General features: G+C 42.1%; 1 protein-coding gene across 4 annotated transcripts; it reads left to right on the plus strand.

The window, feature by feature from the left end:
• The first annotated feature begins 22,589 nt into the window (after positions 1-22,589).
• Positions 22,590-103,521, plus strand: LOC146349810 (coxsackievirus and adenovirus receptor homolog). 4 transcript variants are annotated; one of them, XM_084843531.1, is made up of 8 exons: positions 22,590-22,649; positions 73,608-73,768; positions 74,068-74,266; positions 82,397-82,549; positions 83,431-83,553; positions 83,642-83,780; positions 87,766-87,949; positions 99,792-103,521. In XM_084843531.1, the coding sequence occupies exons 2-8, from the start codon at positions 73,649-73,651 to the stop codon at positions 99,831-99,833; spliced, it is 960 nt and encodes a 319-aa protein (XP_084699657.1). In that variant the 5' UTR covers positions 22,590-22,649; positions 73,608-73,648; the 3' UTR covers positions 99,834-103,521. The 4 variants fall into 4 exon arrangements, with proteins under 4 accessions (XP_084699657.1, XP_084699656.1, XP_084699655.1 ...); XM_084843529.1 differs by lacking the exon at positions 22,590-22,649 and adding an exon at positions 45,220-45,525; XM_084843530.1 differs by lacking the exon at positions 99,792-103,521 and having other exon boundaries at positions 87,766-92,098.
• Positions 103,522-130,278: the final 26,757 nt, after the last annotated feature.

A 130,278-nucleotide genomic window follows, 5' to 3' on the forward strand; every position in this document is an offset into this window, starting at 1 on the left:
AACTACTCCCTCATCTGCACAGAGATAGCCTAGCTACAGTTTTCCATGCTCGTCTGGATTACTGCAATGTGTTACACATGGGTCTGCCTTTGAAAACAGTCCGGAAACTTCAGCTGGTCCAAAATTAGGCAGCAAGATTGTTAACAGGGACTGGTCAACGAGCTCACATTATGCCAGTACTTTTCCAACTGCACTGGCTGCCAATCCATTTCCAGGCCCGATTCAAAGTGCTGGTATTAACATTCAAAGCCCTTAACGGCTTGGGGCCAGGTTATCTGAAGGATCGCCTCCTCCCATATGTGCCTGCCCGGACCTTAAGATCATCCTCAGCGCTCATCTCCATGAGCCCTTGCCAAAGGAAGTGAGGTGGGTGGCTACTAGGAGGAGGGCCTGTTCTGCTGTGGCACCCCAGCTGTGGAATGAGCTCTCTAGTGAGGTTCACCTGACACCTACATTGTATTCCTTCCAGCGCCAGGTGAAGACCTTTTCATTTTCCCAGGCATTTTAGCTTTCTAGACTTTTAGCTTTGCTCTTTTAAATCTGTATTTTGAATCTCTGCATTGCTGCTAGCTTTTATTCTGGTTGCATTGTTATATTGTGGTCTTAATGTTTTTATATTTTAATGTTCGTATATTTTTATATTGTTTTACTGTGCGCTTTTTGGTTTTAATTTTTGTGAACCTCCCAGAGAGCTTCGGCTATTGGGTGGTACAGAAATGAAATAAATAAATAAAATAAAATGTCTCTGTTGAGGGCATGGCCCTTAACAACTGCAGTTTCTTGGCACTTTGGAGCTTGCGCGAAGATGGAAAGCCCTCAACACATGTTAAACCGAAAGGTGTTTTGTTAATTGAATTTCTGCTGCCAAGTCTGGCCCTACCATTGGCCACTGAGGGCACACAGGAGTGTTTACATATATAAATACTGTACTCCTGTAAAACGGAGCTAGGTCACCTTTTGTAAGGGCCAAACGGTAGATTTTCCCCCTGGTTTATTTTTCTTGTAGTACCTGTATGTTAGAGTAAGCCCTAGCTACACGGGTCAGTAGTGTTATACAGATTTCATGCAGATTTCTCAAATACTGTTCGCATAGCAGCAGGACAGTATAGTTGAATATTGTTGTTGTTTATTCGGTCAGTCGCTTCCAACTCTTCATGACTTCATGGACCAGCCCACGCCAGAGCTTCCTGTCGGCCGTCACCACCCCCAGCTCCCCCAAGGTCGAGTCCGTCACCTCCAGAATATCATCCATCCACCTTGCCCTTGGTCGGCCCCTCTTCCTTTTGCCTTCCACTTTCCCTAGCATCAGCATCTTCTCCAGGGTATCCTGTCTTCTCATTATGTGGCTAAAGTACTTCAGTTTTGCCTTTAATATCATTCTCTCAAGTGAGCAGTCTGGCTTTATTTCCTGGAGTATGGACTGGTTTGATCTTCTTGTAGTCCAAGACACTCTCAGAATTTTCCTCCAGCACCACAGTTCAAATAGTTGAATGTGCCTTGTTTTATTTTTACACTTGTGAAATGTGCCATAATTTGGTGAACATTTCTGTTGACATTTCATTAGCTACCACGAGAGAGATCTTTGTCTCTTTCTAGCTAGCTAATCAGAGGAGAGTTGGAGATGCAGGGTAGGGTGGGGTGGGGTGCGGGGGACAGGAAGGGAATTATTATTTTTGAATTGCCCATAAAATGCACAACAAAAATGAAACACAACAACAATATGCATCCGCTCAGCTCTTTTATTGGTCCAATAAAGTCTGCTGAATTCTCTCACTCGGCTGATTTTAATGCCCATGGGAGATAATAGGTTCACATGATAGTAGAGGTGTATTTTTTTAAAGGAGGGAAAACAAGAAACAAAGAGGATATCAGTCTGATTAGAAGGACAGATTGCACATCTGTTCAGCATGGTTCCATACAGCCATGCTCTCCTCCAGATTACTATAAACAGTAAGGCACTGGGGCATTCTACCCCTTGTGCAGTTTTTTGTCTACTTTTCCAACTGAAACACAACAATCCTCATTGGACTGTTTTCGGTCGTTGTTTGACCCCCTAGGTTTTCCTTTTTTTTTTTTTTTTTTACTTCTGCAAACCACAGGCTGATACCTCCCTCTTGTTTCTCAGTGGCCCTGTTTGGGCTCCATTTTTGTCTTCATTCATCACTTGAGTTTAGTTTACTATTACAGAGAATGATGAGGAAACCACCACCCTTATAAGCACAAAATTCTAAGCCTGCCCCCTCCTTTGGAGAACAGCATTAGGATAGATTTTCACCAAAGCTTACTGGAGGAAGTGGGATTCAATCCGAGCGCAATCACATCCTGGAGAAGTTTCTCTGTTCTCCAACAACTGGAAATATTTTCCCTTTAAAATCCATATCCATCTACCTATAAATGCTGTGTGTGTCCATGTGTGATAGTGCTGTGGTGTGTGTTCTAGTTAATGTTATCTTCTGCCTGTCAGGAAATAGAAAGTTATTTTTCTAGGATAGAAAGGGCTATGAAATAAAGGCCCCATGGGAATTATTTATTTTTAGGCCTCTAAAAATGTATCCTTTACAGGTGCAAAGAACTGACAGTTCCTGTAAAACAAACAGCAAATGTCCATGTTACTTACAAATATATTTTTTGGTAGACAGTTAATGCCAGGGGGCTGATAGGGATCCCCTGAGCTCCATGGGTGCATGATACCCGAATACAGTATTCACAAACCGGTTTATCACCCATGCTTCAAGCTCTGTGGCAGAGATCCTACTCTTTTCCTTTGTTCTCCTTGCTGGATAAAAGTGCCTGCTTAAATGTGACTGTTGGTGAAGGGTCTCTTTATGGCCTGTTGTGATCATAGGACAGGAAATGGAATTGCTATGGAGATCAGCTCCTGCTTCTCAGCTATGCCTTACAGACACTTCATATGAGTAGCATTTTACCCCCTATCCCCACCCTCACTCCTACCCCGATCTCCCACTTCAGCTTGTCATTTTAGGTCTCAGTCATCCTGGTGTCAGGTGATTCATTTGCCTGAGAAACTGGGTGCTGGATGTGGATAAATGTTTGTAAAATGGAACAGAGCAAGAAAAGCATCAACATCAAAATCCTGGAAAGTTGCAGTAATCTTAGTTAAATTCCAAGCTCTTGAAAGGGGACCTGATTGGTGGGGTTTCTAAGAACAGGGTATTCCAGCTTGCCTAACTTCCCTGTAAGTAGAAATTACACTTCTTTTTTTTAGCAATCAACCCCTCGCATTACAGCAAATAGCTTGTCATGGAAATAAAAAGGGAGAAGGTGTTAAGTTTGGGGGGGGAAAGCAGCAGCAAATCACTAGGCCAGGAAAGACAGCACCAATTAAAGTTCTGTCCATCACACTGCTGTTAAAAGCACAAAAATAAGGGTAGCAACCATAGCTGGAGAGCAATGGTTCTATTGTGTATGATTTCTTTATTTTATTTATTTAATCCGTTAATATCCCGCCTTATTCCATGTTGGAGGTCAAGACAGCTTAAATGAGGTTGCCGGGCGGTCTCCCATCCACAGCAGCTTAGGTTCAGCAAGGAGGAATCAGTGCTGATGACCCTCCTGCTACTAGTGCAAGTATCTTTGAAATGTACAGGGGTGTAGCGAGACAATTTTCACTGGGTGGGCAGAGACAAAAGTTGGGGGTGGGGGAAGGGTTGGGGCAGTGGTCATTATAAAAGAGGTTTCTGGGGACAAAACTTTTTGTAGGTAATGACCACCCTCCCCCCAATTTTATGCATTTAATTAGGAACTATGACTTGTGAAGTGTACAAAAATGAAAATAATTTGCAAAATAGTTGGGTAAACTACTTAACAGTGACTAGGAAGTAAATGTATATTGTACAAGTCATCCTACCATAATTATCTGAACTGTTAATGAAGTCTAATGTGCTGTGCTTTCTCTGCAAACTTGCGGAGGAACTGCTCACTTGGAATTCCATCAAATATGTTATTTTCAAAAGCCACGATTACAAAGTTTGCTCTTTTCTGACGAAGCATTGAACACCTGTATGGTGTCACCACATGTGTCAAAGTTGAGAATGAATTTTCACACACAGCTATAGATGCACCAGAGGTAAGTCCTGCTGCATACAACGTGTACCTGCATGGAGAGGCTTCCTCGTACAGGTACGATGTTTTAGTAAGCTCGTGAAATGTTGTGGTTTTGCAGGATTCTGCCAAATCCTTGTACTTCCTCAGTAGATACGTTTGAAGTTCTTCAATTTCTGGAGTGCATCTGGGAAAGTTCACACAGTGGTATAAACTTACTTGGGTCAAGAAAGTTATCTGTGTCTATCTGTGTCGAGCTGCCATTTCAGCTTTCACTGTATCAATTGCACTGAATATATTTTCCTAAAAGTCTCATCATCTGTGAAACGGTTCTCGCTCACAGCCTGGACAACGTTGCCTTCATATAGCAGCATATTTTGCAGGCAAGAGTTAGATTTACAAACGCTCTTTGGCATTGGTCTTATTTCACTTGCATGATCTGATTGGTTTCCTTCATCTGTGGTCTTCAGTCTTGCTTCTCCAAGAATGCTTTGAAAACTGCCATCATTTTGCAGAGATGTAATTTCTTCTGAAACTGCTGCTATGACATCAAGGCCTTGGGAAATATCCACTGAAAATGACTGCAGAATAGCATTTCCTGTATCAATTTTATCAATTTTAATTTAATTTAATTTTTAATTTTAAAAAGGAACAGCCCAGAAGATCATTCCATATAGTCCTGTATTCTGTTGCCACCAGTGCAATGCAAAACATGCAGCAATCTGCCTCTGTGGAAAGACTCTGTGAGGTAGAATTTGTGAGCCAAGCACATTCTGGTTGTTTTCTACTAGGCCTCAATTGCCCCACAACTGTGAGTTCAGCTCTCCTGGGGCAGCTGCTTCCCAGAACTAAGTACCCTGGTCACCGTTGCTATGCCAGGACAACAGCTAAGATGTTTCACTTTAAAAATTAATTTAATACCTATAAACATCACTTTTCATAAGGAAATGCTTGTCAGCATGTCACATAGGAACTATATGTCTCTCTGAACTCCAGGTGCTAGAATTAACTGTATAAGCACACAGTCTCTGTTCCTCAGAAAGGCCCTGGGCCAGCCAGCTCACGCTGCTTCGGATGGCTGAACCAGCAAATCTCACATACCCTATTTTGGTAGTACATAAGTCTGCATGAGAAAAGTTCAATAAGGTAAATTATAATGGCCATTTGCACAGTTGGGTAGAGGTCTAAAATTGTTGCAGCTAAGGCTGTAGCCACATTATACTCTTCAAAACCATTTTGAAATAGAACCAGATTGAACGGATATATTTTTCTATGTTTTTTTTTTTTTTTTAACAAACTAGGGAAGAAACGCCCCCAGACATGCACAGACAATATTCCAGCTCCCCATTGCCTGGTCTAAGGTAGTAAGGTTTTCATTAGGCTTCCTGGGCCTTGGAGAGCCAGCTCACCCACCTCTGTGCTTCTTCTCTGTGCACAGTGTAGGCCCCAAAGCCTAGGCTCATCTGCCAGATGCACTAATAATACCCGCCACCCAGAGGCTGGCTGAGCACTACAGGGGAGGGGGAGATGCTCCGTAGTGCCTAACAAAACTGCCCTTCCCACCTTTGCTTCCTTCAGTTGCAAACTCCATCCATCGAGAGTTGTGTTCACTTCACACCTATTCATCTGAATGGGCCAAATTAATTCCAAACTCATGTCTTCAGTTCCTGCTGCCTTTCTGTAGTAATGCTCCAGTTCGCTTTTCTGCCCCAACTTTGGGTGCATGGATTCATCTTATTTCTCTGACCATATGTATTCCCACTTCATTTTACCTATATGTAATTGTCATTGTACTGTGTTGTAACTAAAGACCATCTGATATGATACACACACTAAATATTTGCTGTGTTTGCATTCCTTTGGTAACTTTGCCCTGCCACCTCTCTTTGGATGCCTAAACTATTTCTAAAAGCTCAACTGTAGTTTTAAGTTACTGCAATGTGGGGACTGAAGGAAAATTTTTTGGGGGGCAGAATGAGCATTTGGGGGCAATGCCCTCATTTGCCCCCCCCCCCCGGTCACTACACCCCTGGAAATGTACGATCTAAAGCAGAGCTTTCCAAACTGTGTGCCACGACACATTAGTGTGTCGGCGGCAGTGTGTAGGTGTGACGCGCGAAATGCAAAAAATGGTGTGGAAGGGCACTGCGGAGCTCCCTTACTCGCGTTTGCTTCCCTTGGCCCCTCCCCCAGAACTTCCTAAAGCAGTTAATGTTAAAGCAGCTAAGGCTTAGCTGCTTTAACATTAGCTGCTTTAGGATCATGTGGCATCTTGACGTAGGACGCACGTGATTGGCGGTGTTGGAGAAGTATGGCGAGGTAGAGGCACGGGGCGAAGAGAGGGAAGGGGAGGCGCCGCCCTGGGAGCAGAGCTTGGCTGACGCCGGCGCGGAGAAGTGGCAGCAGCCACCAGCCCTGCAAGATTTCGAGCGCGCCCTTTGCGGACTTCTGCACCACGCTCCTGCGCGACCAGGCCAGAGTAGTGCACGGGTGGAAACGCCGCCTGGGACTGTTATAGAAATTTCAGTTGTAATATGTCTGTTATCCCATGATTTTATAAGCTAGGCTATGTCTATTTTACCTCTGTGTGAGATTGCCATACTAAACAAAGACACAGCGCCTTATCAGAGACTCAGGAATGCCAAGAATGTGTTTACTAGAGTACAAGGCTACCTCTCTGCGCATGCCTAGATATGTAAAAGGTGCTGCCTGTTTTTTGTTTCCCTCTCAGCTAGACAAAGAGATTAGTACAGCACAAGTGTAAGACAGCCCCCAAAGGTCTTGCCTATATAAACTTTTGGATCACATCACTTGATTGTGACCTTTGTTGGAGTGTTAGCCCCAAGGGTTGCCTTATTCTGCAGAATAAAATCGTGTTGGACCAGATCTCTGCCTCCTCTCGTTCTTGGTAAACAAATTGGAAAGTCTACCAGGGAAAAGAACACAATTTTTGTAACAGGACTGCACCAAGCGGGCCGCCTGCCATCTTGGCCAGTCAGAACGGAGCTCAGTGGAGGCCAGAAGCCTCAGAATCAGCGTGCTCCCAATCACCTGGGCGAGTGCAGCTGCAGGCTGTCAGGGAGGCTGCTGCTGGCTGAAGGGAGGCCACCCTCCCAAACCCAATGTGGCAAACAGCAAGCCACCCACCACGTGGCACTTATAATTTGATTTCCGCCATTTATTTTTATTTTTACTCTGCTGTAATTGTGGATTAACCACCCACCGGCAGCGTACCACTGGAGAGTGCTGGAACTGGACTCTGGACATAGGCATTGCAAACGTTTACAGCAATATAGCCTTGTAGTGAGACATATATATTCACACCATTTTTGTTGGACTTTTGCTTCTCTACTTCATGTGTTTTTGCAGCTGAGCTCCTACCTGGGCCTATGTGTCCTAATATGTATTATAAATACTTTAGTTAATTTTGTTGATTTTTCACATTTTCTTGCACATATTTACATACTGTTACTCATAAATGACAACAATGTATGTTATTATCTTACAAGTCATATATTTTTAAAAATATAAATGAAAGGTTTTCATGAGATGTGTTCTATCCCCATAGATTTCGTTATTACAATTTATGTATGTGTCCGTATCTCTTATAACAGGTTAGTGTAACCTCCAGTTTGCTAGTAAAACTGAATTACCATGTCATGAAATGATGCATGTCTAAAAAGTGTGTTACCAACATTAAAAGTTTGGAAAGCTCTGGTCTAAAGGCTTATCCACACAGACTGTTGTGCCCCCCCCCCCAGAACAGTCTTCTTCCAATGAAGAACTTACCTTGCCTGAGCTCAAGAACTCCCCTTTCCCCAAGGATGTTCCAGAGGCAGCTTTGCAGGAGGATGGTGGTCATGGAGCCACAGAAGTGGCAGGTCCATCTGGAATGCCTGATGGGGGCCTCCCTCCTATGATTCTTCCATCCCAGAGTGACTCTGATTCAGAGCCAGACATGGCAAGATCATCCAGCCATCAGGAGCAACAAAGCATGAAGCTTAGACAGCAAACCCGGCCTCTCTGGAACAGTATCCAGCTACAAGCAAGAAATCCAGCTCTGTAATGCTTTCCTTTTATAGCCAGCTTCATCGGAAAGCTCGTTAGTGGGTTGCAGCAGGGAGTTGGACATGTCCCAGCTGTGTCTCAGATAAAAGTGTGGCAAGCAGCATGAGCAGGTTGCTGAAAACAGCATCTTGGTGTGCTTCCCACATTCGTGTGTCTTCAGTGATCCTGACCTCCTGTCTCAGAAATTGGACCTTCTTAGACCTTTGGACTGGACCTGACTTGCCTCACCCTTGCCTGGATATCGTGCTCAGAACTGTGCCTGGCATGACTTTTGGACTGCTTGACTTTTCGGACAACCCCTTATCAACCTGGTGTAAGTAGAAGCGGCCTTGAAGAGGCCATTATCAGTCATTGCTACCCCTGCTGGTAGGGCTCCCAGCCTAATTAAGGCTTTGATAAAACAGAACACAGACACTTTTTATCCCACAATTTTATCAGGCTTCTAAATTCTTTGTGGGATTGAGATTGGCTCATTACATACGCCCCCCTTCCCCCCTTCCCCCCTTTATCTTTAAGTTCTATATGTTTCATTATATAGCCACTATTTATTTATTTATTTATTTATTTTATTTCATTTCTATACCGCCCAATAGCCGAAGCTCTCTATCACTAGATGGCGCTTTTGCTATAGCGCCACTTCCTCTTTACACGGACAAATTCAAACTGATTCTTTTTATTGGCTCATTATTCCGTTTCAAATTAAGCAGCGAAAATGGCCAGAAACCACAGCAGAGGTGTTGGAGGTTGACATCATCATGTAAAGGAACCACAAACGTCCGTGACTAACCAATCTCAATCGCAGGATAAAAGCACCATGTGGAGAAGCCCTAAACCAGTAATCCCAGCAGAGTACAGAGTACAGGAGGGGCCAATCGTGTGCTGGTCACAGACCATTGTGAACATTTTATCAAAGGGCAGTGGTGCTCCAAAGCACCCACTTATTCTTTGCTGTGGCAGGGCAGCATAACATTTCCATCTACTCATAAATAAATAATGGCCATGAGTTTCAGGTGGACAAATTCCCTTCTCTGTTGAGCATGATGGAAAGCTCCAGTGCAGAGATGGAAGCTGATCAATGAACAATTCAGTCTAGAAAGAAATAATTTGTCCCCTCACACAGCTTGAAGTCTCACTGAGCTCTAGGGGCCAGCAAAGAAAATCTTTGGCAACAGAGCCAGAGGCCAAAGACTCAAGTTGACTGTGCGCCTAAGAGTGCCCCTGAAGGACTATATTCGAAAGGTACTGGATTATATAAATGTATTTTTGTGCACCTGGAACTTCCCTTGCCTTTCCCCACTGCATTTGGTGCCTGGCTGTTTTACTTTACTTTCCTCTTCTGCTGGCAAAAATGGCCCAGTCTGGAGCTCATGTAGAGTTCTTGAAGGGAAATAATTTGAATTTTTCTACATGCAGAGCTAGCTGGATCTGCAAGGGGCAGCTGAACTGATGTCGCTTGAACACTAGCATCCCCTGCCCCCAGAAGGCAAACGCATTTTGGGATTGCAGCATTTTTGATATTGAAAACGGTCCAGCTGGGAGAAAGGGTTAAACGGCCCTTCCTTTCTGATGCTACTCTAAAAAAAATGGCAGTTGCCTGTGGCTACATTTCAGTTATAAATATCTTTGTCAGGAGAACCAGTTATAGATTTCCTGCATAACATGTAGTTTGGCTCTAAGCTAGTTAACTAGCTTTCTTTTTCTTTCTCCCTCCCTCCCTCCTGCAGTAACAAAGTTTGGTCTCATAAAATCACCTCGTAGAGGCAGGGGCCAAATCTCGCTTAGTATTCAGCATCTGTAGTTCCCACTCTCTCTAGCTCATGAAATCAGTAAGGTCTTCTCAGTACCCATTAGACTCATATCCTAGAAGTGGCTTCCCAGTATATCTAAAACATTTCATGTGCATCAGAAATGAAAGATGAGCCATGAAGTCTGCTGGCAAGAGAATGGGGGGTCAGATTACTCCTCTCTGGACCATCTGGCAATTTTAATTGCTTATCTCCATCAGTGCCCATGGGCATCATTGGATGAGTATTCAGGCAGATAGTTCGCTGCATTGAGAGCATGCCAGTAAATAACACTGCAGCTTCACTGGCTTGCTAAAGCTAACAGCATTAGGCACGTTACTGCCACATCATTTGGCATTTTCTATTGCACATAAATGCTCCAACTGGAATGGATACTGCAAGCAGCTAGCTCCTACTGTCATTTCTAAATGCTGACGCGGCTCCTACTGTGGGCAGGAAGTGAATGAGACTTAACAAGAATAGCTAATGTGATATATTATCTCATGTTTCTATTTGAAAAACACCACTGTTAAAAAGCCACACAGTAAGCATCTTAATGAGTTGATTTGCACATGGATGGAATCCAGATATTTATTTTATTTTTTCTAAAAGGTATACCCTGCCGTTCTGTGGCCAATCCTCATTCCCAGAGTGGCTTATGAACCAGTAAAAAAAATTACAAAACAAAGAAACAGCATGACATGGGATTAAAACCTCCAATCAATAACACTCCCATCACCAATATCCACATACCTTTGGATTTTGGAATTTTTCTTCCACAGCTGTCTTTGCTTTCTGTATTCCTATCAACCAGTTATCCAGAAAAAGCTGCAAGGAAACCAATGATACCCAAACATGTAGCACACCATTGGCATTAATCTGAAAGCAATGCATATGTTAGCGCTTGGTATGGCTGCCAAAAAACAGATGCCTCAGTGTTGTGACGGCTCCAGGTTGCAGTGGTAGCATATGGAAGCAGCAACCAAACTGATCATCTGGAGTGTACGGTGACATGGTACACCATCACTAGGGGGCCTTAATGGAGGTGCAGCACTAGGATTAAACAAAACTGGGTGAACCAGGAAACCACACGGTTGCCACAGGCACAGGTTACTACTGCAGTGTAGAGATCCATCAGTATACGAGACTTTCTCAGTGGCGGCCAGGCAACGGTACTGGGCTATGAGCTGGGTTGGATGGTGGCCTAATGCCCTTATGAGCACAGAATCAAAGTAGTCAGAATCTGAATAAGACGCAGCCAGGTCAGAACATATGCAAGCGACTTGCAGAAGAAAGGCTGGGCACATAATAAAGGATTTGTGCTACCACAACTCCAAAATGACTCAGAGGCAAAGATGATGGCATATCAGTATTAGGAGCCATTTGTGACTGAAGTGTCAGTAAGAAGACTGGCTCAGACCCACTGAGTGGCATCCTATGGGCCTTTTGAAAGTCCCAGAGTTGAGCACAAATCTGTATGCACCATATAGGAAAGGTGTGACTGAGAATTACTAGGTGACTCTACGCAACTTGCCAAATGTCCAATCTACTCTAGCCATAGCAGAGAAAGCCATGGTTTGCTCTCTGGTGGCTAAAGCAGATGAATAAAGCTAAACTGCCCAAAGCAACAGCTTAATTACCATATTACAAAATGTCCCCTTCATTGCTCATTAGGCAGGACACAGGAAGCTGACATATCAAGTCAGACCACTTGTCCATCCAGCTCAGTATGGTTTACACTGTCTGGAAGCAGAGCTCCATGTTTCCAAAGAGGAGTCTTTCCCAGCCCTATCTGGAGGTGCCAAGAATTGAACATGGGACCTTTGGCATGCAAAGTATGTGCTCTACCACTGAACTACAGCCCTTCCCAAGCTTACAAAGACAGTTTATAATGGGACATACTGAGATAAAAGCAAATTCCACAGACAGGCCTATCCTGCTTGAATGCATAATGTGGCGCATACAGGCGATGTGTGTGGGACAGTGTTCATTTTCTGCTTATTTCTCTGGACTTACTGTGTGTGTTAGTTTCCATTCAGGCTGGATTACTAGGATAATCCATGTAGGCCATGTGTTCTAAAATCTCAGCAGTTGTGCAGTTTAGTCCCACTACAGTGATATGAAGGCAAGATAATCTTTCCACCCTCTCTTTTCTTATTGTATTACTTCCTTAGACCACGGAAACAAAGGCAGGTATCTCCCCGATGGTTAGGATGGAATAATGGAGTACACATGCACGCGTGTTACAATGTTAACATTCATTTAGCGTCAGCAGCGTACTATGTATTGCACAGAACATCAGAGCAATGTGGTTTCTGCCACACTGGTCCGGAGGGAGCGATTAGAGCTGCAAGTAGTGTAGATTAGATAGGAAAGGAATCAGATGGTCATGAAGATGCGTGCCAGTTGGCGCTCTGGTGTGTCAAGAAAAGGCATTGCTGGAAAAGTGCCTCTCCATACTAATGCCAATATTTTTCTAATGTCTCCTGCTTTCTTGTCTGCTGATACATAATTAATTTGAGGGGAGAAATCTTTTTGTTATTGTTTATTGAAAGGCTTTTTGAAATTATTTAAATGCCTGTTTGGGATTATTTCATTTTAAAAGATTATTGAAACAATAAAAGAATGCCCACTCCCTCCTTCCCAATTATACAGTTGAAGGTAGAAGATATATAACAATAAGCCTCTGTTTCCCATATTCCTCTTCCCCCGACCCTTCATGTGACTGAAATGTATTAAACTCTCTTTCTTACATATTAAACCATTCATAATTATCACTTCCACATCTGCTAATTTGCCTCTTATGGTATTATATAATAAAGAAAAGAAAGGGGAAAAGAAAAGGGAAAAGGGGAATTTAAAAATAAAGGAGAGGGGACAATAAAACAGAGTGTGGTGTTGATAGTGCAGAGGGATGGGTGCTTCAAGGGGGCGGAATATGTTGACCCCTACAAGGGCATCCAACATAATCCACGGCACCTTCTGGATTAACAAAATAAAATACGATGAAAAAAGCGGTGACATAAAAAATACAATGTATCAGTCTAGCTGCTGACTAGTGGCCATAGGATTGTACTCAAAATACACAAGAGCGACAGACATAAAACAATGGGGTCCATGTTAAAAATACATTGCCACCTTAGGGCACAATCCTATGGCCACTAGTCAGTGGCTAGACTGATTCACCTCCTTTAAAAAATGACATCGTAAGCCTCCTTTGGACTTCATCAACCCGTGGCCTACTGTCTGAGACGGTGTAATGTGTAGATCTGTTCTAAGCTGTGCTTAAAAACAACCCCTGATAATTCTGCACATTATCTGCATGTGCTGCACTATTTACACAACTAATTATGAAAGGTTGTGTGATGGTGGAAAAGAACAAGATTGGATATCGTGCCGAGTGTACCCTACTGATATTGTAACTATTGTACTCTGGACAAAGTCTATGCTTACGCTTTAATACTGACCTGGAAATCAACTGGATGGTTGCACTGTAAACATACCATAAAGCCCTAGTCAGGTGTTCTGGAGAAAAACTCAGTTTTTCAGAATAAGCAACAACAAGTAGCCATTTGTTTTCTTGCCCAACTATACACCATCATTGGCTTAGGTGCCAAAATGTTGGAATATGATTTATACCACTCAATAGGAAACACATCTGGACCTGGGACTTTCCTATTTTTCATACTATTTTCATAACGTCTACTATTTCTCCCTCCTGTAGGGCTCAGGAAGAAATTCACTGTGGTAAGAATCAAACTGTGGAAGATTCAGTTGAGACAGAAACTCTAATGTATGGATGCTTGGGCTCTTTAAAAGTTTCATCAATTCAGAATATTATTATTATTTTTATTCTACAGTGTTGTATATGCATTGTTGACCTGTCTTTAATCAACAGGTTATAATTTCAGGATTGCTGCTGCTTCAAGCGGTATGACAGCATTTTACCTGGCTTCTCACCCATGTTCCGATATCTCTGCCTTAAACAGGTTAGCACAAATTCTGCCTTGGATGACGACAAATTATTTACTTCATATTTAGGTAGCTGTAAATTATTATAAGGATCCAGGGAGGGACAGGCTGCAAGTTGAGTCAAGACAAGAGTGCTTTCATTTCCCTATCTAATTTCTCCTCTTGTAAGACTTTCTTGAGCCTTTAATTGGATGCATAAGCAATGAATGTAGCTGTCATAAAGGCCTTAAAGGCCTCCCATTCAGCAGCATAAGAGGTGGTTGATCCTTCATTAAGAGTGAAAAACTCCTTACGTTCTGAATGGTCACTGAAAAGGGAGAAATTCAAGTGCCAATTCTTTGAGGATTTAGAAGGCTTTCTCCCTTCCAGTGTGAACAAGACCAGGGCATGGCCTAAGATGGCAATTTTATCAATCTGGCAGGAGTAAAGTAGAAAAAATTCTTTAAAAAAAAACACAGTCTAGCTGGAAGCAATTATGTTGAACTGATGAGAGAAAAGTATAATCACACTCATTAGGGTATAATAGGCACCAAACATCTACCCACTATTGGAAAGCCATATATCCTGAGACCCAGGCCTGGTACTGAGAGCCCAGAGACTTAGAGCAGCCCCCAAACCTCCACTTCAGCCATCCCCACTGGTGAAGGGCCCAACATTCCATTTTTAAAGGGTGAAAATGTACTTACATTTTGAGTAGCGGCAATCTGAGCCAATCAGAGGCTGCCTTTGGGTGGGGAAACAACCAATGAGTGCACAGGGCAGTCTTTACGTAGCTGCTGTGCTCTCATTGGCCAAGTCCCTCCAAAAGGCAGCATCTGATTGGTTCAGATTTTGGAATTTTGGAATTTGGTCTTCTGGTTAGGGGTGTACGAAACCCCACTTACCTGGCTCCGCTGGGGTCCGTGGGGGTGGGGAGGTGATCCAGTCCTCCCACCAGAATCCTCGATGGGGGGGGAGGCAATCCGGTCTCCCCCCCGGAATCCTGCCCGGCTGGCTCCGCTCCGCGGCCAGTCTGTGGAGCCGCCGGTCGGCCGATCCGCAGCAGGGCCTCCATCCACTGCCGGGCTGCTGCGGACGCAAATGGCGTCCTGCGTAGTTGCCGCCATTTGCGTCCCTGCTTTAGCCGTGATAGGCTACGTAAATATATACGTAGCCTATCACGGCCTAGCGTAGGGACGCAAATGGCATCCCCTACGCAGGCCGCCATTTGCGTCCGCAGCAGCCCGGCAGCGGATGGAGGCCCTGCTGCGGATCGGCCTGGCTGGCGGCTCCACAGACTGGCCGCGGAGTGGAGCCAGCCGGGCAGGATTCCGGGGGGGAGACCGGATCGCCTCCCCCCCCCCATCGAGGATTCTGGTGGGAGGACTGGATCGCCTCCCCACCCCCGCGGACCCCAGCGGAGCCAGGTAAGTGGGGTTTCGTACACCCCTAACCAGAAGACCAAATTCCAAAGTTAAACATAAAAGAGGAAAAAATAAAATAAAAAGCCCACACGCCTTCATAAAATGTTAACAATCACACATGCAAACAACCCATCACTCATTCAGGTCACACTGACCCATACTAAGCACACCTGTCCTCACCCAAAGTCACCCATTCACCACCCCACCCCCACTGCACAGACGAAACTTTAACACAACACACAAACACAAAACACCTTAAAATGTATCAAGGCAGCACCAGCGGCAGGTATTTCATTTCATTTCGTCTCATTTTATTTATTATATTTCTATACTACCCCATAGCTGAGGCTCTCTGGGAGATGCACGAAAATTAAAAGCCATTAAAATACATTATATAAAGTATAAAACTATTCATGTAAGGACATAAAACAAATAGCACACACAACAGCAATATATATCTAAAACAATTTAAAATGATCAGTCAGAGTACATCCAGGATCTGATCAAAAGACTCGTTATATGCTGCCGAATGCCTGAGAGAAGAGGCCAGCTTTAACCTGGAGCCAGAAAGATGACAATGTTGGCACCAGGCGGTATATGACTGGGTCAATATTGACATTGCCTGTTACATCTGCCTGTTACATCTGAACCTGATAGCCAAGTGTCAGATACCTACAGTCTTAACTTGTTTATATGTTGAGACCCTAGGAAATCACCCTCAAATGAACTTTCTTTTTCTTGTATTTTACAGTGCTGGACAAGATAACTCTGTGAATGGCACTAAAGAAAGAATCAGCAATTGTCAGAGTTAAGTGTGCAGATTTGTGCAACTTGACACACATTATTATCAATTCACTATATCACTCACACCAGTCCATCAATTACACAGATACATAATATTGTAATTCCGAAGATCTGCAGAAAAGACTTGTTTTTGCCAGAATAATATCTGGTATCATTTCCAGAAAATGGATTTAGAGGGCGACAAAAATAACTTTTCAAAAACAAAAAACAGATAACTATCCAGAACGAATGTAACATTACCTCCAATTCTTCCCTGCTATTTTCTGATTGCTACTAGCTTGTTTCTTGATGTCATAATTATTGTTTTTGAAGGGTTAGGATTTGTATGGCTGATTCAAGAATACTCAGTAAAAAATAATTTTAACCCTATGGTTATGACTCATACGAGGTGTATGTAAACACTAAGAATCACCCTAAGGCTTTTTGTGTGTGCAGTGGTAGTTGAAAAAATAATAATCAGAAAATTATTTTCAGTAATGATTTCAGGGAAAAAGTAGCATTTTAAAGAAATCATCATACTATATTTTTTCATGGCACACTAACGTTATGGTCAACATGTCCATATCAAAAACCATGTAGTGCAAAAAATAGTTTGACATCTTGATTCATGTAGGGGAAAAACAGCTAATGGCAATAAGTGGATTTCACGGAAATCCACAATGATCCTGAAACAAAATACATTATTAATCATTAGACGCTCATCTGGTTTCCAGAGCCAGATTAATATATATGTTTCTCACAGACAAAGAACTTCACTTTGCATTAGGCTTATAAAGTCTCCAGAGGCAAATTAGAATGAAAATATACTCTTCGTTAAAAGAGATTAATTCAGAGTGGACAAGCAGCAGTGCTGGAAACCTCTCAAAGCAGAGAATGAATTACTGTGTTGTCAGCCGGTTGTCAGATCTCCATCTTCTGGAAGGACAGTAAACAAATGAAAGCATACATAAATGCTTTTCCACCAGCTGAACTTAACATACGCTAATCACACAGAGTTTGCTTCGCATAGGCATCCCCAGAAAGGATATATCTTAAAACTATTGTCAAACATACAGTAAAACGTTGGGTGTGCTTTAGGTGCATGCAGCTGGGCTGGCAGAAGTGGACTTCCTGCCCCACCAGCACCCTGAAAATGCTACACCCAAAGTCAGGGAGAACCTGTCGAATGGGTTGAGCTGTGGTGTGGGGGGAGAGCAGACCTCTGAAAAACGGGTGGGCATGCTTTCTGTGAGCAAAGCCCTTCCATCTACAGAATAGAGATCCTGGATCCAACCCATTATTTCAACTGCACCAACGATGTCCATGGTGCTTTACAGAGTAAAGCAAAATAAATGCAGGGCCCTGCTCTAAGAAGCTTACCTTTTACATTTCAGCAGTGGCAGAAACAACAAAAGGAGAGACAAGGGTTATAGGGGACAGATATGTACGTCAGAAGCTGCACGGGCTCAAACCATAAACCTTTGATTCTCTGTGCAGCCAAGTGGTGAACGTGGAATGTTTCCTTGGTAGTAAAGTGTTGTGAAGCTCTGCCCAGGCTGGGTATTGGGCCCTCCTGAACAGGAAGAGCTATGTAAGGCTTTCTGTTTGGGCTCAGGTCTTTCCTGAGCAGCATGGTCCTCCTGAGCCAAGTGTGTTTCGCTGTGTTCTTCAGTTCTCCCTCCCTGGCTCAACTCCTGGCTCACCTGACAGCTGTGTACAGCTTAGTCTTGAAAATGTGCAAAATGCACAACAGGCTTCGTTTTTGTTCGAGGCGATGACACTTGCCTTACATGTATATTTCCATATTTGCTAATGTTACAAGTGACAGTATTCTTCCTGCAACATCCATAACTGTTGTTTCTTCCAGCCATCATTTAAAGAGAGTACAGAAGGATATAAAACAGGTGCCAGCGTGACATTTTGTTTGTTGCAGTAGCGTGATTCTGGCTTCCTTCCTCTTTTCTTCTTCAATATACCTACCTCTGCAGCAAAAGTAGATAACTTCACTAGTTTGGGTCTCCCCTCCCCAAAGCTAGTTCTGGTTGGCTTGTTAGCCCCATGTTTGTTTGTTAAAGACACTGTTTATACGCTCGTACAAGCACCATTTATAGAATTATACTTTTAAACTTTCATACGATATCATACGATTCCCTTGATCTCAGTCCTCCAGATACCTTTGCATGTGCAACAACAACATGGTGAATGAACATTCCAGAGGTAAGTAACTCCTGTTTTGATGTACGCCTAAACCAGTGATGGTGCCACAAAGCACGATCTGTAATATTAAACTAGGCTGTTCATAATTCCCATGTGTATAATGACTGCCAGGTCTGATGTGCTGTAATTGTAATAAGTTTGTAATTGAACATGTGATTTATTACCAGTTAATATCTCTTTTTGTACCTGCGTAGTCTACATGGGTGGCATGACTAAGGAGCCAAAGTCGGGCAATATCCACCATCCTTGTGCATGCTCAGATATTGCTTACTTTAACCTTTTAGTTATTCCGGGTCTATCTAGTCAGTTTGTAAACAAAATACATTTGACAATGGCCAGTCAGAGAATGATACATCATGACGAGCTGGTGCAAAAACAGAAAGTTGTACTGAACATGCACGTTCCCAGGGCACATTTCACTAATACCCGAGTGCTAAAATTTGACTATGATTTGAAAGTTTGGAATATAGGAGAGCTGAATTCTGAGATTTCATTCAGCTGGACTTGTGAATCACGGCCAGTTCCAATTACAATGAGGTCAGTTCTCCCATCATTAGTTGAGACTCTACATGAGACAATCCCCTTGTGTCAAGCTCTGTGCACTATGGATTGTATCCAATGTCAGTCCTACTTAGAATAGGCCCTGCTGAAATGAATAGCATGTAATTTAAACGAATATATTGGATGCAACCGATTCAGTACAACCTTATGATTGCCAGAACAAGACATGTTATAGCTTTGCAGTGTCTCTTTCAAGGAGCATGGGTTTTTTCAGATCCATGCCATTGCCTTCCTTGTATATGACTGATATCTCGGATAACTCTAAAACTAAGCTTTATATTCCCATAAGCAAGTAGCACCTTTTGTTACCTTTCTGCCTCTTAGGTTTTTACTTGCTTGATAAGCACTTATGCAAATCTCTATGTTTAAGACACACATTCTGGCAACACCCTGGCAAGCTATTATTAGTTTTAATTAACATTTTAGGAAATGAATTGAGGCATATCTGTTTGCTCAGGTTCACACAGACAGTTCGTGTGAATTGTGTCTGAAAAAAGAAGCAGGCATTGAAATCTTAAGTGGGGTCAGAGGAGGAAACAATATGATGGATCTTCAGCCTTGTCCACAGCCCTGTTGGCTCGTGTTGGCCAGGGCAGAAGGTGAGGGGCTGAAGTTTGCCCCCCCTTTCCCCCAGTGAGCAAGTTTTAATTTTCCCTCTCCTATTGGTTAGGATAGGGGGGGCCTGATCCTGAGGGGCTTTGAATCTGGAAGATATCCCCCTTTCCCCCCTACAGATGAAACACCCTGTTGTGGGGCTAGGGCTGAGACGAAGAACAAAATGGCGCCCCCTCCTATTCCATGTAGAAATTTCTTTCTTCAAGATTGAACATCTTTCTTCAACACCAATGATGGGACAACATCCTCCGCCACACCTGAAGGCAGCAGGCTAGCTTAGGAGCATAGGGAAAGCCACATGGCACAGAATTCTCTCCTCCAACCCCTTGCTATTGCCTCCCAGCATTTGCCACCTGAGGCAACCACCTCATTTTGCTTAATGGTAGGGCCGGCCCTGTGTGGCGCCATTAATCAGCCACTGCCAGCTGGAATACCTCTGCAGTAGTTTTGTATCTATGTAACTCTCTGTGGGCACAGTGGGGGGGTTTCTATAGTGGCAGATCACCCCCCCCCGACCCCCTTCTGGCAGAGGGGCACCTCTGTCTAAAACTAACTCTCTCCAGTAAGGTAGCTCTGGGGGTTAGGCTTTGTAACTTGTAACATAATTTCAAGAATAAGGCCCTAACCATTAGACCAACGTTTGAGCCTACACTTGTTCTGATCTCATTCACCTCTCTCCCTCATTAATTTTTTTCTAAATAGTCAAAATAATGGAAATATGAAAAAACTAAAAGCTAAGCAGGATCAGCCCTGGTTAGTACTTGGATGGGGAACCGCCTGGGAATCAGGCTTCCTGCACTGAGCAGGGGGTTGGACTCGATGCCTTGTAGGCCTCTTCCAACCCTACGATTCTATGATTCAATAAGAAATGCAGTCGAATGTAGGGACTGAACTGGATCGTTCTGGCTTGAGCTTTGATTTAAAAACTCCTTCATCAGATACATAATCAGGCATTAACTATGAAAGCTGTAAACAAAAGGATATCACTTTCTATCTTCTAACAATGCTGTTTGCCAAACAGCTGAAAGGTACAAGGACAGCAGTAGTCAGTGGTGGCTTCCTGCATCTGAATAGATAAGCAGAAATGGGATACTGTCAACAAAGACGAAGGCTGAATCAACACATAGCAGTTATACCGTTATCATACTGTTATCGTAATTATTGATGCCCATTGGTGTCATGTGTACCAATAGTTATGGTAACGGTTTGATAACGGTATAACTGCTATGTGTAGATTCAGCCCAAGATACAGGACTTGTAATGCTGCAACAACAATACTGATGTAACTACTGCGATCTGTTTCTGACCCTGCTACTTGCTTCTATTTGTTTCTATGCTTTTAATGAATTTCATTTATTTTATGTTTTATAAATTTGTTAATTGTTTTTAAATGCTTTCAATATTTTACATAAAAAAGAGGGGTACAATATATTGAAATGCATACCTGCATTTCATTGGTGATTTACTTCTGGATTTATAGTAAACAGTTTACTTGGCGATTCATTGGCGATGTACTTCTGGATTTGCAGTAAACATACATACCATGTTCACACCTGAGGCTATTCTGATGTATGCAATATTGCTATTGCAATGGCAAAGTAGCGTTTGCCAGCATAACCAGAAACTACCTGAAACTACCGCTTCTGGAATGGGACAAGTCAGTGGAGGTTGTGGAAGGGAGCTCCGCTGACTTCTCCAGTTCGGGAAGCAGTATTTTGAGTAGTTTCTTGGATTGCACTAACAAACCTTACTTTCCCATTGCAGTAGCAGTCATTCCTGCTAGCGTAATGTGTTCAGAGCTGGCGGATGGCCAGCACTGGATGCTGCCATACGTATGTGTGTGTGAAAGTCAACCAAGAAAATGAATGAATACGCATGTTGTTGCTCTGAAAAGGCGCACAACATACAAAAAGCTTTCTTAATTGGCATAGCTAATTTGTTTAATGAGACACATTTGGAAGAGAAGGAATGCAGCTTGTGACCTGGGCTCATCACAGCCACAGCTACCCAGAAACAAGTCACATGACTGTGGTGGTTGATGGGACTGTGGATGCTTCCAGAAATGTTTAATTAGTTTTCATCTGCCAATCCATAACTACAAAACTATATGTCTGTGACTGTGCCTGAAAATAAGAATCAGAGCTAACTAGTCAACAGGACAGTCACACGGGTTCTTCCACAGGGAACTTTCTCAATTTGCTACTCTGACCAATTTTTCTTTTTATTGCCCCCACCCACACTGACTCTGCATTCTGATGGTACTGTTTTCTCTCACATGTTTGAAGCAACACTGGTATGCCTGATAGGAAAGGGAGTAAACATGACACAGAGAGAAAGCAAACAGGCAGGCAACAGCGCCTGAACAAATATGCAAGGCAAGGAAGATTCAGCACTGGCCTTTTCTAAAGACCAAGATGTTACTCATATCTTCTCAGGTGCTAACCTATGCGACCTGCTTCAGGTGGCTTCACAGTAATGCGAGTCTTCATTTATGGAAGAAGAATTCCCGGGGGGGGGGGGGGGCTGGCCCAACAATCGAAGGCACTTTCAGGTAACAACACACTTTTATTTGATAGAGAGAAAACAACACTGCAGTGGGGGAGTTCACTCTCTGCACAGTGAAATAAACTCCTCCCCACATGCTACTAGCTTTTTATTAAGAAATTGATTACATACGCAGAATGCTTGTTGACTCAAAAGGAGGTCTACCTTAACCACACGTTCTTAAACCATTGGCTGGCCTGTCTGGAGAATGGTAACATACAGGCAGTTCCCTATTTGGCTTGTTCATATATAGAAACTTTTGGTGGTTAAGCAAACTGCTTTTCAGAACTTTGCAGATCTTGCATTTTTCGGACAGTGCGGTGGTCATGTACACATTTGAACATTCCACAGTTGGGATGTGGAATATGGCTTCACTCTGGTCTATTACAGCTGGCCATAACGGGGACAGGGGGAGAGATTATTGAAAAAGAGGTGGGAATGCTGGTTGCAGGATTGCTTCAGGCCCTCGGTGCCAACTGTTGTCAAGGCAACAACACTCCCTAGCTAGGCCCAGGCTCCAGAGACCTTGGTAGCTGCTTTAGGCCAGTCTTATTCTAACAGTCGTCAGCAACTCCAGTTCAGTTCCAGCAGGCGTGCTACAGAGCGGACTGACATGGGAGCCAAGCTGTTATTTCCTCAGGTATGAAATCTATAAATCTATACATTTATTTATTGAATTTATATCCCACTTTCCTGCCAAAAACTGGCGTTCAGTGTGCATCACGATCAAATTGGGATTAAAAACAAATTCTTAATTAAAGCATAGCATGAATTAAGTACAATTGTATTAATACAAAATTGTAATACAATTGTATTAATTAGAAATACAACAACAAAAGAAACAAACAGCACCAACCGATTGAAACTCCTTCAGCAACAGATCGCCTTATATGCCAGAGGCCTGGCTGAATAAATGTCTTTGCCGCCCGCAGAAGGACAACAGAGAGATGGCTCACTTAGCCTTCTTTGGCAGGGACTCCCAGAGCCTGAGAGCGCCCACTGAGAAGGCCCTCTCTCATGTCCCCACGAAATGCGCGTTGATGTTGCCAGGACCGAAAGAAGGGCCTCCACTGAAGAACCAATTACCTAGGGAGGTGGTGGGCTCTCCCACACTGGGGGCAAACAAGATGAGTCTGGACAGCCATCTGTCAGGGATGCTTTGACTTAGATTCCTGCACTGAGCAGGAGTTGGACTTGATGGTCTTGTAGGCCCCTTCCAACCGTACTATTCTATGATCTTAAAACCCAGGCAGGCTTGTACGGGAAAAGGCAGTCTTTCAGGTAGCCCGGTCCCAAGCCATATAGGACTTTCTAGGTCATAACCATAACAGGCTGTGTGCTACTGGCACAGGTTTTGGTCACACTGCCTGCTGTACATTTATGGCTAACCAAATGCATCCATCTTGGATGTTGCTGCCTTAGGTGTGGAACAGCTCACCGGCTCCTCCTTAGCTTTTAAGAAAAGAAAATGGAGAGGAGGGTATAAAGAGCAGACAACATAAAGGCAATTCAGAAGAATGGCCACGTGTCTTTCCCCGTCTGCTATACTTTTCTCCTTTGCTGTGCTGATTCCTCAAAGTTCAAACTGGTTTACATCAATATTAAAAAGTACATCAAAACCAAGAAAAGCAAAAATCAGAAAACCATAGGATTTGCCTTGCCGGTACCTATATACAATGCACCTGCTCTCTGCTAATGGGTTATGCAGGATGACGTGGTGTCTGTGGTGGTCAATGAATGATGCATGGATGGCCCCCTGTGGGGACAAAGTTAAACTCTGACCCTTTCCCACTTTATGATTTCTTGATTAACCATGTAAGTGATAACACTAACAGATTTCATCCCAAGAATTTAGTAAAAAATATAAAAAGAATGAATGTATAGTATAAATTACACTGAGCATCAAAGCCTAAATTACCTTAGTGTCCCAGCAAGCATTTTATGCAGACGAGCCCTTTCAATCTGAGCCAGTTGTTTTACTAGATAATAGGGCTTTTGGAAGGCAATGACATAGGTGTTTTGTGTTGGTGTAGGGATTGGGCAGGGGGGGTGGGTCTGGTCAGCTTTATCTCAACATGCCATATATGGAGCTACTCATGGAATGCCTCTGAAGGGCTCTTTCCGATAGAGTGTGATAAGGCCCTCCAAGAGCAGTTTTGGAAATGACTGAAGGTCAGCACACAAATGATGCCTTGTTCTAGAATACCTTTTGAAATGATTGTCTTGGGGGACTCTTTCCTCCAATGGTCTGCCGTTACTGCTTGTTTTCCGTACTCTCTTTCCAGTTATTTAGTATGTGACAAGCGTGTGATAACTAATAGTATGTCAAGGTTCATTTCACGAAGTGTTTGGCCTTTGACCAAGCCACACACACACAAGTGAAACTGCAAATCCTTTGGCAGTGTCGGGTTTCAGTATGAAACTTGGCAATTCTGTGGTATGTTTTCTTTGGATTTAGTTTCCTAGTGGAATAAGACAGACAGCTACCCCCCACCCTTTTGCTTTCATTTTCCCCCAGTTATTCCTTGGGAGCGAGTTCCGTTTTTATTGGAGGCGGGCAAGATTCAGCAAGAAACAGTGTATTTGGACAACATACGTGCTGGTTGTTGTTGTTGTTTTTAAATAGCTCATTATAACTACAGAACAAGACAAACCCTTTAACGAAACAATGGAACTTGTGTTTTTGGTGCGCAATCCCAGTTGAAAACGGCGAGTTTAGTTTGTATTACAATAGTTACCTGGTGAGTTGCTTAGCAAAATGGGCGTGGAGGGGACCTTCCCAATTGCCTTCCCTAAATAGAATGACGACTAGCAGTAGATAGTAAATTGAATATCAGATTTATTAGAGCCCCTCATTTCTATATTTGAAAGCCATCCAAGGATTAGACAGTAGAAAAGCTGAGGGGAAGCACCTGACCTGCCAAGGCCCATACAGTAATCCGTATGTTTTAAGTAGTATCGGTTGAACGCAGTCTAATTTGTTTTTATTACATTTTTCACATAATTAGAACACAGTACCTGACCTGCCAAGGCCCACACAATAAAGTAATTCGTCTTCCTCATCTACCCCACTTTGTTGCTTTCTGTTTTCTTCTTTCCAAAGGCTGGAAGAACATATCTGGATAATCCTTCACATCTTGCTCTTCCAAAGCTCTGTTGTAGATCCAATGGGAGGAAACAGGACCTTCAGAGAAGGACATTCCTTAAATAAACCAATCTGAATATTTAAGAACAGAACTGCTATTGCTCAGCATCTCTCTGACTACTTAAAACAATCGAGCTGGCATCTATGTTGACTTGAATGCAAATGGTCCCTGCAGGCTATTTGAGTTAAAAAAGCTGTTTGTTTTATTCAACTGCATTTTGGATTTTTATTTAGTTCCACCCTCCGGGATACTCTATGCTTGCGTTCTCAGCTCATTATATTCAGCTATTATATATTCACTAATCCTTATGTTTTAATTAGTATTTTAATTAGTATTTTATTTATTGAACTCAGTCTAATTTGTTTTTATTACATTTTTCACACAATTAGAACGCTTCCCTATTTTATATTTTCTTTAGTGAAAATGGTTTGAAACTAGGAAATACAATCTGATTACTCTGATCCTAATCACATCTAGAGACAGAGCTCTTAACTCCATGACTTAGGATGTAGAGGAGCCATCTTCATTCACCAATGCTGCTATAGTACCTATATGTACACAATATCAATATTCCCTCTTTTAGGAAAATTCCACTGGCAGTGGAATTTTATATACTCTTTTAGGAAAATTCCACTGGCAGTGGAATTTTATATCCAATAAATCATAGGATAAGCATATTGCATGTAGGTATTCCCAAAGCAAACGTGTACAGGCAAATAACTGCAAATACAGAACTTGCTGCACATCTTTTCTTTTTATCGTCTTGTCTTGAAATCTTTGCACTTGCTGTATGCACTGCTCCTTGTATTTCCAACGTCTATGTCCAACTTTCCCTTTGCATATTAGAGTATATTCACCTGACTATTAATTTCATTTGCTGATTGTTGCTATAGTTCCAAGTTTGGGGTACATTATATCTCCTTCCAACAAGTGCAGGCTGTTCATCACCAGCAAAGGAAGCCTGCTTTCATTAGCACATGCATGGGATATCTGTAGTTCATGTCTATATAAGTCAGTCTTTATATGATACAGTGTTTTGCTGGTGGCAAAGAACCATTTTTTATTATACATATGTCTGTTCCCCTTATGACCTGGAACCCCTGAGCAACCCCTTAAGGATCTCTTGCCTCCTTAAGAGTCCCACATTTCTTCTTTTGCCTTCCCCTTTCCAGTAACGTGGGGTTTAGGTTGTAGGAGTGAGGTGACTGACACTCTAGACAAAGGGTTTAACCACAACAGTTTAGTGGTAAATTAAAGCAAGCAGATCAAAACGAAAGGTATTTACACAATAGAGCTGAGTGATACAAAAGGCATTACGAGAAAATAAAAGTTGCAAAACCCAAGTTCCTTTTCCCTAGCTGTACTTAGACTTCTCCAGGTTGCTTCTTCAGGCTCCCTCTTCAGGCTCTGGTCTTCCTGACTCTGCTCCTACTGCTCTGGTCTTTGTGACTCTCTCTTTTTATGTCCTCCTCCCTCAAAACAGAAAATAGTGCTTCAAACCTGAAGAAATGAAACGTAACCGGGGAAATGAAATGAGTCCTCTCAGGGATACCCCTGCCCAGCAAAAAACTCCAGGCCTCTAGGCCTGACATTTTTCCTTGCCTCTCTGTAGTCCTCAAACCTTCACAATATAACACAAAACATATCCAGATCTGAGATTATATTTCAGCAAGAGCCATGTCCCCAACCATGCTAAAACAGAAGGCAAATATTGTGTGAAATATCTGCACAGTAGTAGTTATTTTGTTTTTTGTTTTACAAAGATTAGGGTTAGGAAGATGGAAGAAGGTGGAAAGAGATTGGATAACTAAAGAAATTGAAGGAAAATCTCTTTCATCAGCAGGGATACTGTTTCCTGTTCTTATCTTTTTTTACATACTGAACTATATCCTCCTGCTTCAATGAACATATAGATGAGGATGTTGGACAATGATACTATAATGTTTTGCTTAGGTTGGTAGGATTAAAGCAGTATTACACATGTATTGCTGCACTTTTTCATTTCCTCTGTGTGGTGCTTCTCACCACACAAAAAGATACACACGAAGTTGAAAAGCAAAGCTTTTTTTACTGACACAATTCCTCATAATACACTGCTAAAAAGTTGTCATCTGGACTGGATTATAGGACTGGAAAAATCATAGAATTGTAATGCACCTGAAGGGTAAGTAATTGAGGGAATGATCCTATGGTCCCTAGACAGCACCTGATGGGCCATAGAATAGTTCTGATTCCCAGATCCAAAGTCAGAGACAATGCTCCGACCTCAGAACTGGGAATCAGAGCTCCACCCTCTCTCCCTCCTAGCCAGCAGTGAAAGAACTGCACTGGCTGCCTCTCCAAGGTTGGGAACATGACTCAGAGAGGGGGGAAAGAGGGCATTTCGGTGGGCGGGGAGGGGAGGAGACCAGAGAGGTGAGGATACAAGCTATCCTGAGGCCTCTCCAGCCTCCTTCTCTCCCCCTACGAGACGCTTTTGCTAGATGGGCAGAAAAGTCCCTCTAGCAAAAATGCAGGGAGGAAGAACAGGGAGGCGAAGTTTGCCTCCTCCGCTCCTCCCACCCTCCATAGAATAACGGTAAGCTTCTGAGTTCAGAGGCTTACAATCATCGCAATAGGACTGCGCCCTTAAACTACGTCACTAACATCAGCCATGGCACATAGAAATAAGAAACCACCTGCAGATTGCTTTCTATTCTTGGGGGGAGGGGGGGAGGGAGGCTAAACGGTCATCCTAATACAGTTTTGTGGTTGGTACAGTTTGCAAAACTGTGTGGAGTGCTGGTATAAGGCAGTGAGCAATTTTGAATCTGCATACATTTTAGTGCAAAGTTCTTTAGGAGATGGACTTGGGAAACTTGCCCACACACTATAATACAAAAAATGCTGGAAAGTGTCCAGAGGATTCAGTGAACACCTAGTATACTGCATTATATTTTCTGCTGATCTGAACTGCACAGTTACGTATATAAGGCTTGTCATTTTGATGCATTTGGCAAATAACTTATAACACTATAAATGAGAATTATTGTGAGAGTGTGGAAAATGTGTGGGTGAGTCAGAAGATGGGGAGGTGTATGTGCTGCTGCACGCGAACCATTGGAGTGAAGTACCAATACTTTCCTCATTCTTATTTTTCAGAGCAACTATGCCAAAGAGCATTTCTCGTTCAGGAAGCAATCAGGAATATAGATGCCTTGGATGATCCAAAAGATTTCTGAGGAATCTGGTTATTTAGGCCCATTTCCTCCCCTGAGGCAGGTTCATAGAATCATAGAATAGTAGGGTTGGAAGGAGCATACAAGACCATCGAGTCCAACCTCCTGCTCAATGCAGGAATCCAAGTCAGAGCATCCCTGACAGATGGCTGTCCAGCCTCATCCTGACTGCCTCCAGTGTGGGAGAGCCCACTACCTCCCTAGGTAACTGATTCCATTGTTGTATTTCTCTAACGGTCAGGAAGTTTTTCCTGATCTTCAGCTGGAATCTGGCTTCCTGTAACTTGAGCCCATTATTCCTTGTCCTGCATTCTGGGATGATCGAGAAGAGATCCTGGCCTTTCTCTCTGTGACAACCTTTCAAGTACTTCAAGAGCCCTATCATATCTCCTCCCAGTCTTCTCTTCTCAAGGCTAAACATACCCAGTTCATCCAGTCTCGGTTCATAGGGCTTTGTTTCCAGTCCTCTGATCATCTTTGTTGCCCTCCTCTGAACCCCATCCAGCTTGTCTGCATCCTTCTTAAAGTGTGGTGCCCAGAACTGGACACAGTACTCCAGATGAGGCCTAACCAGTGCTGAGTAGAGGGGAACTAGTACTTCCTGGGATTTGGAAGCTATGCTTCTATTAATGCAGCCCAAAACAGCATTTGCCTTTTTTGCAGCCATATCACATTGCTGGCTTATATTCAGCTTATGATCTACAACAATTCCAAGACCCTTCTCACTTGTAGTGTTGTTGAGCCATGTGTCCCCCATCTTGTCACTGTGTATTTGGTTTCTTTTTCCTAGGTGCAGAACTTGGCATTTATCCCTATTAAATTTCATTCTGTTGTTTTCTGCCCAGTGCTCCAGTCTATCAAGATCACTTTGAATTTGGTTTCTGTCTTCCAAAGTATTAGCTATCCCATCCAATTTTGTGTCATCTGCAAATCTGATCAGCATTCCCTGCACCTCCTCCTCCAAGTCATTAATAAAAATGTTGAAGAGCACTGGGCCCAGGACTGACCCCTGTGGTACCCCGCTCGTTACCTCTCCCCAGTTTGAGAAGATCCCACTGATAAGCAGTCTTTGAGTCCGATTCTGTAGCCAACTGTGGATCCACTGGATTGTTGTTTCATCTAGCCCACTTTGAGCGACTTTGCTCATCAGGATATCATGGGGCACTTTGTCGAAAGTTTTGCTGAAGGCAAGGTATATTATGTCCACAGCATTCCCACGGTCCACAAGGGAGGTTACTTGATCAAAAAATGAGATCAGATTTGTCTGGCAGGATTTGTTCTTGACAAATCCATGTTGGCTTCGGGTAATCACCTTGCATTGTTTTCAAGTGCTTACAGATGGATTGCTTTATCATCTGCTCCAGAATTTTCCCAGGGATTGATGTCAGACTGACTGGTTTGTAGTTCCCCGGTTCCTCCTTTTTACCCTTTTTGAAGATAGGGACAACATTAGCCCTCCTCCAGTCATCTGGCACTTCACCTGTCCTCCATGATTTCTCAAAGAGAATAGACAGTGGTTCTGAGAGTTCTTCTGCCAGTTCCTTTATTACTCTAGGGTGCAGTTCATCTGGCCCTGGAGATCTGAACTCATTCAAAGTAATTAGGTGTTCCTTGACCATATACCTATCAATCTCAAGCTGCAATCGTGCCCCTTCAGCCTGTACTTTGCCTTTGCCAGGGGCGTCATAGACCCTCTTTTGGGAGAAGACTGAGCCAAAGTAGGAATTGAGCACTTCTGCCGTTTCTTTGTCATCTGTTTCTTTGTCATCTGTTGTTTGTAATTGTGCCTTGAGAATTTCCTTTTTTTAAAAACTCCCACCCATCTTGGACTCCTTTCCTCATTAGAGTCGCTTGCCATGGGACCTTACTTATCATTATTCTGAGTTTATTAAAATCAGCTTTCCTAAAATCCAGGGTAAGCATTTGGCTACACTAGGCTTTTGATTCCTTTAGAACCAAGAACTCGAGTATAACATGGTCACTTTCCCCTAGAGTTCCTGTAACTGCTACTTTATCCACTAAGTCATCTCTATTGGTTAGGATCAAGTCAACGATAGCCAATCCTCTAGTTCCTTCCTCTACTTTCTGTAGGAGGAAGTTATCTGCCACACAAGTCAGGAATTTCCTAGAGGGGCCATGTTTTCCAGAATTTGTCTCCCATCATGATACCTTGAAACACTGGCTATTTGCTTTTGAAAAGTTTCATCTTCGTCTTCTCCTTGATTGGGTGGCCGGTAGTAGATGCTGACCACCATGTTCCTTTTATTCTTTGCTCCATTAACCCAGATGCTCTTGATGGGGCTCCCAAGCTCATCCTTCTGTATTTCTGTGCAGAGATATGTATTTTTAACATATAGTGCAACCCCACCTCCCTTTCTGCTCCTCCTGTTCTTTTTGATCAAGTTATATCCTTCCCTTGCTGTATTCCAGCCATGAGAGTCATCCCATCGAGTCTGTTACACCTATCAAGTCATATTTTCCCTCCTGTATTAAGTGTTCAGGTTCATTCTGTTTGTTTCCCATACTCTGGGCATTAGTATATAGACATCGAAGACCATGTGCTTCATGGTCTGGCTTTCTTCCTACATGTTATTGGGCGCTATTAGAGCTGTTCTCTCTGTTGCGGTGCATGAGCCTTCGTCCATTGTTACCCTCAACTTTACGTCTCCCTTCCCCGTAGGATTCAGTTTAAAGCCCTCTTGATGAAGTTCTTCATGCTAAGACTAACTAATTGACTAAAGAATTCCTGAAAGGGACAGTCCAACTGGTTTCTGAAAGCATATGATCTCCTACAAGTAATGAGGTGCCACAGCTTCCTTTGGTAGCTTTTCCCGTAGATAAACTACCGTTATCGGTAAGATATTACTCCAATATTAAACCAGAAATCATCTAAAAATAGTTGTTTCTCACTACTGCTTAAAATGTCCAGCAGATTTTACTGCTTAAAATGTCCAGCTGTATTCTAGATACTTCTATCTTCTGCAAGTATGGTGATTAAATTTTCCCCTTTTTTCTGACATTCTTTTACATAGTTGAAATCTGTAAGAATAGTTCCTTTCCCCACCCACCTTTCTTTTTGGAGCTAAATTTTCTTGGTTACAGACTTTCCTTGTGTGGCTTGTTTTCTAAACCTTTGAGCATGTTTGCATCTCTCTCCTGAATCTTTTTCACTTTTTTAAGAACCCTTTTCAAAAGGTACTGTCCTGAAGATAATTTAGCACTGAACATGAAGGGCCTACCAGTGCTGAATACAGTGGTACCATAATTTCCTCAAGTACTAAGACAGTGACACGTAATGAAAGCTGATGTTTTGCCACTGGCTGTTATAGTGAGATGTTCAAAATTCTTCACAGTATGTCATTCAATTTAAAGCAAACAAATGTATATTTTGCTTCTGTTTTTTAAAGTGGTATAATGTATCTGAGACTTCAGGATAACAAGTTCAGCACTGTGGTATAAGAAGTTGTAGGCATGAAGCTGGGACGATGGCTGGAGCATAGATGGATGAAAACTCAGGCTGAATCCAACATAATAAAAGTTAGACTCCATCTTACACCCTATGCTGTGGCAGTGATTGTTGTAAAGCGTAGTTATTTCACCATCCTCATTGCGTTCACTCCACACCATCCAACAGAGCTTTTCTGGGTATTCCATGACGTAATTACTTCAGGGCTCCAAGTATAAAAGGAGGACTACATGGTAGCTTACCGTGACTTATTTTCTACATGCTTCATGGGTAAAATCTCTCACATCAAGTTTGGCTGCGATGATGGTGTCTGAACCTGACATGTCTTGAGCCTATCCTTATCACTATGGTTTAGATGAGTTACAGCTATTGTAGCCTGAGACAATGCTTGAGACCTCTGCTTTGAAATCTTGTCCTGCTTTGCTGATTCTAGCTTACTGAGCAATTGAGCTGATAATACACTTCTTTGAAAAAGGAGGTGATCCCTGATTCTCTTAAGGAGGTCATTATATAATCGGTCCTTTTTAAAAGCTCTTCCAGGATCCTTTGGCTCTAGGAAATTTCCAGCCAGTTGAAGGTGATAGAGCAAGTTATGGCTAGTCAACTCCAGGTTCTCTTGGATGAAATTAATGCCATGGATCCATTCAATCTGGATTCAGGCTTGGTTTTATAACAGAAACTACCTTACTTGTGTGAACGATGCCCTTTAGTGTAAAATATAAAGTGGCAGTGAGTCCCTGTTGATTCTCTTAGACTTTTAGAGACCATCAACCATGGTATCCTTTTGGGCCAACTGGCAGGGGGTAACTTTGTTGTGGTTTTCCTTCATCAGGCTCTCTTCTGAGTTCCCTTGTCTTCTCAAACCTGGCGGGCAGCACCCAAAGAAATCATATTTTCAGCTGTGAAATGTCCTCCTAAAGAAGGTTCACCTGCTGCCAAACTTATGTCTTTCCAGCTCCACGTGAAGTCCTTTTTATTTTTCCAGGCCTTCCAGTATGCCATCTGAGCTGGTGTAAAATTGATCTTTTATTGTGTGCCCTGATCTCTGTTTGTTGAATTTTATTGCATTTTATATGATTATTATGATTATTGTGAGCAGGCCTAGGAGTTGTGTTTAAACTGAATGTGGCTTGTACTTTAAGGGCTCAGTCCTATGGCTCCTAGTCCGCAGCTAGACGGCCATAGGATAGATTGGTTCCCAGCAACCAACCTCGGAGCCCATGCTCCAAGGTCGGTTCCCTGAGAACCGACCCCCACCCCCTCCCGTGCTGCCTTGTAGGCAGCGTGGATTGGCCCTGTGCTCTGGCTAGTAAGAGCAGTGTGGAGTGGCAAAAATGGGGCATTCCCAGGGGCGGGCTGGGGTAGGGAGGTCGGAAATGCCAGTACGGTATATCCTATGTGTCGTCCAGCCACCGCTTCCTGCACGCCGAGATCCTGCGGCTAGACAGCCAAAATTGGCTGTCTAGCTGTGAAAGCAGGGCAGGGGGAGTGAGGGGGAGATCTGCTCCTCACCACTCCTCCTGCCTTGCACTGGATAGGCGGTCGCCCCCAGGGTCGGAGGCAACCGTTGATCTTGATAGGATTGCTCCCCAAATGAATATGTAGCTTTGTGGGCAATTTTAGATCAGGAAAATGGTGTGTTGACCTCCACCCCACCAGCGCTGATGCCTTGGTTAAATCTGGAGTTGCTGTGACTGCTTCTAACTGGAAAATAGAAACATTAGGCGATCTGACCATGGAACTCATTTTTGGACCTGAGAAGCATGAAGGAAGAGAAAGCAACATTTATGTAGAATTGATGACACACCTATTTAACATATGCCTTAAATTGAGGACTGGTTTCTCTTCCTTATCAGCAATTCTTCATATGTCATGTCAGAAAATGGAATATATAAGGAAATTAGCAGCCAGCTATTTTAACAGTAGTTTTGCAATTCACCTTTTTGCTCATATAAGAAGCACCAGAAAAGACCATTTCTTCTCTCATTGTTTATCAAGACAAAGATTCACTGAAAATGTTTATACAAGTCTTTTAAAAGAACCTTATCTGTGAGAATAAAATATTGATTAACCTTTCAGTAAGCTTTCCAGAGGTAGCATAAATACATTAGAATATCAAAACCTGCCCAACCTGCTTTACAGTGTTTTGGAAGCAGTTTGCATAGTGTGTCTGTAAATACACATGTTGTAAGAGGTTTTTAAAGGCTTTACCAGGGCTGTGTTTTTTCAGAAGACAGGTGTGGCAATTAAAAAAAATAAAGTAGCTTAGGTAGGCTGCAACTTTATACCCACTTACCTGTGAGTAAGATCTATTGAACGCAATGGCACTTACCTCTGAGTAGACATGTATAGGATTGCATTGTTATAGTCTATTTCAGAGAAAGTAAAACAAAAAGCTTTGAAAGAAAAATTAATTATAGAAATTTTGTTAAGTATGTGGGTTGTTATGTATAATGTATAGGTGGCTAAACAGTTTTTACTTTTTCTGTTCCTATGTTACCCCAAACAGGCATATTACTTTGAAGTAAACAGAGATCAATGAGACTTACTTCCTCTTAAGTGTCCATAGGATTGTAGCCTTAGGTTAAAATGACATGGGCTTTCTCTGTCGTAGGATTACCACTGACTCTGTGATCCATAGACATTAGGGTAGTCTTGCTGGCCTGTGTTAGGAGGTTATTTTTGCTTCTCTCATGTGACTGGCAAATGTGTGTGACTGGCAAACCACTTCACTTTCTTAATTATACTGTTTGTCTTTTATGCATTGCTTTAATTGGGTGAGGCAATTTACTGTCATTATCTCATTAATCTCACACAGTATTCTTATGCGGTATGAAAGTCTTGAGTATTATTTTAACTTTACAAATGGGAAACTGAAACTGAGAGATACTAAAAATGTTTCAGCTTGATGAGACTGGATCAAAATATCTCTGATTCCAATCCTATGATCCCTTCCCTTGGCCATATACTCATTAATTGCCTCCACACCAGCTCTAAAATATTTAGATAACCATAGTTCAATTATAGGTCCAGTGTAAGATTAAATTAATGTGTACTCCATACTAATTACCATGATGCCTTGCAACCCTAGGATATTAATATTAATATATATGCTTTTCTGAGATATACTGTTTGTTTCACTCTCTTTCTCTGCCATTTCCTGGGATAGTAGAAAATATTTCCTGCTCAAAAGGCTAAAACTAAAAAATTCCTCCTCCTCCTCCTTCTCCATCATCTTCTGGAATGCCCACACATTTGTCTGTTCTTATAGTTCAGTGCTGTAAGGCACATCTCTCTGAATAACACAAGTAAGTACCTTTTCTCCAGGGGACATACATACTCTGAATAAATGGATGCCATATAACTGCACAGTTTGCATCACTGTTCCTGTAGCTGTGCGGCTGAGCAGGGGACCAGAGCAAACTAAAATGCAACCTGACAATAAGGCAGTGCATGAGCACCTCAAATCCCCAAATATGTGCAGTGCAGATGTGCCTTCATCCATTCATAGCATCTCATTAAAACTACTATCACTCAAAATCACTCAAATAGCTTTCTCTTCCAGCAGTTCTCTCAGCTAAAAAACGAGGCGGGAAGGCTAATGTTTGGTTCTCACTCTTAACACAAGAGAGGCCCCCGAGAATAGACTGTGTTTACGTAGAGCCTAAGAGAGCAATCTTATGCTCTCAGAGCAGATCCTTCCAAATTGGAAGCTCTGCTGCATCCTATGCTCTGTCAGAAAGAGCTGAAGTCAGAGGGAGGCAGGGCTCTTGGTGCCTTTCCTCCATCCAGAGACAGAGGAAAAATCAGTCCCTCTCAGTGCTGGCAAGGGAAGGAAACATCTAGACATGCTCTTGAGTGCATTTATTTGTTTCCTGGGGATGGGGGCGGAGAGACTGTTGGATCCATCAGATTCACAACCACTCCTCCCTCCCCACTGGCATGCCCCTGACACACTCAGCTTCTCCCCCTCCTGGCAAGGTTGTAGTTCTGAGCTCCTAGGCAGCTGCCGTGGAAATCTCCAAGGTGGCTGGATGGAACAAAAAGGAGGGACTCCAACATCAGAAAAAACCCTCAGAGGTCAGAGCTCTCACCAAGACCTCAGAGGGTTTTTTAAGTCAGTCCTATGACCCCTGGGATGGTGTCTGGAAGCCATAGTATTGCTCTCTATTATTTACACTTTTCTTGACTATGATAGTGAAATGTCCAGTGAATGTACTAAAGTATATAGGGATTAGAATAATGAGTAATTTCATCTGATGCAAATTAAATGTATATATTTCATTTTATATATATAATATATATATATTATATATAAAATGTATATATGAAACTGATACATTTAAATTATGTAGTCATATTTTTCTCATTTTTTAATTTTCTTCTTTAATGTTTTTTTTCATAGAATCATAGAATAGTAGGGTTGGAAGGGCCTACAAGGCCAAAAAAAAGGTTTTTTTGTTTTGTTGAAATTTACAATAAAAGAATAAAAAAAGAATGAGTAATAGAGTTGACGTTTAGAACCACATAATTCCATTCCAGTTTTAAAAGTTCTGATGACATAAATGACAAAATAATTCATAAATGTACAGTATGTACACAGTTTTGTAAGCATGAAAAAAGGTGTGGTAAATTCAGCTGGCTTATTTTCTGTGTAAGATAATCCTGATAGAATCTCTTGATTTTGGAGAATTGTTGAGACCCAAAATTCCATAATCTAACATTTCAAGAGCTGGGTGTACTCTCCGTAGAACCAGCAGGAATATTACCTACCATTCACTCGTGGGAGCAGATCCATGAAGCCTGGATGAGTTTCAGTTTTCAAAATGCTGTATAGGAATTCATAAAATTACTAGGTGTGCTCTGTTGCATAAACATGAAGACCACCAGTCTAACAAGGATGCATTTTTTCCACACTGAGTATAATTACCTCATTAACTATTTCACTACGTACAGTTTAAGTCAACAACAGAACACGCAACCAAGTTTTTCACTATGAAAAATAAACTTCAGAACAAATGTGTATTTCAAATTATGTTTAAATGTGCAAGTGCCGTATAGCAAATACAAGTGTAACTACGTACATCAATATAGCAACTGATATTAATGAAGACTTAGGCTGTGTATACACATTATAATTTCTTCTGAGCAATTAGAATGCTTTGGGTCCTAGTGTTCCCATTGTCCAGGCACTGATCCTGAACCTATAGCACACTAATTGTTAAGATAAAATGTCACAGGGGTAGATGTCTCAATGCATACAGAATGTTTGTTTCTCTTTCTCTTCCCCCCCCCCTTTTATTCTTTAAAAATGTGCAATATGAACAAGAGTGCACATCCAGCAAAGAAAAATACAGTCAGGGCCAGGAATATTGGAACAAGGATAACTGTGTTGGCAGTCGGCCTCTGTACACCACCACACTGAAGTTGAAAGGAAACACACCCAGATGGGAGCGAAGTCAGGACTTTCAGCTGTAATGCAAGGGGTTTGACAAAAGTGGGGCACTACCCATTCAGGAAGGACAGCCAGTGGCATACACACACACCCATCATTGGTGGCTCATAAGTAATGGAACGAATAGCTGACAAGCAGCTGCATGGCCAGGTGTGGCCTGTTTCCTGGGTACCCCATGACCAATCAAGCAGATAAAAGGCCTGCAGGTGGTTCTGAGTGTTGCATTTGCATTTTGTAGCTGTTCACTGGAACTCCCAACATGAAGTCCAAAGAGGTGTCCATGCGAGTGAAGGAGGCCATCATTAGGCTGAGGAAACAACATACACCCATCAGAGAGACAGCAAAAACATTGGGATTGGCCAACACAAGTTTGGAACATCCTGAAAAAGAAGGAATTAACTGGCAAGCTCAGCAACAGCAAAAGGCCTGGAAGACCACGGAAGACAACTAAAGTGGACGACCGCAGAATGCTGCTCATGGTGAAGAGGGACCCTTTCACAACATCTAGCCAGGACAAGAACACTTTTGAGGAGGTAGGCATGTCACTGTCAACATCTACAGTCAAGAGACAGCTTTAGGAATGTAAATACGGAGGCTTCACAACAAGGTGCAAGCCACTGGTAATGCTCAAGAACAGACAGACCAGATTAGCCTTTGCCAGCAAATACCTAAAATGCCTGCCCGGTTCTGGAATAAGATTCTTTGGACTGATGAAACCAAGATTAACTTGTACCAGAATGATGGGAAGAGAAAAGTATGGAGAAGGAAAGGAGCAGCTCATGATCCAAAGCATACCACATCATCCGTCAAACATGGTGGAGGCAGTGTTATGGCATGGGCATGTATGGCTGCCTATGGAAACGGGTCACTGGTGTTTATTGATGACCTGACTACTGATAAAAGCAGCAGGATGAATTCTGAAGTGTATAGGGCTATACTCTCTGCTCAGATTCAGCCGAATGCTGCCAAACTGATAGGACGCCGCTTCATATTGCAGATGGATAATGCCCCAAAACATACAGCAAAAGCTACTCAAGAGTTTCTCAAGGCAAAGAAGTGGGATTTTCTTCAATGGCCAAGTCAGTCACCTGATCTCAACCCAAGAGAGCATGCTTTTCACTTACTGAAGACAAGACTGAAGGCACAAAGACCCACAAACAAGCAGCAGCTGAAGGCAGCTGCAGTAAAGGCCTAGCAAAGCATCTTGAGGGAGGAAACTCAGCATTTGGTCATGTCCATGGGTTCCAGACTTCAAGCAGTCATTGACTGCAAAGGATTTTCATCCAGGTATTAAAGGTGATCCTTAAGTTTAAAATGATGTTGGTTTGCTCCATTACTTATGAGCCCCCAACAATGGGTGTGTGTGTATGCCACTTGCTGTCCTTCCTGAATGGTTAGTGCCCCACTTTTGTCAAACCCCTTGAATTACAGCTGAAAATCCTACCTTTGCTCCCATCTGGGAGTGTTTCCTTTCAACTTCAATGTGGTGGTGTACAGAGGCCAACTGCCAAAACAGTTATTCTTGTTCCAGTATTTCTGGCCCTGACTGTAAATCCCTTGCTTAAAAAACAGACAGAAGTTAACATTTCCAGAGGGATAGCCTTGTTCGTCTGTTGCAGCAAAAACAACAAAGAGACTTGTGGCAGCATAAGGACTAACACATGTATTATGGCATCCTCTAGTCCATGAAACATATTCCATAATAAATTTGTTAGTGTTTAAGGTGCCACAAGGCTCTTCATTGTTTATGCAAGTTATTGACTTTCTTGTGAAGTCTAAAATAGTTTAAAAAACACATCTGCCTTATGACTTGTTTAGTAGATAAGACTGATCATCAGTCTAATTTGGCAAACCACAAGTTGTTATAGTAATCTACCAGGCTTTTCTTTTTGGAGAAAGAGATCTAAATATGCTAAACGTATTAGTAAAACCTTACACAAGCATTTGTTTAGTCTGATCTAGAAGAAAAGCTAAAGAAGCTGTTAAGCACAGAGAATGCCTTTGTAAAGGGTAAACAGTACTTTCGATTGTACTCTCAGAGAAAAAAAATGACACACATCTACTGCTTCCCCTGTAATTTTATCAGGAAAACAAAGACTCAAATCTGGCAGGTAAAAGCTGCTTTATTTACAGAACCAATGATTTCAAAAGATGCCAGGGCACATTCACGTATTCATTATTTCAGCAGAAATGGAGGCATCGTGGTTCCCATCAGCAGGAGTCATCTACCACAAGAAGTGACTAATATCACCTTTTTGTTAGCAAGAAGAAACTACACCCTCTTAGGTAACAACCCATTTACTGTATTAGTGTCCATAGAAAGCAGAAAGAAACTTAGTTTTGTAGTGTAATGTTGGGAGTAGGAATAGTGTCAAACCCTGCCCAGTCATTAAAAAAACACTTTAGTAACCATGATGCACTTTCCACTGTGCTGGTTGTCATGAATGTCTTTTAATCAGAATCCCATTTCTGAGACACTTATTCCCATTGTATGTTTGGGATAAAATCCTATCCCTTTCAGGACAATTATGACCAAAATGTTGGTTATGAAAGATGATATAAATATATTAAATTAGCCAATTGTGAAATCAATTCTCCCCCCCCCCTTTTTTTTTTTTAGTCTTTGGCACTCATTTCGCAGATTACTCCCAGTAGTGCATGACTGTAAGTCTAACCCTTAGAACAGAAAAACTGGCAGGAAAGTTTAGGGAGGTGGGCATACTTACCGTGGAGAAGATTAAGGAGAGACATGATAGCAGCCTTGAAATATCTGAAAAGCTGTCATGCAGAAGATGAAACAGTGTTCTCTGTTGCTCCAGAGGGCAGGACTAGAATCAATGGATGAAAATTGAAGGGAAGCGAATAACAGCTGTAAAAAAAGGCAAACTCCATGTTAGGCCTAATTAGGAAAAGAACTGAGAATAAAACTGCCGATATCATACTGCCCTTATACAAAGCTCCAGTGCGTACAGTTCTGGTCACCCTTCCTAAAAAAAAAGATATTGTAGAGTTGGGAAAAAGTGCAGAAGAGGGCAACTAAAACCATCAAGGGGCCAGAGGAATTCCCCTATGAGGGAAGGTTACAACAGCTGGGATTGTTTAGCTTGGAAAAAGGGTAAGGGGAGACATGACAGAGCTGTATAAAATTATGCACGGTGTGGCGAATGTGGATAGGGAAACATCTTTCTCCCTCGCTCATAATACTAGAACCAAGGGTCATCCCAGGAAGCTGATTGGTGGGAGATTCAGGACAGATAAAAGGAAGTACTTCTTCACCCAGTGCATAGTTAAACTATGGAATTCGCTACCACAGGATGTAGTGATGGCCACCAATTTGGATGGCTGTAAAAGCGAGTTAGACAAATTCCTGGAGGAGAAGGCTATCAATGGCTACTAGTCCTGATGGCTATGTGCTACCTCCAGTATCAGAGGCAATATGCCTATGTGCACCAGTTGCTGGGGAACACGGGTGGGAGCATGCTGCGGCATTCATGTCCTGCTTGTGGGTTTCCCATTAACAGCTGGTTGGCCACTGTGTGAACAGAATGCTGGACTAGATGGACCCTTGGTCTGATCCAGCATGGCTCTTCTCATGTTCTTCACATTAGGAGGAACTTTCTAATGTTAAGAGCTCTCCTTCACTGGAGGTGTTTAAGGTGAGGCTGGACAGTCACCTGTCACGGATGCTGTAGCTGCATCCTGTGTTGCATAGCTTGCACTGAGGAGGTATTAGACTAGACCACCTTCAAGGCCCCTTCCAACTCTTTGATTCTATGATAATCATGTAACAGTATACACCAAAGTGCCTTCCTGTTCACTTGATTCTATGCACTTACAATTTTTATCTGCATCATTCTCTTTCTCTTATTTACATGTTGTCTTGTCTGTAGTCTAAATTCATGATATCTGTTCCTTGGGGATCCTGGTTTGGTACCTCCATTTTCTCATAACAGCTTTTCTTATTAAATTCTGGTTATTTTTAAATCCATTTTATTTATGGAATTATAGGGTTGGAAGAGACCCAAAGACCGTATACTCCAGTATTTTCCTGTAAAGGAGGCCCATCCAATCTCCAAAAAACAACCTATGCATTAATTAAATAAATAAATGAATTAAATAAATAAATGAATTAAATAAATAAATAAGCCTAGTAAGAGATATTGTGGCTAAACAATGGCCAATTGCACTTTACAGAGACATAGCTTCAGTTGACTCTTGAAAGTGAGCCAAAACATATCTGAGATGAAAAATTCACCAATTTTCCAGGTTTTAATATATTTTTTCTGCCTCTGCTGTTGAGCATTTTTCTAAAATAGTATGACAGTGTCAATGATAAATGATATATACTGGGTTTAAATGAATAAGCATCGCATTTCTCCTCCCAAAGTTGCTCCCATCTTCAGTAAACTCCCATCATCAGTTTAAATGATGGAGGGAGCAGTCCTGTGGCCCCTGGACACTGTCTAGAGGGCCATAGGATTGTTCAATGTCTGGGAACCAAGGTTGGAGCCAGGGTTCTGACCTTGGTTCCCAGAAACCACGCTCCTCACCCCCTCATAGCTGGCGGAAATGGAGCACGGAGAAGGGGAAAAGGGGATGGTTCCAGGGATGGGGAGGAAACTGCAGAAGTTGCATTACACAGCTCTCTATGCACCATGTGGCCTCCTCCCTCCCATTCTGAAGCTCCCCAACTAGAAATCGCCTGTCTGGCAAAAAATGCACGCTTCCGTGCTCCAGCCATGCTGCGTTGGATAGTTGTTTGAGTTTGGAGGCTGATGACTATCTCCATAGGATTGTGCCCTTATTTATTTAAGCTGCTTCTATAGTGCCTGACATCCCAGGATCTCCAAGCGGTTTACATAAAAGCACATACAGTGCAGTTTAAAAACCAAGATAAAAACAGTCTAAAACAATAAAAACCTTACAAACCTAACAACGAAAGGAGTAAAACACAGCAGTGTCATAATATGAATCGCTAGTAGTTGTGCTACTCTTTAATACCAAAGGGTATATTGGGTAGATAGATATAAGCAGAGTTAAATAATCAATTGCTTGAACTATGACTATGTTATGGAAGAGATTGGCAAAATGAAGTTAAGGTGTGGCTGTAGCTAAGGGATGTTTTTCTTTTAGCTGAACATTGTAATTGTTTAAATCACACCAGTTACCACAGAGTTTTATGTGCTGTGACAGAATGAAGAAATAGAATGTTACAGGACACAATCTCCACCATTAACATTAACCCACAATGTCCCGGTCCCCCCTAAACTCTTCTCATGCAAACTCAGATTGAACTTTTTCTCATAACACTTAAACAGCATTAATATGTTCCAAAAATTGTTCAAGGCTTATTTAAGAGAATACCATCAGCTCTCTGTCTACTTATCAACAAAATCATCTTTGGGTACATTCCTGTGCATGTTTAGACAGAAAAAAGTCCTACAACTCCCAGCATTGTCCAGCCAGCCATGCTTAATTATTTTAATTATTTTTAAATTAAACCGTTTTTGAAAACCTGGGAGGCTGGTGTGCTGCAAAGCATCAGCTTTACCTCCAGGAATGCTTCTGGGCCTAAGGTGGGCCCCATAGGCATTCTCAGAAAATAAAAATGGCAGGCAGCTGCTACCCAGTACTTCGTTTAGAAGTGCCCCCAGCCAATCAGAAAAGAGACCAGGGTAAGCTGGGGCTGGCAAGGAGCTTCCTGGGGAGTACTGAGAGTGGCAGGACTGTCCTGAGGGCTGGAGGGGACAGTGAGGACTGTGTCTTGGCTATCAGGTCCGTGTGTGAGTTACCCTTCTTTTTGGTGGCGATTGGTGTTTCAGATGAGTGTGTGTTAGCTTCTTTGTTTTTGGTGTGGTGGATTTTACCTGTTTTTGTTTGTTGTGTGTTTTACGTGTGTGTGTTTCTCTCAGCATCACTTTTGCTTCTTGGGTATTTTGTTGTGCTTTGTTATGGCCAACTGTAATAGACCACAGTGAAGCCATATTGAGACCCAGTTAATGTTGGGCCTGGATATCTTCACTGTGGAATTTTCGAATGTGTACATGAACTGCCACCCTCTCTCTTCGAAAAATGCAAGATCTACAAAGTTCTGAAAAGCAGTTTGCCTAACCAGCAAAAGTTAATATATGTGAGCAAGCCAAATAGGGAACTGTCTGCATGTCACCATTCTCCAGACAGGCCAGCCAACGGTTTAAGAACTTGTAGTTAAACTAGACTTCCTTTTTAGTCAACAAGCATTCTGTGCCTGATCAGGTGGCTATGTAATCAATTTCCTAACAAAAAGCTAATGGTATCTAGCATGCAGGGGGGAGTTTATTTCACTGTGCAGAGAGTGAACTCAAGCTGCAGTGTTTTCTATCAAATAAAGGTGTGTCAAATAAAGACCTGAAAGTGTCTTCAATTGTTGGGCCAGCACAGGGCAAATATGTAATCTGTGATTTGGGGCTCAGACCCCACCTCTACCTTGTGTTCAGTTTCTTGGGCTAGTTAATTTTTCTTTTAGCTTCACCAGTTTGCTATCTGGAAAAGAGTGGCCATTTTGTGAATGGGCAAGGCCCCCCACCCCCATGGCAGCCATTTTGGGAGACAGTCCAAAACTTCAAATGTGCCTAACAGCTCATTCTCTTTTCTGGTGTCAGTGCTCTGTGGACATATGAAAGCACATTCCAGTCCCCTCTGACTCCCTGAGCCCAACAAACGCTAAGGGTACAATCCTATGTGTGTTTAGTAGACAGAAACAAGTCCTACAACTCCCAGCATTCCCAAGCCAGCTATTCCCTGCTGGCTGGGGAATGCCAGGAGTTGTAGGAGTTGTTTCTGTCTAAACACGCACAGGATTGCTCCCTAGACCTTTTTTTACCTAAGTGCTATTGTTGTGAAGTGACTGGCACTGGCCTTGAACCTACATCAACTCTGTTCACTTGTTCAGTTTACGGGATGAACTGAGGCACTGTTGCTCAGTCTAACCCACCTTGGAGGAATGTTGTAAAGCTTGTTGGCGACCTTACGGGTGGCTTTGCTCTGAAATCTGAGGCTCATTGAGGAAACACTTAAAAAGTTCCTGGGCAAGTGTTAAGTATCTCTCCCCTCTACAACTACAATCATGATAAACACACATCAGGGATTTAATATGGATTCTAGATTTGAGGATATGACTTTCAGTCATCGTTGAGCCCTGGCACCATTCATCCTAGAAATTAAACACTTTCCATGAGATCCATTTTGTGGAAAGTCAGGTGGCTGGAGCGCGACAGGCGTTATGCACGCTGGGAGTATTTCTGCAGGATACGTTCTTTCTGGCCGCAGCTCTTTTGTTCCTATCGTGTTAGATACCAATCTTCCTTTTAGCAGAGATGCGGCCCTGGGGATGCAACTTGTGCACGGCTTTGCCATGGGCTCAGAGTGTTTATCTCCCTTGACTATGCCTGTGGTTGTCGGGGCAGAACGTGAGCCGCTACACTTTTGCCAGGGGCTACGGGGCGGGCAGCGCGTGAAGATGGTTCCTGGTGGCCTGCGCGGTCCTGGTGGCTTCGTGCTACGGCTTGGGTGTGCCGCCGCCGTTCGGACACCTGGCCGCCTGCGCGCCATGCGCACGGAAACACACATTTACTCTTCTGCCCGAAGTAAAGCGTACTCAACGCGCCTTAACTAGGATGGCCCACTTCGCCCCTGCGCAGACATGGGAAGGCGGGGAGGGAAGGCTACGCGTCGTCCCCGGGGTCGTGCGGCGCTGAAAGGTGTTAGGGCAGGAGCAGCGAAGCCCCCAGTGAGCGTCCTGCGCTTGTAGCCATGGTTTGGGGTTCCGTCTGCGACAGGGATACCGGGCTGCGGGCGGCAGGGCGAGCGCACGTGCATGCGCCTGGCTGGCATTTTCGCTGCGCCTCCGTCGCTGGGTAGGCTGGGAGTTTCTGCGCCGGTGCGGTGGGGTGTGAGCTGGCAGATGAGCGAGCGAGGGAGGCCGCCGTCGCCCCGCAGTCCGGCCGCTCTTCCTTTCTCCGCGCGCGCGTCCAGCGGAGCGGGCGGCGGGGCTGTGGGCGGGCGGAAGTGACGGCCGCTTCACCTGCTGGGCCCTGAGGGGGCAGCGGAGGCGGCGCAAGGCGGAGAGCGTCCGTTGGGAAGCTCGCTCGCTCGCGCGGCGCTGGCATCTCCCTGGCCGTCGCCGGTTGCTCTCCCCGCCATGGAGTCGCCGCTGCCGCACTTGCTGTGGACTCTTCTGTTCCTGTGCTCAGGTAAAGCGGGGCCGGGGGGGCGACGCCTACGACGGCGAAAGGGGAGCGGAGTCCGGGGAGGGGCCCCGCTGAGCCGGAGCCACGACCCTTTCCTCTCCTCGCCCCGCGCCGCGCCGCCCCTGCACCTCTTTTCCCCGTCCCGCGCCCCGGCCGGACTCGCAGCGCTTCTTCTCTGCCCCGCCGCTCTTTGCACCCGAGCGCTTCTGCGGCGAGGTCTGCGGAGGTGGCGGAACAAAGGGTTCGAGGTGGGGCTGGCCGTGGCCGGAGTGGGGCGAGGTCGTGGGGGTCACGGGCTGTGTACGGAGCGCCTTTGTCGCTCGAAACTTATTAGCATGAAAGGGGGGAAGTATGTTACCGGAATTGGGGCCGTGAGGGGGGGGAATAGATCGCCTCCGCCTGGCACCGCGTGTTTTCCCTGCTGGCTCTCCACATAGTTCCATTTTTATTTTGTGTGCTGAAAGGTGAGGCGCAACGTCTTTTCTCTCTCCTTCCCTCCCCCTTGCCGCTCCGTGGTGATGGGCCTCGCCCGTTTCGTTGAGTCCTTTCCCTGTCGGGCGTGGGGCAGACAGGAGGCATCCTAGTCTCCCCCCTCCCCCGGTGATTCACCCGAGTGAGGTCGGAGGCTTTGTTGTGTGCGCCAGGCTCGCTTCGCTGCTCTTCCCCACGCCCCGTACCAAAGTCCTCCTCTCCGTACTCGCGAGCCAGGCGAGATGCGTGCGTGCGTGTGTGTGTGTGTGTGATGTAGGGTAGCTTTTTTTACAGGGTGTATTTTCCACTTCCGGGGGGGCAGTTTCTAAGCTTTAACCAACAAAAGATAAATCTCCAGTCCCCAAATAAACGAAGAGTCGGAAGCGACTGAACGAATAAACAACAAAACCTCCCCGGCAAAACGCTTAACGCACAGTATGAAGAAATGCCCTGGCTCGAGAGGCACAGGGAAAGATTGCAGACACGTTGCTTGTTTGGATCTTCGACAGTAGTAAAGCCAGTAGCGCCAGAAGGGCTCCCATAGTAGGGGGCGGGGCGGGGCAAGCCTCTTGCATTACCTCTGATCAGGGCAGCAGCATGGTCCTTTCTTGCCGTGTCTCCGGCCGCCAGGTTTCAGTACTTCTGAAAAAACTGGGGAGGCGCTTAAAAAAAGCAAAAACACGACATAACGCTCTTCAGCTTAGCGCTCGTTCTTACCTGCTGTTCAAAATCTGACTACTTTCTTAAAAGAGGGAATGGAGAAGCTAGTTGAAATACTGGAAATAAAATAGGAGCTTTAATAGTTGCATTGAAGTTGCAGTCCTATAACTCACATTTAACTGGGAATAAGTCTAACTGAAATCATAGAATCATAGCATAGTAGGGTTGGAAGGGGCCTACAAGACCCCCGAGTCCAACCCCCTGCTCAGTGCAGGAATCCAAGTCAGAGCATCCCTGACAGATGGCTGTCCAGCCTCCTCTTGAATGTTTCCAGCATGGAACAGCCCGCTACCTCCCTAAATGGGGCTTGCTTCAGAGTAGACAGGTATAAGATTACACTGTTAAGAGTAACTACATTCCTTGTCTAAATGAACTTTCATAATGTAAAATTTACATTTTAGCCCTATAAACAAGTATTTCAAGATAGGAACACACATGCTGCCAACTGTGCTGAACTAGACCCTTGTCTGTCTACTTTGTTACAATGGACAAAAGGGGCAGGGCCATTACTCAGTGGTGGAGTACTAGCAGTGTATACAGAAGGTTCCGTTGCTGGCGTTTCCTGTGGCAGAACTGGGAATATCCCTCACTTGCCAGTTGGAGTGACATTATCAGCTAATATGAACAGACAGTCTGACAGTATAAGGCAGCTTCATATGTTGGTATAAGAGTTCTTGCCTCATGTACATGCCTCAAAAATCTCTGTGTGTGTTGTGGTGTATAGATAAGTGCAGTGTCGTTTTCCTAAAAGAAAATGCAGTCCCCATAGCAAAATTGTGCTGGGTCCAGTGTGTCGTTCTTGTGATCTAGAAATACTGCTGAAACGTCTTTGAAGAGGATACGTTGGTCTTGATAAGCTCCTTCCAAAGTGCTTTGCCTGACAAATATTGAGGTTCAGATGGTTAGATGTTTTGTCTGTGATATGAATTTTATATTTTCAATTGTTCTCCAATATGTTTATATCTCCTGGGCTTCTAACTTTTTACCATAAAATTAAGTTATTTTTTCTTATATTTTCGTCTATACAAATGAATTATAATGTAAAGAGAATAATTCATTTAGTGTTGGGAAACTGCTTCTCTTGTCTTGTAATTATTTCCTTCTCTCAAAACCTAGCTATTAACTTGCATGCGATCACGATCCAGTGTGTACAACACACAGTGGGGTTAAAAGTTAGGCAAAATAAAAGCTTTTCAGCAGTTTTCAGCTTTTTGTTTCCTGTTGAAATATCTTATGCCATTGTTGATGTCACACTTACTTTGGAACATTACTCATGGGATAAAAAATGTTTGGTCATCAAACAATACCTTGTTAAAAGTGCATAGAACTAGAAAACTGCTTTAACTCTTAAACAACAAATTAGAATTGGACACTAGTATTTTTCTGTTTGTAGTATTACAAGTAATTGTTGATTAAAACCTTTTTATAAGGAAATATTATTTTAACTCAGCTCTGATATTAACTGCAATGTTTTCATTTTACTTGAAATGTGAATTTCTAAAATACAAAATAGGAGGGCTGTATTCAAACATTACAGAATAATTATTCCTCTTCACAGAATTAAGTAGCTTATATTGCTCAACAAGTGCCATACTGAATGTTAAAAAACTAAATTTCCCCTTGCAAAAATGAATGTAAATAGTATCGGTTTACAGTACACTGGCTGATGATTAAGAACGCTTGGAACTGAAAACAGCATTGTGTAATCCAAGGTCTGCAAATTTGGGCTTGGCTTACTAACTAAACAATTACTTGTAACCACCACAGAACACTCTCTTCCCTTGGACATCCAGTGAAAAGGGAGAGAATTCACACCTCCTTTTCATCCCCTGTGGAATTCCACAAGTTCTCTATGGAATGATAGAGGGGTGTTTACTGTCCTGCAAGTTGGGCTTCTGTGGAAAGTGGTAGTACTACTTGCTCCAAAATCGTATAGGAAGAGAAACAATCCCTCTTTTCCCTCCATGGAGAAACGAGGAGTAAAGGAGAGGTAGTTCTTACCTTTTTGTTTCTTACAATAACCCAGGGCCAGGGTGAATTCACTTATTTTGCTCCCCAAAGATTTCCATGGAAGAAAGAGGTAGTGGTTTATGTCCTATGAGCAGGCTTCTTGCTGGAAATATGGGAACTACCTTCTCTAGTGGGAAGGTATTTGCTGGTGGTCATCAGGCAAGTTAATTTAAGAAACCCCATATAAGATTTGAAGTAGACTCAGATGATTGATAAACCATGTATATGCTTCACGCAGGCTTTTTAATTTTCGTTGCTGCATCCTTTTACTGAAATGATTCTCGGCATGATGACCGATTTGCGGTTTCCATAGACTACTGTTTGATCTTGTGTTGCTCTTGCTACTCTTGAGTTCCTGGACCAGACCTACAGGCCTATGTAGTCCAGTATTGTGTTTGCATATGGGAAGCCCACAAAACCACTCATGTTCCCCAGCAGCTGGCCTACAAAATTGGGTAGAGGGCAAGGAACAGGCAGTGCCTTTTGCTCACTGAACTACAATGGAGGGCAAAAGGGTGTGTCCTTAGGAGCCAGGAAGCACAAGAACCTGTACATGTGTTATCATGCGACTCTTGTGACCTAAGCAGTTGTCAGTGACAGATGATTCTGTGTTGTGCCTGATAGGCAAAGAATATTCTTTCTGAGGTTCATAGTTTGTAGTAACAGACAGTGCATGCTAAAGTGTTGTTAATGACTAGATTGAATAGTTGCTGAACTCCGTTTGGACTTGTTCAGATATTGTAGTGCACTTGCATCTGACCTATACAATTAATCCTAGTTTTTCAAACTAAACTGTATACACAGTCCCTATATTAAAAAAATACATTTCTGAGCAGCAATAATAGTGCATGTTTTGTTCAAGTATGTAATAGTCATGAATTCAAGTATGACCCTGAGATTGGTAGTAATGCTCCCCTCAGTGGCGTCATGACTGTGTTCATAATCACTTGTCAGTAATAAAATCTCGGAAGCTAAGCAGGGTCAGCCCTGGTTAGTACTTGGATGGGAGACCGCCTGGGAATCAGGCTTCCTGCACTGAGCTGGGGGTTGGACTTGATGGTCTTGTAGGCCCCTTCCAACTCTACGATTCTGTGATTCTATCTGTTCTTTATCACACATGCACATACAAAATGTTCAGAGCAATACTACTTAAGGTTGAAATCAGCATTTGATCACATAAACTGAGATTATTGTGTTAATACCACCTTTCAGTTGGGAAATGTAAGATGTCCCCTAGCTAAACATTAAAACACAAAGGTTTTTGGATAATGTCATTATTAGTTAAAACAAGGAAGAGTATTAAACTTTCCACTATCACAGGACATAACTGGCAGGCTTAAGCATTCCTAACACTCTGGTAGGTGAATTTCGTATTGGTCTGTTGCATCAAAAATAACAAAAAGGGGCCCCAAGACTTGGAGGGGAAAGGTTCTGGAGTTTGTCTTCTGTCTTACTGGCCTGCTTCATATGGCATGCAGGGCTCATTGTGTTGTTTAACCCCTGATGAGCTGTGGCATGTGCTGAGTGCTATTTTGAATAGGCAACCCCCAATCAGGGGATGATGTGTTGTGCAAACCTGGGCACCAGACAACCCTCGTATAACCCACAGTTTGTAGTAGGGTTATGTGATGGTTGTTTAACTCTCAAATAACGCATGATGGCCAGGTTCACATGACACAGCAACCACTGTTCGAGGGTTGCATATTCAAAATGGTATGGCTCATCAGGAGTTAAACAACCCATGGTGAGCCCAGTGTGCCATGCTCTCTAGGCCTATATCTTAGACAAGAGGTACTTAATTGAGTGCTTATGTTTTGGAAACTTCATTGACTTCCTGCAGTAGTAGAGCTGCACATTACAAGGGAAATGTAGGGCTCCTAATTCCATGTTCTCTTATAACGTTAAAGCAGCATCAGGGAGGGCAGATTGCAGGGGAGGACCTATAGGAAGAGGTGCATAAGTCTTCTACTACCTACTAATTGTCTCTGCAAATGCACATTCCAGCAGTTTTAAAACTAGTTCTTTCCCCTCCTGCCATGTAGCTGGTCCCTTAGACTAGTAAAAGCTAAGAGAAAAACCAGGAAGAATAGAGCTTGAAAGGGAGAATCTGCCAATCTATTTATTTTTTTAAAAAAAATTATACCACCTTAAAAAAATTATTTCTTTAGAGGTGGGTTACAAATAAAAATATGAAATGGTTACATATAAAATGCAGGTAAATAAAACAGCAGCATTAAAATACAGTTTTAATCTAAATCAATATATATATTATATATATTTCAGCATATGTTAAAACTGTAAAATGTAAAGTACGAAGTATGTGCCAGCGTCAGTTAAAAGTGGACTAAAACACCCAAGCTGTTAAGGCCTGTTTAAAAGTAATCAAAAAGGGAGCCCAGTATACCTTCTGTGGAAGGATGAGCCATAAAGTTGGGACCACCACAGAAAAGGGCCTGGCTGTTGTGCCTACCAGCCTGGTAGATCTTACCAATGGACACATAAGCAGGGCTTGTGCGGACAATCTTGAGGCCTGGACAGGTTTGTACAGGCGCAGACAGTCCTTCAGATAACCTGGTTCCAAGCCATTTAGGGCTTGAAAGGTAATGGCCAGCACCTTCAATTGGGCTCAGGAATACACTGGCAACCAGTGCAGCTGTTAGAGAATTAGTGTTATGCTCTAATCGCCTATGGGATATATAAGGGTGTTTAATAAGCAACTTGTTTGCCAGTATAACTTGCTTTCTCATAATTACTACCATGCTAGGGGATTGATAGGCCAGATGGTCAGGGCATAGGCAACCAACCTGTGGCAGCAGGGTTTTGTGGCACTACCTGGATAGGAGCTGGCAAGCATGATTATAGCACAGCCTGGTCGATTCTTGCCTGTCACCCGGACTCCAGTTCAGCAGAATAGAGGTAAAATCACACCAAGGCACTGAGAAACTCTAGTGGACACTGGTTGTATGACAGTGTGCACTAGAGAGGCAGTGTTTCATACTTTTGGACTGACTTGTGGTCACCAATGGCTTATGGCATTTAACTTGATTACTTCAGGCTGCCCTGAGACTGGAGAAATGTGTTCATGGTCAACAGGGACAGCTTTTTAAAAATTGGTGTCAACCAAAGGCGCTCTAAAACCTGTACAGTGGATTAAATGCAGTGGGTAATAGCACATGTTAGTCCTACGTAGAGTAGACCCAGTGAAATGAATGAGACTTATATTAGTCACAACTAACTTAAGTAACCTTCATTTCAGTAGGTCTACTCTACATAGGATTAACATTGCATAGTATCCAATGTGAACACTGCCTACCATATAAAATCTAAGCTCCGACAAGGGTGCATGGGAAGAGTTATAAAGGAGCGGGGCAGGGAAAGGAGATAGACAGTTAAAGAGTTAGTAGAATGAAGGAGGAAAAGAAAACAGAATTAGAAGAATGGATATGAAAGGTTCAGTAAGGAAGGGGAAAAAAGTAAGGAAACTAGAGAGAGAGGGAAACATAGAAGAGAAGGATAAATGAAAGGTTAGAGGCATTGACTGGGTTCACATGACATGCCAGCCCATGATGGGTTGTTGTTTGAAACAACCCACAGTTGATTAGAGCGTTGTTGAACCCGGACCGTTTTTATCAGGGTGGGTTATTTTTCCCAAACAACCCACCCCAATAATCCATGGTCTATTGTAGGGATTGTTTTACCCATGATGGGTTTGCGTATCATCTGAACCTGAACATGTCAAACCCCTTGTGGGTAAAGGGCATCGGATAGTGAGCCACTTGGTACGAGGGGCAGAAACCCCTGCCGCTTTCTCAAGCACGGCTGCGATTGCTTTTTGCGAGCATGGCCAAGCCGCTTCCAGTGCCTCTTTCTCCTTGCCAGTAGCAGCACCTCCAAATGGCACTTTGGAGGGGCTGCCTTGGCCCTCCCTCCTCCGACCAAGCCCCTGTCCCCACTCTGATGGTGATCCAGATCGTGGTCGAAGCCCTTAAAAAAAAAAAATCTTAACAAAAAGGGGGCCAGGATTTTTTTTCTTTGCATTTTCCCAGCCCTGTTTTATGTGCACAAATGGCCTATGTATTCTTTTTTAAAAATTTCAGTTGGTTATTAGGAGTTGTATCCAAAATATAGAAGCTTGCCTTGGCTGCTCCTTTGTATGTTTGAGCTGTCAAACATAGAAGGTAACAGACAAGGCTACACTGTAGCAAGGCTGTTTTTGACAGTTAAGGTATGGTGAAACAGGGTGTATATCACCCCCCCCCCCCGCCACAAGGGTATCCCCAGGCTTCAATGCATTGCCTTGACCCTTGGTGGTGCCCTGCAAGGAAACCCTAGCAACCCTTTTTTCAGGGTGCCCGAGACACCACCCCCTTTTTCTCTCCAAAACAAAGTCACTGCTTCTAGTTTGATGGTGTGCACTTTCATATGAAAAGGAGATATGGCCCCAGAAACCTCATCTACCTGCTGAAGCACTCCTCAGCTACCCAATCAACGCCCTCAGTACATCCCCCAGCCAAAAGTTTTATTCTAGTTGGACGACAGGGGCAGCACTGTCAGTATAAGTATTGAATGAAGTTGGGGTTGGACTCGATGGTCTTCTAGGCCCCTTCCAACACTACTATTCTATGAATGTGGAATGAGACTTTTCCCCAGACATTTCAACAACACCAAGCTGAGTTTTCTCAGTACATTCAAGTTTAAGGTGGATGGCCTACTTTTTACTCAGGAAGTGCTGTCAGTTTAGGAATGAACAATCCTTACTTGACGATTGGGACAAGGAGGATAAGAAAAAGGAGCAAAGCTTCCTCTAGGAGAGGCCATCTGTCTATGAAGTAGTACAACACATCATAAGCCTCATCATATTGTAAGGCCTTGCTGGAATTTTGCCTACTCATTTCACTCCCTTGCTGCTGTTCCTGTGTGTACGTCTCCCTCCCAGCTTTTGGAAGTGTTGTATGAATACTTTTTGCAGAGCGTTTGTACAACAAATCGCATAAACTGTATTGGCATCTACAGTATTGCCACCAGTAGCATTTGGTTGCATAGAAAAAATGCAAGTGAAACAAAGCGCTGTAGGCTTCAGCAGTGGTAAATGAATACTTTGCTGTGTTGGGAAGGCGCTTTATTAGTTCCTTGTTAACTTTCATCAAGTTGTATCCAGTTGGATGATGTATTAAGCCCATTTAACATGATGGAGAATGCTACTACATAGCTGGTATTGTTTGACATAGCTTGACTAGATTTAGGAGCTACATTAAAATGAAAATTCATTCAGGGTTTGCCATGATGCAGCTGTATTGTTTGACACAATAATATTTATATAAGTTTATTTCTAAAAGAAATCCCCAAAAGAATACTCGGTACGTTTGGTTTTGGAATTATATCTTTTCAATGATGGGTGGATGCACAGTGCCTTGATTGCTGTGTTCCTCAAGCTTCCATCTTCCTGCATGTCCCTGCCCTCTGTGAGCATTAAGCAATATCATCTGGTTGCTGGAAATACATATTTACTAGCAAATGACAGTGCTGAACACTTGTATTATTCCCAAGATGTTCTGTTGTTGTTGTTGTTCAGTCGTGTCCGACTCTTCGTGACCCCATGGACCATAGCACGCCAGGCCTTCCTGTCCTGTGCTCTCCCGGAGCGTTCTCAAGTCCATATTCATTGCATCAGTCATGCAATATACAGCCAAGATGTTCTGTAGTGGAGGGAATAGTAGCTCTTTGATCAGCCGTTGTCAGGAATACTCTGTTTTCTTTCTCTAGGGTGTACTGTTTATGAAAATAAATGTCATTGATGACCAGTTTGAAAGTTAAATTACGTATTTAATTACAAATTAAACCAAATTTAATTTCTAATTAATGGGGTGCCTTTCTTCTGCAAAGCCCTTTCTGAAAGTATTTAAGTGGAATGCGTTTCTCTGATTTTCTCTCCTTACAATAGAAAATAAATCAGGGCTGTTTTATGGCCTGGTTCGCATGTAACAACAATTTTTGGATTATTTAACCCATGAATTGTAGGGATGAATGGGAGCGAGCTGCCTCTGGCACATTCCTCACTTCCATTTTCAGTTAACAACCTACAACTGCCCCATTTGTAACTTGTTAATTGAAAGTAGAAGTGAGGAACTCACCAGATTTCGCTCACTACCACCAATTTGTGGGCTCAATAACCTACAAATTGCCATTACTTGTGAACTGGGTCGTTAGCTCCCATGTAGAGTTTTCCAAAAAGACCTGCTCTGTATGGTGGTGCAGGCGTATTGGTTGTAACTTTTGCAGTGTGTCAAATAGGGAGGTTCCATTCTGGAAGTTGCAGTGCTGGTGTGGTGTGTTGTTGTTTATTCGTTCAGTCGCTTCCGACTCTTCGTGACTTCATGGAACAGCCCATGCCAGAGCTTCCTGTCGGCCGTTGCCACCGCCAGCTCCCCCAGGGTCGTGTCCGTCACCTCCAGAATATCATCCATTCATCTTGCCCTTGGTCGGCCCCTCTTCCTTTTGCCTTCTACCTTCCCTAGCATCAGCATCTTCTCCAGGGTATCCTGTCTTCTCATTATGTGGCCAAAGTACTTCAGTTTTGCCTTTAATATCATTTCCTCAAGTGAGCAGTCTGGCTTTATTTCCTGGAGTATGGACTGGTTTGATCTTCTTGCTGTCCAAGGCACTCTCAGAATTTTCCTCCAGCACCACAGTTCAAAAGCATCTATCTTCCTTCGCTCAGCCTTCCTTATGGTCCAGCTCTCGCAGCCATAGGTTACTACGGGGAATACCAGTGCTTTAACTATGCGGACCTTTGTTGTTAGTGTGATGTCTCTGCTCTTCACTGTTTTATCAAGATTGGTCATTGCTGTCCTCCCAAGAAGTCAACGTCTTCTGATTTCCTGGCTGCAGTCAGCATCTGCAGTAATCTTTGCGCCAAGAAAGACAGTGCTGATGTGGAGAGTCAAGCATATGCGCCGATTTACATGGAGAGTCTACTCTGCATGCAAAGTCTCTATTGCCCATGCTTGCAGGTGCTTGCCCTGGTGTCCTGATTGGCCATGTGATTAGTGTGTACACTTGCTAAAAGGCTTGTAAGGTTTATGGTTGCCACATAAAAGTGATTTTTGCAGCCTTCATGCTAAGGCTGTAATGCTTGGAATTGGCCTGACCCAATTCATTTTAGTGGATCATTTTCAATTCTTGTGAATATATTTCATTGGAAATGAAACTATGATTACTTATATATTGCTTTACGTACACACACTTCCTCCTGTCTTTTTTTTTTTTTTAAATCCACAATCTACAGGAATCCACAAACATTTACTTTGCTGACTAGCCAGCCAGCTTCTATTTGTGCTCTCGACCCTTCCTCAAATCCTCTGATGTCCATAGAGGATATTGATGAAAAGGAGGGTCTTCTGTCTCTTGTGCTGCTGTTTGGAGAAGGTAAGAAACAGGAGTCTCCAGAGACTGGCACAAATGAGAAATGGCCCCTTTTATCCCTTGAGCCCTCTGGCAGATGCAGAGGGCTTGAAAGAGAGTCAGGGATTGGTCTCAGTGGGAGAGATTCTGTAGACAGCAGTACAAGTGAGAGCACTAGAATGGGGATGTGTATTGCTGGGCTTCTTTTTTGCTTGAAGGCCAGGGTCCAGTTACCCCAAAGAGTGCCTTTCTGGATGCCTGGATGTATATGTGGTAACTCTCTTGAGAACCTTCTGGATGGAAAGATAGAAGAAAAATGGCAGGGGCAAAACATATATTGCTGCTTTTTAACCTTGTTACTAATAGCAAGAATCTACTTGCCCCACTAAGGCTTTTGTTCTATTACCCACTTAGCACTAGATAAGATCATCTGGTCCTGTATATTATCTCAACAGTTCTCAAACAAGTTAGCAACATCTTTTGTCTCTCATTCATTCCCCTTATGGATTCTTGGAGGTTTGTACAAACTTTTCAGAGTGAACCTGTATTAATTCTGTCTCCCAAATCACATATTAAAACTACCAACTGTTAAATTACTAAAGGAATTTTGGGCATCACATGTTTATTAAATGGAAATCTATCCTGGAAGTAATGTATTGTGGCACACGCTTAATGTGAACAGTGCTTCATTAAACCTCCGTAAGCAGAGTAGCATTTTGCTTTTACTTGTACTATTAGTAGATTGATTAATTGACTTAAATTTTCTCAGGCCTGGCGTAAGTTAAATGTTGTGGCAAGAATCCAGAGTGGTGCAACAATCTGTAGATGATAAAGCACTGTGACAGTTGCACAGATGTCAGATTGGTGCTTGCTCCTATTTATATACTAACTTTGAAATGGCCAATGGGGAAATCAGAGTGGTGAAAACCCAAGAGCGCCAAGGGTGTCTCCAAACTGGATAAATAGGTAATAAAATGGCAAATGCAGTTCAATGTAAAGTGATGCACATTGAGTCAAAAAGAAATCCTTACATATGTACTGATAAGAGTCTGAACTAATGGTGACTCATGAGGAAAGAGAACTTTGGGTTGTAAGGGGTAGCACAATGAAAACATTGATAACCTGTGTGGCAGCAGTCAAAAATACCTAGTTCCATATTGGGGATAAGTAGGAAATGGATTGAAAATCAAACTGCCAGTATTGTGCAACTACGCTTGTAATACTGTGTACAGTTCTGGTTGCCTCACCTCAAAAAGTATTGTAGATCATGAAAAGGCATAGAAAGGGGCAACCAAATGATCAGGGGACTACAGTTCTTCCCCTGTGAAGAAAAGTTTTTTAGTTTAGGAAAAAGACTCCTAATTTCAAAAGTCATCTGCAGTTCAGACATCTGGTAAGAGCATCTATCCCTCCTCATGTAACCTACTGGATGAGCAGGATAGATGGGGGTATTGGAGAGAGAATGGAGATGTCAGACAACAATGGAGAAAAGGCATGATCCTGATCACTTTTGGCTCTAATTCTGCTTTCAGAACTGACCAGTGCCGGCATGTGACCTTCGACAGATTACCCATGAAGGAATGTAGCCCTCAACAAAAAAAAGATTTCCCACCCCTGAGACAGAGATTTATAAAATTGCGTATGGCGTGAAGAAAATTTATAGAGAAACATCCCTCCACTTCAAAATAATAATAATAGAAATCTGGGTTATCCAGCGAAATTGATTGGCAGGAGATTCAGGAAATACTACTTCATACAGCACATAATTAATTAATTAAGGGAATATACTGCTTTGAAAGGTGATTAGACCAGTCATGGACAATAAGTCCGTCAGCGGTTACTAGTCATGGTGCTTGTATGCAGCCACTAAGGCAGTATACCTCTGAGTACAATATGCCATTGTATATAGTCTAATGTAACAGTATAAGGAAGTAAAACTTTTTCATTCTCATTACATATTCATTCAAGGTTGTGCTGCTTCCATGAAGACCTATTGCTGTCTTTACATTCCCTAATTTGGCTTATGTGAGAGAAGGAGTTTCAAATTTGAACACTCCACTATGATAATGTTCCAGTATTTTATACTAAGGCATAATAAAGTGTGTACATTCACGTGCAAATGCTAAATATTCCCAAGAACCTGTAATTTTAATTATATTGTAGGAGTCTGTTATGATCACATCTCTAACATGTGCTAATAAGCTTCTGCTTTGATCATCCTCTGCATTAGGAAACATGTTTTCACACATGTTAGTTAAAATGTAAAATAGTGGATGATATACTCTGTTGACGAGAGAGCAGCCAGTAGATGCATATACTTTACATTAACTATTCTGAAATACTCTACCATAATAAAGTTGAATATGCTAATGAATCTATTTTCCTCAGACTTTTATTGGCTTAGTACAGTCAGGCGTATCTACATATATCACAACAATAGCATCTTTGAAACTGTAGGCAGTACAGTTACTAAAATCCAGAGGTTTCAGCGTAAGATGAATAATGTTAGGATAGTTATTTAAGGCTTTCTAGATATCTAGCGAGAAGAAGCTCAAATGACCAAATTAAAGTAAATGTCTAAGGAATACTATACTTTGTGAGATAATGTTTCCTAATGCTTTTTCTCCAAAATGATATAAAAAGTAAAAATTTCACTCTTGGACTTTATTAAATAAAGCGAAAATTGGATGCCCCACCTTGAGCAAGCATAAGTGCTTTCCACTATTGCAAAGCCACAATTAGATACAGCCATGTGTGTGTAGACATACACAGGCACACGTAGTTACTTGAAAAAAGTTAACTACAACTTTGAAACTACTCAGTTTGATTGGTGTATCCATTGATTCCTAATTAGTTTTATGAAATGTGCATTTAGAAATGTCAGTAGAAAATTTTCCAGTTTGAGCATGAAAACTGATCTAGGGGATTTGCAAGGGATACGTTTGCTCTGTTGATATTTGTGATCATAATTTGCATTTTGTGTTGCAAAACATCAGGTTGCACTAAAAGGAGAGATCTTGAGACTTCAATTTGTGAATGTATCATAATCCTATTAGTTTTTTTTCAGAAGTGCTACTGCGAATAAATAAGGCTTACATACTAGTAAGTATGTTTAGGATTGTAACTTTAATGTTGCAATCCTAAATGTTTGGTCTCCACCAAAATGTAGTTGTCGGGGTGGAATTCTAACTCAAGAAGAAAGTGGGGTTCCACAGATAATATGGGACTACCATTACCAATCTATCATAATCTGGATTAACACAATTTGCTACAAATACAAAACAAAAGCTAGAAATATGCAGAGAGCTAATAACTCAACCACATGATCTCATCATAGACTACACATGAAATCACAAAACAAAGCAAGCATATATGTAGTGAGTTATCAAGGACTTAAGCATTTGTAAAATGGGCATTTTTTTTCTAGCCTGCCTTCATTTTACAGATGGAGTATACTAGTGAAACTTAATTTTCTAAAATATTTATATTTTCTGTTGACCTAATGCAAGTACAAAGTTAAAAATTGAGACCACAAGATAATAACTAGGTAGGCTGCCCCCCCGCCCCCGTTCCACACCTGATTGTGGTCATGATCCAGCAAAGCATTACATGGTATTCTTGTTTCACCATTTCCACACAGTGTGGAAAGCTTGTCTTGCTCTGTATCTGCTCAATTGAAATAGAAGTGTTTTGTAATCTTCCTGAAGAGTAGGAGTCTGCAAGTGCAGCCTGTAAACTGTTTTGGCTTGTTGAGGGTTTTCTCTTTCCCCCCTGCTCCCCCCCCCCAGCCAGCTTCTGCTAACAGTTTATTGGGGACAAGAGACATGAGTGTGCAAACAAGATGAATACTTCTATTGCTGTCGTGTTGTAGACTCGTTCTGGTTTCATGTGTGCAGTTTCTCCCACCTTGCCCCTACCATTTGGATAGTGCAGTGTAGAGGACAAAAAGAGGAGATGGGAATTTGCAACTGTACCAGAGTATCAAGAATTCTGTGCTAAGAAAAGCTGAATTATATTATTTGTTTCTAAGGTAACATTCCAACATCAATTCCTAATGCCATATGACACCTCAATGAGGAGGATTGTACTGCATTTATGATGTTAAATATAGGTGCAGCTCCAAGAATTTCTGTATCTGTTAAGGAACATGACATGTAAGGAGAGGGAGACATGGCTTGTGTACAACTACAAATGTTAGCCTCCGCGGTTAAACAGAATGACTTGGAAACAGTTTTGGAAATCCTAGGTACTTACACTTTGGAACATAGTAATGAAGTGGAGGCACTTAGGTAGGAAGATCAGAAAGAATTATGTGGGGCTCTAACAGGCAGCTTTTCCATTCAGCCCCGTTTTGTTGTTGCTGGTTTAAATGTCTTCTGAGCTCAGATATAAGTTTTGTTACTATGCACTTTGCTTTCAAGCATCGCTAGCTGTGACTACTGTCTATTCCCCACCCCCAAAGTTTAGAACATTTCATATCATGCAGAATGGTTTTAAGTTTGGTATGGCTCTCAACCCAATATGATTGGGGTACTGTAAAATTTCTTTCATATATGTTCCCATCCCATGCTGATGTTTCCATTAGCAGTATGCTCAGCCCCAGTTAACCCTACATCACGGATGTTGCCAAAAGTGTATCCCACATTATTGGGATTCACATCACAACAGTAAATTATGCTACTCAACATGGATCTCCCATGCTCATTCTTAGTTCCTGCACCTGTTCCACAAGTGAGGAAATGCATAAGAGCTACTTCCTGAGGGGATGGGCTCATGCAGATACAGTACTTCTAACATGCAAAGTGCTTTAAAAAATGGAATGAAAAATTGAAACATCATCACAGCAGGGTTTTTTGAGGTTAGGTCATTAGGCTCGATGCCCCTTTCCTTGTCCTGATTTAAAGATAATTTATTAGAGAGAGAGAGAGAGAGAGAGAGAGAATATCCAACTTTTACAGTGTGGATCGTGAGGTGTCAGTACAGAAATCATGGATAGTTATCCGTTTCTTCCTCTTTGTTTCTATTGACTATCGTTTTGATCAGGCACCTGACTGGAATTTTCTTTCCTGCAGCAGTAAGAATACAAATTGTCTACAAACTTGATAATTGTGTCTCTGTAGAACAAGGTCATCAACTGCTGTTGCAAGGAAACCTGTTCAGTTAACTTTTACTTCAAAAACAAGAATTTGGAAAATGTTGTGAACACATTTGCTCTAAAAAAACAAAAACAAAAAACAACCCCTATTGAATATAATGTATCTGTAATCTTTTGCTTTAAAACTTATTTTTTATAAAATTTGTAAAAAATATTTTTACTTCAGTGATTGCTTAAAAGCCCTGATACCACAAATATACACAGTTAAAACACCTACATATGCATCAGTTTTACTAAAAAAAAAAAATTATGACAACCAGAACTTTATTGGTTCAATTACATAAAACAATTGTTCTGTGTTGTCAAATAACATGTTCTTAAAAAATCCAACAGGCTGTTCCTGGTTCATGACAATTGCCAATATCATAGTGCCTTTATTTCATTTCTATACCACCCAGTAGCTGACGCGCTCTGGGCGGTTCACAAAAGCACTTATACAACTCTACGGTGTGACTGCACTGTGTATGGTTGTAGTTACCGCACCTAAAAAGGGATATTGTAGAATTTGAAAAGGTTCAGAAAAGGGCAACCAAAGTGATCAAAGGTCTGGAACAACTCCCCTATGAGAAATACCTACACAGGGACTTCTGGCTGGGACTGATGTTGCTCTGGCAGATTCCCACGGGTGCTCCATGGAAGCTTTCTCAAACAGGTTTTTAAAAAGTTGAAAAACCTTTTCATCTCCCCCCTGGAATTGAAGGGGGGGGGGCAAGGCAGCAGCTCTGGACAATATCTTGGAGAAAAGTAACCCCCACAAGATAGTGGGGGGGCTGGATTCCAGTATTATCTCCCCAGAGCTTTACCAACACAAAAAGCTGTACTGAGACTCCTATTTTATAGGAGAAAACAGGGCTGATGTGGCCCATATAATATATGCTTTAAGAAATAACAACTTCTGAGGGATGATTTAAGAAATGTTAACAATATTTGAGAATACCTGAGGACCTGTAAGATCTGTTTGAGAGAAACATGTCTGTGCCGAGGAGAAGAAAGGAGCTGGCATCGACTCCCCCCCATCTTCTGTGTCAAAAGTGTCGAGAACAGAAGATATAGGGGAATTGTTTACACTGATAAAAACTTTATCTTCGCAATTAACGGAGCAAGTCAAAAGGTTGGATTTAATCCAAAATTCCATCACCGCCTTGCAAGGTGCTGTAGATTTAATTAATGCGTCACGGCAAAAAATGGAGACGAAAATTAACGAGCTGGAAGACTGAGTGGCGGGAAGTGAAACTGTGACCCAAATTTGTTTTAAAAATATCTCTGATAGAATTTCTCAACTGGAGGTTTTCACGAAAAGATCCAGTGTACATATTACTGGGATTAAAAATTTGCCTAATGATGTAAAATTGCCTATTTTTGTGGGTAAACTTTTGCATGAGATACTCCCTATCCCATCTGATTATTTACTTGATATTGAGCAGGCATTTCGTGTGCCAAATGCTAAAGGGATTGATTACACCATCATAGCTCAATTTGCAAAAGTCTCCACAAAGAATTATGTCCTGCGTTTGGCAAGGGAGGCTGGTGGCCTTTCCTGGAAACAAGATAAAGTTATGTTATTTCCAGACTACATCAAAGAGGTGACGAATAAAAGAAGGCAATTTATCAAAGCAAAGAATATGGCAAAACAAATGAACTTACAATATTACTTAAAATATCCTGCTACACTTTGTATTGTGTCTGAAGGTCAGATAAAGAAGTTTCTAAATCGTGAAATGGCGGAGGCATGGCTGAATGTAACACTGCGTGAGAATTCTGTTACAACCCAATGAACTGGAATCTTTAAACAAGCTTTGTTAACTGTTTGTGTTTAGTCTATATGATCCAGGCTAATTCAGAAGATAAATGATTATATATATATTGGTTTACTCTCTTTCATCTTTTATTCTTTCTTGCTTTTCTTTGTATTTTTTATTTCAAAATAGATAATATATCTAGTATAAAATATATTACTGATGGTTGAAGGTTTATATTAAGTTTTATTATTATATAATACTATATTTGTTGTTATTATTACTACTACTAATAATAATATAGGCTTTTGGGAATGAATTGTAGACCTGTTTCTTTGATATAAGATTGATGATATGATATAGAAACGTAAGGTTGTTTATTAAACTGTAAGATTTACAGTTTAAACTGTTGTTAAGGTTATAGATATAGTTTTTAAAATAGAATGGCATCGGAGGCCAGGGGGTGTTGGAGTTTAAACTCAATTCAGAGAGGGGGAGGGAAGGGGAGGGAATTTTCTTCTTTTTCTTCACTTGCTTTACTCCTCCCTTTTCCCTTTTTTTCTTCTCTCTTTGTTATTGTGGTGTCCTCATCAGAATATTGTACTGTTGGGAGATTGAAATATTGATTAGGTTGTTGGTAATTTTGGTATTGTTTATTTTACTTATAAAGATAAAATAAATAAAAATATATTCTCCCCCCCCCCCCCAAAAAAAGAGAAATGCCTACAAGGGCTTTTTAGCTTAGGAAAAAAGCAAATAAGGCGGGCGGGGGGCATAACAGGGATGTATAGAATTGTGCATGGTGTGTAGAAACCCAGGGTCATCCCATGAAGCTGATTGGTGGGAGCTTCTTTAGAAAGAGATTAAACAAATTCATGGAGGATAAAATGTCAAGTTATGGGGACTATATATTACCTCCAATATCAGAAGCAGAATGCCTTTGCTGGGGAATGTGAGTGGGAGGGTGCTATTGCATTCATGTCCTGTTGTGGGTTTCCTATAGGCGTCCGGTTGGTCACTGTGCAAATAGAATGCTGGACTAAATGGGCCTTTGTTCTGATCCAGCATGGGTCTTTATGTTCTGAAGTTGAAATGAGATAATTTTTAAAACAATATTTTCTCATCCAGGTCTCTTTTTAAAATGTGAAAGGGTGAAAATGCATGTGCAGGATTGCAAAACTTGTAAAATCGTTTTTGTGTTTCCTTTGAATATCTCTGAAGGAGCTTTTTGACCATCGTACAGATATGTTCTAATAATTGGCTTGCCTAAATGTGTGTCTCAGGAATATATTGTCCTTTTGAGTATAGCATGCAAATAAGGATTCCACTGATATTCCAGGAGGAGATGAGGCAGAAAAGACTGCCAAAAGCTTCAAATCTGAAAACTCAATGGGATTTTATGAAAACGGCTCATATGGTTCTTTAAAATTAAACTGTCCTTATCTGAAAACAGAGCTCCATGACCTAGCTGTAAAATCACATGGCAGACTGTAATCTGTTCTATGTCCTCTGCTGAAGATAGGCTGATGTGAGGAGTGAAGGGTTCTTTTGTTGAGAAAATCATAAAGTCTATATAATCTATGTTGGAAAAACAAGGATGTAACTTACCTCGTGCGAGTGTGCATTTAAGAACATAAGAGTCATGCAGGATCAGACCAAGGGTCCATCTAGTCCAGCGTTCTGTTCACACAGTGGCCAACCAGCTGTCAACCAGGAACCCACAGGCAGGGCATGAGCGCAACAGCACCCTCCCACCCATATTCCCCAGCAACTGGTGTACATAGGCTCACTGCCACTGGTACTGGAGGTAGCACATAGCCATCAAGACTAGTAGCCATTGATAGCCTTTTCCTTCAGGAATTTGTCCAACCCCTTTTTGAAGCCATCAATTGGTGGCCATCCCTACATCCTGTGGTAGTGAATTTCATAGTTTAACTATATGCTGTGTGAAGAAGAACTTCCATTTATGTGTCCTGAATCTCTCAACAATCAGCTTCCTGGGATGATCCCAGGTACTAGTATTTTGAGAGAGGGGGAGAAATGTCTCCCTATTGACGTTCTCCACACCATACATAATTTTGTACACCTCTATTATGTCTCCCATTACCCTCCTTTTTCCCAAGATAATCTCAGCTGTTGTAACCTTTTCTCATAGGGGAGATGCTCTAGCCCTTTGATTGTTTTAGTTGCCCTCTTCTGCACTTTTTCCACCTCTACAATATCTTTTTTTAGGTGAGGTGACCAGAACTGTATACAGTATTCCAAGTGTGGTCACACCATAGGTTTGTATAGGGGCATTATGATACTGTCAGTTTTATTTTCAGTTCCTTTTCTAATTGTGCCTAACATGGAGTTTGCCTTTTTTACTGCGGCCGCACACTGGGTTGACATCTTCATTGAGCTGTCCACCACAACCCCAAGTTCTCTTTCCTGGTCGGTCATTGCTGGCTCAGATCCCATCAGGCTATATTTGAAGTTGGGATTTTTTGCCCCAACGTGCATCACTTTACACTTGCTTACACTGAACCGCATTTGCCATTTAGATGCCCATTCTCCCAGTTTGGAGACATTCTTTTGGAGTTCTTCACAATCTCTTTTCATTTTAACCACCCTAAATAATTTGGTGTCATCCACAAACTTGGCCACTTCACTGCTCACTCCTAATTCCAGATCATTCATGAACAGGTTGACAAGCATTGGTCCTCATAGAGATCCCTGTGGGACCCTACTATTTACTTCCCTCCATTGGGAGAATTTACCATTTATTCCTACTCTCTGCTTTCTGTTCTTTAACCAGTTACTGATCCATAACAGCACCTGTCCTCTTATTTCATGACTGCTAAGTTTGCTCAGGAGTCTTTGGAGAGGGACTTTGTCAAAAGCCTTTTGGAAGTCCAAATAAACAATGTTTACCGGATCACCCCGTCTACGTGTTTATTGACACTCTCAAAGAACTCTAAAAGGTTAGTGAGACAGGATTTACCTTTGCAGAAGCCGTGTTGATTCTTTTTCTGCAGGGCTTGCCTTTCTATATGCTTACTAATTTTATCCTTAATAATGCCTTCAACCAATTAGCCCAGAACAGACGTTAAGCTAATGGGCCTGTAGTGTCCTGGATCCGCCCTGGATCCCTTTTTGAAAATTGGTTGTTACTTTGGCCATCTTCCAGTCCTCTAATATAGAGGCTGATCTTAGGGACATATTACATATTTTGGTTAGAAAATCAGCAATTTCATATTTGAGTTCTTTGAGAACTCTACCATCTGGGCCTGGTGATTTTTGTGAACCGCCCAGAGAGCTTCGGCTATTGGGTGGTATAGAAATGAAATAAATAAAATAAATTTATTTGCTTTCAATTTATCAAAAAGGTTGAACTTCATCTTTTGTCATCACTATTTGCCTCAGTTCCTCAGACTCCCTTCCTGAAAACATCAGTTGAGGCACAGGTATCTGTCCTATATCTTCTGCAGTGAAGATGGATGAAAAAAATTCATTCAGCTTCTCCGCAGTCTTCATGTACTCCTTCAGTCCTCCTTTCACTCCATTGTCATCCAGTGGTCTAACTGCTTCCCTAACTGGTTTTCTGCTTCTTATATATTTAAAGAATTCTTTATTGTTGGCCTTGATGTTGTTAGCGATAAGTTCTTCAAACTGCTTTTTTACATCTTGTATTGTCTGCTTGCATCGCATTTGTGCAAGCTTGTGCTGCCTTTTGCTTTACTCATTTGGACAAGACTTTCATTTTCTGAAGGAAGCTCTTTTTTCTTTAATCGCTCCCTTAACCCTGCTCGTTAACCATGCCGGTGACTTCTTGGACTTGGTGCTACCTTTCCTAACCTGTGTTACGCATTTTAGCTGGGCTTCTGTTATTGTGGTTTTGAGTAATCTCCAAGCATTCTGAAGGGATTTAATCATCTTGACTCCCCTGTTGAACTTCCTTTTCACCAGTTCCCCCATTTTAGAGAAGTTTCCCCTTTTGAAGCCAAATGTGACTGTGTTGGACTTTCTGGGCAATTTTCCACATAAGATATATTAAATCTGATAGAACTGTGTTCGCTGTTTCCAATTGGTCCAGCAACATTTACATCTCGTACTAGATCCTGAGCGACACCACTTAGGATTAAATCCAAGGTTGCCTCCCCTCTGGTCGGTTCCATGACCACTGTTCTAGGGCACAGTCGTTTAGGGCATCGAGAAATGTAACTCCTTTGTTACGGCTGGGACATGCATTTATCCAATCGTTGTGGAGGTAATCGAAGTTGCCCATTATCACAACACCTCCTTGTTTGGAAGCCTCCCTGATTTCATTTTCCATGTCAAGGTCACTCTGAGCCTTCTGGTCTCGGGGATGATTGCATGTGCCTAGCACTAAATTAGTTTTGGAGCCTGGTGTTGTCACCCACAGTGTGTCTGTGGAAGAGCCTGCCCCTTTTAGGTGTTTTAGTCTGCTTGACACTATGCCCTCTTTAACTTACTAGGCAACGCTTTCCCCAGTACGCCGTTCCCTGTCCTTCCTATAGAGTTTATATCGAGAGATGACCATATCCCCCGGTACTCTCCGTTCTACCAGGTTTATGTAATGCCCACTATATCCAGATTTTCCTTTAAAATCAAGCACTCCAACTCTCCCATTTTGGCTCAGAGGCTTCTAGCATTTGCATAGAAACACCTGTACATGATGTCCCTCCCCAGATGCTTCTGGTGTGTGGAACTTTTGCTATGGGAATTTGGCCCCTTTGATTGGTCTACTATGTACTCCTGGCCTGTTTCCTCCCCTTCTACATTGGGGCAATCAAAAACATTTTCATAATCATCCCTTTGGGATGATTTAACCTGAACCAGATGCTTCCCAGCTCCTGTCGGCTTTCCTTCAGTGAAAGTTTAAATGCTGCTCTGCCACCCTTTTTATGTTTAGCACCAGCAGTCTGGTTCCATTTTGGTTCCAGTGGAATCTGTCCCTCTTGTATAGATCCTGGCTTGTCCCAAAATGTTCCCCAGTGCCTAATAAATCTAAACCCCTCCTCCCTGCACCACCATCTCATCCGTGCATTGAAACTCCTCAGTTTCACCTGTCTAGCTGTCCCTGCACGTGGAACAGGTAACATTTCAGAGAAAGCCACCTTGGTGGTCCTGGATTTCAACCACCTACCTAGCAACCTAAATTGGGCTTGCAGGACCTCACGACTACATTTTCCTACATCGTTGGTACCAACATGGACCACGACCACTGACTGCACCCCAGCCCTATCTACTAGGCTATCTAGATGGTGCATGGTACCTGCAATCTTGGCACCTGGCAGGCAGTCACTATGTGGTCCGCACGCCTGTCACAAACCCAGCTATCTATGTGTATAATGATTGAATCTCGCACTACCACAAGGCCCCCTCCCCCCGGAGGCACATCTTTGGTGTGAGAGGATAGTTGTTTGTCTTCTGAGGAATGGGTCCCTTCTAAGGGATCATTTCCCTTTTCTTCAGAATGACACCCTCCTTCCCGGAGACCCGCATTCTCGATGACAGCAGAGGAGCTGTCACTCAGGGAGTGGGACACAGCTAATAGGTCCCTGAAGGTCTCATCCACCAACCTCTGTGCCTCTCTTAGCTTCTCAAGGTCAGCAGCCTTGGACTCAAAGGAATGAGCTTGTTCCCTGTGAGCCAGGAGCTCATTACATTGGGCACATACCCATAACTTCTGTCCAGCAGGTTGATAGTCATACATGAGGCACTCAATGGAATACACTGGGTAGCCCCCACCTCCCTGCTGGCTTTCTGCCTTCATAACTGGCTTTGTTTTGGGGTGTGTTTTCCTTGGAAAGCTTAGGTGTTTACTACGAGAAGATGGGGAAATTATTTATAGTTCTTTATTTGCAGTTACTTACTGTTAGTATGGAATAAGGAGGAAAGAGTCGACTGCCCTGGCTTCCTTCTGCTGTTGTTAAAACTCGCACAGTTGCTAAACTCGCTTGTTTGCTGACATGTTGTGACTGGGGCCGAGACACTTCGTCAGTGGAGCTTCTTGCACTCAGAGCTGGCTCCCTTGCAAGCGTGACTCCTTATATAGATAGGCCCCGATAGGCCCAACTGCTGCTGCAGTGAATCTGATTGGAGGACCTCGTTTGAAAAGCAAGGGAGGCTCTGTGTGAACTCTTGATCAGCACTGGCTTTCAGTGGCTGGGAATGTAGGTCAGTTGGCCGCCCAGGGAATGTTGATTCCTATTTAGGAAGGGGGATTATTAACAGTAGTGAATGGGAGACCAATTGAGGGGAGATCCTCTATTCAATGGGTCGTTGGAGGGACAGCAGACAAAAGGTAGTTGGTTTGGGAAGGCTGTGGTTTGCAAAGTCTGGATCCTTTGTGTCTGTGTGTTTTTTAAAACTTAAATGATATGCTGAACTCTTAAACTTGCTCTATTTAGGGAACTGCTCTGTAAGTCCTAAAGCCTGAGCCCAATCTGACACTAGCTTGCACTTTTTCCTGCTTTAAGCAGACTATTATTCCCCCTTTCTAAGTTTGGAGTTAGTTTAAAATATGCAGCTGAGGTTCTTTTCAACTACTCAGTCGTCTTCGTTAATGCAAGGCTGCAAGGCCTGTAAGTTCTCGCTGGATTCGCCTCTGAAATTTAGCTCTGTCTTGTAAGTTTGTAAGGGATTAACCCTGTAGGATTTAGCTGTGCCCTTGTTTTGGCTTCAGCTGGTGTTTATCAATTTTAAATTGTTACCTGAGGTACTTTAATAGATAATTAAGTAATTTCCCTCACCTTTCCCTCACAGAGTTACTTAACTTGCTTGTTACTGATGCTTTGTCACTGGAGCTGAGATGCTTCGTCACTGGGGCTACTCGCACTCGGAGAGCTTTGACACTCTTCAAACAACGTGTCAGTAACAATTATTGTCTGAATTTAGTTGCATGGGGATTTCAGACATTTAAGCTGGGTGTAGGCATGGCATTGACATTGTAGAATTACAGGAAAAATAAAGAATTTAAGTCAACAATCAGTTTTCTGTGAGCATGCTGTGAGTGAAATAGAGAAAAAGTTAAATCGGGGTCCCCCACCTTTTTGGACCTGTGGGCACATTTGGGAATTTGAGACCATGCTGTGGACACTACCACAAAATGCCTAATCAGTGGTCACCGCTTTGGCGTCTACCTGTCACGTCTGTGAATCTTAGGCTGTGTCTTATTCAGCAAAAACTTTTGTTTCTTGTCTACTGGACACCGCAACGTCTGCTTAATAAGGGATTGTCTATTTCAGCTAATTTCTGGCAGTGCGATACAGCTAATGCTTCTTTTAAACATATGTTTTGGCAGTGTCCAGAAGTTGCTTCTTTGGGGGAGGAGGTTATTACACAGATAAATTTTGAACAGTCTTTAATATTCACTGATGTACATGCTCTGTTAAATTATTTACCTGTTTCATGGAAATTAATAAATAGCGTAAATAGATTCTCTGCACCCTTTTTACAGCTAAAAGCCTGATATTACAACATTGGTAGGATAAACACTCACCTCCTGTAATGCAATGGATTGAAGACCTTACAACTCTTTCAATATTTGAATGGGTGGCATATTCAATATGGCAATATTTGAATGGGTTGCACTTTCAAATGTGTACTTATTTGGATATTTTTCCACTTTTGTTGAAACCCATGTATAATTGCTAGAAAGTTGTATGCCCTTCATACAAATCCATGTATGGATATTAAAAAATGTCAAAAAATAAAAAAATATATAATTTTTTTAAAATTGGGTGCCTGCCGGCGCTGCGTTACGGACCCCTGAATTAAATAGTAACACAAGCAAGACAATGAATGGATGCTCAGAATAACCTCATGAAGTAATTAAACAATGCTTAATTTCTTGTTCCTGTACTGGACTGGCTTTGAGCAATGTTAGAAGTAGTCTAAAGAGATGCACAGAAATACAAGGCAATGTTTTTTGGGGCAGCTATGGCAGATACATGTTCGTCTCATACCAACAAACTGAAAAAAATAAAGAATATGGGAAATAGCCAGGCATATCACTCTAATGAGAGTTGTGCTGTCTCATGCTGGACAACATGTTCTGAGCTCAAAGATAGGGAATGGTATCCAATAGTTCACTTTGGGCTGAATGGGCCATTGGGGTCCTGTGATGCTTACGAGTCTGCTAATGACATCTCAGCAATGGGTTACCAGAATTCCACAGTTCAGTACAATGACACCTGTGCTCACCTCACAGTGCTCAGCTGTTTGACACAGAGACAAGGTGGATAAAACAAATAGACTGATTCCTATGTTAAACTCACAGCCGAATAATTCTGAGTGATTATGTAGCTAGCCAACAGATTTCTGAGTACAAGATTCTGGGCTTTTGAGGTCATTCATAGTAACTGTCAAATAAAAGCCAACATCTTCCCTGATATGACAAACTCAGTGTGGTGATGATGCTCGCTCCTCCATTTCAATTCCCAAAGCCACTCTAAAGTTAATTTTTTGAGATCTTTCAGAAATAACCAGTGGAGTTGTTCTGTGTTTCTTTTCCTGTGTAAGTTGATGGCTAATGCTGAGAAAAACTCTCCATTTGTGAACACTGTTCTATAGATTTTAAAAGGTCAAAATAGAAAATATTACTAAGCTGGTGGCTAATACTCCCCAGGTCATCTCCATCAGCACCCAGTTTACTGGCTGAAGCAAAGAAAGAGATGAGACAGCAATGTCTCCAGTGACTATTCCACCTCATCCTTTTGTAGCTTTTGTATGTAATAGTTGGAATGCTTATTTTATGAATATGGTTATTTTACATCTCTCATCCCTGCCCCCTTTACTTTGCAAAGTTTGCCAGGCTGTCGGCCAACCTTTGTAGAGTTTGTCTTGCTGGGAAACAAGGTGTGCGCTTCCTGCAAAATTGCTGTTTCTCTGTACAGTGAAGCTCCTGAAAGCCCACCAAACAGGTGTTGGGTGAGCTGTGAGGAGCCCCATTCTGTTGGGAAACAAAGTGTATCCTGAATTACTAGGATTCTGGTGTTGCAGTCACTTCTGTTAGCAGTGGAGAAGGTGTGGCCCCCACAGGGTTCCAGGATGGCGAAGGTTGTCCACCCCCAGCCCTTTGAAGTTGCCCACCCCTGTTGCAAGCCATTATAAAGTTATTATATGCCTTGAGTCCTCTGACAAAAGGTTGTTGTTGTTGTTCAGTCGTTCATTCGTGTCCGACTCTTCGTGACCCCATGGACCATAGCACGCCAGGCCTTCCTGTCCTGCACACTCTCCCGGAGTGTGCTCAGGTTCATATTCATTGCATCAGTGATGCAATCTAGCCATCTCATCCTCTGCCGTCCCCTTCTCCTTTTGCCTTCAGTCTTTCCCAGCATCAGGGTCTTTTCCAGAGAGTTTTCTCTTCGCATTAGGTGGTCAAAATATTTCAGCTTCACTTTCAATATCTGTCCTTCCAATGAGCACTCAGGGTTGATTTCCTTTAGGATGGACTGATTTGACCTCCTTGCAGTCCAGGGGACTCGTAAGAGTCTTCTCCAGCACCACAGTTCGAAAGCATCAATTCTTCGGCGCTCAGCCTTCCTTATAGTCCAGCTCTCACCATACCATACCATACCATACCATACCATACCATACCTAAATAAATGGTGTTAGTACTCACCAAACCTTGCATACATACATCCTGGCATAATGGCCCTTGTAATGGTTTCCTCTTGAGGGCAGGGGGGAGGAGCTTTATTCCGTTGCCATCCTTTTAAGTTTCAGATCTTACTGTGGGTAGTGTTCCCCAGTGGTCAGGCCACGTGGGGAGTAATTCCCTCCCTGAGGTCTGGTCAGATACCTGCAAATTACATGGCAATAATCCAATTGTCAACTGAACAGTTCTTATTTAACAGATTAACAAGACAAATAGGGAGAGGGAGCAAAGGATACACGAAAATGATAAAACCTGTAAGCTGTCTGCTTCACTCTCAAGGAGACACTGCTGCACAGTACACTCCTTCATGGGGTCAGCTTCTGGGCCGGAGTAATGCAGCCTCCACTCTCAGACAGACTCACCCCTCCGTGGTCTCCCAGCATGGGTTTCAGATCCTTCTTTTAAGGGGTAGCTGACCAGGGCAAGGTGCTGTTCTTCACTTACCCACTCTCCCACTTGTACCTTAGTAGCAAGGCTGGCCGATAAACCAAAAGGGAAGTTTTGGGCCCAAGACCCGCAGGCCAGGAACACTTAAGGGGAGAGCAGCAAAGTTTTAGGTGAGAAGCACAGCTTCTCACACACACACCCCGGAATTCTTACACAGCGTATTATTGGCCTTTAGGAGGGGACAACATATTGGTCCCCTAGCTCTCCAGAAAAGGTTTGAGGGACTGCATGGCGGAAGGAAAATGGTTACGCCTGCGGTTTCTGTTCTTCTGGCAGAACAACAGCATTGGATACAATCCAATGCATGGTAAAGACAAGAAGTTTATAGGAAAAGTTTCAAAATCATGTGGTTTGTTTAGATGTCTAATGAAACGGACATATGCTATGTATAAAAAACATATATTCATAACTGTATTTTTTTGTCTTAACATTTAAGGTGTTGACTTTAACATTTTGGTTTTACCATCGCTTTTCCTAGATCTAAGTGAGAGCGTCACAATAACTTCAACTGAACAGACCATGGTAACAAAGGCTCAAGGAGAGACAGTTAGGTTGCAGTGCACGTTTACCCTTGAACAAACAGATACAGGCTCACTTGACATTGAATGGAGTGTATTGGAACCAAATGAGGAAAAACCAGTAAGTGCAAGTTTTTAAATGTTTAGTTGTTGAATAGGTCTCACTTTCATTTTGTGTGTGTGCTATGTACACACATGTCAAACTGATCTAAAGTACTTGATATGATCTGTTTCACTGAAAATATATTTAGTACTGGAAGAATATGAATTGTATTGAGCAGAACAGTCTTCCCCAACTTGCTGCCCAGTAGGTCGCTGGGACACGCGGGGAGTTGCAGTCCAACACAGCTGGAGGGCAACAGCTTGGGAAAGGCTGGAGTAGAACATATATAATACAATTTCTCTTTTTTTTTCTTTCAGGTAATCTTGTACAACGTAGACAGGGTTTATGATCAGTATCAAATGGCTGGACGAGTACAATTTGTTAATCAAAGTCCAGCTTCTGGAGATGCTACCATTGATATCCTGAACTTAAAGCCAACTGATACTGGCACATACCAGTGTAAAGTGAAGAAGCTTCCTGGTGTTCAGGCCCATCGAGTCCAACTGACAGTACTTGGTAAGATGTTTTGTGTTTTGTTTTTCTGTACAGCTTTATAGAAACCCCGGTTTGCACAATTTTCCAGGCTGCATGCTGCTGCTGCTTTGAATATGCAACCTCCGATTGGCCGAATTGTAGGTTGCTGCATAAGATGCGAACCTGGAAACTCTGGGTTGTTTGTGGGTTAAACAACACAAAGTTAACCTATGATTGGCCAGTGAGTTGATCCATACATGCATGCATACTTGCAAACAATATTGTTTTGTATCTGACTTTTTAAAGATGTTTACAAAAAAACCCAGAATGGATCATTAGATATTGAGAAGTAGTTGGATACAGTTTTTGAACACAATAACTTCAATTTATGAATGTATGTTTGTATAAGAGGAGATCACCATTTTAGATTAAAGTCAGGTGGAATATGTCACTTTGAGTAAACAGTTGTACAAGTTAAAACCTGGGTAAGAGAGGGGCCATGGATAAAAGTACATCCCACATAGCACCAATGATGTGGGTTTTCCAGAAAATTTTCCTATGCAAGTTAGGGTGATTTGCTTAAGGTAATTGCATCAGAAACATTTCTGTTTGCATTGGAAAATCTTCTAATGCCCTAGAGAGTGATCTCATATAGCATGTTTATTTGACTTATATTTAGTAAACAACAGTGCTAAAAAAGTATCCCATGTTATTTTTTTGTCCCAATACATGACAAATATTGGACCTGAAATATTTGAGGGGAAATCACTTAATGTGATTTAAATGTTATATTATGTATAATGTTTTTATTGGAATACTTGTAAAAATTAAAGAAAATAGCAGGAACTTCCCTTACACACTTACATTGTTTAAATTTAAGAAAAAAACCAAAGGTACTGAAAACTGACACACTAATAAATTTTAGCAACCCAAAGAACAGTGCATGACAACACTAATCTATTTCAATAGAATTTAACTGTCTTCCACTGAAGTTGTTGGGGCATCTTCAGTTTCGCTGTCAATATTTATTAGTGCTGTTTGATACTGCAACAAATCTGATACGGAACTAGTGGAACCATGTTCTATTTTGCTGTTTGTACTTGTGACTGATTCTCCAGAAGCAAGAGACTTTGAGAAACAGAAACAAGGTTAGTGGTGCGTTTAGTTGTTAATCTGTTCCTCTTTGCTTTTGTTGAGCTGAAAGCTTTCCAGTTCTGTTCACAAGAAGCTGCTGTAGGTGGAACACTTAAGATCCTTACAGTAACCCTGGACAACATTCAAGTATTATAGTATCCCTTCCACCATGTGAGGGAAGATGCATTTTCTGCTGCCCGCCAGATAGTGTTTTTGCACGGTACTCGGCAGTGTTTGTCATCACAGCTATTTTGTCGATGTTATGAGTATTCTTAGCCACTTCCATAACTGTATCAGGAGCAGCGGATCCTTAATTTTCTGCTAAATGTTGTCCTTGGTGTTGAAGATCAAATGATTTGCTGCCAGGTGAACAGGACAAAAGCAAAACTTAGATTCCTTAGCAAACTTTTTTTTTTTTAACTTTTCTTGGATACAGGTTAACCCAGGACATATTGTTGTCAAGAATATGTTCCAAATGTTCATAGAAATAATCAAGGATACTGTGGTTGCATTCAGCAGGAAATCATGTATTAATTAACCCAAGACTTGCAGTGCTGCTCACAAGCTGCTTCCAGTTTAGAGAAGCAACCTACAAATGCTGTGTTCGTAGGTGGTAAGCATAATGTCCAAACTGAGACACTTTGGATTATTCATGGCTTAAGGAACCCAGAGTTAACCTAAGAACAAATTGTAAGTTAACTTTGGGTTGTTTAATCCACGAACAACCCAAAGTTTCTGGATTTAGATGTCACACTAACAACCTACGAACTAGCGAATTGTAGATTGTTGAGTAAAAGTGGATGTGGGGTGTGTACAGAAGGGAATGCACCCACTCTCTCCTGTTCTTGCACAACAACTAATGGGTTGTTTAAACCATGGGTGGTTGTTACGTGCCAACCACGTCGTTGTCGTCTCTTGAAGTGCACTGCAAACGGGTTTTTTTTGTGCAGCAGCTGATCTAACCACTTTGTAGCTGAATCCCATCTAGTTTCTTCTAGCAATAAAAGTGCGCTTTCCTTACCCTGCATCTCTTTCTATAATGTCTTCAGAGTCTGATTAGTAACATGATTATTGAATAATGTCACAATCAATTTGCAGTTTGCCAATATAGTCAGGTAGCGCATTACCAAAAATTAAGCCAGGTTGTGGTAACTGATCAGGGTTCTCATGACATGACAATCCATTGTGGTAGCTGCTCACAGTGGGTTGTCATGTCATGCGAACCCAGTCATGGTCTTGCTTGCTAAAAAGCTTACTGGAATTTTTTTATCAAACACACAAAATCCTTTGTTTAATCAAAGTTGGAGGTTGTATTATCATCATCATTTCTATACCGCCCCATTGCTGAACTCTCTGGGCGGTTTACAAAAGTTAAAACATTAAAATACAATATACAAAGTTTAAAAAGCATTTACATAAAAGCACACAGACAATATATACAAACAACATATAACTAGAAACAACTTTGAATTAAAACATTTTTTTAAAAAAATCCAACAATAAAACACAGCTTAAAACAACACAGCTTAAAAACAGTATATAAATGTCAGCAAAAGGAACAGGAGTTCTAAAAAGGGAAGACCTGCCGGAATAATAGAGTCTTTAATGCCCGCTTAAGAATGTTCGATGAGATCAGCAGGCACATTTCAACCGGCAGTTCATTCCGCAACTGAGAGGTGGCAAAGGAAAATGTCCCCTTGTGTGTGGCTGCCAGTCTCACATTAGGCAGCTGCAGCAGATAGCCCACAGAGGACCGTAGGTGGCAGACTGGGATGTAGAGAAAAAGTTGCTCCCTAAGGTACCTTGGACCTAGACTATGTAAGGCTTTAAAGGTAAGAACCGGTACTTTCTATTTTGCTCAGAAACAAATTGGCAGCCAGTGTAAAGATTTTAAAACCGGTGTAATACGGTCCCATTGGGTGTCCCAGAGACCAACCTGGCTGCTGTATTTTGTACCAGTTGGAGTTTCCGAACTAAATAAACGCAGCCCCAAGTACAGCGCATTACAGAAATCAAGCCTAGAGGTTACCAGCATGTGCACCACCGTTACCAGGTCCACATGTTCCAGGAATGGGCATAGCTGGTGTATCAGCCGAAGTTGATAACAGGGACTTCTCACCGTTGCCTCCACCTGGATTGCCAGGAGCAGAGTTGGGTCAAGAAGCACCCCGAAGCTATAAACTTACTCCTTCAGGGGGAGTGCAGCCCTGTTCAGAACTGGCTGACATACCTCAATACCTGAATTAGGAGCCTTCACGATGAGCACCTCTGCCTTGCCTGGATTCAACTTCAGCTTGTTTTCCCTCATCCAGCCCATTACCAACTTCAGGCAGTCATTCTGAGGATTCATACCTTCCTTGGATAAAGATGTTAAGGAGCAATACATTTGGGTGTCATCAGCATACTGATAACACTCAGCCCCAAACCTCCTGATGACCTCTCCCAGTGGTTTCATGTAGATATTGAACAGCATCGGGGATAGAATGGAGCCCTGAGGGACTCCACATAATAGTTCCTTTTTTGAGGAACGACTATCCCTGAGTGACACCATCTAGAACCGTCCTGAGAGAAAGGAGCGGAACCACTGCAGAGCAGTGCCCCCAACCCCTTCACTCGATCCAGAAGCATGGTCTATGGTATCGTATGCCGCTGAGAGATCCAAAAGAATCAACAGGGTTGCACTCTCCCTATTGATTCCCAAGCTAAGATCATCCACCGAGGTGATTATGGCAGTCTCAACTCCATATCCTGCTCTGAAGCCGGTTTGAAATGGGTCCAGATAATCAATTTCATCCAGGACTGCTTGAAGTTGAATGGACACCGCCTTCTTGATTACCTTGTCCAAAAATGGTAAATTGCTTACTGGCCTATAATTAGTGAAGTCTTAAGGGGTTAAGGGAAGGCTTCTTCAGAGGGAGTCTAACAATTGCTTCTTTCAAACATGATGGCAAATTACCTTCCCTTGGGGAGGCATTAATAATATTCAACAAAAATTGCTTTACTGTCTCCCATCCCTGGACTACAAGCCAGGATGGGCAGGGATCGAGAGGGCAAGTTGTCTTTTTGACCAAGCCAAGCAGCTTGTCCACATCAGGAGTCACAAGCTGAAAATGATCCAGGTTAATCATGCAAGCAGAGTTGCTGGAAACCCCCGTTGATTTCTGTCCCCATGACAGCATCCAATTTGGCTTGTATCTGAGAGATTTTACCCACGAAAAACTCGTTAAAGGCGTCACAGCGAACTACCAAAGGCTCTTAAGGTCAGATGGGGGGGGGTGACTCAGCTCTCTAACCCCCTGAACAGTTCAGCTGGGTGCGAGTTTGTGGATGTGATATGTGTAGAGTAGAAAGCTCTCTGCTGCACATATCGCCACCTCATAGGTCTTCGAATGATCCCTACGATGTGTCTTGTCAGATTCAAGTCGAGTTTTTTGCCATTGGCATTCTAGTTGTCATCCTTGCTGCTTCAGCTCCTCAGTTCTTCTGTAAACCATGGAGCTTGTTTGGAAGTGGGTAGGAAAGGACATCCAAGAGTGACTGTGTCAATAGCGCTGGTCAGATCTTCATTCCATGCAGAGACCAGGGACTCTACAGGGTTGGTGTTGGCACAAGCCAAGAAATCTCCCAAGGCATTTTGGAATCACAACGGATCCACCAGGCGTCGGGAGCAGACCATCTTAATTGGCCCTCCACCCCTGCGGAAGTGGGTAGTAGCCGTGATAGCAGCCCTTACCAGACAGTGATCCGTCCATGACAGCGTGGAGACAGAACCTCCACCGATGGATCATTCTCCTGATGGGAGCAAAAGATCAAATTGAGCATGTGGCCAGCTTCATGTGTTGGCCCCTTGACCACCTGGGACAGGCTCATGGTTGTCATGGTTGCCATGAACTCCTGAGCTACACCTGGCAAGCTGGACCCGAGGGGAATGTTGAGGACTAAAAGCCTGGGTGACTCCAACACCAGCTCCAAGACTAGCTCTGTGAGCTCAGTTAGGGACTGTTTTAGGTAGCAGGGTGGCTGGTACACTAACAGAATCCCCAATCTGTCCTAGTCCCAAGACCGAGGTATACACGCTCAGTGTTAGCAAGTTCCTTCACATTGAGTCTGGTCAGGGGGATGTTATCTTTCTGGACAACTGCTACGCTGCCTCCCTGTCCACTTCTCCTTACGACGGAGTACCCGACTGGGAGAAGCTGTAATCATACAGGCCCGCTTATCTCCCCCAGCCAAGTCTCCGTAATGCATACCAGGTCAGCCTTTTCATCCAAGATTAAATTATGGATGGTTGTGATCTTATTCTGGACTGACCTGGCATTGCAAAGGAGCAGGCAAAGATTCTGTGGGTGGCTTGGCCCGCTCCCCAAGGTACCTGGGCTGACAGGGCAACCAGAAGGCTGAATAGGTGTAAAATACCTGCCCTCCTTTCTCCTTTCACTTTTTGCTCTGCCAGTACCATATCTTCCCCATGGCCCCCACCACTGTTATTGCCTCTCCTGTACACACAATGCTGAGTTTGTCTCAGAAAAGGTGTCAAACTCAGCAACGTTCAGCGGAATAAAACACAATCAAGCCCAACATCACATCTCTAACCTGGAATGTACACCTAACTCTTCCCTTCCATTTCTCACCCGAGGGGTGGCGCCATAATTCAATACCAGCAGGCTCTGTGTTGTATCACACAGAGTGTATCTTGTCTGGTGAAGAGAGATTGTTCTAGGTGATTTAAGGTGCGATAAGATTAACTAGGGTGTAAGAGAAGGTTTTTATTTTAACTTTTGTACTGTGGTTCAAAGATAGCTTGGTCAAATATATGTACCTTACGTGCTTAAAAATACTCTGAGGAAAATGCATATAAGCTGTAAAACTTCTTGTATTTACACATTTTCAACTAAACTGGGAAGGGGAAGTAAAGGAATTCAGTAGTTAGGCAATTGAATTGAAGTCGCATCACCTGGAGTCCATCATGAATGCATATCTGCAGGAGTCAACAATCGTGATTGCCACAAACAGCAGCTGTAGTATTTTGCTGTGTAACAGCAACAAAGACCAGGTTTTGCATTACTAAGTTTGCCAGGCCCTCCTCTCATTGACCAACAGGAGCTAACTGCTACTTTTAAATTCCTGTTTGCCCCTTTCTCCCTCTGTCTTGGGTTACATGTCAACAGGGTCCATCTTCCTTCCCCATCCCCCATTAATTTATTCACTTACAGTTCACCAGCAGGCTTCAATGTTCTTGTCAATTTAATCCCTGCTTTCTCTCCTACAGTAGTGTTGCATTTGCGAAGGAGTGGAATTAAAAAAAAAAATTAAAAAATTCTGGTGTCCCTACTTCAGGATTCCTACAGGAAAGGAAAAAAATCATCCTGATGCTGAGAAGGGATGAGGGAGAATGGCAGCTGAAGTAACCTGAGCAGTAATTGCTTTGAGAGGGAGGTATAAAAAGTGGTTGCTTGTGTGTGGGGGTTAATATCTCCCCTTTTGGGATTAGCTGGAGACCTGGAGCAGTGCTGAAAAGGTGGAGGACACTGAGAATTATCAGTTTAATACTTAAAAGCCAGAGAATCATATTGCCAAGGGGGTGATCCATTGGGTAAGTCCATCCCCATTTTGGTTCACTTACTCCATTCTCCTTTTTTCCCCATTTTCGGAACTTCTGAATTGCACTACTGCATGCTTCCTCCTTCTAACTGTTACTTCTCCCCAATCCTTTGCAACTGTGTGCAAATTAGCCTATATGCAGCCTCATCTTGCCCATTTCCTTGTATGTTACTCACTTTGACTCTCCCATTGACAGCTGAAACATACAAGGAAATTGACCAGGCAAGACTCAACATACTGGACAGCTATAAGTGTGTGCTTGCGAAGGCCCCCCCCCCCCATTATTAAAAATACTGTGAACACATTTGCGTACTTCCAAAGCACTGCAAAAGAAGGTGGGTCCGAAAAGGGTAGCGATTGAAGTGGGTGTGGGCTGGGGTGAAGAGACAAGATCGGTTCTGCCGCTGGGATACGTGCTGGAGGACTGTGGGGGAAGGAATGGGAGAAGAAGCTACGGCAAACCTGATAATCTCTCGGGTGTACTGATTGTTCTCTGAACAATCCACACTGTGTAGCTAATTCATAGGGTGGCTTAGCATGATGTGTGAATGTGGCCCATGACATAGTCTGGTCAAGGAAGTCATAGTCCTACATCAAATACCTTCTGGATACATATTCCTACATATTCCTACATTTCTTACTTGGTTCATTCTGTGTTGCTCACCCAACAGTAAGATACCTACGAATAGATAAGACATATTTCTTTTTATTTATTCATTAAAATTTCTTGGTAGGCTTGAACTAATGATCCCATGTGTCTTCCAGAAGGTGGGGAAGATCATAGATGTTAGAGTATGCCACTGTGATTCCCACATATATCATTCATGGCATTATAAACAGATAGATGGTATTGCAATCAGTTCCATTATATATTTTCGGGGTTATTTCTGTTGGTAGAGATGGTCTTTTACATGCTATTCTTCAGATTAAAGATCACCGTGACCGTTACTCTATTACATTTCTAAGCAATGTCTGGCAGGGTACCAATTAGTAGATGGGCAAAATATGTTATAATACCAAGAAATGGGTCTGGAGTTGGTCTCACATTGTCACTGGAGAAGATCGTTGTTTGTAGGAGAACTGATGAAATCTACAAGACAAGAAAAGACCGTTGTGTCTGCAATGGCTGCTATGGATGTGAATGCCAATTAATGAGCCCTTAGATTTTTTTTTATATTGATAATTTTTATTCATATTCTTCCACAACTTTTAATATCAACAAAACTTATACACTACAAAAACAGATTAAACATACAAGCAAAACAAAAGTAATATCTACACAATGGAAAATACAATCATATAATAATCGATATTCCTAGTTCCTGTTACAGATGGAGTTCTAGATTTCCTGACCAAATATCTGTATATTTGGACAGAGCTGTCAGTGGTTGTATATGAAGATTTTTCATTCATAGTACATTAATATTCCTTTATTAGAAAAGCCCACGAAGACTAAATGCTACGTCGAAGGTCCACAGGAGATTGGAAGGGATCTTACTCTGAAATGTAAATCGCAGGAGGGCTCTCCGGTTATAAACTACTTTTGGGCAAAAACTACTGGTACTGAAGAACTTCCAGCCACATCATCAAGTATGATTATGCATTATTGCTGTCTTTCTCGCAGATAAGAGCATGAATGTGTACACCGTTCTACCTTCAAATGCTAAACTAACTTCAAGTGCAGCTTTACTAAAGATACAATAAAACTATTCTGCTATTCTTAACCGTATGGTATCCAAAGACTTTCCCAAAGTCTATTTCCTTAGACTTGAAGCTTTGTAGGCAGTACAAACTTCCTAAAACTTGGCATTTAGGAAGCCCTGGGATTTGAAAACAAAATAGAGGCTATAGTTATAGCTCTTCTACTCCCTGCCCCCACCCCCGCCCATAGTCTGTTGAAAGGTTTTCATTCAGGAGTGTTCATTTTGGAATGTTTAATCATTCACCATTTAGAAGCAAGCCAGTCAAAAAGAGTGAAGAAGAATGTGCAACAGCAATAACTGTGGTTTGATATTTGATTTGGGAGACTAGGCAGTTGTGACAAGCAGGAAGAATGGAGTGTCTGACGTGCGTATATACCAAAATAAAAACAACAGTGTTTTCTCTTTTTCCTGCAAGCAAAGCATATTGGCATGGGTAGCATTGTATTTATTTTTTTTCTTATGATGCTACATGTTCGTCTAGACATGTTGGGGGATCCCAAATCAAATGGATGAGTTAAGGATGTGGAGATGATAGTGGTTATTCAGACACATTGGCAGAAATTGGATTACGTTCTGTCAAGGAACCCTATACTAAACACCAGTAGCAGATATGTCCCTGTTAGCATCTTAACTGTTAATCAAGTTCTGTGTAAATAATATGCAAAATGACAGCCAAAGTTAAACTTGCAATAACATAAGTGGTTTATTGATCCTACAAATCTTTTTGTGTGTGCGCAAAATTCTAACAGATTTCTTTGATATTTGCAGATACAGGTACAGGAGATCTTTCAATGAAAAATGCTTCTCAGGTTTACTCCGGCACATACAAATGTGTGGCTTCAAATAGAGTTGGCACAGATGAATGTTTTCTTGTGCTGAATGTCACCCCTCGTAAGTATTAGCAATTAAGTCAGCTAAGGATTTTCCATTGCCAAAATTAGCTTCTGCAACCTCATATAACTTGTTTAATGTGTTTTAGCTGTGAATAGAGCTGGTACAATTGCCGGAGCTGTTATAGGGACTCTTCTGGCTCTCTTGTTACTGGCTTTTTTCATCTTCTGTGGCTGCAAAAAACGAAGAGAGAAAAAATATGAAAAAGAAGTACATCATGATATCAGGTGTGTCATTCTAAATAACTGAGGATATGATCTCAAATTTTAAAAATGCTTAGACAAATGTGCATGGTTTAGTCAGCTGGCATGAAATGGGGTCTACTCATAATTTTGTTTTTCTCTCCATTTTCCAATTTGAAATCTCAGAGTTGCTTAAACAATGAATTAAATCCAACATTGCACAAGTGGACATCTTCTCATGTAACAAGACTTTGCTTTCCCATCTCCTTCCAGCCCCTGCATGCCCCCAGATCTGCTCTGGAGGGTCTTCCAACTCTCTGGACCAGATTTGGGGCATGTGGGGACTGCCAATGGGAAGGTAAATCAGTTTTGCATATTCTGCTGGCAGATGGCCAACATTGAATCCAATTCATTTTAAACAATAACTGAAATATATTTACTAATACACCGAAGACATGTAAAGCTTAAAAACACTAAAATCCATATGTTGTGGAAAGAAGAACAAAAAAGTGTTATGTATATTACTAAAAAAGAAATAGGCTATTCAGTGTATGCTCCAGAGTTGTTCTCTAGGGGACTGTCCTTGAGAGGCAGTTGTTGAGAGTTGGACCATTCTTCCTCTGTTACCTGTTCAAGCACCTGGTATTTAAACTTTATTTACAGTGCAATCTTATACATGTCTACTTAGACAATGGGGATTGTTGTTCAGTCGTTAAGTCGTGTCCGACTCTTCGTGACCCCATGGACCATAGCACGCCAGGCCTTCCTGTCCTCCGCTCTTTCCCGGAGTGTGCTCAAATTCATATTCATTGCATCGGTGATGCTATCTAGCCATCTCATCCTCTGCCATCCCTTTCTCCTTTTGCCTTCAATCTTTCCCAGCATCAGGGTCTTTTCCAGGGAGTTTTCTCTTCGCATTAGGTGGCCAAAATATTTGAGCTTCAGCTTCAGTATCTGTCCTTCCAATGAGCAGTCAGGGTTGATTTCCTTTAGGATTGACTGATTTGACCTCCTTGAAGTCCAAGGGACTCATAAGAGTCTTCTCCAGCACCACAGTTCGAAAGCATCAATTCTTCGGCGCTCAGCCTTCCTTATAGTCCAGCTTCAATGGGGATTACTCCCAGGTAATTGGGTATAGGGTTGCACTGTTAGGAGATTAATGTTTCGACTAGTCCCCAAAGTAGCTCATAAAATTGTAGTAGACCTATGAATAAAGTTCAAGGCTAAACAAACAAAATCCCAGTCCAGACAAAACAAGATCACCATTGGATGGAACATATAAATATGTATTGCTTTCAAACATAGAAATGCTTGCATACTTTAAATGAATTACACTGCAGATTTAGGAATTGTCATTATTTCCTAAACTATCATTTGCTATGGATAATGATTTGTAAATATGTAGATTTAGCATTTTGGGATAGGTCCAACTGTTTTCCTTCAAGGACATAAGTGCTCAAATTTACAGGAAACTATGGCAGGGGTCCTGCCTGCATCTCCACATGATGTGTCCCTGGCAGTATGGTCTCCGGCTCTCCATTGCTCTATGTCCTCAGGCAGGATCTCTCTTTAGCTAGCTGCCTTCTTTCCTTTCCCTCTCTCTCTACCCCCTCATACATTTGGTTTAATCAAATATTTCCTCTTGTTTATTAGAGACTTGTGTTACACCCCCAGGGTCCCAAAATATCTTAGCAGAAGGAATTTTCTAGCCAAGTGTGCTTTGCTAAATAATTTAGAACTTACGTTTGAGGCAGTGTCAGGATCCGAAAGAATTCTGGCACCAAAATCAGGAGGTGATTGATAAAAGTGCAACTCAGATGGCCATCAGGAGCCACACAAAGGGCTGGATTCTTCCTCTTCAGGGACAGAAGTCTGCTGCAGAAGAAATGTTTAGTAATATTGCTCTTTGCTTTGTAAATGCTCTTTGCTTTGTGCAGGTTGATAAAGAGGACATGAAAGCAATGAAGAAACTCATGAAAACGTATTTATGGAATTAAGGAGCTGGCAGGTGCATAGGTTCCAGCCCAGAACAAGACGAGATCCCTATAGATCTTAGTTTGCCACAACATGAAGGCAGACTGGTGCAAAGATTTCATTGGTCAAGGGGATTTTGATTAGTGAAAAGAGTAATCCACCAATCACCGTCCGTCCTTTTATTTCAGTTGTTACCCCTTCTCAGGGGCTGTAATGGGGTCCCCTATAGGGCCGTGGTCCCTAGAGGTCACTGAGTCCATACGTTTTCCCTGGACTCCCCAAAACACCAGCTGCCACCACCTACTGATTTAGAGAGAGCAGTAGGACTCTCCTCTTTATATACTTAGCATGTGGCATGAGATATGCCCATCTTCAAATCTACCATGACTAGAACATAGTTATTTAAAAGTATAAACATAATTATTTGACAGCTCAACGTTCAGAACAAAAACTGATAGTTCTGATAGTTCTAAAAACTTGGTCTCTGCTTTCTGTAGCTTCTCTCCCTCCCCCTGCCTCTTATTCTACTCACTGATGAACCTAACTACCTCTGGCCCACAATTCCTTTCATTATCTCTGTCCATCCTAACCCTCCTTTCCTGACTTCTCCTTAACTGTTCCTGTTTTCCTTCTAACTGACCTTCTCCAACTGCCACTAGCTCTACCCAAGATTTCATGCTGGTCTCAGCTGCCAGTCATTCCCTCCGCTTACTCATCTGTTACATGGGGAATTCCCTTTCTAGACTCCACCTTTTACAAGGATAGACAGAACAAAGGGGAAAAATGGTTATTGTTGCAGGCTGGGTTCTTTTGTTTTGGTAACAGGCACCATTGATAAGATTACACACCAGCACTGAAAATATAGATATGTGTAGGACATTTGTACAGCAGCTTGTAGCAAGAGAGGTAGGGGAATGGCTTACGAGGACCAATGGGAGGACCTAAAACTGGTGGGAGTAAGGCAGGAGGTGGGATTTGTGAATTTCATTTCCTTTTCCTCATAGTCCAAGCACTGAAGGGAGTGCTGCAGTTGCAGGGATGTCATGCTCTCCCAGCACTCAAACAGCAATAATTTTGTCACTGGAGGAATCAGTTTTCCCCCCCTCCAGGTAGTTGTGATAGCAAGTGAAGTGTGAACAGTGTGCGCCGTATACCATGGCCACCTGCTGGATAGTGCCTGCGGTATTCTGCAGTATTACTAGTGCCAAAGGACATGGCTTCTTCCCCATGGCCACATCCATTTTTAAATTTCTTTTTACACATCTAGATGATGAGCACTGTATCACTTTACCATGGGAATGCTCATGTAATTCTAAAAATATAAAGTCGGGTGCTTTTAAAAAACAGAAGTGAACAGAAACAATGCTACCTTGCCTCTTGTCCACAGAATTATTGGCTGTGTTGTCACTTTTTGTCTCCCTTTAAGACTTGGAAGGTTGTTCATTCTCCCTCCCCCTCCATCCAGAGCCGCAGTGCAAATCTCCCCTTGTTAAAGGGGTGGGAAGGAGACAAGCTGCTTCCCCTCTTCAGCAAGCATTGCTAGCATGGCTGTAAGAATACCACCTGGAACAGGGGTGCAGAATCTCAGGCTTGGGTGCCAAATCTGGCCCTTTGGGGTTCCCCAGATGGACATGCCCCTTTCCCTGGCCCCATCCCTGTTCCCTCAACTATAAATAGTTCAGTGATTTCCCACCTTTTGTGCAGGTTTCCACATTCTAAAAGGTTGAAGTGCCTCTCCCAAGGATTTGTTACTGGTAGTAAGAGCTTTAAGTTAAAATAAGTGGGTATTTTGAGGGCCACCCCTTTTGCCTTTAGCCCTGCCCCTTTTGCTTTTGGCCCCACCCACCATTAGAATACAGCTTCCAAGGGCTTCTCTTAAATGGAATTCGTCCCTCAGGCTGAAAGAGGTTCTGCACCCCTGATCTAGAGTTTTTGACACATAGAAGAATTCTGAGCACAGTACTTGGGGTAACATTACATTGAAAGAAATGGTACTAAGTGGGATTTAAAAAAAAAAAACTCTGAAGAAAACTCTTAATTATGATTGATTTTTCAGAGAAGATGTTCCCCCTCCAAAGAGTCGTGCTTCAACGGCCCGGAGCTATATAGGGAGCAATCGGTCATCTCTGGGTTCAATGTCTCCTTCCAATATGGATGGGTATGCCAAGACTCAATACAACAAAGTACCGAGTGAAGACTTTGAACGTCCTTCTCAAAACCCAACCTTTGAACCACCAAAGGTAGCTGCACCTAATCTAAGTAGAATGGGAGCTATTCCTGTGATGATTCCAGCACAAAGCAAAGATGGTTCAATAGTATAGTATGTCATTCATTTATACTTTCTACAGTTCAGTACCAGCATTGATGATTAACTTGTTCCAGTTCTACACATTTAAATATACACAGAATTGATCTTGAGCAACAAGAAGTGTGCTTGGTTTACCAGCTTTGTGTTAATTTTTGACCACGTACACTGAAAACTGAATCTTTTGAAGAAAACATTGTCATCTGTGACTAGACATGAAACGCTGGCAATATTTAAATCCCATATGGGTTGTTAAATAAACATTTAGGTTTGAATTTTTGACATTAGGAGATACTGAACTGTATGACATGATGTGTTTGTCTTTGCATTTTTGGAGTGAATGAAATATATTTGACATCTGTTAAAGTGTGAAATGTTTTGTGTAAAAGCCTGAAAACATGGACTTGAATTCTTGAAATATAGATTCTGGATTATTTTTCTCAACAAATTTGAAGTTTTTAAATGAATTGTCATATACAGTTAGGCAGAATCAGCTCAGTGGATTTTAAGCTTAATTATGTAACCATGTTCTACCAGTGGTCTTTCTCTTGTAGGATAACACTAATTTACTATGGCTATGCAGGCAATCCACTAGGGTTATACTGTGCTGCTTATTCTATGAGCATAAACTTCTTTCTATCTGGATATATAATGTTGTCAGTGTTTTCACGAAATAAAGAACATAGGTATGTTTAACTGTTCATTGGAGAAAAAAATGGAAAAGAGAAAGAAGGCCTAAAGTGATATTCCTAAATTAACTCTTGGCATTTCCTGAGCATGTTTGTCTTTTTGAAATTGCTGTTTCAGATGCTCTGACGTCTGTACAAATTTGCCCACTTAGGACAGGGAGTCTGAATTTGGGCTTTGATTTATAACAATACTAGGACAAGTGTGTGCTTGGGATATTTAATATGTTGTGGTAACCACCATTTCGTATGAACTGAGAAGGGTGGAATAACAACTTTGTCCCTCGGTGTTCTTGTAATATTGGTATCCTCAATTACTATTTCCAATACTTGCGGATAACATTTAAAAAAATAATTCTACTCATTTGTGATAGTAAACAATTTTAATTGCAAAATAAGGAAGAAAAATCTGGAAGGCTATGTAAGTCAGTTCAATTTAGGCTTAGGATTTATCTGTCCTTGTTATAACCAGATGACTTACTAGAAAGTTGTTTGCAGTGAATTAGTACAAAAGTGTAATTTCCCTCCTACCCTGTGTCACTTTTAAAATTTCAACTTAATACTTAAACTGCCATTGCAATAAACTTTATTAATGTATAATTTTCTCTCATCTTAGTAAAGTACAATGTCTGCATTGTCTGCTCTTCTGGTCTGAAGAAGTGTGTGTGTTTGTGTGTGTAACTATGAAAACATTGCTTGAAAACCTATGCTGTAAATATCTTTGTTTTTCTAAAGTTAGCTAGATCTGATATTTTCTCTTACTAGAACAGGCAGTGTTACACAACTTCACATCCGGTCAATTATGCAGAATTATTGCTAGGTTTAGATACTGAACCAAATCTTAAGTATGTAAATAGTCTTCATATATTGTTTTAGGTTACCTGATGCTGTTGGATCTAAGATCCTTTTTTTTCATCTGTGCCTTTTCAATAAACTTTACACCTGATTGTAAGTTAAGTTTCAACTATAAAATATCCTGGTGCCTGACTTTGCTTTTCTTAATGGTGCTAGAAGATGAAGGTATAGTTTTCAGCACACCACTGTGACTTTATTCCTTCTTACTTGATGTTTAATTTTTCCTGCCAAAGTTTTGGATGTTGCTTAAGTGACTTCATAATGTCCTGTATTGTTGCTTTGTCTATACTACCTTAATTGGGCTTGATACTATTCTGTATGAAACTTGTTCATCTCCACCAGTGCACAAGACAGATGGATGATTAGGACTTTAACTTGTTGTTGGCTGCTTTTGAAAATAGATTAATAAAGAATATAATAAAATTAAACATGCAGTGTGAAAGGTAACCTCTTTTGAATATTTAACATAGTAGAGCCACTGTTGTTGTTTTTTTTAAAAAAAACATACATTCTGGTACTTAAGATATCTAGTGTTAGATATTAATATCTAGTGTTAGATATCCAGGAGGGGTCTGCCTTAAACCTCTGTCCATTGTGTGCAAATTTACTACATACATTTTATGTGGGAATATGCCTGAACTCTGAAGTGGTACAACCCAAAATTCTGCTGCAAATGCTTAAGCTGTAGACGTCCCCAGTCCGGTGCCCTTCCGATGTTTTGGACTACAACTCCCATCAGCCCCAACCAGAATGGACTATGGTCAGAAATCCTGGGAGTTGTGGTCTAAAACATCTGGAGGACATCAAGTTGGGGAAGGCTAGCCTAAAAAGTAAGATTGGCTCTCATTGAACATAATTTAAACTGCTCTGTTGCACAGTTGATGAATGTTAAGTGTAGCCATGTAGCATTGTCCCAGTATTCTATACTTGTAGTTTAAATGGTCAGAATGCATAATTGTGTACTAGCATAGCAGTCAGAAGAATTTCTGCATGTTTAATAACTTGTCACCTCATATAAAAATAATAAATGGGCAGAATGAAGGGTAGCATGATGTGCATTCAGAACATAGCTCTTAGGCTTTGGAACCTTGACAATATCTGCTTGTTTATAAAACTGCATGGAGATTGTGGAGGAACTAACACAGCAGATCTATATAGTTGAAGTAAGAACTGTCTTGGGACAGACTCTGCTCCAAACACTTCACTTCTAGACCCTACTGAATGATTAAAACACTAGTCTGAAGGACACTCCTCTTACAAACTTGTTAAGATCCCAAAATGTCACTTTTTGGTAAAACTGAAAGATTTTCTTTAGGCTGTATGTGCCCCACCTGCTGGTACTGCTTTGACACCCCACTAAGTAGGAGAAGGGGGCCATCTTAGGCTGTGGAAACAAGAAAGGATGTGGCCTTGGATGGCAGTATGCATTGCTCAGCACACACACACCCCACCCCCGACCAATGGTTGGAGGGTGATCAATGCATTATTATACCACTCTGCCACCTGGGTGCATTGCTGTGGCTTCAGTTCATAGTTGTGGTGATGGTGTTGATCCATGGAGAGGTACAACAACTGCACAACCAGTTGTTGAGGGATGTGGGGAAGCTCATATGTAAGGGGTATCCTTAATGGTAAGTTGTTTCTCCTATATGTTAGAATTGGTGTAGCCTTCTTAAAATAGGCATTGGATGAAGTCAGTGGTTTAATAAGAAAAGTTAATGGCATCTAGTTGCAAGATGGAGAAAGGTAGCTGAACTTAAGCATCCCTTAGTGGTGATAAAGGCTTCCTATTGCGATAATACTTAAGCCAAACTCTCCCTTAAGGCAGCAAGCAGTTAAGTATATAAATTGGCTCCATCTGCAAGATAGTGTATACCTATCAGTTTCATATATTAATTTTAATATACATCTTTTAGTTTTAAATAAAAAATTATGGTCATTATGAAATGTATTTGTGGCTTTTAAACAAAAGTTAGAATCTAGCGTGAGCAACATTTAAGTATATAGATACTTAACAGTACCTAGACTGACATGGCCTTATAACATTTTTTTCCTTTTATTGATGTTCATGATTTTTTAAAATGGAATTCTTTTTCAAAAGTGGACATTTCATACAAACACTGCATTCATTTAAGTAACAGGCAGTTAAACTTTAAAAGCATCTCCTTGGGTTTGTGCCTCATCACTGTGTGGAGGTAATGTCTGTATTGTAGGGCTTAGGAAGAGTTTTTTTTTCCTTGGCATGTGGAATATTTTTGTCACCAAGATCGATGCATTTCTTTAGAGACAAGGGAATAAAAACCTCATATCACTTGGACCTTTGTACGTTGTGTTTGTTATTAGAGATTTTTAAAACTCAGCAATTGGAGTAATAACACAGGACATTCATGAGGCACCGTCATAGGGTTTAGATTTGGTAACGAATGCAGTTTGCTTTTTCAGATTTTTGTATTACAAGCACTGAAATTTGTAGGACATGTACAAACTGCTGTAGTTTCATAACTTGTGTACTACTTCAAATAAAGTTATTAGTGAAAACAATTACTTTGATATTCTGCTGCAGTGTCTCTGTGTGTTTTCCTACTTGTCCTGAAAGTGATTTTGAAAGGATAAATTGTTCTGAATATTAATCATGGTTATTCATCATTTTCTGCTTGTTCCTTAATAAAGCTGACTAAATCAAAGAAAATAAAATGGGCAAAATTACCACAGAAACCTAGAACAGTTCCCAATACTTGGGTGGGCAGGGATGGTACATAAACAATACACAGTAAACTGGAAGCAGGCAGTTTATACATTTATTATTGTATAATTAACAGTTAATGTATAATTTATGTGAGGATGATAGATACCAATCTATAGTTGGTAGTCACAATCTTTTCTGCAGAAGTATTCTAACCCAGCAGACGTTAAACCAGAAGTTAGATGCGAAATGGTACTGCCATCAGCTACACTGATGTACCGTTTCTAGAAGGTGAATGCAGCTGCTCCCCCAGTTCCCTCTCTGTAGTATGGCTTTAAAGAAGGCTGCTGTGTCCAAGGGAAGCTGAAGCAGGGAATCAAAATTTATCCCCTCCCCACTCCACCCCCATGTAGAATTGGAGCATAGAGATGGAGGAATTGATCCTTCCACTTCTCTTGAGCTCAGAACATAATGAAAGCAACAGAAATCATGCTACAATCATGTCTGACGACTGTATGTGGAACTTTGTTTTCAGCCTGTGTTTAGCTCGAAAGGGAAACAACAACACACCTAACTTGACTTAGTTTTTGAGATTTTCTTTTTCCTCTGAGTATTCATATCTCTGAATATACCCAAGCCTTAGTTGACGTATGTTAGTTGTATCCTTCATGTTTTACCATGTTAATTCAAATACCTTTAAATTTGGATTAAATGTATTTCATGTATTCTTAAAATCAAAGTAGAAATCTCATGACCCTCAGGATCTACACATAGCATGTGTGGCACTGTAGACATGTAAACATTCATAAAGATGACTTGTAGAAGCATATTTGTTAATTTGTTAATTCATGCTTATATTCAGCTTTGTGTTTGTGGATTTTTGACAGCATTGCACCAAGTGCATTATCAAACATAAACGTCTCCTCCATTAATGAAGACTGGCATACATAAATCTTGTTAATTTCTATTTCTTCATGTAACTCAGAGAATTAAAAGTGACTAAACATTTGGCAGGGTAGCCAAAATTAACAGTTTGACCTTATTTGTATGTACCAAAATTCAGTAGGATTTTTTTCAGTCTTAAGGAAGCTGTTGTGGACTATTTTTTATCATGTATTGTCCAAAGGAATAGATGGAAGCATTCTGTAGAAAGGAGTATAGATGTGAGGAAAGTAGTGCTTATTGTGTAGTGTTAGAGCCGCTCAACTTGCTCCCTAAGTACAATTAGGGCAAAACAGGCTCCTGAGAAAGCAGTGCTAAACCTCTGGGCCTTAGGATAGATGAATCAAAGGAAAATCCTGGCATTCTTTAAGTTACTCTAAATGATAAGGAGTTAAGGGAGCAAAAAGTGAAATAGAAGGAATTCTGGCCCTTAGTGTGGCCAAAGAATATAAACAGATATTCTTTTGCAGAGAACAGTTTACTGCTTTGATTTCTTTCATGTTTTGTGATTGATACCAGGGTGATTATCAGTTCTCTTTTAGTTCTGAGCTACAGGGTAGATGCTCACATGCCCAAATCACATAACTCTGTTGCACAATCAGACTTTGCAAAAGCACAGATTACAGACTCTAAAAGTACAGTAATTTGGGGACACATGAACAAATTTGTAAACTATTCTATGTACATTCTATGAACAAAACATTTGATATAAAACAATTCTAAGAAATACAAGTGAGTTAAAGGAATAGTTTGATTTGATTTATATGCAATTTTTAAAAGGTTTGAACAGTATAGGGCAAGACTTCCCCAACCTGGTGCCCTTCAGATGTGTTGGATTACAGCTCCCATGATCCTCAGTCACTGGTCATGTTGGCTGGAGATGGTGGGATTTGTAGTCCCAACAGATCAGGAGTGCACCAGGTTGGGGGATGCAGGTATAGGAAGTGGAATAATAAAGATTTGAGCAGCGAACTTTAATATTAGCCTGATGAATCTGCCAATTAGAGCAAATATTAATCAGTGGTGTACATTCAGGCAGCACTTCTATTTTTGAGGCTACCTCTGATTCTCTTACATTATACTAGAAAATATGTGAGAGGGTATTGAATATGTTCTTCTAACAGCTAGCTTAGTGATGGAACACACATTTTGCATGCAGAAGCTCCCATATTCAATCACTGCTATCTCCAGTTAAAAAAATAATCTGGTAGCAGGTGATAGAAAACTCCTCTGCTTGAGACCCTGGAGAGCCATTTCCAGTTAGAGTAGACAACACTGGACTTGATGGACCTATAGTCTGACCTGGTATAAGGCAGCTTCCTATGTTGCTAATAGAAGTTATTTTGGACTCACTGAGAGGTATCTTGATTGAGGTTTAAACTAATGTTTAAAACCAGAATTTGTTAACTTCTCCTTGTTTGTTCTACTTCTGAGTATAATCTCCAATATCACAAAGGGTGTTTCATGCTGAGAGCTGGGAGTAACTCTGTAAAACAATCTTGCAAAAACAAAAAGAAATAGGTTCTGCTGCTTAATTTATAAAAATACAAGCTGACATGTACCCGCTTTTAGAATGGCATGGCCTAAATAAAATATTAACCAGACATTTGACCTCTGAGATAAAGTATGTATTTCTTCATTGTAGTAAATGTTGTCTGTTCAGTGCTGGATAGAAACACAGCTTTAAGAGTTGTAGAATGATTTTGATAGATTGTAATTATTGGTAATTTACTATTTTAAAGGAGGAAAAGAAACTGCTTTAAAATAGATTTTTCGTAAAAACTTAAAGTGTGTGCTAGCTATTTACTTAATTGTCTTCTTAAAATGTGTGAAAAATACAGATGTATGACACACATCCCTGACTACTTTAATCACTTTGGATTTTTGCATTTCATGTATTAAATAGGTCTTTTAAATACTACTTAGAAGCAAAGGTGCCATTTCAGGTTTAAGAGAGGTGGGAATATTGCAGAGAGTGAGATTCACAGCAAAGTGAATCTTTAGATATATTCAACATTTAAAATGCAAAAAAGTATATTAAAAACAATGGTTATTGCCTCATAATAATAATTCTGCTTAGGGTCTGAAACGTTGGGAATGGGTTAAGCGTCCCTAAACAACGTCCCAATAGGCAGCAAAGTAGGTTGCCTATATAGTTGTGACTCAGAATTGTTCTACTGGTTTGTTTTTATATACAGCTCTTCCTGGCGTTCTTGTGTAATCTTACATGGATGGAACGTAGACATATGTTTGTAATTGGAATTAGTTCTCTGGTTTTTATAAGATTTGTCACTGTTGGCAACAGCTGACTCTACTTGGGCTATCATCCCATCAGTAGGAGTTGCCATGTTTATGCAAACCCACTGCTGCAAGACCTGAAGAGCTAGCAAAAGCGTGCAAGATGCAGAGGACTAACTGCTGCATCAGTATAACAAACAAAACTACAATGTTATCAGCACTGAAGAGCAGCTCCACCAATGCAGATGTTCAGGTCCTGGGACTAAATGGGTCCCGGAGAATAAATTGCCTTGATACAACTTGTTCCAGTCTTAGTACACTTTTCTTAAAATCATGACAGCCTCAGGTTATTCACAGCAACTTCATATATACAACCATGATTTTCATTTTGATAGCTTTTGACTTCCATGAACTTGGAAAGATTTCTCTTCAATGGGCTTTGGCATAAGGCTTCTTAAAGCAAAGGATCCATAACCTTGTAAAACTGTTTTCCACCTCTACAGCATCAGTCACTTTCCAACTCCATTTATTATAGCATCGTTCAGTGTTTTCTTGTCGAGACAGAAAATACACCTGTAATATCACCCTAAAAACGTAAGCACATAACAATTACGAAGTGTTTGGCAAATACATAAAGTCCTTATGTTACTAACATGTCTTGAATTGCATTATTCAGGCATGGTATTGCCATCCTGTTATAAGGAACGTATGCATCTGCTAACTCATCCAAAATGTGGCAGTTTTTGTGTTTATATTTTTATGATACTACAGGTGTACTTTCTATAACTTTCACGACAGAGAAAGAAAATACATACTTCCTTGTCGCACAATTTGGAATAGGACAGGGATGGGCAACCTGTGGTCTCCAGATGTTGGACTCCAGCTCCAATCATCTGCAGGGCCACAAATTCCCCACCCCGTCATACCCTATTCTTGAGGCATTCTATGCCACTCCTAATGGTTTGGATTTAGGAAGTGTTTGCCTTGTTAATTCATAATAGACTACCTCAAATATTTTATCTGTTGTGATGATAAAGGTTTATTTTGAGTTTTTAGGAGGTAGATCATGCAAACTGATCCAATTAAAAACTTCATTAGTTCTATTCAACTAAGTTTTATTTCTCTTCCATCCCTTGTGGACTTCATATAAAATCTTAATAGCTAAGTTAGGAAACATGTACATCTTGAATATATAGGATCCTTAGTTCATCAAATACTCTGAGTAATAATTATTTCCAAATGTTAAATTGTGAAATAGTTCTGGCATGCAATTCTTCCCATAACGTAGAAGTGGAATGAAAGAATATTTATGGAAAATAGAAGTAAAATCACCATGGATCTTACCTCACCATTGCTGTAAGGACGACTAGGTTGGTTGAAGGCATAATGCAAGCCAAACATCTAAAATTTCACTCTGTGAAATAAGGTACATGACCGCTTTATACAGGATCGGATCTGTCATTCTCCTGATTCACCTGTAGCACCAGTAGTCATAAAAGACATCCAAGATATATAAGAATAAGTAACTGACATGTCCGTTCAGTGTTTTTTTTTTTAAAAAAAGCCAAATTCAAGGCACTTGGAGATGATGTTTCTTGGTCCACTGCCCTTCTAGGAAGATAGAAATCCATGGAACAGGTCTTAATGTATTGGATGAAAAGAATCTTTGTAAGCAGGAAAAGTAAAACAGTTCTGTTACGAGAAAATTACACATTCTGATCATAAAAAATATACAAAAACTTAAGATATAAACTCTTCCTTATTTTCTATTTAAAAGGGAAAGAGGTGGTTTTGTTGACTGAGAAAATCTCACAGGATAAAATTCCATGTATCAGGTAGTTTGTTAATAAACCCAAATCAAGCTAATCAGGGCATTCTGTTTAATTTGTTTCCAGTACTTGTCTTTTTAATGGTGAAAGTTACTGAATACTTGTAACATTCAGGTCCTTGGAAAGCTTTGTACATATTTTTGCATGCTTAACTATGCGGAAGAAGTGTAGCTTATTATCAAATAAACATGACTGTTGGTTTTTGTTATTTTGTTCTTATCTAGCATTTATTTGTTAAATTTCTATCACTTTTTACATTTGGTTTCTTCCATCTTAGCTTTTCCTGCTTTTAATTTTCCTGATTAAGCTCAGATGTTAGTTAAATTCTGCATGGGTAAAGCAAGGCCCATAGTGAAAACAGGAACATTAAGGATGCAAACTAGTTTTGAACTGAGTGACTGTATGTTGGTAGAGTTTGGGTTGGATCCAGTGAAGTGTGAGTGGGCGAGTTGCTCATTATCACTGTTCTGCAAATTTGTTGCATCAGCACTAGTGGAAGACTTCACCCAACAGTGTATCTGGAGCTGTGTGACAGCATATGAAGGGATCATACAACTACGTGTCCTCTCCCTTTTGAATAAGTTGAACTGGCTTCATTGGGAGAGTGAAAATGGGTCCTAGGTCATTCACAAAACCTAAATTCCTATGTGTGGAATCCAATGGCATGTTTAAACCCCTGCCGATTCCTTTCTGTCCCACCAATCCCCTTCTGCAAGTGATGGGTCCAGCCAATTCCATTTTGCAAGTGGGAGCCAGTGTTTTATACAAGGGAGATTTAGTGCTTCCTTGGGGAAGCCCCCAAATGAGCGGAAATAAGTTGTTTCAGGAAGGAGGCAGATCAGTGGACCTCCCTTATGCAAGCTCCTTACTCCCAGAAACAAGTGTTTCCGCTTCCTTCGGGTTGCCCTAGAAGACCTAAATAATCACCATTGTGCAAGCAGCAGGGGCTGCTTGCGCAACAAGATTGGTGGAGTGTAAGAGAGTCAGTGGGGGCATAAGCGCCCCATTAGGTTATCCCCATTAATTCACATTTTGAGTTAAGCATTGGTATATCCAGCCCACAACAATTTACACTTCAGAAGTGTTCAGATGAATCTTAATGGTTTATATTCCAGTTCAAATTCCAGGGTTTGAAAAGAACCCCTGAGACTTATCTTTAAAAACTACCATTCAAACAGGAGAAAATCAATAGATTAAAGAATAAGCAACACTCATGATTGTTAATTACTTTGTCTTGGGTACAGCAGTCAACTAACCTGGCTCCTTTTCTTTTAAATTCTTATATAAATAATATTGCAGGGGATTTACTTTCCCCCCGATAATTGCTGAAAAGAAAATTGCAGCTTTATTGTACGCAGATGATCTGGCTATTATTGGATGAGGATGGGGGTGGAGGGATAGAGAAATTTGTGAGACTGAAAAACTACCAATTACTAATAGACAGAGGTCTCTTTTTTTGGCAAAAAAACATCGAGACATGTATGGAGATTGGATGGCCATATCATAGAACAAGTTAAGAGTTTCAGATATTGGGGGATTTTGTTTATAGGACACTTACTTGGAAATCTCATGTAGAGGCCGCAAGATTAAATGCTATTGGGTCATCACAAGCGTTTTTAAAATCTCAGTGGACAGAAGGAGGAATTTGGTCCTCACAGTGATAAAGGCTTTTGCAGGAAAGACAATTAGCCAGATGAGTGATGGGGCAGAAATTTAGGGAATTTGAAACATCATACTCAAGTGGGTTCAAAACAATTTTATAAGATCTTTATTGAAATTCCCAACAGATGTTCCTGCTTCTATGCTGAGAGCAGAATTGAGCTTTTATTTCACTTACAGCTAGGATAGATATGATGTTAGTAAGTGTTTGGTTCAGACCTGTGAGCATGGATAACCGTAGGCTCATGAAACAATATTTTTTTGGAAGAAATGGTTATGGGTAACTGGTTTTGATTTTGTTTGGGCTATGAAGTGTCCCATGTACCCTTAAATAAGGATCAGATCAAAACCAGAATAACCATGGCTGCTGTAGAGCTGGATTAAAAACAACAACCCCAGATAAGCTAGAAGCTCTTTCTGGTTTAACTTGTTTAAGGATAACTCTGGTCTGGCTGTGTTTTTACAGCATTGAGATTCCAGTCCTCTGCTTGGTTTGAGGGTAGATATAATGAAATTCCCACAAATCAATGGTTCTGGGATACAAGAGAAATAGAGGACATTGTCCACTGTGTTCTGTACTGTCCTGGTTATAGAGATCCCATGGAAATATTCTTGGAATATCTGTTAAACTAATACTATTATTTTCCTGATATTGTTAAACTTTGTCTGCTGTTGAGAGATTATGACCCTTACGTTACAATACGCATGACAAATTTCACTCCTGCTAGGAAAATTAGGAAAATTTGGGGGGAAAACAGATTAATTCTGGAGTTTGTCCTGTTAAAATGCATTTTCCTTGGTTAAGGCCAATGGTTGTATAACAATAAAATTTCTGTTTAATATATTAAAACTCTTTATTGATTGTTAATATTTTTTCTATTGTAGTATGACAACGCATGCAGGATGGGTGACGTAACAGTGGTATAAACTTGAAGAAACAGCATTTATATCATGACTTTCAAGTTACGGAGCAAATGAAGTATTGTATGTTTTGTTACTGTCTTTTAGAGTCTACAGAGAAGTTGGTAAAGTAGACTAGAGTTATTATAGGTAGTGGTTTACCTCTCAAATGTTTACAAATGCACTGTTTAACTATTACTTCCCTTTAAAGAATACTAGACATGAAAATGTGTGAAAATATGAAGGTAGTATCAGCACTGGATAGACATACAGATTCAAAAGATTAACATATAATAAATAATGTAGCTTGCAGTTTTGGTACTCCGTTAATTTAATTTCATTTAATTGCATACAAGGTATAATTTTAAATTACACTTAGCAATGAATTAGTATGCTTGAAACAATGTGCCTTTCATACTGCATGTTTTGGTGCTGTCTTTTTAATTTTATGAAAATTATTTTTTATATAAACATGAATTTTTCAAAACACTGCCTTGTAAATCTTACAGATACACTTAATAAAATTTTATATGAAGATACAGTAAGTTATATATACATGATGATCCTAATAAGTTGGAAGTGTAAACGTAAAAGTATATTTTATGGTCCATTGGTTTCTATAATTTACACAGGTGTTTAATTATTAAAATGTTAAGAGTTATGTTCTACGGTTGTTTGTAATATACCTAGTTACTGCTGCAGGTACATTATCTACCAGCACTTTCATTTGGGCTTTGAAGCAAATAGAAAGCCAGTACAATTAAGTAATGTGCACCCCACAATCTTGTCAGAAAGTGAGCCACAGCATCCCGTAGCTTCTGAACTATTTTGCAAAGCAGCCTCACATAGGACAAACACTGTAGTAGTAAATAGAGGAGGATACTAACACGTGGGTAACGGAGACCACTAAAATCCTTGTCCAGGAGAAGTGGTCATAGCTGATTTCCCAGCAGAGACGGATAAAAGGCACCGCTAAGAATCCAGTAGCAGTGCCCAGTCCCAAAAAACTTCTAGGCTGGGCATCTTGTCCTCTACAGGAATATAACCTGTCTAATGGCCAAAGCAGACATTACTTTAAATGTGTGTCTAGCAGCTATGTCGTTTCCCCCCCATTTTTACTCTACAGCAGATGCAGTGGCCCTCCCAATCTGGATCAGGACCCATGTGTCAAGGGGGGCTTTTAAGATCTGAATCGGGGGCCTGTGCCTACTTTAGAGTAAAAATGAAAAGACATTGTTGCTAGACACACAGTTAAAATAATATCTGTTTTGGCCCTAGGACGGGTAGAACTAATGTCAGCATAAATTCTGTCTTGCCTGGATTAGGTTTCAGTTTTAGCCCTCATCCAGCCCATAACAGCATTTAAATGAGCATCATGCACCAGATATTGGCCTACGTTGGGGAAAGAACTCCATTATAGATAATATAAAATGGAAGTTCCCATACCTCCTAGTATAAACTTAGGGCAGTATGCCAGTATTAGCCCTACTTAGAGTAGACTGATTGAAATAAATGAGACTTAAGTTAGTCATGACTAATAAGTACCATTCATTTCAGTGGGTCCACTCTCTGTAGGACTAACATCAGATACTACCCTTAAGCCATTCTAATGCCACTGCATACATTTTATAAAGTTGACAGGTCAGAGAGACGTTGGGCAGTATCCAGTTGTGTCATTCTGCAAGCACAGAATGTATGTGCTAGCAGAAACTAGGTTTCAAATTATGCACAAGAGGAGAGTCCAGCTAAAGTTTCATTCGCACAAGTGGTTGTACAACTGGTTGCATATTACGCTTGCACAACTGCTTACACGACGGAAAGTTTAGGCAGAGCTCCACTATGCTGTTTGAATTTGCTGAATGACATACTACCCGTTAACTGCAATTAGACTTTCAAACTTTTCTGAAAAAGAGACCCGCTGTTGTGCTAGGCAACTGGAGCTGACAGTACTTAGCTAAAATCTTTCAGCTCTTTTAAACTTGAATCTTCAATTATACTGAGATTTTAAGTGTCCCCTCCCCCTTCTTTTACGCTATTTTGGCTCTTCTGCTACCTTAGTAGAGAATACCAGAAAGTTATTGAAAACTAACTGTAGCATAGCTTTTCCTTCTGTTTATACTTACAAGGTACCTCATCCTTTATATGTCCTTCCTTCAATATCACCAAAAGGCACTGATAGTGGTGTTGGCAATGGGCAGAATCCAGTATTGCTGCGTCCGTAACAGGATTTCCTTCCCCTTCTTTTGGCCCCGCAGAAGCCCCCCTGAAGATCTGCTCCCAAGGGTCCCCCAGCCCTCTGAAGCAGATTTTGTGGGTGCCTAGGAGCTGCAGGGCGGAGGGGGAATCATCCCTCTCCTGGTTCTGCTGATGAAAGCAGTACCATTGGTAAAACTACTTCATTGGATTTCACCCAATATGCAGATTTGTTTTACAGTTAACTTAATTAAAATCTAGGCGATTGATGAACTGCAGTGGGGCAGGGGAGTTAACAGCCTATATGTGTGTGTTTTACAGTATACTGATGCTTCCCTGAAGCTTTATGTTGGGAGAGGATAGAAATAAAAATAGGCAGATATTGGTATGATCCCTGCTGTGTGGAATAGAGAGTACACTGCTTGGCATAGAGCATTTGTGCCTCATAATAGTGGTTCTTACTCAAAGATGAAACTGGTTTGACAGCATCAGAAATGACTTGACCCTAAAATTTACTACTTTAACCAATAGATGCATGGAATAGGCTATGATGTACACTGGTACAATGTCACAAAATGGCTAGATGTGGGTGTTACAGAAAGGAACATCAGTAAGAATATTTAGGATGTGTTCATTAGCATGGCACTTTAAATATTACAATGCTGACTCTAGATCAGTGCACTCAAATAGACTTTGGGCCGATTTTTTGACTGTAAAAGCAATTTTAAAAAGTCAAAATGATGTTTTGTGGTGGTCAGCTATTTTTATTCTAAAAATATCAGGATAAATACAACCACTGACATGGTCACCATCTCTTCACATAAAAACTGAGACCTTATATTTGGCTGATAAGGAAACTGAGAGGCGAAACTATACCCACCTAGGGTACAGGCAACTCTTTAAACCATTGGGTTTTGTTTGACTTGCAGGCAGTGGAGACTGGTGGCTCTGATGTTGGTGGGGCTGTGCATCCACTCTGGGTTTCAGTCAGAACCAGCCAGAACTGTAAAGGAGCTATCCAAAGTGCTGCGCTCTATCCCCAAAATAGGTTCAGGAGATTGACTAGCTCTCCTTTAGAGTTCTGACTGGTTCTGGCTGAAACCCAGAGTGGATGCACAGCCCCACTGAAATCAGAGCCACCAGCCTCCACTGCTTGCAGGAGAACAAGCAAGATTTGATCTAAATTTATAGTGTGTAAAACAGAGGAGAGCAACTAGTGGCCCTCCAGATCTTTTGGCCTACAGCTTCCATCATCCCGCACTGTTGGCTATGCTGGCTAGGGATGATGGAGACAAAACAGCTGGAGGGCCAGATGTTGACCCCCCCAATGTAAAATATAACTGAATATTTAATGCCATGTGTAAAGCATTAAGAAAGATATTCACATCTTAAACCTCCTGTTCGGATAATTGCTGTTATCTCTAAACCTCAGTTTTCTTGAGATAGATTGCTAAGTGAACTAATGTAATATTCTTTCATTCTGCTGTATAAAATTAAACTGGGAGCTGCTCATTTTTTGTTCAAATGGTGTATAGTGCTCTTTCAAGCAGAAAGGGGTAGCGTATTACCAAGGATTATCTCTTTCTGTGTGCAGGATGATTCATCCACTGAAAATGTGCATGTTCAGGAAGTCTGCGATCCTTAAACCTTTTGTTTGGAAATAGCTCTCTTGAAGTTGATTGAACTGCTCTGAATTAAGAGGTATGAAGATCTCTGCCATAATCTGGAGAGATTTTTAGGAACAAAATGCACTAAAACCAAAGATGTCTAAATAAATACAAGGTTACTTAAAGGAATTAAAACAAAGATCACTCATGCAACTGAAAAATGGAGCAATTTTGATCACAGCTCATGCAGAAATTGCTATTGAATCTCATGTTTGCGGTTAATTGTACGTCCACGAACATATGCGTGCACGCACACACACTTAGGGTGCAAGCCTATCCTGATAGGCAGCCACCTCCGAACTCGAGGGCGACCACCTATCCAATGCAGGGCAGGAGAAGCACAGAGGGGATTGTTCCATCCACACTTCTCCTGCCCTGCATTTTCGGCTAGACAGCTGATCGCGGCTGTCTAGCTGCGGGAGGGCTGAGCGGGGAAGGAGGCTGCTGTATGACATGTTGGATTTGTTGTGCAGGCATTTCTGCCTGCCCCGGAATGCCCCTAGACATGCCCCTTGTCAGCTGCTCCGCGCTCCTCTTGCAAGCGGGCTCTGAGGTCGGTTCCGGGAAAACAAGATATCCTCTGGCCATTTAGCCACTGTCTAAAGAGCAACTCTCCAGTAGATACCGATACAACAGTCCAGGCATGGGGTAGAAGGAAGGAGCTTAAACCCAGGCAACAGAACTAGTGCTGAGCAAATTTGGTAGCAAATGGATCAGCGGGGGGTGAGCGAGTGTATTAAAATTCACAAGATGCCTTGTGGATTCTTCAGCATCAATCAATAAATAGCCAGTGTGCTATAGTAGACAGAGTGTTGGACTCGGATTGGGAAGACACAAATTTATTAGTTAATTTCTATACCGCCCAATAGCTGAAGCACTTTGGGCGGTTCACAAAATTTAAAACCAAAAAGCGCACAGTAAAACAAATTCCTGCTCGGCCATGAAACTCACTTAGTAGGCAGCCAACCGGCTTTAACAGGGTTGTGATGCAGGTGAATGTGGCGACAAAAGCCATGGGCTCAGTGCTGAGCTCAGTGGGATATAAACTTAAATACGCACACAGCTTTGGATCATGTTGGCCTACGCTCCTGAGTGCCAAATGCTGGGGAATAACCAAAGTTTATGTTTCTCCTTTGTTCTTTTTGTCAGCTTCCCTGTGGCATTTGGTTACTGTCAGATGGAATGTTCAGCAAGCTGGATCATTGGTACATTTTAAAAACCTTACAATCCTGGATATTAGCAAACAGATACTGGGTTGTATCCAGTGATGGCTTTGCTTTAGCAGAAAGCGCTTCTGCTTGTGCAGGTTGGGGCACCCACTTTTCACTGATCCCCACCCTACCCACACATGCCCCACCACCCTTGGTATGCTTTTGATACCATTGACTATGGTTGCCTTCTGGATAGGCTGATTGAACTGGGTGTTGGATGCGCTGTGCAGCAGTGGTTCCACTCCTACTTGGATGGCCAATTCCAGGAGGTGGTGCTGGGGATTATTGCTCTGTGCCTTGGCCATTGTGCTATGGGTTTCCACACGGCTCTATTTTATCTCCCATGCTGTTCAGCATAAAACTGCTGAGGAAAGTCATCCAGAGATGTGGGCTGAGGTATCATCAATATGCAGATGGCACCCAGCTCTATCTCTCCTTTTCATCAAATCCAGGTGAAGTAGTGGGTGTTCTGAATCAGTGCCTGGGTACAGTACTGGACTGAATGAAGGCCAATAAACTACTCAGTCCAGACAAGACATGAACCACCTACAACCACTGTTAGTAGGTGGTTCGTCTGCCCAGGTAAGTGGAGTTCAACCTGTTCTTGAGGGGGTTGCATTCCACCTAAAGGACCGGGTTTGTAGTTTGGGGGTGGTCTTGGATCCAGCATTGTCACTGAAGGCACAAGTGGCTATTGGCTTAGGTTGATATGCCAACTATGACCCTATCTCGACAGAGATAGCCTGACTACAGTTATAGATGCTCTGGTAACCTCTTCATTTGGATTACTGCAACACGTTAAACATGGGGCTGCCTTCGAAAATGGTTAGGAAACTGAGTGGTCCAAAAGAGGGCAGCAAGATTGTTAATGGGGCTGATTGATATGATCATAATACGCCACCGCTCTGTGATCTGCACTGCCTTCCAGTCTGTTTCCAGACCCAGTTGAAAGTGTTGGTATTAACTTCTAATGGGTTGTGGCCAGGATACCTGAAGGATCGTCTCTTCGCATATATTTCTGCCTAGACCCTAAGTTCATCTTCAGAGACCCTCCTCTGAGTGCCCATGCCAGTGAGGTGAGATGGGTGACTACTAAGGAAAGGGTCTTTTCAGTGGTGGTAGCCTGGTTGTGGAATGAGTTTCCCAGAGAGGCTCTCTTTGTGCTCACCCTGTTGTCTTTTCAGCACCAGGTCCTTTTTATTTGTCCAGGCTTTTCATTCCTTCAGTTTATTGATTGATTGCATTTATACCCCGCCTTTTTTCCTCTTGCAAGGAACCCAAGGCAGCTTACATTATCCTCTTCATTTCCATTTTATCCTCACAACAACAACCCTGTGAGATGGGTTGGGCTGAGAGTCTGTGACTGGCCCAAAGTCACCCAGTGAGCTTCCATGGCCGAGTGGGGACTAGAACCCGGATCTCCCAGCTCCTAGTCCAACACTCTTGCCACTACACCACACTGGCTCTTTGTTTTGTTCTTAAATGGTTGTTGTGTTTTTAGATCTTTACCCCACTGCTGGATTTTACTCTGTTTTAAACTCTGAATGGTTTTATATAATGTTTTATGTTGCATTTTAGGGTTCTAATTTTTGTGAACCACCCAGAGACCTTTAGCTAGTGTTTGGTATAGAAATGTGATAAATGAATAAATTGCCCCCAAAAGCTGCTTCTGAGAGTTGGTAGACCACCTGTAACAGAATGGGATAGGGTAGAAAGGCTGCAGTAGATAGGGGGTATCAGCAAAGATCAGGTGCACCAAGTTAAGTGAGTAGAAGCACTTTCTGCTAAGGCAAAGCCGCCATTAGCTGCAGTTCACTTTTTTTTTTCATCTCATGTCCAATTGTTGTTCAGTAACCTCTATGGTGAAAAAGGTTTACATTTTTGTCCATGTGACATTTCCAACAGTATTTACAGACCAATGAAAAATCTTTTGAAATGGGGATATTCAGAATATTGTTAATTTGTTTGTTCATCTGTAACAATAGTTGGCATTTAGTTTGGACTGAAAGTGATTTTTTAAAGTGTCTGTTTCATGGAATAGCATTTACATCAGTAAGAAGTATAAACAATTCAAACAAGACCCATGGGGACATTGGGGGTTCAGGATAATTGACTATTCTTTAATTTGATTTATACCCCACCTTTCCACCAAGGAAATGGTGCTCAAGGTGGCTAACAGTAATAACCAAAATATAAAATAAAAATGTAGTTAACACCTGCCGCTGGCAAGGAGTGTTTAATGCATGCTCGTGATTGGCCACTCACGGAAGTCTGCGGGTCCATTGCTCAAGTTGTTGACATCCAGGGCCTGTCCTGTGTTTTTTCCAGTTTAACCTATTGTAAAAACCCCTCAAATAATCAGCTTTTTTTTTTAAAAAAAAGGTTTATTATGGAGTGTACCATGATTTTTCAGCTGCTAGATGGCACTGTTTTCATTGAAAAATATAGAAAGTTCTGAGAAGGCTGCGAGAAAGGGTGTTTTGTCACATTCTTCATCTAAGGAGCCAATCCTCATCGTGCCACAGAAATGGAAGCAAAATGCTCTGGGGGCTCCCGGATTTTCCTTTAATGTAGAGGTGCCACAGGCCCTCTCATCCCTACGAAATGCACATCTGATGGTGGTGATACTGAGAGAAGGGCCTCCCCACAAAGATCTAAAACCCAGGTAGCTTCATACTGGAAAAGGGACTCTCTCAGATAGCCTGGTCCTAAGCCATATATGGCTTCATCAGTCATAATCAGCAGTTTGAATAGTGCCTAGAAACAGATCACTAGCCAGTAAAGTCACATGCTTCCTGTGACCGGCCCCGGTCAACAGCCTGACCACAACATTGTGGACCAGCTGAAGTTTCTAAACAGTTTTCAAAGGCAGCCTCATGTACAGTGTGTTGCAGTAGTCCAAATGGGATGTCACTAAGTCAAGCATGACCGTGGCCAGATCAGACATCTCTAGGAATGGGCACGGTTGGTGCACTAGCCTCAGGAGTGCAAACATACTCCTGACCACAGCTGGAACCTGAAGCCAGATTGAATGGTTCTAGATTATCTGCTCCATCTAGAAATCCCTGGAGCTAAGAAGCCATCACATGCTCCAGCACCTTAACCAATAATGGAATATTGGATACCAGCAGAAATTATCCAGTGGAATACTGGGAAATAGTTTTAAACAGTGGTCTTACGACCACCTCTTCTAAGCAAGACAGAGTCACACCTTGCCATAAAGAAGTGTTCACCACTACCCTTACCCACTCAGCCTTTTATAAGCCAGGAAAGCCAAGGGCTCAGCACACAAGTGGTAGGGCTCCCCCCTCCAAGGATCCTGTCCACATCCTGAAGTTGTACCAATTGAAAAGTATCCATTATAACCAGACAAGTGGGAGATAAAGTTAAATCCACCTGACCTTTATCAACTATGACATCCAAGTCGGCATGGATAAGATTGATTTTATCAGCAAAGTGTTGTGCAAATTGGTCACAATGGACTATCGTGTGGTCCACCTTTTCTTCTCGCAGGCCAGAGTGTAATTGGCTTTTTACCACCCAAAAAACTCCTTGTGACAATTCTGTGCAGATACAATGGAGGTGGAGAAGTACAATTTCTTCACAAACCTCGTTGCCACAGAGCAGGCTTTCAAGTAGCTGTAGCCCGTGTTCAGTCAGACCCGTTTTGAGTTTTCTGCCAACGTCACTCTAGTTGACATCTCACTCTACCAGGGAGCTTGCTTGGCTTCAATGTGTGGGAGAGGACACTACTGAGTGTTTAGGTTGTCACTTTCACTCTCCACTTAGAAGTAACTTAACGTTATATGAAATGAACTTTTGAGTCCTAATATACTTGCCTAACTGTAATCCTATGCATATCTACTCATAAGTAAGTGTAATTGAGTTCAATGGGGCTTACTCTCAGGTAAGTGTATATAGGTTTGCAACTCCATTCTCCATTTGCAGTACGACTGCAAAACAAAGACCTAAGAAAATGATATTTGAATTATTTGATATTATGGCATTAAATAGAAAAGAATCCAAGCCTGAGTAATTGCAGTGTTAAACAATATTCCATGACAACACAATTGCTCAAGTAGTGTCATGGGGTGCTGATGATGGTAGAAGAAGGTTCACAAAAAGTTGGGGCCAATTACAAATATATATGCATGAAGAAACTCTGTTCCAACTCAAGATTTCGAAATCTAATTCTTCTAAAATGAGTGTTATATGGCTAATGCCCCAAGATCTATGCAGATATACAGGATAATCAGCTGATTAATAGCATTTAGCCAATAACATAATGAGATAAGATAAATGCTTCTAGTAGCCAGACACCAATCAAATTGAGAAGAATCTAATTCCCTTTATTTTGTGCATTTCCTTCATTTATTTTGTAGCCACTTCAATGGGTATTTAGAAGAAAACGTTTTATTAAATTAGGCCAAATGCTAAGTAATGCAGGGTTGTAATTTAGGATCACAATTAAGTGTTTTGTAATACTTCTGAGAGTCTGCTGCTGATGAAAATAAGAGGTGGAAGGATAAACGTGTGTGGAATATCCCCCACCCCCTGCTTCTATTTGATCTAATGGAACTGAGCAGCAGCAGCAACAAAGAAAGAAGTAAAAAGGTGTTCAGCAGCTCAGTTGTCCTGATGTGGTCTGCAGAACGGAAATCAAAAGCACTCTACCTTCCTATGGGAATCAATGTTTTTCTTTTTTTCTGTTTTGAAACTAGCCTCTGAAGCTTGTGGAAAACATGCTCATCAGCAGAATGGAAACTGAAGTCATCTGTCAAAGTCAAATTTATTGAAACTATTTATTGAGCTATAACATGGCCATGAAGTCAGGGTGTGGCTGTGTCATGCACGTGCGCACACAAACTCCAGTCCAATGAATTTATTTATTTATTAAATTTATTAATTGCCCATCTGGCCGGTCACCCAGCCACTCTGGGCGATATACAACAATAAAAACAGTTTATACAATAAAATTCAACATTAAAAACAGCACATTTCTAAATTTACCCTAGCCTACCCTAAATGCCTGTCTGAACAACCATGTTTTTAATGCATGGCGGAAGCTCATTAAAGAGGGGGCATGGCGGAGTTCCCTAGGGAGGGAGTTCCACAGAGTGGGGGCCACCACAGAGAAGGCCCTCTCCGTCCTCACTAGCCTAGCTGTCCTGGCTGATGGGACAGAGAGAAGGCCATCCGAGGCTGATCTTGTTGAGCGGCCTATCTGGTGTTGCTGGAGGCGCTCCTTGAGATAGGCTGGGCTGGAACCGTATAGGGTTTTAAAGGTCAAAACCAACACCTTGAATTTGGCCCGGAAAACAACTGGTAGCCAGTGCAGCTCCTTCAGCACTGGAGTGATGTGATTTCGCCAGCAGCTGCCTTTAATCAGGCAAGCCGCCGCATTCTGTACCAGCTGCAGCTTCCGAACTGTCTTCAAGGGTAATCTCACGTAGAGCGCATTACAGTAGTCTAAACAAGAGGAGACCAGGGCATGTACTACTGATGCGACCAGATGGTCAGGAAGGTAGGGGTGCAGCTGCCGTATCAGATGAAGTTGGTACAGCACTGTCTGGCTCACAGCTGACACCTGAGCCTCCATGGAGAGCTGGGAGTCTTAAGATGACCCCCAAGGTGCGGACCTGGTCTTTCAAGGGTAGCCGTACCCCATTCAACACCAGGTCAACATCCCTCACCCTCTTCTTGTCTCCCACCAAAAGTACCTCAGTCTTGTCAGGGTTCAGCTTCAGCTTGTTTCTCCCCATCCAGCCACTCACCGTCTCCAGACATTTGGACAGGGATTCTACAGCCAACCTTGGTGAAGATCTGAACGAGAGATAGAGCTGTGTGTCATCTGCATACTGATGACACCGCACCCCAAACCTCCTGATGATAGCCCCCAGCGGCTTCACATAGATGTTAAATAGCATCGGGGAGAGGATGGAACCCTGTGGCACCCCACAAGCTAGCAGCCACGGGTCTGAAACCTGTCCCAGTGCTACCCCCTGGTACCTGCCAGAGAGGAAGGACCGGAACCACCGTAATATGGTGTCTCCAATGCCCAAACCCTCAAGGCGGTCCAGGAGGATACTGTGGTCAACGGTACCAAGAGCCGCTGAGAGGTCGAGGAGAACAAGGAAGGAGCATTCGCCCCTGTCCAGAGCCCTCCTCATATCAACCACCAAGGCGACCAAGGCCGTTTCTGTCCCATGCCCAGGCCTGAAGCCCGACTGAAATGGATCTAGATAATCAGCTTCTTCCAAGTGTGCCTTCAACTGCAGTGCCAATCACTTTGCCCCAAAAAGGCAGATTCGAGACTGGGCAAAAGTTGTTCAGAACTTGGGGATCCAAGGAGGGCTTTTTAAAAAGCAGTCTTATCACTTCCTCCTTGAGGGCTGATGGCATCACTCCCTCCTCAAGGGAGGCGTTCACCACCACCTTGATCCCCTCACCCAGCCTCTCTGCAGCTCATAATGAGCCAAGATGGGCAAGGATCAAGTAAGCAGGTGGTCGGCCTTACAGATGAAAGCACCTTGTCCACTTCATCAGAAGGAAGAAGCTGGAACTGATCCCAATTTCAATAAGTTGAAGCTGGTTTTAGTCCAATTATCTTGACAAATTGTAGACAATTATACACTGGGACCAGGTTCACACATACCGCTTATCTGTGGTTTATTTAACCCATGGTTAGTCCATTGTTTGCTGCCCTACCCAGAATTTGGCCCAGTTTGCATGACATGGTGGGTTATTTTGGGTTAATTAACCCATGACTAGCTGCAGTGTGTGTATGGGGGGGGGGTGCAGCCACCATTTTGAATAAGCATCCTCTGATTGGGGTGATCAGGGGTTCTGGCATGTTGTGTAAACCCAGTCTTTGTGGGTTATTTGAGGTTAGATAACCCTTGCAAGTTAGATAACCCTCGCATAACCCTTGATTAGTTGTAGGGATATGTGAGGGTCATTTACCCTTGAATAACCCATGATGGTTAGGTTCACATGACATTGTGGGTTTTATATCCACAATGGGAGCCATATATGCTGCAGTTCATCATGGGTTAAATAAATAACCCATGATGATCTGGGCATGTTCTGTGAACCGGCCCTAAGGCTGGTAGATGACCAACCAACTGGGTTTTTTTTCTCCATCCCTGGATTGTTTGTTTCCCTTCTCCTTCACCTGCTCCCTTCCTGTATCCCAAATGGTTATTCAGTCGTGTAGTACTGGCATGAGAGTGGCTGTTTGTTTGTTTTTGCTACTCTTGCTTCTGTAGCCTGGTGAAACAACCTATGAACAACTCGCAGCTCTGGGTTCACATGTAACAACAACCCATGATTTAAACAAAAGAGTTCACAACCCAACAAGAAACCTTGGGTTTGTTTCTTGGGCTGTTCATGGTTAACTGACAATGGTTTGTTAGCACAGTTGGATTTGCACAACATGACAACTCAGAATTCAACAACCCATAGCATGGGTTAGCATTATGTGCAAACCCAGCCTGGATATCTCTTGTTATGAATGCTACCCTCACCTTTTCTGGAGGGTTGGGAAAAAAGATACATAATGACCTACCTCTCTTAAATTATTTTATTTAGTTATTTCAAGCAAAGCTGTTATGGAATCAATTAGAGAAATGATGCACACTTTGTATGTTTCTGAGGGGAATGTTATAAATTCTTATACAGCTAAGAGGAGATTTCGTCGCATCAACCCATGTACACTGTGCAGTGACATACAGCATGCAGGCCCTCTCTCCACAAGTTTCACAAGTGCTGAGGTGAGGGACCTGCTCAGTGGCAGGGCACCTGCTTTGCATGCGGAAGGTCAAAGTTCCTGCCTGAAGCCCTGGAGAGCCGCTGCCAGGCAGTGTCAACAGTACTGGACTGGATAGACCAATAGTCTGACAGCTTCCTATGTTCTTCGATGAAGGGTAGTAGGTCCAATTCAACTTGCCTAACCCACCTCATTGGGTTGTTGTGAGGATAAAATGGAGAGGATCATGTATGTCATGTCAGGCTCCTTGGAGGAAAGATGGGCTATAAATGTAACAAGCAAACAAACAAAAGTAATCTTTCATCCAGCACCAAGCTGACCGGGGTGATTGTCCAGCCCTGCTGCTGCAGCAGGAAATCAACCCAGGTTCTCCCAACTCCTTAGTCTAGTGCTGTAACTGTTACCTTTGTGCAGATATTCAAACTGTACAGTGAACGCAGGGGCAGGGATCATAGGGGGCCCTCCCTGTCCTATATAGATTGTTAAAGAGCTGGTATAGAGTCTACACACATATAATTCCACACGGTCAGCTATCCCAGAAAAATAGAGTTTACTGCGTGAGAGGGTCCAATGTATGTTGGTGCAGGCTCTATGCAGATGTTCAACTGAATGCACATGGGTCCCAGCAGCACGCAGCTTCATAGTACACAGTTTGAACACCTACCATATTCTGCCTTGCACAAGTAGGACCTGCTACATAGTGTTGCAGCATGGAGTAAATGCCCCTGTTAACTTTTCCAGTCAGTTAGGCATGCCCTTTCATAGTACTCCTTTCCGTTCTCCATCCTGCCCACTTTTCTGTTCCTCCCTTCCAATAGCCAGTCAGCTTTCTGTGTCCACTGAACATGCTCAGTTCTGTTTGGGCTGTTTGGGGGAGTTCCCTCCCCTTTAGGGTCCCCCCTTTTAAAAACAATTCTGCAAACTTTGGATTTCCCCAAGCCTGGTGCTACCTCCCTCTTTTGTGGGTGTTGCTATTTTGGCTTCATAAGAATACTGCAAATGAAAGGAATGACCATCCTTCTTGATTCTGTGTTTGCATGATTCATTCAGGACTAGCCTAACTAATGAACAAATGGAACATTTCTTTTCCTGTATGCTAGGCCCAAAAGGATGCAGCAGGGCAGCCAGTTGCTCGGTGCCCTTCCTGTGGCAACATCATGTCAACAATACAAGCCAGTCCATCCATTGTGCTGGACCAAGTTCAGGGCTGAAAAGAGTCACTAACGCAGCCAGCAGGAAAGGTGTTCCAACAACAGAGCCAGTAAGAGGGGAGGCAGAAACTCCCATGGGGCACATGGAGAAATTGGATTGGCGTGAATTCACCTAGGTGATGAGCTGACCTAGGGGCATTATAGTGGGAGGCAAATGAAAGAAACCTTAATCTCATGAGGAAGAAAAAGTCATAGAGTTGCTGTAAGCATTACAGTGTGGCGTGGGTTTGCAAATTTTATTGTTACATATTTTATAGATCATAGAGGCAGTGTGTTATTTTAATTGACCTCCACAAGGAACATCTATCATAAATGGTGGGGATGAGTGAATATATTCTAATTTACACTGCTTAGGAACAGCTTACATTTGTTTTTCTCCATCGTTGCATTAAGATGAGTTTCACCAGTTCAGGCACTACGGTGCTCACTAATTTGCTAATCAGTGGTTTGGTTTTCAAGGTGCTTTCCATCAGGGTAATTAACAAATAGCAAAATGGGAGTGTGAGTAGCTGCTTGGCAGACCTCTAATTAGATGCTGCATTAAGCGTGAACTTGTCTTATCTGAAATTGCTCTTTGCTTCAAATATGCATTTAGTGCTTAGAAGGACTGATTCAATTTTCTGATGAATCCAGCCCAGACTGTGGGGTGGGGGATATCAGTAGGAGGAGGACCAAGTGAAGTGGCAGAGCAGAGAGTGGCATTCTTTTTCAACCAATTCAGTATGAAAATTAGATGGGAAGTGGGCTGCTAATCTGAAAGGAGGATTTCTTTGGATTAGATACCTACCAAGGCAAACGTTTTGCATAATCTGGCAGTCAGTTCACAGTAAGGCTAATCTGAGCCTGTTTGCTAAGAACTGTATTTTATCTCAGAACCTGGCCACAGAAAAACAGAATGTCACACTGTAAGGGACAGATTGTGCAGTTCTTCAACTGCAACTCTATAGCAGATTTAAGGACGACAGAGGGAAAGGCTGTGGAACATCAGTAGCGCTCACAGAACTCAGTCCATGCTTATACTTTCCACTCCTTTATTATTTAAGTAGAGGACATGTTGATTCCTTTTCCCCCACCAAGGCTAAAGAAATACAATATGGCCTTTTTCTTGCTTATCTTGGTTCTGCTGAATGCAGAGTCACTGAAATGAAGATAATTACTTAGCTCTTGAACTTAGCCATTGCTATTTAAACCAGAAAGCTAGTAAAAAGACAAGTGAATATATGATTCTCAATAATAGGGCTTTTTTTTTAAAAAGCAGCATTATTATTTTTAAAGCATGATTATAGAAAATTTATACATCCTTTGCTAAGGGTGGCTATGGCAATATGAAAAAGACAGAAAGAATTAGGGCTCCACATTGCTAAGATGGAATGAGATCAGGTTTGGCAACATAAATTAGTATCAACAACTGTGATCACTCAAAATAATAAGTTGAAACTCACCCCTAACTGTGTATAATACGTTGCTACATATTATGCCTTTACTGACAACTCCTTGGTGACTTTTTCATGGCTGATGACCTCTGGCATGGAGGGAATCAGAAGGTTCTAGAAGGTAGTCAACTCCTCTTTACAAGAGGGAGTGCTACCAGCCTCCTTAAAGGAGGCAGTAGTATGACCACTCTTAAAGAAATTTTCATTGGACCTGGAAGATCTTAAGAATGATAGGCCAGTGGCAAATATTCCCTTGGGCAAAGTTCCCAAGCCCTTCTTGGGCAAGATGCTTAAGTGGGCCAGATCCAGGGTTTCTCAGATGAGACTGATTTTCTGAGTCCATTTCAATTGAGAGTTAGGCCTGGCTTTGGCCCCAAAGCAACCTTGGTTGCCCTGTGGGATGGCCTCTGTTGGGAGAGAAACAGAAAGTACAATCCTGTTTATTCTTCTTGTTCTCTCAGTGAATCGACCATGGCACCATTCTAGAGCAGCTATCTAAGTTGCATGTGGGTGAAACTGCTTTACAATAGTTCCATTCATACTTGGATGACTATTTCCAGAAGGTGATGCTGCAGGATTTCTGCTTGACCCTGTGGCATCTTCACAACAGGATTCCCCATGTAATTTCCCTTACAAAATGTATACTTTTATTTTTGTTTTATGGCTAAGTTCCGGACGACCTATGAGTGCAACTCAAAGTTTATCCACACACCATGAGTAAGTGATGTTTGGGAATTATAGTTATGACATCCTAGAAGCCAAATTTAGGTTGCTATGTAATATGCTTAAGTCCAGGATGTTCAAGTTAGCATTTTCAGAAATGTTTTCCATAGAAGACTGCCTAGACAGGCAATATTGTGGAGGTCTGATGTGTGGGTAAGATGGTGGTGTTGGGACAAAAGGTTTGCATTTGGTAGGCACTGGGGAATATTTTGGGACAAGGCTGGGCCTGTGCAAAATAGATGGGCTCCACTTGAACAGACTGCTGGTACTTCACTCAAAACAAATTGCAGATTCACTTTTAAATGGACTTTTAGGGAAAAGCTGATAGGAGCTGCAGAGCAGACAGTTCCTCCTGAAAAGTAGAATTCCTGGTACACTGTGCTATCTCACCTTTTAAAATGCTGAATTAAAATTCATCTATAATATTACATTTTGGCAAAACATTTACTGAGGCAAACAATAATGAATTTCATTTATGGCCAGGACAACATGGAGATGAAGACTTTAAAAAGTTGTTTCTACAGCACTTTCTCAAATATGATAAAAACTGGTAAGGATTTTCTGCCAGCCATGACTAATGATGCAAAAACAACAGTAATATGTAACAAGAACAGGACACGTGTTTTACTGCAATATGATTCTAATCTACAGCTTTGAACTGTCAGGTCTTCATAAAATAGAGCTGCTGATATAAAATCCATAAGACTAAGATATGCGAGAGAGAGAGAGAGAGAGAGAGAGACTGACTGACTATTGGAATATCCAGAGAAAGAAGTATTGCTTTCCATTGAAGAGAAATGATATAGCTCAGGACTATACTCCTAAAAGTAGGAACAAAAGGTTGCAGAGTATTCTCATCCCTAGTGGGAGTGTTCATGTTCAGGCCTCCCATCGGCCATGCCCTTGTCCAGCAAACCATTGCGTTCCCCCACCCCTGATCCCATTTTCCTTTTCTGAATGACAGCCAATATTCCATGGCTACTGAGCGGGGATGGGGTGGGTAGGTGGGATTGTTGTTCAGTCGTTCAGTCGTGTCCGACTCTTCGTGACCCCATGGACCATAGCACGCCAGGCCTTCCTGTCCTGCGCTCTCTCCCGGAGCGTGCTCAAGTTCATATTCATTGCATCGGTGATGCTATCTAGCCATCTCATCCTCTGCCGTCCCCTTCTCCTTTGGCCTTCAGTCTTTCCCAGCATCAGGGTCTTTTCCAGGGAGTTTTCTCTTCACATTAGGTGGCCAAAATATTGGAGCTTCAGCTTCATTATCTGTCCTTCCACTGAGCACTCAGGGTTGATTTCCTTTAGGATGGACTGATTTGACCTCCTTGCAGTCCAGGGGACTCGTAAGAGTCTTCTCCAGCACCACAGTTCGAAAGCATCAATTCTTTGGCGCTCAGCCTTCCTTATAGTCCAGCTCTCACAGCCATACATTACTACTGGGAAAACCATAGCTCTGATTAGACAGACCTTTGTCGGCAAGGTGATGTCTCTGCTTCTTACTATGCTGTCTAGGTTGGCCATAGCTTTCCTCCCAAGGAGCAAGCGTCTTTTAATTTCATGGCTACAGTCACCATCTGCGGTGATCTTGGAGCCCAAGAAAGTAAAATCTGTCACTGCTTCCATTTCTTCCCCTTCTATATGCCAGGAAGTGATGGGGCCAGATGCCATGATCTTCGTTTTTTTAATGTTGAGTTTCAAACCAGCTTTTGCACTCTCCTCTTCCACCCTCAACAAGAGGCTCTTTAGATCCTCTTCGCTTTCTGCCATTAGGGTGGTATCGTCTGCATATCGGAGGTTGTTGATAATTCTCCCAGCAATCTTAATTCCGACCTCTGATTCATCCAACCCGGCATTTCTCATGATGTACTCTGCATATAAATTAAATAAGCAGGGTGACAATATGCAGCCTTGTCGTACTCCTTTTCCAATTTTGAACCAATCGGTTGTTCCATGTCTGGTTCTTACTGTTGCTTCTTGACCCTCGTACAGGTTTCTCAGGAGACAGGTAAGGTGGTCTGGTACTCCCATCACTTTAAGAATTTGCCACAGTTTGTTGTGATCCACACAATCAAAGGCTTTAGCGTAGTCAATGAAGCAGAAATAGACGTTTTTCTGGAATTCTCTTGCTTTCTCCATGATGCAGCGAATGTTGGCGATTTGATCTCTAGTTCCACTGCCTCTTCTAAACCCAGCTTGTACTTCCGGTAGTTCTCGGCTCGCATACTGCTGAAGCCTAGCTTGTAGGATTTTGAGCATCACCTTGCTGGCATGTGAAATGAGCGCAATTGTGCGGTAGTTTGAACACTCTTTGGCGTTGCCCTTCTTTGGAATTGGAATGTAAACTGACCTTTTCCAGTCTTGTGGCTACTGTTGAGTGTTCCAGATTTGTTGGCATATTGAATGCAGCACTTTAACAGCATCATCTTTTAGGATTTTAAATAGCTCGGCTGGAATACTGTCATCTCCGCTAGCTTTGTTGTTACTAATGCTTCCTAAGGCCCACTTGACTTCACTCTCGAGGATGTCCGGCTCAAGTTCAGTGACCGCACTATCATGGCTATCAGGGACATTCAGATCTTTCCTGTATAGTTCTTCTGTGTATTCTTGCCACCTCTTCTTAATCTCATCTGCTTCTGTTAGGTCCCTGCCTTCTTTGTCCTTTATCATGCCCGTCTTTGCACAAAACGTTCCCTTGAGATCTCCAATTTTCTTGAAGAGATCTCTAGTCTTTCCCATTCTGTTGTTTTCCTCGATTTCTTTGCATTGTTCATTTAAGAAGGCCTTCTTGTCTCTCCTTGCTATTCTCTGGAACTCTGCATTCAGTTGGGTATATCTTCCCCTTTCTCCCTTGCTTTTCGCTTCCCTTCTTTCCTCAGCTACTTGTAAAGCCTCATCAGACAGCCACTTGGCTTTCTTGCATTTCTTTTTCTTTGGGATGGATTTCGTTGCTGCCTCCTGAACAATGTTACGGACCTCCGTCCAGAGTTCCTCAGGCACTCTGTCTATCAGGTCTAATCCCTGAAATCTATTCCTCACCTCCACTGTATATTCATCAGGGATATGATTTAGGTCATACCTGAACGGTTTAGTGGTTTTCCCGACGTTCTTCAATTTAAGCTGAAATTTTGCAAGAAGCAGCTCATGATCTGAGCCACAGTCAGCTCCAGGTCTTGTTTTTACTGACTGTATGGAGCTTCTCCATCTTTGGCTGCAAAGGACATAATCAATCTGATTTCGATATTGACCATCTGGTGACGTCCATGTGTAGAGTCGCCTCTTGTGCTGTTGGAAAAGAGTGTTTGCTATGATCAGCATGTTCTCTTGGCAAAACTCTATTAGCTTTTGTCCTGCTTCATTTTGTACACCAAGGCCATGCCTGCCTGTTATCCTGGTGATTTCTTGACTTCCTGCTTTAGCATTCCAATCCCCTATGATGAAGAGGACATCTTTTTTGGGTGTTAGTTCTAGAAGGTGTTGTAGGTCTTCATAGAACCGATCAACCTCAGCTTCTTCGGCCTCAGTGGTTGGGGCATAGACTTGAATTACTGTGATGTTGAATGGTTTGCCTTGGATTCGTACTGAGATCATTCTATCATTTTTAAGATTGTACCCCAGTACTGCTTTTCCCACCCTTTTGTTGACTATGAGTGCTACTCCATTTCTTCTAAGGGATTCTTGCCCACAATAGTAGATATGATGGTCACCTGAATTAAATTCGCCCATGCCTGTCCATTTTAGTTCGCTGATTCCCAAGATGTCGATGTTCAATCTTGCCATCTCATGTTTGACCACCTCCAGCTTACCTTGATTCATTGATCTGACATTCCAGGTTCCTAAACAATATTGTTCTTTACAGCATCGGTTTTTCTTTTCACCACCAGACACATCCACAGCTGAGTGTCCTTTCGGGTTTGGCCCAGCCGCTTCACTCTTTCTGGCGCTACTTGGAAATACCCTCTGCTCTTCCCAAAGAGGTTTTATACTTCTGAAAGCCCTGGGTTTCCACTGAGCATGCCAATACCTTGTTCTTTGATTCCCAGTGGCTCCTGTCAGCACCCACCACTTGAGGTTGCTACTAGGAATTATTTTACTCCCGATTCGGAGAACAGCAGTGTACTGGATCATAGCAGTTGCCATCTGGCTCCCCTGCTGGCAGTACAGGCAACATGCTTTGATGCTGTCTTGCTTCCCCGGGTTAGGAGTAAAGTCATTTGCAACCTTCCCAGGAAAACTGTGTGATTTGAAAGTGCCGTTTGTTTCATTGTGCATTCAATGAATAGAATTCAAATAAGGTTCTACTTAAAGAGTCTTTCTATCTAGGGCATGTAGCAGATGGCCATTTGCAAAATGAATAGTCTTGGCACTTTGGAGAAATGGAGACTTCTTACTCTGAAAGCTCCTCTCGCAAAACCTTGCTAGCATCAAAACAGTGCTGTGGTAGCATAAACGTTAATTAGCTTATCCCACTTAGCTTATGAGTTTTCTTGCCAGCATCAGGCATGTTACATAAATTAAAAATGCAGGCAGCCCGTTTGGTCCATCAGAAAAATAAAAACAGGAAATGAATGATTCTGTAATTGGGACCAACTGAATGTCACAAAGCAATGAGCAAGTTTTGAGTTTCACAGAACTCTTCTTCAGGCTAGGTGTTAAAAAGGTGGCAGCTCTGGGGCTAAGAAAGAGAAGAGGAAAAGGTGTGGCCAGTAAATGCCATGGTGGATATTAGTGTTAGGCGACAGTCTTCAAATGGTGATTCAGAGAGCTATTAAGCTGACTTTGTGCCAAGTGTAGAAGAACTCAGGTACGTATTGTTTTATACTGTTTGTACAGTCAGGGCCAGAAACACTGGAACAAGGATAACTGTTTTGGCACCACTTTGGTTTGGTACACCACCACTTTGAAGTTGAAAGGAAACACACGCAGATGGGAGCGAAGTCAGGACTTTCAGCTGTAATTCAAGGGGTTTGACAAAAGTGGGGCACTAACCATTCAGGAAGGACAGCCAGTGGCATACACACACACCCCATCATTGGTGGCTCATAAGTAATGGAACGAATGGCTGACAAGCAGCTGCATGGCCAGGTGTAGCTTGTTTCCTGGGTACCCCATGACCAATCAAGCAGATAAAAGGCCCGGAGGTGGTTCTGAGTGTTACATTTGCATTTGGTAGCTGTTCACTGGAACTCCCAACATGACGTCCAAAAAGGTGTCCATGCGAGTGAAGGAGGCCATCATTAGGCTGAGGAAACAAATCCAGCAGAGAGATAGCAAACAACAACAACAACAACAGTGGGAGCAGCCAATACAACAGTTTGGAACATCCTGAAAAAGAAGGAATTAACTGGAAAGCTCAGCAACAGCAAAAGGCCTGGAAGACCATGGAAGACAACTAAAGGGGATGACAGCAGAATTCTGCTCATGGTGAAGAGGAACCCTTTCACAACATCTAGCCAGGTGTGCTCTTGCAGAGGTAGGCATGTCATTGTCAACATCTACAGTCAAGAGACGGCTTTATGAATGTAAATACAGAGGCTTCACAACAAGCTGCAAACCACTGGTAAAGTTCAAGAACAGACAGGCCAGATTAGCCTTTGCCAGCAAACACCTAAAAAAGCCTGCCCAGTTCTGGAATAAGATTCTTTGGACTGATGAAACCAAGATTAACTTGTACCAGAATGATGCGAAGAGAAAAGTATGGAGAAGGAAAGGAACAGCTCATGATCCAAAGCATACCACATCATCTGTCAAACATGGTGGAGGCAGTGTTATGGCATGGGCAGGTATGGCTGCCAATGGAACCGAGTCACTGGTGTTTATTGATGACCTGACAGCTGATAAAAGCAGCAGGATGAATTCTGAAGTGTATAGAGCTATACTTTCTGGTGAGATTCAGCCAAATGCTGCCAAACTGTTAGGACGCTGCTTCACATTGCAGATGGGTAATGACCCAAACCATACAGCAAAAGCTACCCAAGAGTTTCTCCAGGAAAAGAAGTGGGATGTTCTTCAATGGCCAAGTCAGTCACCTGATCTCAACTCAATAGAGGTTGGGTTTCACTTACTGAAGGAAAGACTGAAGGCAGAAAGACCCACAAACAAGCAGCAGCTGAAGGCAGCTGCAGTAAAGGCCTGGCAAAGCATCTCGAGGGGGGAAACTCAGCATTTGGTCATGTCCATGGGTTCCAGACTTCAGGCAGTCATTGACTGCAAAGGATTTTCATCCAGGTGATCCTTAAGTTTGAAATGATGTTGGTTTGTTCCATTACGTATGAGCAACCAACGATGGGTGTGTGTGTATGCCACTGGCTGTATTTCCTGAGTGGTTAGTGCCCCACTGTTGTCAAACCCCTTGAATTACAGCTGGAAGTCCTGGCTTCGCTCTTATCTGGGAGTGTTTCCTTTCAACTTCAATGTGGTGGTGTACAGAGGCCAACTGCCAAAACAGTTATCCTTGTTCCGATATTTCTGGCCCTGTCTGTATATTGTATATGTTATTGTGCAAACTGTTTGGAAATCCTGGGATGTCAAGCGGTATAGATGCAGCTTAAATAAATATATAAATTTCAAAAGCATATTAGAAGTCTGGAAAAAAGAGTGTATGGCTCCTTCTTTTGAAAATATCGATCCCAGCAATTATTCAGACCTCCAGTTTTGCTAATGTAAATGACATTATAGAGGAGATAGTTATGCAGAGAGAGATCTCAGTATTTCAGATAAGTTCCCCCAGATTAGTACCCTTCTTACTTGCCTGTCTTGCCCACCTATCTGTGTAACTAATGTGTAGCCCAAATCAAACCAGGGTCATTCACCACTGATATTATCTAATGTTTTCTAGGGATATACGAAAGTCACTTACCTTTGACGAAATTTGCTTCGCGGTGGGGGGGAGGTGTTCCGTCCCTCCCCCCGAAATTCTGGCTGGAGGGGAGGCGTGCCGTCCCTCCCCCCCGAAATTCTGGCCAGGGGGGGAGGCGCCCCATCCCTCCTGCTGCGAATCCCGGCCGGCCGGGAACGCAAATGGCGGCGGACGTAGCTGCTGCCGTTTGCGTCCCTGCAGTCAGCCGTGATAGGCTACGTAAATGTTTACATAGCCTATCATGGCTGAGTGAAGATAGTAAGGGGAATGCAAATAGCGTAGACGCTACACTATTTGCGTTCCCCTTATTTTCACCATAGTCTACGTAAATGTTTACGTAGACTACACGCGCCAAAACAAGGAACGCAAATGGTGGCGCCCATGAGCGCCGCCATTTGCGTATGCGTGGTTTTGTTTTTTGTTTTTCACTCAGCCGTGATAGGCTATGTAAACATTTACGTAGCCTATCACGGTATTTTTTGAAAATCTAGCTGTGATAGGCTACATAAATCTTTACGTAGCCTATCAGGTTTTTTTGTTTTTGTTTTTTTACCGGAAATGGTGGCGGCGGCAGCCGGCCGGAAGACTGGCCGCCGCCAGGGAGATTTCCCAAAGGTAAGTCCTGTCCCGGGGGGGTGGCGGGGGGGTGGCAGACCATTTCACCACCGATTTCAGGGGGCCGAATGCGCTGGCATTTGGCCTCCCCGAGATTCGTGGCAAAATTCTCTGACATCCCTAGTTTTCTGAACCAAAATGGTGAGAATTATATAGAGCATTTCCAACAGTAGTTGCTAAGGTCTTCCCCTAGAGGGTACCATTGTACTTCTAAATATTACCAACAAGCTGGCAAATGCTTCCAAGGGCAGTGTTTGGGGGGGGATTTTTCTGTTTTGTAAAATGTCAGCATTACCATTGTGTGTGGGAACTATACATAATCTTGTTCTTTACTCTGTTTACTCTTCTTAACAGTGCTTAGTTGTTCATCTTCAACTAAAAATAAATCACTGAAATGCTAAATTTCAAAGCACTTTTTAAAAAGATAACTTACATAATTGTTCTAACTGTAAAAAAAGTAAATTTGAAAATTATTGTAATAGCTGAAAAGGAATTGTAGCTGAGGAACACCATGCTTATTCACACCACTCATCCCTCTACTCTGATATCCAATTGCTGCTGGTATTGTTATGTAAAGGTGTGAGAGGCTTGCATCCAGACTTAGCCATACTAGAGTAGACCCATTGAAATCAATGGGACTTAAGTTAGTCATGAGTCTAACTTTGTAGATCGATGAATCAGTGGGTCTACTTTAATCTGTGCTGCATGATTCTAGATTTGCTGGGGATATCCTAAATTGAGATTGCAGGTTGGATCTAGATTTAGTCATTCCCATTGACTAAGTCTGGATGCAAACCAGAATCTGGATCTATAATATTTCCAGCAAATCCAGGATAATGTAGCACAAATATAAGTTAGACTTAATACCATAGGCCCGTGTAAGAATTCTGAATAGATAGATGGAAAATTTCTGCCAACCTAGCATTTCGAAAGCAAGAAATTTGCAAGTAGATAAATAGGTAGCGCCTCGGCGGGAAAGGTAACCGCATTCCGTGCACCTCGGTGTTCAGTCATGCCGGCCACATGACCACGGAAGCATCTTTGGACAGCGCTGGCTCTTCGGCTTAGAAACGGGGATGAGCACCGCACCCTAGAGTCGGACACGACTAGTTGGGGACACCTTTACCTTTAGATGGAAAATATGCATACCACGTATCACAGCTATGTGTATCGGAAATGAAAAACAAAACAAAGTCCACAACATTTTGTGAATAATTACTAAGATATATTTCCATTCTCCTGATTTCTAAACTTGACTGGTTTATAACACCCAACAATGCAGAATAAAAATCTGTAAATCTTCTGTAAATATCTTGTCAAGTCCTAAGGGCTTCTCTACATTAAGCAAAAATCATGCATCCTTACCGGGGCTTTCTTTTTCCAGAGTCTTGCCAGGTTTGTGATGGCCTCATTTAGACAGCAAACACATGATTTGGAATTGAAAGACCCTTCTCCACAATGCTTTATAAGTTCAGTGAAACCATGCCATCTAGTGGCTGAATTATAGTACTACACCGGCATTATACACTGCCAATATTGTGCCATTACCTTTTTTTACAGCTTATCTCCAATCTTTTTGAAAGCGGGATAAAGGGACAGGGGATAAACGGGGAAAGGTGTGGGAGACATCCTGGAGGTTGATGTATAAAGGACCCACAAACTTCCATGATTGACTAATCACGAGCATGTAATGAATTGCTCGTATAGAAAAGCTTGAAATGTATCTCCATGAAATACAAATGCATTAAATAAATAAATAAATAAATAAACCGCCCAGAGAGCTTCGGCTATTGGGTGGTATAGAAATGAAATAAATAAATAAATAAATATATGTTAATGTTCTAAGGTTGGGCTTCAGCACATCTCCTGCCATTGTTTTCTTCCTGCCCTTCTCTTCAACTGGCATACTCTTAATAAAAGTGACACCCTCTTACAAACAGTCTTCCCGCAGGCACGGCAGTGACAGCTGTACAATACTATGTTGGAAGCTGCAGATAAACACTAACATTCTGACCCCTCAAGATTCCTTCTGACAAAAAAGAGAGAGGATGGATCTCAACTACCACTAGACTGGTGTAATGTTACCATCTCTGCCTTTGCTGCACCCGTGTGCAGCCTGTCACATGAGCCCACGGGGTGACACAGAGCCACTGTAACAGCAATAGTCCTCATCAAAAGACATGCTGTGGGGCCATTGAGCAGTGCAGGAGGGCAGGTAATGCCACTATGGCAGCACACAGGGTGCTTCCAGATTCAGGGGTCCTAGCGCCAACTGTCAAGGCATTGTGCAGCTATTCCATCTTTTCATCCTTAACATGTTTTCCAGAGTTAGAAAAAGGATGGAAGTAGTGGGAATACACAGGAGGGTTATAAGTGTGAGACATCATGGTCTGGACCACCCCATGAAAATTCTGAGAATGAAGCAGTGCAATAAAATCCTTGCCTGGAAGCATCCACATTTCTGATGGAGGTGCTAGGTATGTGAACCATCTCATTTTTGCTTAAGCCCAAAATTAAAAACACGATTAATAAAAATAATCGTTTCCAGGCTTGCTTTAGGCAGCGCTAACTCCTCGTTGTGCTAGTGGTGGGTCCTCCTGGTGCAACCGAATGAGCGGAAGCACAGCAGCAGTACTGGATATTGACCTTGTAGACGATTGATTCCACTTTGCCTTCCTTATCAGCTTAGTGCCCTGGTTTTGTGGTCAGTTTAAGTGGGCGCAGACTGCGAAATGACAAATCTTTAGGTTTTCACTGCAGCTGAAATGTGATGCTGCTCTCAAGCATTGCTTCCCAGGAAACATGTAGCCTATCCCTTACTGTAAATTACTGGTGCATGTTTGGGCTGGTCTCCCAAGAAAAGCAACTGGATGCCATGCAAATGGGTTAGAAGAGGAACTCTGTGCCAAGTAGAAGCTGAGATAAAAGATGGCAAGAGAGGAAAAGTGCCAAAGGGCGTTGATTGGCCAACACTTCACACTGGCATGAGAACTAATTAATTGTTCTCTGATGCTTGGAGGAGTCAAGGCAATGCAGAAGCTTGCTGGATCAGGCCATCTGATATTCCACTGGAGCTTTATTTATTTTTTAAAGTAAGATATTAGATCAAGAACAAAAAATAAATAAAATCATGCATTTTTGGTCCTTAATTAAAATGAATTGAAGCTTCATTGTGTATCTCTTTGTTGTGATAAAAATCATTTTGGCAAGACACTGGAAATTGACAAATACACTGAACATCTCTGAGTGGTACAGAAAACTCAAAGACATTAACACTACAGAGAAGACAATTTACTGTATTGATTGGAGGTACAGATCGTTTGGAACATACTGATGTTTCACAGGAACTGTTAAGATTGCTGGCCCGTTTGAATGAGAAATGTAAAAATATGGTGGCTGATTTTGTATTTATATAAAGATGCAAGAACAAAAAAATTACAGAATCCTATTCATGTCTACTGAGAAGTAAGCCCCACTGAGTTCAATGAGCTCACTTACTACCATGGTAAGTGGGTATAGGATTGCAGCCTAAGAAATGTTTCTCTATAGAGAACTTGTAAAAAACCTTGTAACAATTTTTTTGTTTTGTTTTGAATTATTCAATTGTTACTGGGAGTACAGAATCAGGCAGTTATGATGGAGTTCTTATTTCAGAAGAGAAAAGATACAGGCACTGTGCATTCATGTTCTTCATTGTCTTCAGTTTTAACTATTAATCCTGCAAAGGCAGATAACATTATTAGGTTATCTTTTAGTGGCCTTAAAATTGCTGAATGTATATTCAGTTCTTGTCTCAGAGGAAATGTGACATTAAAATTATGAGACAATGGCTTTATTTCTATTAGATGTAAGAAGTGAAGTCTGTTTTATCTTACAACAACATAATTAATTTTACACTGATGTCATGCTTTAGAAGAATAGCTTAATTAAGGTTGCTTCTGTTGTTACTTTCCCCTACTCCTGTTCTGAAAAGGTGTATTGAGATATGACCAGAAACTATGAACACAATCCATAAATACAGGAAGCCATCTACAAGTGGTAACTTATCATAAAGACAGGCAGCCATTTGGTAAGATAGTGCCTGAGCAAAACCAGACCAGAAGAAACCCAATATGATGTAATTTCTTGGGCTGTACCATTTGACTTCTGGAGGGGATATTGAAACTACTTAGGGGAAAAGCTGGTTTAGAACCTTCTCCCTAACATGGTAGTTTTGCATGTGTAGGGGAGCATTCAAACACTTGATCCCACACCTGGAGTCTGAAATGGCAGAAGAAAATAACATTAGAACAGAAGATTGGAGATTACTGTGAGTTATTCTACTCTTTGGTATGCTGATTATGCTATCAGATGATGGAGGCAGGGCTAATTAAGCTTTCAGTCTCTTTGGGGTGGAGATGTTCCACCTCCCCTTTCGAGACGTGCTATAGGTTGAAACCACTGGAAAAATGAAGCATTATGTTGCTGTAAAAATAACTACTTACCTTAACTGCCCCCAAATAATAACTCTAGCTAGGTGTAAAGGAGACAAAACACAGATAGAAGGATTCCATACTAGCTCTAACTAGAGATCAAACTACCTCTAACAAGAAATCTGAAGAAAACTGATAGTAGACTTCCTCTGTCCTCTCCCGACAGACTACCAAGAAGGCTGGGGCAGAATGCCATCCATCCTGTTGAAAAACAGGAAAGATAAGCCAGTGATCTATTCTCTTATCACTGGATGAAAGAATCTTAGTGTACAGTGCTGGAAAGCCATATCTCCTGAAGGAGAAAGGAGGTTCATAAAACCTTATACACAAGCATACATTGTTTACTAATCACATATTAATCAGCCTATTCATCATATTGCTAATATATAATAATATAAGTCCAGAAGGCATATAATTAATCCCCATAGCACAGGCATAGCATAAGTTTGTCCAAGAAGCCAAACTATAAGATGGCAAAGCCATGGAAAGTCTCAGAGAACCTAGGATGGTACATGAATTAAATGTTTGCTGGCTTGATAGTGAGAAAATAGTTACAAAAAGGATAAACAGGTGCTGTTGTGGCTGAGATGTTTAAAGACATCCTGGGGGCAGTGATAATTAGTGATATTTTGGGAAAAACAAATGACATAGGCAGGATGCATGGGTAGACGGGAATAGTCTGGAATATTGGGACAGAAGCTAATCAGATATGAGGACACAGCATTTCAAAGTCTGATACATTGAGGATACATTCCTAAGCACATTTAGACAGAAAAAGGCCTACAACTCCCAGCATCCCTCCAGCCAGCCATGCTGTCTAGGTACTAGGAATCATAGGACTTTTTTCTGTCTAAACATGCATAGGATTGCACTCTGAATGGGGTATTTAAGGGAATGCAAGATATTAATCCCCTTCATGGATCACTGCCTTGTTGTGGCGAAGGGGCTTGCGTAACTCAGTGAAGCCATAAGCTATGCCGTGCAGGGCCACCCAAGACGGACAGGTCATGGCAGAGAGTTCTGACAAAATGTGGTCCACTGGAGAAGGAAATGGCAACCCACTCCAGTATTCTTGCCAAGAAAACCCCATGGAACGTATCACAAGGCTAAAAGATATGACGCCGGAAGATGAGCCCCTCAGGTCAGAAGGTGTCCAATATGCTACTGGGGAAGAGCAGAGGGTATTTCCAAGTAGCGCCAGAAAGAGTGAAGCGGCTGGGCCAAACCCGAAAGGACACTCCCCTGTGGATGTGTCTGGTGGTGAAAAGAAAATCCGATGCTGTAAGGAACAATATTGTTTAGGAACCTGGAATGTCAGATCAATGAATCAAGGTAAGCTGGAGGTGGTCAAACATGAGATGGCAAGATTGAACATCGACATCTTGGGAATCAGCGAACTCAAATGGACAGGCATGGGCGAATTTAATTCAGGTGACCATCATATCTACTACTGTGGGCAAGAATCCCTTAGAAGAAATGGAGTAGCACTCATAGTCAACAAAAGGGTGGGAAAAGCAGTACTGGGGTACAATCTTAAAAATGATAGAATGATCTCAGTACGAATCCAAGGCAAACCATTCAACATCACAGTAATTCAAGTCTATGCCCCAACCACTGAGGCCGAAGAAGCTGAGGTTGATCGGTTCTATGAAGACCTACAACACCTTCTAGAACTAACACCCAAAAAAGATGTCCTCTTCATCATAGGGGATTGGAATGCTAAAGTAGGAAGTCAAGAAATCACCGGGATAACAGGCAGGCATGGCCTTGGTGTACAAAATGAAGCAGGACAAAAGCTAATAGAGTTTTGCCAAGAGAACATGCTGATCATAGCAAACACTCTTTTCCAACAGCACAAGAGGCGACTCTACACATGGACGTCACCAGATGGTCAATATCGAAATCAGATTGATTATGTCCTTTGCAGCCAAAGATGGAGAAGCTCCATACAGTCAGTAAAAACAAGACCTGGAGCTGACTGTGGCTCAGATCATGAGCTGCTTCTTGCAAAATTTCGGCTGAAATTGAAGAACGTCGGGAAAACCACTAAACCGTTCAGGTATGACCTAAATCACATCCCTGATGAATATACAGTGGAGGTGAGGAATAGATTTCAGGGATTAGACCTGATAGACAGAGTGCCTGAGGAACTCTGGACGGAGGTCCGTAACATTGTTCAGGAGGCAGCAACGAAATCCATCCCAAAGAAAAAGAAATGCAAGAAAGCCAAGTGGCTGTCTGATGAGGCTTTACAAGTAGCTGAAGGGAAGCGAAAAGCAAGGGAGAAAGGGGAAGATATACCCAACTGAATGCAGAGTTCCAG

The sequence above is a fragment of the Heloderma suspectum genome, chromosome 3, assembly GCF_057233095.1.
Source record: "Heloderma suspectum isolate Gila_16-S chromosome 3, 16-S_ref, whole genome shotgun sequence".
Classification (NCBI taxonomy): domain Eukaryota; kingdom Metazoa; phylum Chordata; class Lepidosauria; order Squamata; family Helodermatidae; genus Heloderma; species Heloderma suspectum.

Excerpts from the sequence above, each read along its gene's own strand:
- LOC146349810 (XM_084843528.1), top strand. The coding sequence starts at position 45,474 with ATGGAGTCGCCGCTGCCGCACTTGCTGTGGACTCTTCTGTTCCTGTGC. Across the intron at positions 45,526-73,607 it reads TCTTCTGTTCCTGTGCTCAG|ATCTAAGTGAGAGCGTCACA; the intron begins GTAAAGCGGGGC and ends CGCTTTTCCTAG. Across the intron at positions 83,554-83,641 it reads TGTGCTGAATGTCACCCCTC|CTGTGAATAGAGCTGGTACA; the intron begins GTAAGTATTAGC and ends AATGTGTTTTAG.